This window comes from Musa acuminata, chromosome BXJ1-6 (assembly GCF_036884655.1).
Source record: "Musa acuminata AAA Group cultivar baxijiao chromosome BXJ1-6, Cavendish_Baxijiao_AAA, whole genome shotgun sequence".
NCBI classification, from domain to species: Eukaryota; Viridiplantae; Streptophyta; class Magnoliopsida; order Zingiberales; family Musaceae; genus Musa; species Musa acuminata.
Genome location: NC_088332.1, coordinates 10,526,584 through 10,657,910, shown reverse-complemented (window position 1 = coordinate 10,657,910; position 131,327 = coordinate 10,526,584). Strand labels below are relative to the sequence as shown.

Here is a 131,327-nt window from a genome sequence, read left to right as displayed (position 1 = left end):
TTATAAAAGGGCCACATATTCTAGCATTCTCCCACTTAGCCTATTAATTGATAAGATATAAAAGAGATATTCAAAATCAAAATAAACAAAACAAAATTTGTTTTAAAAAAAATAATTTTACATAATTGGATTCCAAGGAATTTTGAAAAGCATTTTATACATGGTCATGTTTTAAAATAAGCCAATAAGTCTAATAAACATAATAATACTATATTAAGTCCAACTATCAATGCGAGTCATAGCGGTTGTATTTCATCAATGTCATACTCCCTTCTATGTACCACAACATTGTTAGTCTTTCCTAATATAGTCCATAATGACCCCTGTAATTTGTCTTGTCAAGACAATCTTGTTATTACATTTAACCATAATATGCATAAACATAAATGTAAACAGGATAGCAGAAACAGATAACTTCAATTAAGCAAGAAGAATGTTAATAATAGCATCCACATAAACATGCATCACCATATCCTTTATGACTTTCTCATAAGCCCCATTCTAAGAACATGTTCTTTGAATATTTTACACTGTAAGGCTTTTGTCAATGGATCAGCAATCATCATAGTGGTGCTCAAGTTCTCAATAGACACTTGCTGTTTCTGGACGCTTTCTCTAACCACCAAGTACTTTATCTCAATGTACTTGGAACCACTAGAGTACTTGTCATTCCTAGAGAAGAAAACTGCTGCAGTGTTATCACAAAATATCTTCAGCGGCCTGGCAATTGAGTCGATCACACCAAGTCCTGAGATGAAATTTTGTAGCCATAAAGCTTGATTTGTGGCCTCAAAGCATGCCACAAATTCAGCTTCCATTGTTGATGATGCAATAAGCGATTGCTTTGCACTTTTCCAAGAAATTGCCCCATCAACTAACATAAATACAAACCCTGAAGTGGACTTCCTACTGTCGAGGCAATTTGTAAAATCAGCATCTGAATATCCTATCACATCAAGCTGATCTGATCTCCTGTATGTGAGCATATAATCTTTCGTCCCTTGTAGATATCTCATTACTTTCTTTGCAGCTTTCCAATGTTCCATTCCTGGGTTGCTTTGGTATCTTCCCAGCATTGCAACTACAAAACTGATATCTGGTCTTGTACAGGTTTGAGCATATAATAGACTTCCAACTGTGCACCTATAAGGAATATTCTTCATTTGATTCTTTTCTAAGTCATTTCTTAGGCACTGGTTTTGACTGAATTTTTCACCTCTAGTAATTGGTACATCATTGGTTGAGCAAAGCTGCATATTAAATCTTTTCAAGATACGATCAATATATCCTCTCTGAGACAATCCTAATAATCCTTGAGATCTATCCCTGAATATCTCAATGCCAATAACATAGGCTGCTTCATTCATATCAACCATCTTAAAGTTTTTGTTGAGAAATATCTTGGTTTCGTGCAATAAACCAAGATCACTACTGGCAAGTAAAATATCATCCACATATAAGACCAATATAATAAACTTGCTCCCACTTATCTTCAGATATATACACTGATCAACAGTGTTTTCCTTAAATCCGAAGGAAGTAATGGTATTATGAAATTTTATATACCATTGTTTGGAAGCTTGTTTAAGGCCATAAATGAATTTCTTAAGTTTACAAGCCCAATTTTTTTTTCCCTGTTCAATAAATCCTTCAGGTTGATCTATATAGATTTCCTCATCCTGATCCCCATTCAGAAATGTTGTTTTCATGTCCATCTGATGAACTCAAGATCATAATGAGCTACCAATGCCATGACGATTCTTAATGAGTCCTTTCTTGAAACTGGAGAAAAAGTCGCATTATAGTCGATGCCTTCCTTCTGAGAAAAAAACCCTTGGTCACAAGTCTGGCTTTATATCGTTCGATATTACCCTTTGAGTCACGTTTTGTCTTAAAGACCCATTTACAACCGACTCTTTTACAATCATTGGGCAATTCAACGAGACCCCAGACATCATTCTGGACCATTGATTTTAACTCTTCTTTCATTGCATTATACCATTTTTCAGAATCGTTACTTTCTATGGCTTGTGAAAACGATAAGGGGTCTCTTTTTATTCCTATATCATAATCTGATTCTTGTAGATATACCACATAATCATCAGAAATGATATGTTTTCTTTTCCTTTGAGATCTTCTCAAATCTGCCAATTGTGATTGTTCTACAAGATCATCAGCGGCGACATCAACATCATGTGAGAGTTCTTCGATGTTATTTTGTTGTTCACCCTCATCAATATTCTCATTGATTTGAGGAACAACAATCTCTCGAATATGAGATGATATGGGAGAATTAACCTGAATCTCCTCGATATCAAAATTAATCCTTCGAGATTTTTCACTCCCACTGATTTCACCATTTTCAAGGAATTTTGCATTAACAGATTCTTTTATTCTCATACTATGATTAGGGCAATAAAATATATATCCCTTATATTTTTCTGGATAATCAATAAAATATCCTGAAATAGTTCTTGGATCCAATTTCTTTTCATGTGGATTGAATACTCTTATCTTTGTAGGACACCCCCAAATATGTAGATGTCTTAGACTGGGCTTCCTACCGGTCCATAACTCAAATGGAGTCGATGAAACTGACTTGCTAGGAACACTGTTCAAGATATACATAGCTGTCCTAAGAGCTTCACCCCACATCGACTCAGGTACAGAGGAATAACTCATCATGCTCCTAACCATATCCATCAGAGTACGATTTTGCCTTTCAGCAACACCGTTCTGCTGTGGCACACCTGGTAATGCATATTGAGCACAAATACCCCGTTGTTCTAGGAATATAGCAAAAGGGCCAATATTCTGACCAGATCCAACATATCTACCATAAAATTCACCACCTCTGTCAGATCTGACAATTTTAATTTTTCTATCTAATTGTCTCTCAATCTTATTTATGTATACTTCAAGAGTATCAATGGCTTGGGACTTTTCATGTATTAGATAAACATAGTCATATCTGGACAAATCATCTATAAATGTGATGAAATATTTTTCTTTATTAAAACAAGGAATATGGAGTGGTCCGTAGATATCAGTATGAATAATCTCAAGAAGTTCTTTACTTCTTGTGGCATTTTTCTTTATATGTTTAGTTTGCTTTCCCTTTATGCAATCTATACAAACATCAAAATCAGTGAAGTCTAAATATTCCAAAATATTATCCTTCACTTATCTTTCAATTCTTTCCTTGGAGATATGTCCCAATCGTCTATGCCACAATATAGAAGATCTTTCATTATTGAAACTACGTTTCAATCCAACATTTGATTGCAGGGTCATTAATGTCTTTGCAAACTCAAGATCCAAATTAATTCTGTACAAACCATCATAGAGAATTCCAGAACCAACTTTTATTGAACAATAAAATATACTGAGTTTGCCACTACCAAAAGAAAGACAATATCCTAACTCATCAATTCTAGAAAGAGAAACCAAATTTCTAGAAATTGTAGGGACATAACAGGTGTCAACAAGATCCATCAAGTGACCAGTCTCTAAGCGTAGACGATAAGTTCCCATTGATATCACTTTCGCTTTAAGACGATTTCCCATAATGATGAATCTTTCATGTTCTTTTGGTTTCCGAATTGAAAGAAATCCCTACATGTTATTTGTAACATGAGTTGAAGCACCAGAATCAATCCACCAAGTGTTAGAAGGAACTTCTGTAATGTTTGATTCGAAACATACAAAGGTCGAGTTAATACCTTTCTTTTCGAACCAAGTCTTGCGTTTAATGCAATCCTTTTTCACGTGTCCTTTCTTGCCACAAAAGAAGCACTTTACAATAAATGCTTTCTTTTCATTAGTCCGTTTAACATTTTCAGACCCGACAAATTTCTTTGATTGATAATGCTTCAACTTTCTTTTCTTATTACCAGCTCCTTGAGTAGTGATCATGACATTATGTGAACTTTCCTACCTTAATCTCAATTCTTCCTGAACACACATGCTAGTCAACTCATTCAAGTCCCACTTATCCTTATTTGTGTTGTAGTGAATCTTGAGTGGGCCAAACTGAGAAGGAAGAGAATTGAGAATAAATTGCACGAGGAAAGATTCATCAACATTCATACCTAATGTTTTAAGTTTTGCAGCTTTGTCAGCCATATTGAGGATATGATCCTGAATTCCTCGAGTGCCATCATACTGAGACGTAGTCAGTTCTTTCATTAATGTGCCAACCAATGACTTATCAGCAGATTTAAATCTGTCTTCAATAACCTTTAAATATTCTTTTGCGCTAGTTGTAGTCAGTAATGAAGTCTTTATGTTATTTGCAATTGTCATTCTTATGAACATTAAACTAAGTCTATCAGATCTTTCCCAAGCCTTCATTTCATTTACTTGTTCTACAGAACTTTCATCAGTCAAGTCTGCAGGCTTTTCAACAAGTAATGCTAAATCAAGATCTAATACCCCAAATGTGAATTGCACATGCTCTAACCATTCTGAATAATTTAATCCAGAGAGTACAAGGACACTTGAAGCATATGAATGTATATGCGGAAGTACCACTGCAAAAATATAGAATAACATTAATGCTTTGAGTTTGTCAAAAATTGATGAACTATTGATATCATCTATATTACACCTTTGGGTGAAATATTGACATATCTAGTGTTTACTCAAGAATATTTATGAATGACTAATACCATCCTTGTGGAATAGTATTATTACCTTTGGGTATACAACCCTAAACTACAAGGATATCCAAAAATAGTATCATCCTACCCCATTATATAATTATTTGAATTAGATTCTCCTTTGGGATTATCTAAATCTCATAATTATATGTGACATTATGAATATTATTTCCTTAATGTCATTTAGGACTAATTCTTTAATATTATTTTATAAGTCATTAGTCCAGGACACTTTGGTGGCTACAAGACTAATGCAATGATATAAAATAAAAATATCCTATAAATGATAAAACTTTTATTTAATTCATATCACAAAAGTCTATCATCCTAGACCACTTTGGTAGCTACTAGTCAAATAAAACTTAGGGAAATGAATTACAAATAATATTCATCAATTTCTTTAATTTTTGCTAAGCAATTCAATAATTAAAAAAAATGACCATAATAATTATTAAATATTAATGCAAAGCAATTCAATAATAAATAACAATAATAATTATTGAACATTAATGCTAAGCAATTCAATAATAAAATAACAATAATAATTATTAAATATTAATGCTAAACAATTTAATAATAAATAACAATAATAATTATTGAATATTAATCAATACGAAAACTCATATGATAATCATGGGAACATATAAATCATGCCTTAACGTGAAAGGTAAATATTATTTCACAATTTCATATACATACATGTGAATAAATAAATAAAAGTCCAAAAAATAATAATTAGATTTTTAAATTTTATTTACCACATGTAAAATCAATAATTTATATAAATCATGCATGTGAAAGATATACATTATTTCATAATTTCATATATATACATGTGAATAAATAAATAAAAGTCCAAAAACAATAATTAGATTTTTAATTTTATTTATCACATGTAAAATCAATAATTTATATAAATCATGCATGTGAAAGATATACATTATTTCACAATTTCATATATATATATATACATGTGAATAAATAAATAAAAGTCCACAAACAATAATTGGATTTTTTTTAATTTTATTTATCACATGTAAAATCAATAATTCATATGAGAAAACTATAAAATAAACCATAATTTATAGTTTTTTTAATCAAAAATTAAATCCAATCAAATAATCAAAAATATAATTATGATTAAAATTAATCATAATTATAATAAATCATATTTATCAATTTATAATTGAGAATATGAATTAAATTTCTCAATTTTGATAAAACCATAAATTTTTGAAATGGAATAAATCAGAAATATGTGAATGGCAGAATTATAATTTTGCATAAATTAAACCCGAGGGTAAAACCGTAAATATGTTGACAGAACATAATTCGAAATTACAAAATTTACAAGGGTAAAACTATAATTTTAACAAAACCCTAGCCTCGAAGGCAAAATCGTAATTATGCCAAAAAACCCTAATATGCTTTCGTCGCCGCCGCCTGCGCGAGCGGCGCTGCCGTTGCTGCCTACGGCCCGGCCGCCTGTGCGCGGCTGCCAGCGACAGTTCTAGCCTGCGCGTGGCCGCTGCCGCCACGGCGCTACCACCGCGGGGCTGCTACTGCTCATGGGCGGCCGCTGCTGCCGCGTGGCTGCTGCCAGCGCGCAGCCGCCGCTTGTGCATGGCCTACTCACGCACGGCCGCCACTTGGGTTGTCTGCCTGCGTGTGGCCGACCGTCACATGGACGGATTCCGGGATCGCGTATGGGACGGATTCTGTAATGTCCGCATATGGGACAGGTTCTGTAATGCCCGCATATGGGACGGGTTCTGTAATGTCCGCATATGGGACGGGTTTTGTAATGTCCGCATCATATGGGACGAGTTCTGTAATGTCCGCATATGGGACGGGTTCTGTAATATCCGCATCATATGGGACGAGTTCTGCAATGTCCGCATATGGGACGGGTTCTGTGATGCCCGCACATGGGACGGGTTCTGTAATATCCGCATCATATGGGACGAGTTCTGCAATGTCCGCATATGGGACGGGTTCTGTGATGCCCGCACATGGGACGGGTTCTGTGATGCCCGCACATGGGATGGGTTCTTTGATGCGTACGCTACCCGACATAGTCGCAAATTCGCAGCGAGGTTGACGGTGACCATTGTTGCTTAGCAATTCTTGGAAGATAAATGTAATTTTATGCATCGTAAATAAATTTACAGATCTAATACATTTGATTTCAAAAACCTAGCTCTGATACCAATTGTAAGCATAAAGTCTATAATTATGCTATATCCAAATAAATAAAACAAAATTTGTTAAAAAAAAATAATTTTACCTAATTAGATTCTAAGGAATTTTGAAAAGCATTTTATACATGGTCATGTTTTAAAATAAGCCAATAAGTCCAATAAACACAATAATACTATATTAAGTCCAACTATCAATGCGAGTCATAGCGGTTGTATTTCATCAATGTCATACTCCCTTCTATGTATCACAACATTGTTAGTCTATCAATATACAATCTATTGTTCTTCTTCTTCTTCTTCTTATTTTTCTATCAAAACATCTTTCATTGAAGAGAAGGATGTGAGAAATAATTTTTTACGTTTGTTAGATCAATTTAAAGTCTTAAGATTTAATATATCGGATGACAAATCCAAAAGATAATATTAAGAAGATTTTTACAATAGCTTGGAAGATTATATTCTGGACCTATAAATATTAAAATTATATTTTATTTTTTATATAATTGAATGAAGTAAAAGAGTCGCCATTAGAAAAAGGATTGTCAGCGGTAATCTCCTTGGAGAATTTAAGGTAACTGATGATATCCGTTTTCCATGTTTGCGGTCTTCCTCTTAGCAGCCCTCCGTGCCCTAATCTCATGGCTTTCTTCTTATTGCAGGAAACAACTGACCACAAACAAATAACTTCTTGTCTATGACGTACGATGAAATCCTTGCCATGCTTGCACTAACTCGCATTCGATCTATAAATCTGATCCCCGCGCCCGCAGACCCTCGTGATATCACGGCGCACTTCCACCAAAATGGCTAGTTTTGTCGTCGGACTGCGCCGCTTCCTGGGCGCTCTCGCACTCTTGCTTCTCGCTCATCAAGCAGCGGCGGCAGAGCCACCCGCGTTCGTCGGGAGAAGTGGCTCCAAGTTGGTAGTCAACGGCTCCCCCTTCCTCTTCAACGGGTTCAACGCATACTGGCTGATGAACGTCGCGTCGGAGGACCAGGCGAAGGTCTCCAAGACCCTGAGCGACGCTGCGGCGGCCGGGCTCACCGTGTGCCGAACGTGGGCGTTCAACGACGGCGGCAACCCCTCGCTGCAGTCGTCGCCGGGGGTCTACAACGAGAAAATGTTCCAGGTGCGTCCTGCCTCCGCTTCCTTCCCATATCGCAACGCAGTCGACAAGCGTTCGTGTGGCGACCTCAATCCATCCTCATCTCTTTAGGGGCTCGACTTCGTCGTCTCGGAGGCCAAAAATCACAGTATCCGTCTCATTTTGAGCCTGGTCAACAACTTCAAGGACTACGGCGGCCGATCTCAGTACGTACAATGGGCTCGCGACGCAGGTGAGTCCATACAAACCGACGATGACTTCTACACCAATGCCAAAGTGAAGCAGTACTACAAGAACCATGTCCAGGTAAATTACGCATCGTATCATATCATATCATATTCATGTATGTTGATGAAATTGATCTCAACTCTCTTCCTCTTCTCTCCTGCAGAAGGTGCTAACACGAGTCAACACCATCACCAAAGTAGCCTACAAAGACGATCCCACCATCTTGTCGTGGGAACTAATGAACGAACCGCGCTGTGAAGTAGATTACTCCGGCCAAACAGTCACGGTGAGAACCCTCTCGTTAGCATCAACCACAGCAGGGAATGCTGCTGCTGCATTCATTAGTGTCATCGTTTGAGTTAAGCGATTGCTTCGAGCAGGCGTGGGTTAAGGAGATGGCAGCGTACACGAAGTCCATCGACAGCAAGCACTTGTTGCAGGTAGGATTCGAGGGTTTCTACGGGAATTCCACCCCGGACAAGATCAAGCTCTACAACCCTAATGGCTACCAGCTTGGCACGGACTTCATCACCAGCAATCAAGTCAATGAGATCGACTACACCACCATCCATGCTTACCCGGATATATGGTAGATCGCATTGATAAATTCATATATATATATATATATATATATATATCGTAAACCGCATTGATGTTCTTTCTCCTCCGGTAGGCTCCAAGGGCAGTCGGAGGAGGCGCGGAAGACGTTCCTGCAGCAGTGGTTTTCGAGCCACTGGAACGACTCCGTGAAGGTCCTCGGCAAGCCACTGGTGTTCGCGGAGTTCGGGAAGTCGAAGACGGCTCCGGGATACTCGCAGAAGGTCCGCGACGACTTCTTCTCCTACGTCTACGACGTGATCTACAACGACGCCGAGACCAGCGGCGGGTCCTTCAGCGGCGGGCTAGTGTGGCAGGTCATGGGCGACGGGATGGAGTCGTACTACGACGGGTATGAGGTCGTGCTGTCTCAGGATTCAACGACGACGGCGGTGATAAAGAAACAGTCGGACGCCATGGCGGCGCTCGAGAAAAGGCTGAGCGGCTCTCATCATTAAAGGCCTCTCCCGATACGTCGTTGCTTTAGATCAAACCTCATAATTTCCGTCTATTGTCCTGTGAAAGGCCTGTATCAATCATAAAGATACTTCACAATGAAAAGAAGAAATCCACAACTTCACATGGCTCATGTTTGTAAAATGTAAATAGCAGCTACCAATGTGCAAGATGTGTAATTAGTACTCATCATTTCGGCATTCCATATCTCATCTCATCTCAACGACAACACAGGCCTTCGAGACACATCACCGCCTTCTAGAAAAGCTTTTACGACAGACACATTTCTTCTGGTCGGCGATGCTGCATCAACAGTAAGCTGAGGCGCCATCTGCAAAACTTAACGTGTATCAACGAAACTGGAGATTCGTTCACCGAAACGTTTGCTGACAGGAAACTTAAATCTAAGCTATGTTGATTGAAATATTCTATCAAGTAAAACATCTAAGGTAAAGAACATATGAGAAAGATTGCTTCGAAAAGTACTTTGCTCCAGCAGACAGAAGGAAAAATGATTTCGAAATGTATCAAACAACAAGAGATTTTGTAGCATAATTAAACATACTTGACCATTGTGATGAAGTCTTTTATGCATTTGATATAGTTAAACAGAAATTGATATGGTGGGAGATGGCATATATTGTGTGCATCAGTTATTAGTTGATTCACAATCAACAACTTTCTTGTCACCTCAGATATCATTTTCTACCTTATTAAGCACTTGAAGAATTGTTAAGAGTTCATTAGTTCCTTGGTGCACACTATCATTTTGTCTAATTTGAAAACTCATTTTCATCTGAAGAAAACTCAACCATAGTTCAGTATTTTCCTACAACATGGTTGGTGCATCTCTAAGCAATACCCTTCTTGAATCAGATTTTTTAAACAATAAAATGATTTTTTGTTCTTGCTGCATTGCAGGGATAATGCAAATTGTTCTTTGTATACGTGAAGGATCAATTTGTCCCAAATGACCAACAGATTTCTCTTCCGAATCAATTCGGAGTTTCTACATGCATGTTTTTCTCAAAAGCATAAGAGGTTAGCACTAAGATCAGTTACTAGAGGATTAAATCAATTAAATTACTTTGTCATATATGGTAATGCAATAGCAAATTGAATTTAAGAAATATTCAATATTTAAAATCAAAAAATAAAATGATCCACATCCTAAAAGAGCTTAATGTTCTAACTGGAATATAGCAGCAAAAAAGAATAAAAAATTGACTTGAAAGAACAATGTTCTTTTTAGATATGTTAATATTCATTTAACTTCTGTCCAATATTCCCTTTTAGGATTAGAAAGAAATCGATTGACAACTCCAATTATACGAGTTATATCTGATTTGGTACAAACCATAACATACATCAAACTGTCTACTACAGATAAGTAAGGCACTCAGGGCATTTCTTCTTTTTCTTTCTCACTTGTAGGACATTGTTTCGAACTAAGCTTGAAATGACCTACAAGTGGAGAACAAACTGCTTCAGCTTTACTCATATAAGAATCTTTTCAATGTAAGTCTCTTGAGATAACTAAATCTTCCTTTGACGAAGAATAAGTATTTGTATCACCGATCCCAAGTCTTTCATGGCAAAAGACTTACTTATCTCTCTTTTAAGCTTTTTAATTTTTCCATCATCGTGGCCAACAATCAGTATATCATCAACATATAGCTGAAGAATAATGAAATTTTCATCTAAAAATTCCTTTACAAACACATAATGATTAAATGTGGTTTTATTATACCATTGGCTCATCATAAAAGAATCAAACTTCTTGTACAACTATCTAGGTGTCTGTTTGAGTCCATATAAGCTTTTCTTAAGTTTACACATCAGATTTTCTTTTCCCTTGACTTTGAAACTTTCTGGTTGCTCCATATAAATTTCTTCTTCTAAGTCATCATGAAGAAATGCTGTTTTCACATCAAGTTGCTCAACTTCTAAATTTAAGCGAGCAGTCAAACCAAGAACAACTCGGATAGAGGACATTTTCACCATATGAGAAAATATTTCTTCAAAGTCAATATCTTTCTTCTGACTGAATTCTTTCACAACTAGTTGTACATTGTATCTTTGTTGTGAGCTATTATTTTTAGTCCTTAATTTGTTAATCTATTTATTCTTGAGAGTTTTTTTCTCTTTAGGCAACTTTATTAAGTCATATGTGTGGTTTTCAAGCAAGGATCTCATCTCTTCTTACATGACTTTAATCCACTCATTCTTATGCTCATGTAGAATAGCTTCTTGGTAAGTTTTTGTCTCTCTTTTGTCAGTAAGCATAACATACTCATGTAGAGAATATCTAATAGATGGTCGCTCTCTAGTAGATCTTCTCAATGTAATCTCAACTGGTGGTGGAGGTGCTTGTTCGTTTGGTTCAGCATCATCAATTGTATGAGTATCATCACTTACATTCTCACCACAATCTTCTTGTTCTATCTTCCCCATGATCATCATGAACTACAGGTGAAAGAACTGGACCCAAACTCCAAGGAATATAAATAGAGGTTTTTGACTTTTCAATATTATCATCATCATCAAACAATTGGTCTTCAAGAAAATACAACATCTCTAGTTCTAATAATCTTTTTGTTCATTGGATCCCATAATCTGTACCCAAACTCTTTATGATTATATCCTAAGAAGATACATGCTTTTGCTTTATTATCAATATCTCTATGTTATTATCCTAAGAACATGAACAAATGCTTTACACCCAAAGGCTCTCAAGTGATATAAGATATATCTTTTCCTTTCCATACTCTCTTTGGAACATCACCTTTTAGAGGAACTGATGGAGAAATATTTATCAGGTCAACTATAGTTAATCTTTTCTTCAATGGTTCTATTCATCCTTTCTATCACACCGTTCTGCTGAGGGGTTTTAGGAACTGTTTTCTTAAGCCTGATAACATGAAACCTACAATAATTCTCAAAAGGACTCCTGTACTCCCCATCATTATCTGCTCAAATACACTTTAGCTTTCTGTTAGTTTCTCTTTCAACACTGACATGAAACTCCTTAAAAACATCCAGTACCTAATCTTTAGATTTCAAAGCAAAAGCTCAAACTTTTCTAGAATGATTATCAATAAAAGTAACAAAATAAAGAACACATCCATGAGTTCTAGTTTGCATAGTACAAATATTAGTATGAACTAAATCAATAGCATCTAATCTTCTAGATTATGGATATGTATGAAATGTAACTATATGTGTTTTTCCAACTAAGCAATAATCACAAGATTTAAGATATGTACCTTGCGACTCTAGTAAGAACTGCTTTCTAGCAAGAATTTGAAGTTTCTTCTCGCTGATATGACCAAGCCTCTTGTGTCAAAGATCTATACTTTCACCCTTCTGAATTGTATCAACCTCTCCTTTGTATAGCTTAGCTTCTATGACATAAAAAGAGTTAAGATTTTTTCCTCTTGCCACAATTAGAGAACCTTTAGTGAATTTCCATTTGCTTTCACCAAAATAATGTGCAAAGCTCTCATCATCAAGTCTACCTATAGATATCAAGTTAAGACGAATATCTGAAACATATCTTACATCTTTGAATATCAATTTGCTTCAAATACTGATCTCCAAGCAAATATCTTCAATTCTCACCTTAGATATACCATTGTTTCCCATTCTGACATTACCAAAATCACCAGCAGTGTAAGATATGAAGAAATCACCATGAGAAGTAACATGAAATGAAGCACCAGAGTCAATTACCCAGTTATTTTCTTCACCTGGTCTGTTATAGTGGAAACATTTAATCTCTCCTTTGTGTAGCTTAGCTTCCATGGCATAAAAAGAGTTAAACTTCTTTCTTCTTGCTATAATTAGAGAACCTTTAGTGAGTTTCCATTTGCTTTCATCAAAATAGTGTACAAAGTCCTCATCATCAAGTCTGCTTGTAAATATCAAGTTAAGACAAATATCTAGAATATGCCTTACATCTTTGAGTATCAATTTGCTCCTAATACTAGTCTCCAAGCAAATATCTCCAATACCCACAATCTTAGATGTACCACTGTTTCCCATTCTGACACTACTAAAATCACTAGCAGTGTAAGATATGAAAAAATCACTATGAGAAGTAACATGAAATGAAACACCAGAGTCAATTACCTAGTTACTGTCTTGAGCTGCAAGACTGACACAATCGTCATCACAAACAATAATGATATCATCAGTAATTGTATTGGTCTCTTTCTCATTTTTCTTCTTTTCATTCTGTTCTTGCTTCCAAAATCTACACTTTTTCTTTATGTGACTTGGCCTATTATGGAGGAAACATTTAATATCTCTTCTAGACTTGGATCTTTCAATATAACTATGTGAATTTCTGCTATGACTCCTTCCACGTCTTTCTTGTTTTCCAGTAACAAATACACTAGAAGAAGATTCATTATATTATTTCCTTCTAGCATATTTATTTAGCAAACTGTCTTTAGTCATATCTATAGTTATAGTCCCCTCTGGCGTGGAGTTACAAATTGTCATCACATATGTTTCCCAACTTTCTGGTAAAGAGTTAGAAGTAATAATACTTGCATCTCATCATCTATATTCATTTTCATAGCAACCAACTTGTTTGCAAGACTCTGAAATAGGCTTATGTGCTCAACAATATTACCACTGTCTTCTAAGGAGAGAAATTCTATTTACAAGTCTTTTGATGAGAGAAATTCTATTTTCCACTATCTTTTTCGCAAAGAGATTTTCTAACATTTGCCAAACAACATCAGCTCTGGTTTCATTAGAAATATGCTCATGCAAATTTATATTCATCCATCTTCTAATATAGACAATAACTTTTCTAGGTTGAACTTTTCATTCCTCATCGTCCATAATAGAAGGTTTATCTTTAACCTTGATGGGCTTATATAAATCTTTGCAATAAAGCAAATCTTCCATCATATGTCTTCAAGTGGAATAATTTGATGAGTTCAATTTAATCATATCAATTAATTTGAATTTAATTTGATGGGTTAAATTTAACTTGTTAAGAAAACCTGTTAAAACGAAATAATTATTTTCCCTTTTTGTGTATCAAAATTGGTTCCTTATCAAAATACCAACTTGATATCAAAATGATAATCAACCAGAATAACATAGAGCAATAAATTAATCATATAATAGGACTACATATTTAACGTGAAAAACTCAATGTGAAAAAAATTGCGGGACCGTAGTCCACCTCAAACTTTCGCTATCAATAATAATGATAACAGGTTTATAATAAGTCTTTTCTAGAATAATAAGAGGATCATAATAACATCAAGATAATATATCTTAGCTCAAGAATAGTATATAATAGAATCTTATAATAAAAAAATTTTAGGTTTACGTAGTGGATATTACATAAAAGTTTAACCTATGTTTAACCTCACCTCGTTCGTTGCCCTCTCTCTTGCACGAACACTGTCATATCTCAAAACCCTTTTTCTTTTACGTTTTAATTACTGATTTGAGCTCAAAAAGTGCAATTGTCCGAGCACACCTATGGCGTGGACCAAACACTCACGCACTGCCGCCATATCAGAACTAACGATGGAGGAGCGTCAATGGCGGCCTGTGTACCTCACGGGGCACGCTTGATTCGACGTGGAAGTGTTTGCAAAGAGAACACAGCAGGGCGTTATGGACTCCACCGACGAGGAAAGGATCGAGCGGAAAGAGAAGAACGAGAAGAGATGGCAGATCTCTCTCTCTCTCTCTCTCTCTCTCTCACTATATATATATATATATATATATATATATATATATATATATATCAGCGTGTCGGTGAGTCTGAGAATATTAATTTGTCTGTTATTAGTTGCATGATTAAAGCAATTTAATTTGGATAACTTGAGATAAAAATAACTAATTAAGTAGTTTAAATTGTGGACAGAATTAGAATAAGTTAAATTCATTTTAATTATGTTAGATTTATTTATTAAAGAAATATATATTTACTGATTTTATAGGAAATCATAAAATTATGGGATGGTTGAGTGTTGAGATGGAAACTTCAAATTTCTAGAGGTAGGAAAATTTGAAGAGAGGAAAACAACAGATTAAGTAGTTTGAGTCGATTTGGATCTTCATAAAATTAGTTAGGATTGAAATATTCAAGAAAGTTATAATTTTCTTTGATTTTTACATCTTCAAAGTCAATGACGGTTATGTATTATATTTATAGACTTTTATTTTATGTTTTCATTTTTGTTATAGCCTATAACTCAATGATAACATACAAAGAAGCTTTTTTTATATTTTAGGTGAATAAATTTGCTATTTTTATTCGTTTTTTAGACAAGTTGATAGAGGAAAACCTTTATTTGTGTAGAAAATGTTCACTAGTAAAAGTTTTTGAGTTTGACATATCACACACAAAAATAACATGTTAATTATCCTTGATGCTTCGTATGTTTTTACCGTAGACAAACACATCATACATACATAAAAGGGATGTATTGATCGCGTCTAATATTTTAGATGCCTATTATCTTAGGTGAATAAATCTGACGTAAAAAGGATGTGTTGGTTATTTTAGGTGAATAAATCTAATGTAAAAAAGATGTGTTGGTTCCATTAGACACTTTAGATGTTATGTTTTATATAGATACATAACAAGAACACATTGGGTCGTATTGGTTGTCGAGCTTTTCGAATGCTTCATCTTGGGTAGATGTATCATGCGCATGAAAATCTCATTGGTCGAATTGGATGATATGAGATGGAATAAGTATATTATGTATATATGTTATCAGCTTTAATATATTTTCATTCTCCTTATGTTAATGATGCTTATAGAATTCTGATATGGGCTGTGAGAGGTCGATCGGTTCTGAGCAATAATGAGTCACTCTTCATTTGGTGGTTGAGGCTTTGTTGTATTAAAGAGACTATTACGTCTCGATAATTGGTAGAACAAAAATACATTATTTCATTCTTTCTGCCTTACCGATCTGAACAAGTCATGTATAGTGTCGACTTCACCAAGTCATCTTGAAAATGTCTTAATGGTACGGTCACCATTCTTCTAATGAATCTTATCTTTCGGTGTTCTTCGGGCGTTCTCGGTCTGTGAATGCTCCTCAGAAGTAGTCATGGAGAACTCGGTCTGACTGCGCTACCGTGCAAAGTGTTGCAGGTCCACCACCATGACTGTAATGTCATCCCTGTTGGCCCTCCTGCAAGCGAGTTCCACAAGCTCTTTGCATGAGTGCTTCATGGACTCACTGTGCTTCCGAACAACATCCACTGCTTCCTGATCTGTGACCTGATGAATACATACATTGAGAGTGAGGATCCGATTCATACAGTGCAAGGAGTAAGGCCGGGCTCTTGGTTTACCTTCTCCCATAACCCATCCGAAGCCATTACTAGGAACTCGCAGTCGGGAGTCAACCTGATGGTCTTGGTCTCAGGTTCAGAGATTACCCATTCCTTCATGCTGGCGTCGCCAATCGATCTGGTCACAGCTAGTGAATCCTGAACTCTCCACACGCCATTCCGACAAGTGATGTACCCACCCTGGTGTGATGCATGCATTCGAGACGATTGTGGGATGAATTAGCTGCTGAGATGGACGTCTTCAGCTGGATGCAAAGCGTATTGATGCAGAAAGACTTACCGAGCTCTCGATGCGAACCTTCTCATCTTCTCTTCCGGCGTGGTGGTCGCTCGTAAGCGCCTTCGCGATCCCTCTCCGGCTCAGAACCACCCTGCAGTCTCCCACATTGGCGACATGCAGCTCTCCATCCTTGAGTACAACGGTGGATGCACACGCTCCACTCTTGACGCCCTGCGGATGAAGGAAACCACTGTGTGATCATCAAGACACATGGAATTTTCGTGGCAATGGCAGATGGGATTGTATACCTGGCTGATGAATTCTTTGTCAGTGGTCAAATAGCCTGCTTTAATTGCCACTTCCGGTTGGATTTCTTGCTTGCCTTGACCAGCAAGAGATGATATGATGTTCTTTCCTAACTTCTCGGAGACAAAGTCAACGGCTGCTCGACCCCCATGTCCATCAAAGACACCGAAGAATGCCTGCAAACCATTCAAAAGAAGATGAGATTTTTCTCTTATAATGTCATAGCATTAATTTATACTTCTATCTTCAACTTGGATACATGCGTTGGAATCTTTCAACTGGTTCGTTGGAGGGTGGTGTTAAATCTTATGTATGTTCTAATGTTTGACTTTTTCTTGTTAGCTTAACCTTCTAAGTTACTCAACTCATTATTTTATCGTCATCATATGACTTAGATTTCTTCACTCAATAAAAAGAAATGATTCCCATTCTCATTTTTTAGACCTATACGCATCATGTACTTCATGTGGCTACCTTGAAATGAAGACAAATGGATGCATATAAGGAGTGCAATTTGCTTCAAGATATCATCATAAGTCTCAAATAACTAGTAATATATAGAATCATATATTTCACTGCAGAAATTACATGAATTAGGAAAGATAAATTACCTGTTTTGGATCTCCATTTATGTTGGGTATTATTCCATGGCCATCTTCCATCACAGGTCTGTGACCTCTCCTGCAAGCCAACCAGTATCCACACCCCTCAACTTCCCACTCCTTCTCACTCACATGTTTCTCTTCATCACCATCGACAAAGCCTGAGGCAGTGCACGGCTCAGGAATGGATAACCTCGTTGGTCTTCTTCTCATCTTCCTCAGGTGCGGCACCTGAGACTTCTTTACATCCTCTTGCTGATCAATTGCTTGGCCAGCTGATGAATAGAAATCAAGGTGACACTCCTTCAACTTCTTGTTAGCCTCGAAAGACAGCTCTGCAGGCCTCTTCGATGGCAGAGGAGGGAGAGGAGATGTACTGGGGTATACAGCCGTGGAGTAGCACTCCCTGAGAACATGGAACAGGTGAACAAGGGAACATGACAGTGAGCACTGGACCTCGACGGGATGCACCATGTCTTCTGCAGGTTTCTTGGTGTTTGCTCACCTAAGATCGAAGGTTTCTGTTCTGGCAGGCTGGCTTTGGCCGTGGAAGGGATGGTTAGGGCATTTATAAAGGGGTGGTGAGGAAGAGGATGAACGAGTCTCTTTTGTCATGCATGATTGGAAACGTGGACCTGTTATTACAAGCATAACATTAGTACGATACGGCGTTATATATATGTATATATATGTATGTATGTATATATATGTATGTATGTATATATATATAACGCCGTTATATGTGTGTGTGTGTGTGAAGGTGGAAGGCTTCAATGGAGATATGATCGGACTTGGTCACTTGGACAGCTGATGTGAGGGGAACAACGATGAGTGTTGGATTCATTTGCTTGGAAGAAGTCATTCGAGGCTACTGAGGCTTTGTTAATGGCGGATTTGTATTTGTTAGGTTTTGGTTGAGGGAGACTTTGTCCATTCTCTTTATGCTCAGTGATAAGTGATTTGGACGTGTGGCAGGTGATTCGCGTTTCTTTATAAGGACAACACTATGATCCACTAACACGAATCTCAAACTCTAAGATAGATCGTTCAATCAACGTTGTCTCTCACCCTTCCACCCACGTAGACAAAATGTCAAGAAAAAAAATTGAGATAATTATAGATTATCCCATCCAAGATTAGATATAAAACTAATCATGATATTATTTCAGAACTACATCAAACACTCCTACACACTTGGGTTTGGATTACGTTTGGTTGACTTAGACACAACGATCAAATCTCCTAACAAATCTAGAAGTGATAATAAATTGACTAGTCATAAATTTCATACTACAATCCAACGAGAGCCGGCTATGCCCCGCAAGGCGATTCGGTTAATTAATTCACTTGACACGTTCTCATGTGACTTGGACTATGTGGATTAATGCCTATGCTTGACGTAGTGCAATGCTGTCGTGTATAAAAGACTTGATCAAAGATCATAAGATTTGGGGCTCTTGGAATCGGTGTTGATGTGTACGTATATTATCCTATCCATATCATTCATTAGTGCACTCGTCGGCGGGTGTGTGTAGAGATGCGATTATTTCGAATTTATTTTATTTTATTTAATTATTGTTTGTGAAAAATAATTTTATGGTTAATCCCAACTTTGTCATGGCCCAAGAGAGACACAAAAGGCCCAATTGCTATTTAAATCGTTCCACCGACCATCTCTTCCCACCCCTCTCCTCTCCCTTCTCCCTGATCGAGGGCTCGGGTCTCTCCCATGGCGGAGTCACGAGACCCGGCGAGTTGTGCTCTCCCGCCCTCACCGGTCACGAGGGGAAGCGGGAGGACGCGGAGCGGTGGGCTTTCGCGGATATCCCGGCTTTGGATGGAGGAGAGGCCCGGTAGCTTCACTCTGAGAGCGGGGTCGGCGGTTCTGGTAATTGTTATTTTCGGTCGATTTTATTATCTCTACCTTGTTCGTCCATCGGCTTCTTCGTTCCTCCTCCTTACGTTGTATTCCGCATTAGGGTTTCATCGTGGGAGAAAATTATGGTTTCGGTTAGGTTTAAAGCTTTTGTTCGTCGAGCTTGGTTGATTAACCTCGTAGGACTGCATGCTACCGAGATTTTGGTTGCCGAGGCCGATCAGGTGATATCTGACAGAAGACACAAGAACCTGATGCGCCCCTGGCTGCTGGTTGGACGGTTGATGGGAAGGCTGGTGCCGAGCAGCAACGACTTGTTGGACGAACTGATGTCTCTGGTTTCATTTCTTTTCATGTCATTTTTTGCCATGGCCCCCGTGTGCCCCTCTTTTTTTCCTTTAGGTTTTGTGATTTCAAGATGTTTGTGGCCATGAGATGCGTATCTTTCTGACCGACTCGATCTCTTCCCACCTTTTCTTCTGTCCCTTATTCTCGATCAAGAACTCGGAGCTCTCTGCAATGGCGGAGTCACGAAGCCCCGCAAGTTGTATTCTCCCGCTGTCGCCAGTCAAGAGAGGAAGCAAGAGGACGCGGAGCCCAGCGAGGATGATGATGCCCTGTTAACAGAGCGGGAGGCCACGGACGTGGCGGTGTCCGATAGCCGAGCCGCCCAGAGATCGTCGGTTCTGGTAATCATTGTTTTTGGTGGATTTTATCACGTCTACGTTGTTCGTCCATGGTCTTCTTCGTTCCTCCTTCATACCTTCTACTTCGGTGTTAGGTTGTGGGAAAAATTAGGGTTCCGGTTAGTTATGTTTTGACATGTTTCTATACGATGAATCATCAAGCAGTTTGCATTCCTTTTCTTGGTTGTGCTGTTAGGTATGTTTCCTTCTACTATGTTCACGTGCATGACTTTGATGGGGAAAATAAATTATGAGATAGAGAGAATTAGAGAATAAGAATTGAGGGATGAAACAAGCGTCAAGTTAAAATTTTTATTTCTTCTAGCTAAGTCTCTACACTTTTCTTTTCTCACTTTTTTTTCATGACAAAACTCATCTATTTATAGGACCATAGATGAGAGTTACAAAACTCAATTGTTAAGGCTACATTCATATAGTTTTATTGTAACCTATCTAATTTACTAGTGGTTTATTCTTTTTATAATTTCCTACTTCATGGTATCATGGTATAATCTTTCCATTCTCGTTAAATTGTAGAGGTTACAATTGTTTTCACCCATGTGATTATGAGAGAGGTTTCAATCATCTCTTTTAATTAAATTTAATTCTCTTAACACCCCTTCAAACTTAATTCATTTTTATCACACATTCCAAGTGATGCCTTCATCTTAAAAAACATCTCCTAACTGAGGGGTTTGGTGAAAATATCTGTAACTTGATCACCGGATTTGATGTTGTCCAATGAAACTTCCTTCTTGATTTGATCTTAAACGAAATGATAACGAATGTCAATATGCTTGCTTCGTTCATGGAAGATTGAGTTCTTGGCTAATGGAATCGTCGACCTGTTATCAACATTTGTCTTTGTAGCTTGATTTTGTGAACAATGACTTCGTTTAAAAGCTTCCTTGATCCTTAGTCATATAGCATGACATATACATGATGATGTCGCTATCTATTCCACTTCACATGTAGGTAACGCCACAATGGATTGCTTCTTCGAATGCCAAGCAAAAGCGGTATCGCTCATATAAAAAACAAAGCCGATTGTACTTTTTGTTCTTCTAGAGCTCCACCTAATCACTATTGGAATAGCTAACAAGTTGAAAATCATTAGAAAATGAATATAGTGTAGACCATGAGTCATGACACCTTTGATGTAATGTAAAACTCTTTTAGCGACCTTCATGTGTGTCGACTTTGGTTGTTTCATAAATTAGCTTAATAAGATAGTTTCATATAAAATATTCAGGCTCGTGTAAGTCAGGTATCTTAAGCTTCCTACTAAGCTTTTGAAATGGATTGATCAACTATATCGCCATCATCTTATTCTGAAAGTTTGATGCTGCATTCAATCGGTGTGCCAATTGGTTTACAATCTTTCATCTTGAATCTTTGAGAACCTCCTTCATATATCCTTATTGTGAAATGAGGATATTTTCTTTACTTTGCTTCACTTCGATATCAAGGAAATAAGACACGAGCCTAATGTCGTTCATTTCAAATTCTTGAACCATTGTTTGTTTGAATTCTCCAAACATAAGTGAGTTGTTTCTTGTAAAGACAAGATCATCTACATACAAGCAAACAAGTAAGATGTCTCTATTTTTGTTCATCTTCTTACAAGGGACACTTTCATAAGGATATTGTTTATAATCATTTTGCTTGAAGTAGGCATCAATTCTAGTATTTCAGGCTCTAGGTGCTTGCTTTAACCCATATAAAGCTTTCTTTAATTTAAGAACATTTTTTCATGCCCCTTTTGTGATATAACACAATGGTAATTTTATGTATACTTTCTTTCCAAGAAATTTATTAAAAAATACGGATTTAACATCCATTTGATAAATTGACCAATTATTTTGTGCGGCAATGTATATAATCAATCTAATTGTTTCCATTCGGACAACAGGGGCAAATACTTCATCATAATCCAATGTTTTAAATTCAGCTCTAATTGATTGATGCCGAATTTTTATCACCTTCGTAACTCCTTTGAAAGAGTTTTGAAGAATCTCCCGAGCATCTTTGGTGGTGGCCGCAACTTTCTTAAAGTTGTCTTCATCTAGCTCTTTGTAGATGAGGAAGAGTGCCTTCTTGTCTTTCTTCCTCATGTCCTTCAAGAAATCCCTTTGGCTCACCATAAGTATAACATCATCTTGAGGCTTCTTATAGCCTCTCTCTATTACCTGCCTTGTGACCTGTGATCCGAATAAGACCTTCATCTGGATGCTTCAATTTTCGTAGTTGTCTTTTGTAAGGCGAAGCATTTGAAGTTATATGCTATTATCCATTTTGATTTGGCGCTAACACCACTTTGATGGGGAAAAGAAAACATAAGATAGAAAGAATTAGATAAGAAGGATTGAGGGATGAAATAAGAGGCAAATTAAAATTTTTATTTTTTGTAGATGATTCTCTACACTTTTCTTTTCTCACTTTTTTTTAATGACAAAACTCATATATTTATAGGACCATAGATGAGAGTTACAAAACTTAATTGTTAAGGCTACATTCATATACTTTTATTGTATGTATCCTATCTAATTTACTAATGATTTATTATTTTCATAATATCCTCCTTCATGGTGATCTTTATCATGGTAACCTCTCCAATCTCACTAAATTCCATAGGTTACAATTGTTTTCACCCATGTGATTATGAGAGAGGTTTCAATTCTCGCTTTTAATTAAGATTAATTCTCTTAACACCCTCTAACTTTCTGATTTTGTTGTATATCTGAAATCTTAATTAAGTTTAAGTCTCTTAACACCTTCTAACATACATAGCTTGTCAGTTAAGTGTGTGGAAGGATACATTTCTAATTGTTCTTGTTTAACAAAATCCTTTATAAGGAGTTGGCCTTTCAGTATTGTGCACATGTAATGATCTCATTTATTTTGATCAGAAACCCTTAGATAGAGAACACATTTATTTTGTGCCACTGAGTCGTTTTGTATCTCATTTTATCACTATTGGCAAATGGCAAAAGTATTTGTAATAGCTTATTAAGGCTTTCTATTTACCAGAATACCAGTCTTTCTCATCTTATGCATTGGAACTATTGTTTAGTGTCCTGTTGAAAGAGAATCTTCAAAGTTATAACCACTGGCATCCCTTTCCTAGAGTAGCTAATTACCCCCGTATTGATTTGTTTAAACATTTGTGAGGCATGTCATCTATATGTTTCAAGGCTGATAAGAAAATGAGATGCCCACTTCTCCCATGTTTAGAAATTTTCTAGTATCCCGTGTTGCTTGAAAAAGAGTATGGCAAGAGAAAAAGGGAGCACATAGAAGGATTTTAAAGCTTCTGAATGAGTTGTTTATAGGCGTCATAAAAACATTTTAGCCCAGTCATCATAATTTTGGCATTCAAACCTTTGCTGTCATCTGAACCCTACCTCTTTGAAGTTTTCAAAGCCTGATTTGAGAATGCTCAAGATGTCAGCTGCAGCATTTTGTCAAGATCGCTTTTTTTAATTGTTTTATGGATATGTAACTTTCTGATTTTGAGGTATATCGGAAATCTAAATGTTCCAAAATAAATCTTGCACTCTATCCTTTTATCTCCTGAAACTCAGCTATATCAGAAATCTAAGTGTTTCCTCCATTTCTTTCACTAAACTCTGAAATCTGATTTACAATCTAGTCTGGACATTCCCGATCATTATAACTTTTGCTTATTCTGGAAGGCATGTTTACTATTGGATTCGGTTTGCTCATGTTTCAGGCATGAAAACTTTAGATTTTGACCAAGAAGAGCTATTTTCCATGTAATCATCCCAATGGCTTATTATTCCATTTATTGCTTGTCAGACCTACCTAGAAGTGCTAGAGAAGATATCTTGTTCTCTGAGGGTTATATTCTGCTGTTTTTACTTTGGATAGCTTCTTTAAGTATTCTTTCTTGCAGTTCATAAGCACAGGTTGGACTGTGTACTTAAGCCAACCACAACAAAGTCTCTGCTTTGCTGACTTTTACTTTAGAAAATGATTGTGAACTTCAAATCACATGAGATGAAGATCAGAATCAAAATAGTATAATTGTTGCAATTGTCATCTTTATAACTTTAATATGGTCATGTATCTCTCCCTTAATAATGTTTTTCTTTGTTCTTTTTAAACCTTGTATCTTTCATTTAATAAAGTTTTCTGAGCACACTGTGGTATGTCTCATCTCTTTATTCATCAAATATATCAAACAGTCTGCTTTATTTTCATACCCATCAATCTGCCCTGTTAAATATGCATTCTACCTATAGTCAGCAAGCATGTGTATTTTTTTCTATTATTCCTTTAATTACTCTTTTTTCTTGGATATCTCTATTATTATTTCGTTACAATCATAAGCTGAAATCTGGTACTTAATTGTAGTTAGATTATTCTTCTATGAGATTGTAGTCAGATGGATTCACCTTACACATAAATGATTGGTCCTTTCTCTGTGCATGAATTTATTAATCCAGATGTGGTCAGCAAAGCTTTTGTCCGCATAGTGGGGAGCTGGCGGAACACCACTGATGCAGCAGGCTATTCGCCATGGTTACCAGCAAAAAGGTATGTTTCCACCAAACCTAAAACACAATATCCTAACCCTTTCAACAGCTAGTTTCAGCAGCCCCCTTCAAGAGGCAGCACTAGCCTAGGCTGGGATCGGAGACCAGTAACTCTCTTCAGAGCTTCGCTTGCAATTAGTGGTTATGATCACTGCAGTCAGAGTGCTCAAGTAATTGAAACTCAATCATCTTACTTATTACTGATTTTATCCTTGCCTCTACCGATGGATCTGTGAGCTACAACTATGGACAACCACATTTCCAAACTATGGACCTCAAATGCCTTATCCACATTCCACTTCCATCAGAATAACCTGGGTTATTATGAGCTGAGATGATAACCAAGCAGCAAGCCTGCAGTTCTATGAGCTTTCAGCCAGAGCAAGCTCATAGGCCTACTGGCAACAACCAAGTAGTCATTCTGGTTGTGCTCTGCATCATACCTACAGTGAGACATTTTATGATCGACCATTTCAAGCAGTATCTTGATTATATGGGCCACCTAGAGCAAGACAGCCGGGAGATCTTATGTATCAAGGCTTTTCATGACCATCTTAGGGATCAAACACAACTGGTCAACAATCATGGCCATTTGGTACTAGTGCACCTTTGCAGTCAGCATATCTCTATAGTCAGAAAATATGCTTACTTCAGGAGCAAGAGATGGATACTCTCGACCAGCATCTGCTGCTTACCCCCACTGTGGGAAAATAGCCCTTGGTTACAGTCAAGCTGGACAATCAGTGCTTTCTTGCACTTGACCGAGCTTGCATTCTGCTGGTGGTGGTCAGTACTCTTCACAGCAGAGTTATGGTGGTCCTGTCTCAAACTGTGTGTTATGGATACCATGGGTTGGCAGGTATGGAGTGCCTCCACCTGGAAACAGCCAACCAGTTTATTTTTAGCAGCCAACTAACCAATCAGGGTTCTACTAGTGGTCAATGCCTCTCTTTGGATACGTTGGTTAACCAGGGAGTGTAGAATTATTGCCAGAGTAACCTTCCTTGGCCTGAATTTTCTTGGCCGCCTGCTTCTGATCAGATGTATGGTAGTCATTGGTGCCCTACTCATGTCTCTTTGAAATCTTGACTGCAGCTGCTCCATTGACATTCGAGTTGTCTTTTGCTGCTTGTTGGGGTTTAAGACCATCTTTCATTGTTGTTTCATACGATTTTTAGTAATATGATGGGTTACTTCGATAAAGCTTTTAGTCCTGCAATAGTAATATTCTTCATTTTTTGCATGGGTATTTTACAATTGCAGCTGAAATGCCTAAGCAGCTTTTGATGGGTGTCAAACTTTCACAAGATATCAAAACAATACACGAACTGCCATCAGTATGATGCTGTGGTAATGACAAGTACAGGTAACACTGTTTTTAAAGATGCAATCGGTAAGATTGGGGAAATATGCTGCAAAATATGAAGATCTGTATGAGTTGTCTGTGTTAGTACTCAATCTGTAAGTTGTCTTTTCTCTAATGGTACGTGCTACTGTATGTTACTCTCTTACGATTGACAACACAAACCAGTAATAATGCTTGAAAGGTGACTTGTGAACACCTCTTCGTACATTAAGCTTCTCTGGTGCGAGAACATAAACATGATTGCATGAACACTCGAGTTTTTTACCATGATTGCATGAACATAAGAAGGGCATACTCTGTCATGATTGCATGAACTAAGCTAATCAGCAACAATTTTCTTTTTAGTAAGTGTTTAGTGTTTTACCGCTTTCTTTTGATAACAAGCTTATTATCCTTAAAATTAGAGGTTTCAAATGTGATTTGGCAGAATTTTTAATAATTTCTTGTCCCTTTTTTTTAATAAGGACAGAAGTTTAAAATTAGAGGTTTCAAATGTGATAGGCAGAAGTTTTTAATAAGTGTTAAGTGTTTTACTTGTCCTTTTTTTTAAATAAATAATCTGATATATATCCATTTCAACATATTAGCTATTAGTCTAAGCTTCTAGAAATCTCAAGATTTTTGTTTACCAAGTGATAAGTGGCGGTGGTGGCCCATCTCCTGAAACGCGTGACCCATTGAATAGGAAAGTTTTGGTCCCTTGCTCTCCCTGGTGCCTACCACGTATAGATGTCATGAGGCCACAATCGTATTCTTGTTTCGTTATCTTCATTACAGGTCCCATATCCATGTTGTCTTGACCTACGTTGGACCCATTGACCGAGGGAAACACCCTGTGCATCTTCACCTAAAACAAGATCCAGCATTAATGATGCTGGGAAACAAAGTTTGAGTAGCTGCAGTGACCAAATGCAGGCTCAATATCTGTTGTTGCGAGCTCCTTGTGGAGCAGCTGATCACCATTCGTTGGTCTAAACCTGGAGGGATGATACCTTTATAATTTTGTTCACATCCTTTTATAGTTTGAATCCCCTGATGCACGCCATTCACAGTCAAGCACATTAGACGGGAGCATTATGAATCAGCATTTCCGCGTACTGTGCGCGGTGTTTCTTGCATTTGTTCCTCTCTCCAGCAAACATTGTTAGACTGCAACAGTACTATACTGAGAAAGATAGAGAGAGAGAGAGAGATTAACGTGCCGGACGTACTCTCTCTCGTCTCTCTTCACTCCGCAACCCCAAACTGCAGACCGGCAACGATAGCTGCCAGAGTACTCTTCCAATTATTTCTCACCTTGAAGCATTCTTGCATCAACAATCACGTACTTTTTTACGTATTACGTACACCCTTTGGTACACTGAAGGACGTCAGCTGATGGTGTTATTATCTCGAGGGATAAATTTGATGGTCTACAGGAAAGGGTCCCACAAGGACGCATGGTGTTCCCACTCCTCTGGCTCGCTCACCTCAGGGTTCCAAGCTGGTGGGCTCAGCAGCAGCGCCTCCGCCAGCTCCACCCACATCTTGGGCGAGTCCAGCCCCAGCTCGTCGTTGCCCAGCCGCTCCAGCGCCGGCGCCGATACCCCAACAGTCCTGCACCGGAGCCTCGCGGCCGCCTCCAGCGCCGCCGCCCGTATGTCCTCGGGGTCCGAGCTCCGGGGCCGCGGAAGCTGCTCCGCCGACTCCGGGAAGTTGAGCTGCGCGTCGCGGCCCTTGAGTCGCAGCGCCGCCACGTCGTGTGCCACCGCCGCCATCTCCGCTGACTCGAAGCTCCCCAGCCAGATCCTGCTCTTCTTCCCGGGCTCCCTGATCTCCGACACCCACTTCCCCCACTTCCTCTTCCTCACCCCTCGGTAATGCACCGCCGCCTCTGCTCCCATCTCCGCCATTGCTATCTATCTATCTATCTATCTATCTATCTATTATGCTCGCTCGCACACTCAACCGTTGAGATTGCCCAGGTAGACGGATGACGACGACTCGATAACATGAGATTAGGGGGGTGGTTTATGCAAGTATATATAGGCAACGGGATGAGATTACTCGCACACATGTGAGGAGACGCACGGAGACAAATGCGGTCTATTCACAAAGCCAAAAAAATCTGATCGAGAAACAACATACGAGTCGGATGTCAATTGGAAGGACTCAGTGGAGCGCACCTCAGTGGGTATACGGGATCTTCACCAACGTACGTAAGAGAAGGAACAAAAGAAATGATTGCGGGGGTATCCTTGGATTTATCAGATGCAGTGCACCAGGAGTGGAGGTACACGACGGATAAGGCCCGTCTCGTAGTCGAATTAATAATTGGAGAGGGGCATTGTTTTTGGAGGAGAAAACGTCCCTCGAGACAGCTGGATTCCTCTACTCCTTTCTCCTCTACTTCGTCTGATGTTTGCTTGCTGAACTGGATTCTGGGTTGCGGATGAAGTGTTTGTCGGATTGCTCGGGGATCCCTTCGCTCGTAGAGCGGCACGCCCTCGCTGGGGCCGTATGGCCGTGCGAGCCGCGTGGTTCGGGGCGATTGGCCTGTCGCCGGTCCGGGTCACGTTCCTCGGTCGAGCCGTGGTGTGCTTTGAGGTGCGCGGCCGAGAGCTCGGCAGGGAACCCCCCCCCCCCCCCCCCCCCCCCCCAACACCCCCCGTGAGGACAGGTGTCGCTTTATGGATGGGTGTGTCAGTCGAGACACAGGAGTTCCACCCACAGCGGATGGAACGATCCTATCACTTTATTGTTCTTTAATTTTAGATAGAAGTTCTTTATGATGAGATAAAATCCATCACATTCATTTGTTTACTTGTACTATCATAGAATCCGGAGGATTCTGATGGAGAAATGAGTCTGATTCTTAAACCTAATTCTTCGCATGGAATTTATAAAACATAATAAGTGATCGAATGTCCTATTAGTTGATGTTTCTCTTTTTAGGCTAAAATTCTCTTTCTATTATCAAAAACCAAAGAAGGTCATGGAGATGCTATAAGAATTATTATACGAGGAGATTTTTACTAACATCTTTGATGTTAAAAGGTATCTCTTGTTATGATTCGACTCATGTCCTTTTGATTTGAAGTAACGACGGAGCTAACTTGTAAAACGAGCGAAAGATGTCTAACCGTCTTTAGTATCACGAGCATGACTCTTTTAGTTTTATTATTGTATCGGGTATCGAGTTAAGTAGGTTAGAAATTTTTAAGACGTTGACGTAAAAAAAAAAAAGGATGTGGAGAGAGCCGAGATCCCCTTTTCCTAAGATTAACATAAATCAAAACATCCCCAAATGAACTTGTTTCGCTTTTGTGGTGTGTCATTTCGTATGTCAACATCAAGTGCAAATCTTTTGACCATTGACACATTTGTCGACGTCAATGACAATTAGAAACCTATTATTTGATTGCTATTGATGGGTCCTTCAAGACCGTTTGTTCAATCAATCAATCAATCAATACCGACATGCGGTAAGTATTCGATGCCAATCTCATCAACAACACTAAGAAAACCTCTATTTTATTCGCATCAACGATTCACCCCAATTCATTTGAGCCCACATCGTAACAATTATCAACAACCATTATTTATTGGCTTTGCCGATCTCCGTCCATAAAACAAATACTTCCAGGTAGGACACGAACTTAATTGCACTCTTCTCTACGTCAGAGCCACATCCAATCAGTACGCAGGGTAGGCAACGATACAGCTGAGGTCAGCATCCCACGTCAGCCAAATGATCAAAACGAGCATCATCAAATACTGACGGTTGAAATGGCTCGTCAATCTCATCAAATCGTCGACTGTTCGACAGCTGTCCGACCAACTGCAACATCATTTTGATGCCATTGCTAACGAACAAGTACTTCCTCCGTCAATATTCGCATGGGCAATACGTACACCAGAAGGTAAGTCCACGTTCCTCTCGTTGACTTCCACAGAGAGTCTTAGTACGTCGACATCGATCGGCTCCAAAGATTACATGAAGCAGTGATGAGTGCAGTAAATGGATGTGGTGGTGGCGAGAGGAAGAGGAAGAAGGAAGCTTCCTCCTGCGTCATTAGCAGGGGATGGGACATCACAGTCTGTAGCTTAATGCATTGATGGGAACAGCTGCATGTCCCATAGCTATTAAAAACTATACGTATATATATATATATATATATATATATATATATATTCCTCAAGTGGTAAGATATCGAAGCTTGCTTTAAAGTGACTCTTGAAACCATAGAGTAAGGTAGGGGATAAGACCGAGTGTTTGTGAGTCATAGGTCAGTCAGCCAATGATTGGCTCTGGTGCACATGGGTCCCATGAGAGCCCCACCACACATCTGGATGCAGTATGCCAGGCTTCAGGACCTGTCCCTTCCCGGTACTGTTGCTGGCTTAAAGGCTTAAGGTTTTACTCTGTCAAGTGTAGTCTTGCGATGATCGATCGGTGTCTGCACAAAAGTATAGAAAGAGAAATATGAAGAAAAGAAAGAAATCACTGTCTTCTCACACTTGTTTCTGCTAAATTGGCAAAGAGTGAATCCAAACTGGCAGGTTCATGAATCTGCCTCTCGCAGCATTCTTCCTTTGGCTCCGTGCTCGGATATGGCTTTCTCCCACACCATCTATTATTCATGGGTGGCAGTCGGCACTTTCCACCACTTTTCTTGCAGCAGTTCCTGTTGACACAGCAACCTTTTGCAAACACCTTTTTGTGCTGACACAGTTATATGATGTGAACTGCCTTATGTCGAACCTCTGATATCTTTCGATCTGCTCCCAAGTTTTCCCTTGCTGCAAGAAATATTAGAGAGAGCTAATAAGCAACACCTTGAAGAATTACTAGCCATGTTATAGACAAAAACCAGGACAAATAAGAGACACCAGACCTGCACTTTCACTGCATCATCAGCAGCTTCAAGATGGGGCATCAATCACATTGCATTCATTAATCAGAGATTTGACTGGGGCATAGGCAATTTTAATATGCTAGCAGTTGGCAGGGATTGATACAGAAAAATGGTAATCCATAACAAGAGCCATCCTTCATTTGGTGTTGGTGCTTGGACCATCAAATATCTTCAGAACAAACTATATTTCATGATGGCTGTCTTTACATAGAAAGGTAATTAATGGTCTACACAACAACAAAAACAAAATGATCAGCTCACACACTTTCAGAAGCTTGATTAGGTTACAAATGTGGCATGATAGTCTACGGATGCTACTATCACAGAAGTAACCAACCCATGTACTGTTTCTAAAATTTGTGCCAACTAGAAAATGGATTTGCCAAATGATTTGGCAGATGCAGACACATCAGTTAGTCAAGATAGTAAGAACAAAGAAGCTTATGGTTATACCCTACTCGAGCCATTCATAGAGCTTTAGTTGCAACGTCCTGCTTCATTTGACTCCTCTTGATTCCTTCTTGTCAGTCATCAAGAATCCTGTCATGGGTACCTTGTTTCAACACAAAAGCTCAAATCAGTCCACAAACCAAAGTTTTGATGCCTAGAAGATGGTACCAATTGATCCAAACAGGCAGTGAAGTCCACAAGCATGAACACTGTCAATGTGCAGTGGAAATTAAGCCGGAACACAATCAAAACCAAGCAAAGATTCTCTCTTTAGAATCCTCAACGAGAAACAATTAGAAAAACACAAATATAGACTTGGAAATATGATCCACACTTCCATAGTTCCCAAATAAGCATACATAATCGATAACTATCTCCTACTGGACGTTTAGTCTGCTTTAGACCTGTGGATCCTGAATAAGCGACAAACCAGAGCTACAAGCCACTGCCAAAAGAGAACGAGCCAATTTGACCTCATAGGTTTGGGTTCAGGCCTCGGTCCAAAGATCCCTTTGTAAATCTCTTTCTGCTTCTGATAAACAGCTTTGTCATGTGCAGCCAGCAGATGCAGCTCCCTGACAATAGCCTTGTCCTGTGGAGAATATTTCCTTGCCGTCTCAAAGTCCTCCTTGGCAGCATCCGTCTGACCGAGTTCTGCTCTAGCTTTCCCCCGTCTAAACAGCGCCTTCACATTGTTCTCATCCTCCGATAATACCTGAAAGATATGAATGCGGTCATCATTAATACAACTAACAAGAATATAAAGCATAGAGAAGACTATTAACTTATGAAAGCCAAACCAACATACGAATTAATAATCTATGATTAGAAAAACAAAAAGAAAAAAATAATATGATACACATATTAATAAAACGACCAAAGATAGCCAAAGTCAAGCACAAATTCAGAAGAAAAAATATTACTAGTGTTCTACATAAACTTACAATTGTACATTGACCAATAGCTTCCTCATAGCGCTTTAGTTTGATCAAGCATGCAGCCATGTTGAGGTGGCAAGGGTTCTTCACAGCCAAGGCCATGTCCCTGTACTTTCCAAATAGCTGGAACATGAAGTCATCCCCCATGTATGCTATTGCCTGATGAGGAAAGCAAAATAAGCCAAGACTTCCTGCAGAAAATAATAACATGAAATTAATGAGAATACATCAAACTAGAGTTATAGTTGCTAACCATTTCATACTGTTGCATGGCCTCCTCAACCTTTTTCTCCTTAAAGTAATCATTTCCTTCCACCTTTCTTCTTTCGGCAGCTTCAATCCTCTCTTCAACTGTCATGTCACTTCGGGCTTTTCCCTGTTAGTTGTATTTATGAAACAGCAATGCCAAAGTGAGATAATTTTTCTGACTGAACCTTGAAGTTCAAATATAGATTAAGCATTGAAGTTTGAATAAACCAAGATTGTAACAATATTACAGATGTTTACTACAGTATTTTTTTTGGGTTGAATTACTGCAATAACGATATGGAATATCAGCAAACAAAGAAAAATGCAGAAGCTGCAAACTCACTTCTTTGGCTTCATCATAGCCAATAAGTTCAACCTCATAAACAAGGTCTGCCATAGGGGGGACGTTTGGGAATGAAAAATTTCCTTCTTTCCCGTAGCCAAGTTCCCAACCCACATGAAAGAGTGCACGTTCCCCGCTCCTCATGCTAGCAATGCCGATTGCCAAACCAGCCAGTTCTGCTTTTTCTGTTGTAATATAAGCAGAGTTAGTTATATCCCACCTACCAAGCACAGAGAAGTTACAAATGAACAAATTCTAAATACTTTCTATAGGAAAATATGTGTACAATTTCCAATCACCAATATTGATAAACTCTAAATCAATTCACTATGCACGTATACTTTTCATCTGTTTCGAAAAGATGATGCTAACGATTGAAGAAGGATATATCACATATAAGCTGCAGTTACCATGTCAGGCACTTGCCAGAACACACACACACAGTATTAGAAACCTAAATTCTAGATTTAAACTAACAAAAGGGATGTACAGGGACCCAGCAATACTTAACTAATAGGGATTCACCACATCAACCAAGCCAATTAAATAAATCTTGCCCACAACTCGTTCAACTAGGAACACAAAAAATGACCAGGAATATCTTGGAAGTGAATTTGAATATTGGACTTGGAAAGATGATTAACATAAGGCCAATCTGAGATGGCATGCAAACACAAGACATAGGTGTTGGGGATACTAAGAATCAACGAAAAGAAAAAGGTAGTGCATTGTTTTCCAAGAACAAGATATGACTTTACAACACGTATCTAGATTCTAGCATTGGCAATAGAACTCCGCCACAGTACATACTACATCACGGAGAATAAGAAAGAAGCAGCAATAGGAAAATGCCTATTAGAAGATGTATTACTTATAAAATCTTCCTTCTATTGAATCATAAAATCTATAGTCCATATAAAAGATAAAGGAAAAGAGTTTTTAAAATAAAGAAAAAAATGACCAGACAAGGTTGGTACCTTTTCCCAATATAAGTTCAATTGGTCGCTGCTCTTGCCAAGTATCTTCAAACTTGTGTGAAGTGCTTTTAACCCATGCCCTATAATTCACTGCATAATAAGATATCATTAGAAAGACTACATGAGCCTGGACTAATTCTTCGTCTCTTTGATTAATGTTGGTTTTGCAAATGTACCAACCATACAGTTAAATGAGGGCATTTGCATACCCAAGGAAACAATGGCATAATAATTTGCAAAGGAGAAAAGGATAGTGAGATGCACCCATGAAAGATGATATTCTGAAAGAGGTTCAAGTACTGACAAAAACAAATTACAGTTTAGCTCTCAGACTATAACCAAATCAATAGTCTTCTGAAAAAAAGAGAATCACTAGTAAGACATATAACTCATAGTAGATTGTCTTATCCTGTTGATTGGATCTGGAATTGTATGATCCGTAACATCCTCACACCGGATATTCTTCTGCCAAATGGTTCATCGATATCCTTAAAAATGCAGCCAAGGCATGTCAAGGCACAAGGTGCACTGAGACCCTAATTTGAACTTCACCAGTTCATGTTCAGTGGCTTCAATAAGACATGCACTTTATGCAACTTATAAAAAAAGTGAGGCACAAAATAACATGCCTTCTGAGACCACTGGCTTTATTTCATTCACAGAAATGATCCAATGATCATTAGATGGCTTGCTTTATTGTATATTCAATTCAAACCTCCCAATCAGGAAAAACAAAGAAGAAGATGATTCTCCTTCAACTTCTGTCCCAAAGAAAACCCAAGAAACTGATCTTGTCCTATAGTTGCTATTTTATCATCCCTTGTCTCATCTTTTCTTTTCCCCACTTTACCACTGTTGTAAGCGATTGCTTGACCTGCCCCTGTTGTTTCTTCTTCATTTTAAATTCTATGTTACTTTGTTTTTTAGTTCAGCTTTTTCTTTGTTTTACAATTTTTTTGTTGCTGCATTCTGTTACTTCTTTTATTTGTTGCTTTTGTATTGCTGCAGCAGTAATATTTCCTCTTCCATGATGTGACATAAATTCTATCTTCACAATCATGCATTTTGCAACGAACAAAATACTCTGCAATTTCATGTGGGCCAAAATAAAAATTTTGCTTATGTATTATCCAGTGGTAAAAAGTGTTGTACCCTCAAGAATTTTAATAACAGCTCAGTTTTTGCCCCAAGATAGCACCATGAACAGTGCTTACAAGATCAGCACATGAATGCAAAATAAATTGCGAGATGGTATTGAATGCATTGCTAAGCTCAACATATGTTCTTTATGCTAAATAAATAGAGAGTATTCCTAATCTGGTGTTTCGGAACAATATTATGACTCTTTTATCTCACCCATTCAAGAAACCATACCAACTTAAAGTAAAGGAGTTTTGTAGTTGTTATCACATAGTTATTCCAGAAAGCTGACTGATTTGTACTCTAAGGCAACAGAAACTTCAACTTTATATGCTTGCAAAACATGACTTGCATAATCAAACGATAATTTTTAAAAGCTGCAAGGTTTGCACAGATAACAAGCTAGTTTGCTTAGCTGCATGACAGAAGAACACAAGAATTCAAGAAGAGCATGACACTTACAGAAGCAAGTGGACAGTTTTGGTGGTTTTTGACCATGGCCTTCCTTAATAATTTGCTTTTTGACTTTCTCGTGAAGAACCTCCATCTCTGACTCAATTTTTGGTAAATCTTTATCATCTTGGGCAGGCTCATTGTGAACAAATGCAGAACCCTCAGTGACGATATCATTATCATCATCAGAGCCTATCAAATTCATAAAAGGTGACATTTAAAAATTAAGACATAAAATAAGAAAAAGGAACAACTTGAAAAGAATTTGCTCTAATTGTTCATGTCAACCGATGTATCCATGGTAGCAGTCAAGTAATTTTGCTGCACATCAAGTGATGAAAGCATAAGAACATAGGCATTTTCATACAGCCAGTTACTGACAAACGTCTGTTCCGAGAACAATGAGATATATAATAGTGGGTTCCATGTGATTATTACATATTATCCCCAAGTGGACTCGGGGGTGAACGCAAACGCACAAGGTAAACCATAAGATGTAGGAAGCGTGCAGCTACTGCATTAAGACAAGGTTGAATCAAAATTCCAACTTAAGTGAATCAGCAGTTCGATCATATGTAAATTATCAGTAACCCTTTGATGGCAGGAAGGACACCGAAGAAAACTACATAGAAATAACAGAACGTAAATAAGTAAAGTTGACACGCACATGAAGCATCTGAATCACAAATCTGAATACGTAAACGACAGATATGCGATCTCAGCACGCAAGTGATGAGAAATTAGAAGCAAAAACATGGCTAAAGACCATCTATTGCGAGAAAAATAATGGATTTTGCGAGTGCCAAACTAAAGATAGCATCGGCTGTTCGTTAACACTTGTCGATGCGTTCATGCGGGGTACGAAATTCCTCTCTTTGCACCAAGTCGCTATCTTGGACACTACTTCCACCACCCATAAGAGCATATCCGGCTCCCGATTCCCCCAGCGGCACAAGAGAGATCGAGGTCAAATTCGAATCAGCACAGAGAGAAGGGGAGGGAAAGGGAGTTACCCGAAGCAGAAGAAAGTACGTCCGGATCGGCCATGGAGGGCGACTCAGGCGGCGGAGGAGAAGCCATTAGCTGGCGGAGGCCGGGGATCGAGGGGAGAGGAAGGGCGGCGAAGGAGAGGACTTTTCATTAGGACGGAGATCGCGAGAAGAGGCGATTAAAGATAGTCGACGAAAATACTTCCAGAAGGTTCGGCTCGGTTCGGGTTAGATTTTGCGTCGATTGATTCGATCGTTGGGTGGGTTTGATGCCTATTCCTTACAAAACGTGGTTTTCGCAATTAAAATGATAAAACATCAACAATTAAAATCAGTTTTTTTATGTTTGTGTTCAAATTTTTTTCATTTTCAATTATCTTTCAAATATTTGTTAGATTCTTTAAATTTTATATTTGAGATATCGAGATTTATTTTTAAGTATTAGTCTAATAATAATGATATATCAGATCATTAAAAGATTTGAAATCTTATCTGACATATTTTTATATCTTAAACATCGATAATTTTTAAAATTATTAATTAATTTAATTAATAAAAATATATTATCAAGATGGATCAGAATTCTATATTCGTTATTTATCTTTATAAAACAAAAGATAATATTGAGAATTATTCTTTTCAAAACTTCGTCCATTTTAAATATTCAAAATGTCATGATATCAGAAAAAAAAATAAATTTTTTTCTTACTGAGATACATTCAGTCAAATCAGTCAATTGTTGGATTGGGTCAGCTAGATCAAAATTTATATTATATTTAAGAAAGATTTATAAGTCTATTATGAAATATACTAAAAAAATCCTAATTTTGATCTAAAAACATTAAAAAAATAAGTAGTTTCATAAAATCTCAAGATATAAATAAAATCAATAGTAAAGATCAATGAGAATTTAAAATAATTGGACTATGATTACGATATTTTCAATAATAATAATAATAATAATAATAATAATAATAATAATAACCTTTAAGTTCTGAGGTATATATATATATGCAATTGCGTGTTCTCATTTTTATTACAAGCGGCCGAGCAATTGGCAGGGGGTGGGCCGGAGAGATGGACGGGGACGGAAGCGGGAGACCGACGCGACGGCTCCTCCTCCTCATTCTCTCGATCTCTCTGCAACTAATCCCGGGTTTGATCCTTCCCGATTCCCGGAAATCTTTCAATTGTTCCCGTCGGAGAGTGATTTAAACGGGGAAAAGTGTTTTTTTGTTGTTATTTTGATTTATCCATTTCTTGATTGTTCAGTCGGTGCCTCTCGGTTTGACCTAGATGTTATCGGGATTCGAACTACTATGTAGCCTACGATGAGGTTTCCTGTGGATCTTGGTTGATCCTTGATCGCCCCCGAATGTTCTCTTCGGTGTACTGGGGAACAAAATTTGATGTTTTCGATATGTTGTGGTCATTCTTTATTCATTTTTCCTTTTTTTCGATATGTTGTGGTTTTACTGGTAGGTTTTTGTGTCTGGATTTCTTGAGGGTTCGAGCATTAGTCATTGATAGGTGGTTCTTGATTAGGCAAGTCCGCGGCAATGTTCGGCAAATCTAAATGAAATGGATTTCTTGAGGGTTCGGGTAGAGGAGGTGCACGACTCTTTGGTCTGTTAAGATCATAGCCCGGTTTGGACCTTGTTGCTTTTTGTGTCGTTTCATGCAATATTACTTTAAGATCTGACTCATGGATGTCGAGAATTTCTATTCTTTATTTTGGCATTCACTTAAAGTACTCCGTGTACATGTTGATATGGAAAGTTTTATCTTTGCAATAATTCTCGAGCACATTTCCTTTGTTGGTCACCAAGATGTTTATGGCCTTTACGTGGTGAAGAGATTTTACCCTTGTCGTCATCAGTCTTCGGTGTGCAAAGATCAAGAACTTTTTACTTGGCGGACATAGAAAGAATCTCTAAGTTTGCTCGACTTCACATTAATTTACTGTATGCGATTTCACTTCCTTTTGTGTTTGATTAGTGCCTCTAGTTTATCTGAGATACTTTCGGGCTATTTAAAATTGTTGCTACTTCTCAATTTTAATGTTTTTCAGCCTGAGGAACACTTTTCTTCTTCTTAGGTTTGTCTGAAAACCCATCACCTTCCAAAGATTCAACAAAAGCTGATAGTCATTATAATTTCATTAGCAACACGGGGCTTAAGGTGCTCCTCGTATGCGTTGGAGTGGCCACTCTTGTTGTATTGTCCTTATTTCTATTCAAGATGTGGCAGAAGAAAAAGAGAGAAGAGCAACATGCCCGTCTGCTGAAGCTGTTTGAAGAGGATGATGAGCTTGAAATCGAGCTTGGACTTCGGGATCGAGAAATTTTCCTTGAGCAATAGAATGTAACTCTGTCTGAGGTAATACTGAATATTCAATGAATTTGTTATGAATACTACCGTTGTCATGCATGATGAGTTTATATATATATATATACATACACACACACATATATATTCCTGCCATACTAGCTGGTTTATTGTCAACTGCAATGGTTAACCACTATATATATTTTATTGTTTTGGCAATTAAGTTTGTTGCTTTTGGATTAATATTAAATTTATAGGAGAATTATGTTTTAAACAAAGCAACCACTTTGAAATAGTATATGTGGTTACAGCTTAGAAAGCATGATATTTTCAGAATCACACTGGTAATAGTCTGAGATACCTCAGTTGTGTCGATAAAATTATTAGTTTTGAAGAGCAGATTGTCAAGCTGATTATCAAGTACCAATCTATATTCCGTAATTATTACTGAATGTATTTTTTGGAATGAACTGTAAATTAAAACTGCAAATGGCAGAAGTTGGTAGATGCTGATGAATTGGGTGTTACAAATTACTCTGCTCTGAATCATGCAATATAAGAGATGTATTGGTACCTGTTGTTGGCTGTCTTTCAGTCTGCTTGTCAATTTATTATTAGATCCATAGCCATGTTATGAAATGCAAAAAATTTAGAGATCGCTAAACTTTGAGTTGCTTTCTTCCAGAGTGAAAACAGAAATGCTCTCTTCATTTACTTAATAAATCTTGATTGTGGAACCCTTCATCGTACATAAAAGTTTCTTAATGTGATTATCTGCGTGGGAATTCATCAATTGTGTGCTCATCCTTGATTGTTGCTTTACCTCAATTGTCATCTAGTGATTCTCTCATGATCTATTTTACAGTCTAAGACCGAGAATTTGAAGGCTGTGCAAGGTCCTGATAATAGATGGATTAGTCCATTCTGAAGGTGGAAGGTTCTCGTGATCGAGGTCTGATGTACCTGGATTGAAGACTGTGGTTACTGTGTTCTGTCAAAAAGAAGACTGTAGTTCTAGTGCATTAAAACCATGTCTTTTTTGTTTGTCATCTGAAAGCTAGAACCTGATGCTGTACAAATTATTATCCCACTTTGTCCCTCACACAGTTTTGCAAGGTCTTGCCATTTTTTGATTATATAACTCCGAAACAATGTGCAGCTCCATCTGTTGGCATTCACAAAATAGCAGCAGGGAATAGAGAGTTCCTTCTGTTTCTCAACATTTTGATTTTTTTTCAGACAATGGCAGCATTCAAGTTGAACTTCCAATTTCAAGAAGCAGTGACTCACACTCCTGTGGACCGACCAAACTAGCAGGCAGCAGCTCTAACTCCTGGCGCAAGATTTCAGTGGAGTTACAGCACTTGGTATCCTCCATTAAACGAACAAGAGGTACAATAGGCATGGAAGTTTTCATATAGATAGGAGTAACTAAGAGTCTCAAATGCATTTTACAGTGCCCTGATTGATCTCATTGGTCTACATGGCATGGAAATCATTGCAGGAAAGCATTTGGCAAATTACAGGGTTGGAGCTCTTTCAGCAGCCCCGGAGATGACAGTGAGCAAGTTGTTCCCAAATGGGTCACTCAGATGCTTTGCGAGGTTCTCCACCGGTCCTTCTCCGGTGACGTAGGCTTGCAGGAAGAAGCCGAGCATGGCGAACATGGCGAGCCGTCCGTTCTTGATCTCCTTCACCTTGAGCAACGCGGCCTGGTCTGGGTCGTTTGCGAGCCCCAGTGGATCAAATGGACCTCCGGGGTGGAGCTTGTCCTCCAAATCCTACAAAAGTGTGACAGAGTTGGTGTTGATGTTTGCAGCAAGTAGCAGATAACACCGGAAAGTGGATTGTGAACTTAATTTTGAGATACCAGTCCATTGATGATTCTGTAGTACTCTGCTCCTCCAACGAGCACGATCTCAGCGACGACGGCAACAACAAGATTGATGGGAATGTTCTTACCGAAGTAATTCAATGTGTTTCCATCAAGGAGAAGTGCCCCAGTCTGCAAACAAGCATGGATCTTGGTTATGCTTAGGATCAACAGACACACACACACACACACACGGGTGGAGAACAAGCATGGCTGAAGTACCTTGAACCAGACGGCCTCGGGGCCGCAGTTTGCACCGAACTTGTTGAAGGCCTCCGGGATGATGAAGCCAGCGGCTCCGAGCATCGCCCACCTCGCATGGATGAGCTCGTAAGCTTGGTATCTGCACATCGTTTGATACTGTAAGCATTTGATGGCTTCATTTACAGACATGCAAGAAGAATGACACGGTGCACACACTTGGCGAAGTTTTCTGGCTTCTTGCTCAGCCCAAAAGGATCGTAGCCATAACTGCAAGGAAGTCAGAGCATAAATCACTCAATCTTAGATGACCCTCGTGCACGTGAAGCGCTAAACAAGGGAGGCAAACTTCTTCATCTGACTTCAACTTACTCTCCAGGGACTTCTCCGGTGAGGTACTCTGGGATCTCCGACCGGTCCAACAGACCTTCCGGCAGGAAAATCCTTCTCTCAGGACCTGATATCGATCATCGTGCATTGTATCAGTCGACATTCTTCTTTGAAGAGAAGCATCCAAGAGTCGGTAGATTGACTCACCATACCACTTGGCGAGCTCGTCGTTGACCGGAGAAACGGCGGCTGGCTTCGACTTGGGTGAAGACTTCTTGGAGAAAAGCGCAACGATCCTTGGAGAGCCGGAGGGAGGTGGCGCAGGGGGGGAGCGAGGTGGGGCGGCGGTGCTGAGGCGTGTGCCGAGGATCTCGGAGACGCCGAGGGAGGCCATGGTGTCTCAGCCTTGGCCCGAGAAGAACAGCAGCAGGAATGGGGGTTGTGCAGTTGCTGTGGGGGAAAGCAGAGAGGGACTAAATGGTTGGGCTGGTGGATGTGGTGGGGCCATGTAGGATGTGCATTTCAGGGCTATGATTGGCTGGCACTTCCCATTCCAATCTAGTGCCGAGTTGTGGTTGGTCAAGTTGTGGTGACATGGCAGATGATGTTCTCAATCCTGGCCTCTGATCTTTGTGGTGGAAAGAGGGACAATTGTAGATCAAGCAGAGCTCTCATGGAGTCCAACCACTGCCATGAGCCAATGGATTCCACACATGCCATGGCAAAATGTGACGTGCCTTTTTTTGTCCGTGCCTAAGGCAATAAAAGGTTATGTTGATGCCTCCTCTACTTGCAATCTATTATTAAACTTTCCCGTGTCTAATTCTATCTATACCTGCAATTTGCAGATTCTTTTGGTAACTAACCCATGTTTTCTTTAACTTTATCCAAAGTTTTCATAACTCAATTTGCAATTAACATGCGACAATTCCAATATGATAATTCACCTCATAATGGAGGATCAAAATTCTTTTGTAATAATTCATGACTCTAATGATATTTGTTTATTAGTTGAATGCAAGTACATACATACATTATACACATAATTAAAGATTATATCAAACATACATAAATTATTATACATAGTTTTTTGAAATTTTTTATGGAGTATAAATATGACATATGTAGAGCAACAAATTATTTGGTTAAATTTACTAGAGTTAATAGGGTTGGCTTCTAACCCAAAAAAAAAAAAAACAAATTGTACTTATTTTCTTGAACTTATTATATATATACATGTATCATTTTTTATATTTTAAAAAGCATGATAAAAGAATATTTGACACCATCAATTTATCATAAAAAAGGGGCAAACTTTTGGGGGTTTTTTATATTTCTTTTTGTGGGTCCAAAATGTTACTGTTCTTATTTATTGGGAGTTCCCAAGTTATATTATAAAGAGGAATCACGTGACACTCCCGTGCTTGACAATCTGCCCTCCGGCCCTCTTGTTGCAAAACCCCAGGAGGATTCAATTGCACCTATTTGAAGACGACGAAAAAGAATACGAATACGACGCGGGAGCAGCAGCCATGATGATGGAGACGATGAGCCGAGCGCTGGATAGGGCGAAGATGCTCGTCGGAATGGAGTCCGATGAGGAATCCCTTGCCCAAGAAGCACAGTCGTCGTCCTTCTTCGACGAATTCGATCGCAACTGCACCCTCTCCACCAAGCAGGTCCTCTCTATGCCCCATTCCTCGAATCACCGATTTGGTGGAATCCTATCTCTCTCTTTTCCATAGGTCCGCTAGGGCTTCTCCGTGGCCGTTAATCTTTTGCCCAAAAGATCCAATCTCGGTGTTGTTACTCTGTTCGAGGCTGGATCCAGTTGAGAATTGCAGGGATCTAGCTCCTCTTCCTTCTCGACGAATTTGATGGAAACTGCACTCTCTCCGTCGAGCATGTCCTCTCTCTTCTCCTTTTCCCGAATCACTGAGGTGGTCGAATCCTCTCGATCTTTCACAGATCCGGTAGGGTTTCCTTTGGCCGTTAATCTTTTGCCAAAAGAGATTCACCCTTGGTGAAGCTACTCTGTTCGATGCTGGATCCAGTTGAGAATTGCATGGATCTTGCTACTCTCCCGGTTGAAATCTTGCTAGATTTGTTGTGATCCGATTCGCAGACGTTTTTCGGCTGTCCACAAGAAAATTTGAGGTTTTTCTTAATGCATTCTTGGTATTCTGAAATTTTGGCAACTTAGTTGCCCCTTGGCGGGTCATGCACATTTATTTGGAGAGGATCTTGCTACGATGATTTTCTACCATTTTGTTAAATTGGAAGACATTTGGTTTTAGACTTGTGGTGCATCATTTATTTCTAGTTGTTGATAGCTGATGATTTCAGGTTGAAGTTCTTTGAGTCAACGCTATGATGGCCAGGTTCTGCTGTATGATATTGTGGTATCTCTGATGCTTGTTGCAAATTTTGATGCTGATATACATGCTAGATTACATGTTTGCCAAGCCCTTGTTCTTGATGTCGTATTTGGCTGTTTCCTAGCTGAAATTTTTTAATTTTTTTTCCCATTGGTTTAGCAATGTTTGGCACAATCTCTTAGATCTACATTATTTGCTTTGGAATGTAGAAGTTTTGGAAGTCTTATACTTATATGAGATTCTCAAGGTACATGAACTGATCATTGGCTATTTCTCATTGCTCAGAGATTGTATGGTTTCGCCATTTGTTTATCTGCAGGTCTAGCCTGTACGATCCTGGTAATCTAACCATCTTTCTGTTGTTATTTTTATTTCTATTAATCAATCTGTTCAATTATTATAAATTGGTCATGATAACAGATAATCTGCATCATATATTGGTGATCAATGTAAAACAAAGCTTTATGCCCTTTCCTTTAGTATATATGAGGTTATAGATTAGTAAATGATTTCTTGTCTTAGTGCATATTAAAGGACGATAAACTGGAAATAGGTTTAGTAACAAGTCTTCAATTTCAACGAGTACAAAACATTAAGTATTTTTTCCAGTGTTTTTATCTCTTTAGTTTGCTGCTTTCTGTGCTTTCAATTACTGATCCTTGCTTTTCCAAATTTTGTGACAGTCCATGCTTGTTTTCTTCAATCCAATCAAATTTGGCATAACATTCACCTTTGGCAATTTGCTTGCGCTTGGAAGGTCTGCACCCTCTTTCCAGAAAGTGACAGTCCTTGGTCCTATGATTTTGTTGTTATGATGTTTCTTATAGGGTTTTGGTCATTTGAATCTTGCTACTTTGTTTTAAATCAGTGTTGGGATTTCATACGAGTAGGGGCTGCTTCTATATTCTGATGATGGTTAATATGTTGCCTTTTTGTTAAATTTTCTATTAGATTCTTCTTAGTTTCTACACCACTAAGGTTTTTTCAGGGTCAACATATATCGAGTTTTCTGGAATCAGTTTATTTTTTTCTATTTATCCATGACTGTGGTTCTTTTACTTTTTAAGCTTTCCTGAAGTTGGATCTCTTTTGTATGGCAGCACAGCTTTTCTTATAGGTCCCAAACGACAAATTGATATGATGCTTGATCCTGTCCGTATATATGCAACATCTATATTCATAGCAAGTATGATAATAGCTCTGTTTTGTGCTTTTTATGTAAGTATGCTTTTAACTCTCTTGTGAAATAAATTATCTTTTCATGTTTGTTTTAACATACAAAAATTTGATGGACTTATATTACTGCTACACTACAAATAAACAGGTCCACAATAAACTCCTGACACTTCTTGCTATTATTCTGGAGTTTGGTGCCCTCATTTGGTGAGTCGATGTCAATGTTCAGTTAGTAGTTGTTAACTTTTTTGTCTCTTATATGTTTGTTGGCATCTTTAACTAACATATTCTGTATCACCAATTTTGTGTAAAGTGGATGTACATTTCAGTTGGCTGTTTAAAACATTTTATTCATCACATGGTAAATTCGTGCCATGTTTTATCCATGATTTATTTTAGGCAATTTAATCTCTGGTTGTGTTAACCTTCACTTGAGCGAACAAGTCTCTTTCTACATAATGGGATCAAATTTATGGATGAAGTACATGATGCATAAAGTCTGAGAATTTTATGTCTCTTATGTTTATTTAAAGCCTTGTAATGTGCGGGGAATTTTTAGCCAAGGCAAAATTGGGGAGGATATTCCCTTGCCATACCAAGAAATCTCTAGGTAAGATGGGATATATGATTCCTTGATTTAAGCTGGTCTAGGTAACATCCTCTTAGGCCCCACCAGACCACAAAAATGGAGAGCTTGCTTGACAAATACATTTAGTGTTCCATCTCCTCATCCTCCAATATGTTCTGCTTTCTTTCTGGAGTCGCATACCTGTAGTGTCTAAATTGAACAAACAACATTAGTGATAAGACTTAATTCAGGGCGAAGGTCCTTATTCTGGTCATTCTCATCAAACATGGGATCCCTGGGAGAAAGACTATCAAGGTTTGAATGTCTTCAGGCTGAGGTAAAAGCTAAGATTTACAGAGTGCTAAAACTAGGGGATTTTCGAGATCCTAAGCCAGGTGAATTATGTAAGGCTTACGAGAAGAACAAATAAGCTCTTTAATATCAAGTACTTGATGTCCTCTTAAGAAGTTCAATATTTGTCGCAATGATCACATAACACAAAGATATATACATTCATGTGGAAGCTAAATAGACTATAAGATTGCATAATCCAGGGCAATGAAGCATACTAACCGAATCAAATTTGCAGAGTAGAAGTGCTTGCTGAATATGAAATGTTCAAAATAGAAGGCATGTCAACTGAATCAATTAATTGAATCAAGTGCTTGCTTTATAATTTTGTGACTTGTTTCATGCTACTATTGTTCCTGAATGGGGGCATCATACGTCGGTTGGTTACTAAAGCAATAATATGGAAATTTTATGGATCAGATATCCTGTTATAATTGATACATGCATGGTACATGAATATAATCCTTCGGTTTTAACTTGAAGGGTCATTGACAGAATTCATTTTTAGACCATACATGCATTTCTGATGATAACTCTACATTTCCTTTCATGTATACAGGTATAGTCTCAGTTATATTCCTTTTGCAAGATCAGCTGTTTCAAAAGTCATGGTTGCTTGCTTTGACACTGAGTTCTAAGCTTTAACTGGTTCAAAAGGAAGTTTATTGATCTCATGACTGAACTCTTTCTCATGTGTCCCTGATGGCTGTGATGGTTGACCATTTTAAAATGGTGGGAAGGCATTGAACAGGAGAACTCTCGACACTAGGTTTCTCCCATTGATCTTCCAGTGTGCTGCTCTATTAGTTTTTTTCCCTTTAATGGCTTTGCACGAGGCATTGGTTTTCTTCATGCCTTTACTCCATAGTAGATATATAGGTATGAAGAATGCAACATTCTCTTTGGAGTATCCCATCTTCATCAAGCCAGTGTATCAAGACATGTTTTATGTTGCTGAGACTTGGCTTTAATTATATGACAAGGTGGCCCAAGAATTTTTCTTCTTAATCATATAGATGAAAACACTTCAAAAGTAGAACATGATTTGAATTTCAATTATTCTTGTAAACTATTGCTCATGCACTTTGGGTTCTCTGGTGGCACAGGTGGGGAGAAGAACCAAGGTGAATATTCTTATTTCCATCGTTTAGAAATCTGAATAAAATTATGTGTGCTTCAAGTGATAAGAATTAGAAAAACAGTTAGGTGTTTTTTTCATATTCTTATCAATATCTTTATAAATTAAGGCAGCACAAAAATGTAGTTGTTTTTCGTTTGAAGAATATTTTTTTTGTAGGTAAAGTTTTAGATTTAATCATACTGAAAATGAAAATAAAAATCCTTGGCTCATGAGATACAGTTTTCCATCCTCTCTCTCTTCTGTTTCTAGTAATCTCCATCTAATTGCATTTCTGTATCAAAAAAATTTTAATATAAAAAAAGGAAAAAAAATAAAATATGTATGACAATCATGATTCGAAGTTGCGGAGTCATATGGTAATTTTATTTCGTCTAATGTCGACTTAAATTACTTTTAGGCTTCAACTTTCTAAAGTATGTTTGTGATTTTAGGCTCTTAAGACTTTTCCCCCCAAATGGCTCACTTTTAAAGAAAATGTTTTCTATCTTTAAGAAAAAAATTATTCCCCTTTGATTTTGCTGCAGAAAGTGTTTTGTTGAAATTTTTGTCTTAGCTAATGCTAATGGTTCTATTTTTTTCTCCTTAAATAAAAGCTTCTTCGAGTAAAAAAAAAAAGAATTTAAAATCATAATAAACTGTTTTATGTTTTCCTAAAAAAATTCGTCTGAATCGCTTTTGTGAGAAATAAATATAATTAGCATTTTTGAGAGGATTTCTTGAAAGGTAATATTTTATCTCTTGCGTTGGTTTTATTTTCCACTCCTCTTTTATATATGTCTTTATTCTATTTATATATTTTTTATCCATCGAGAAACCTCATCTCCTCCTCGCAAGAGACCAAAGACGGCTCTGCGAGGCGCCCGCCCAAGAATGGGCGTGCTCTCGGTTCATCCTCGTCCTTGTCCGCCCAATCCCCACTTCTCTGGCTTCGATTTCACCCCCAGCTCTTGCAGACCGCGTCTGGCCCTCTTCTCTCCTAGTCCGCGAAGAAGCCCTCTCCAGATTCGGCGCTTTTCGTCTCCCGAAGCGACGGACGACGGATTCGTGGTCGTGGAGGACGATCTCCACACTCTTCTTGAGGTGATGCTTCTTCGATCCTCGTTCTTTCTTGCTACTGGGTTGTGCTGGGAACTCAAGGTGGGATAACGCATGGAAATTTCAAATGACCGACCTGACTTCTAATGATTCAATTTGATGATAAGTTGCAGTAAGATCATGGTTAATGTTCCGGGCGAAGTTTTCAGGGTCATTTCGAGATGGAAATAGTTGTTACTAGGTGATAGGGGTAAAAAACTGACTTGACATAACACCCCGGATTTGACGTAATACAACCCCCCCCCCGCGTCGGACGCCCAGTACGGCCCGCTACCCCCGAAAGAGCATTAACGATGACGCGACACGCGCCCATGCCTACCGTACTTGGGCCGCTACCCCCGAAAGAGCATTAACGATGACGCGACACGCGCCCATGCCTACCGTACTTGGGCCTCCTCGGCTGACCCATCAGGGCCGGCCGAGGCAGGCAAAACGCACCAGCTGGCACCCCCCATACCCTGCGGCAGCTCGGCTCCACACACAACACCCACGACAGCGACAGACGCCACCGAAGGTACGGTCCGGCTCTTGCAGGATGGCCCGTCAGGTAACATCAAGCCCCCCTCATAAATACCCCCCTCGGCCCCCAGCGAGGGGGGAGGATTTTCTCACTCAATACAATACTCCTCCCCATTAACTTAATCGTCGGAGGGGTCGGGCCGAGCCGCCAACCCGACCTGTGTGCAGGTACCCGATCGCCGTTAACGCAGCAAGGCCAAGCTTTCCAGGCAGGTCTCGACATCTGCCATCTCAAGGCCTCGGGGAGGGACACGTCCGATTCAAGTCATTTGGAGCCCTGAACCAGCCGCGTCAGCCCCTAGGTCGCGGCTAAAAAGTTACTTACCGTAACAGATTGGCGCTAGAAGGAGGGCCCATCCAAATGTCAGGCGATCAGCAAATCTACCCCGGCGGATCCTCAAATGCGGAGCCCCCCGCCTTAGGGGAACGGCGTGACGAAACCCACGACGAACGCCCCGCGGCGGTGTCGGAACGCTATTGGCGGCTGTTCAACGACCCGGGCTTGTCGCCCCCTGGCGGCGCACCCGCCGACTCCTCGCAAGTGTCGACCGAGGCCTTTCATGACCTCGCCCACCAGGTCCGAGCTCTGACAAGCATGGTGTAGACCATTGTCTCCCAACGAGCCCCTCCACACGCGGCGCGGCCCTCGCAGCAACAGGAGACCCCCGACCCGGCCCGCGCGCCACTCCCAGGGCCTCCGGGCTCGCCTCGAAACCCCACAACTCGACCGGGGAGCAGGGAAGCAGAGGACACGGCGAGCCGCCCCGAGCCCGAGGCTCCGACTGCCGACTCTACGAACGCCCTACGGGCCCAGCTGCGCCTCGTCAGTCAAAGGCTTGACGAGGTACAACAGGAGGTTCGTAAGTCAAAAGGAGAACTCGGGGCGGACGGACACCAAGGATCTCCGTTCACCCCCGAGATACAGGATCAGGCGATCCCGCCGCATTTCCGCCTCCCCTCCTTGGACACGTATGACGGCGCGACCGACCCCGCGGACCACGTGGTCGCTTTTCGGTCCCAGATGGCGCTATTCGGGACTTCAGACGCCCTGATGTGTAGGGCATTCCCGACGACCTTGCGAGGACCAGCCCGCGCGTGGTACAGTGGCCTGAAGCTAGGGACCATCGCCTCCTTCGATCAGCTCGCCAAGGATTTTGAACTTAACTTCCTGGCGTACGCCCGACCGAAGCCGTCCATGGCATTGCTCTTAGGGCTCAACCAGAAGGAGGACGAGCCCCTTTCTCACTTTGTGAACCGGTTTACGACGCAAATACGTGGATTGTCGGATGCTCACCCCTCTCTCTTGATGTAGGCCTTTATGACTGGTCTGCGGCCCTCCAGGTTCTTCTGGTCGCTCGTGGAGAGGCCCCCCGTCGCGGTCCCCGAGATGCTCCAACGGGCCAGTCAGTTCATCGCCGCGGAAGCCTGGATGGTCGGAAGGCGGGAGGAGCACAGAAAGGTCAAGTCAGAGCCGCCCCGACAGCAATAGCCCACCGCCTCCCGGCGAAAGTTGGACAGGCCCGACCCAAGGCCTCCTCTTCCCGCCTTGAACTCTTCCCGGACTGAGATATTCCTACACGAAAGGGGGAAGGGGCTGCTCAGGGACCCTCACCCGATGAAGAACCCGCGAGAGCTCGCGGACCGCTCAAAGTATTGCCGATTCCATCGACAACACGGGCACGACACCGAACAGTGTTACGAGTTAAAAAGACAAATCGAGGAGCTCATCCTCAGAGGTCACCTCGGCCAGTACCTCCGACCGAGCAAGGAGCAGTCTCCTCGTCCGGAGGGCCCTGTTGAGCAACACATCGATGTCATAGCCGGGGGCCCCGCTTCCGGAGGAAGTTCTATGTCGGGCAGGAAGGCCTATGCCCGGGCCGCCCCCGACGAAGCCTCGGGACGCGGGCCCGAGCCCGAGATCACCTTCCCAACCGGAGCTACCGAGCGACCCCACCACGACGACGCCCTGGTGATATCGGCTAGGGTAGCCAACGCGCAAGTAAGGAGAATCATGGTCGACACGGGGAGCTCGGCCGACATACTCTACTTTGGCGCCTTCCAGAAGCTGGGCCTAGCCAGGGAAAGTCTAAGCCCGATGTGCTCGGCGCTCACCGGCTTCACGGGAGATTCAATATCGCCCCTAGGAGCCATCACCCTGCCTCTGACCCTGGGGACCCCGCCGAAATCAAAGACCGTCATGACCACCTTTTTGGTGGTCGATCTTCCCACCGCTTATAATGCCATACTCGGTCGACCAACCCTCAACAAGGTCAGAGCCGTCGTCTCGACCTACTACCGGACCGTCAAATTCCCGACTCGGGAGGGGGTCGGGGAAGTCACCGGAAGCCCCCAAGAGTCCAGGCGCTGCTACCTTACCTCCGTCTCATTGAGCAAAAGGGCCAGGGGAGGGGCGCCTCTAGAAGATCCCCGGGAAGCAAAGAAGCCGGCCCTCCACCCAGAGCCGAGGGGATCCACTGTTGACGTCCCCTTGCGGGAAGCACGGCCGGATCAGACGGTCAAGGTCGGATCAGAGCTGCCCGAGCGGGAACGGGAACAGCTCGTCGGCCTTCTGCGGGAAAATGCCGACATTTTCGCCTGGTCCCCGTCAGACATGGGGGGGGTCGACCCGAAGGTCGCGGAGCATCATCTCAATATCCCACCCGACGCTCGTCCGGTGAAGCAAAAGCCCCGGCGCCACGCACCTGACCGACAACGTGCCATACAAGAGGAGGTGGACCGACTCTTGGCGGCCAGCTTCATTGAAGAAGCCAAATACCCTCAGTGGTTATCCAATGTAGTTCTCGTGAAAAAACACAATAGAAGCTGGAGGATGTGCGTCGACTACACTAGTCTCAACAGTGCGTGTCCTAAGGACTGCTATCCCCTCCCGAAGATCGACCAGCTGGTCGACGCGACGGCAGGGCACGCGCGCCTCTCCTTCATGGACGCCTATTCAGGATACAACCAGATCAGGATGGCGCCCGAAGACAGGGAACACGGCTTTCCTTACCGATCAAGGGATCTACTTCTACAAGGTCATGCCGTTCGGGTTGAAAAATGCCGGAGCCACGTACCAGAGGACGGCAAACAAAATGTTTGCCCCTCAAATCGGGAGGAACATGGAAGTCTACGTAGACGATATGATTGTGAAAAGCAGAGAGGCCGGAACACACCTTGCCGACCTAGCCGAGGCCTTCGCCACGCTACGCAAGTTCGGCATGCGGCTCAACCCCACAAAGTGCGCTTTCGGCGTCACCTCCGGCAAGTTCCTGGGGTTCATTGTACACCAGAGAGGGATCGACGCCAACCCGGAGAAAGTACAGGCAATAATCGATATGCAGTCTCCCCGGACGATTAAAGACCTGTAGCGACTCAACGGTAGACTTGTCGCCCTATCTCGCTTCCTCGCCCGATCGGGCGATCGCTGCCTCCCTTTCTTCAAGGCGCTCAAAGACCCGAAAAACTTCCAATGGACATCGGAATGCGAGGAGGCTTTGAAACAGATGAAGCAGCACCTGGCCAGCTTCCCTCGACTCGCCTCTGTCTCCCCCGGCGAGAAACTGGGGCTCTATCTGGCGGCCTCCCTGCACGCAGTTAGCTCCGTCCTCGTGAAGGAAAGCTCCGGTGCACAACTCCCGATCTACTACGTCAGCCACGTCCTGAGCGGACCTGAGGAGCGTTACCCGTCGATAGAAAAACTCGCACTTGCCCTCGTGCTCTCGGCTCGGAAATTGCGCCCCTACTTCCAGGCACACTCGGTGGAAGTCGTCACTGACCAACCTCTCCGGCAGATCTTAACCAAGTACGATGTTGCAGGTCGACTCCTCAGATGGGCGGTGGAGCTCGGAGAACACGATATCAGTTACGCGCCTAGAACCGCCATCAAGGCCCAGGCGGTAGCCGACTTCATTGTGGAATTAGCTCGGGTGGACAAAGACCTCGAGCAAGCTCCCGAGGCTTGGACCCTACACGTGGACGGCTCGGCCAACTCAAGGGGCGCCGGAGCCGGGCTGGTCCTTCTCGCCCCCGACGGACGCTCATTCGAGCGCTCCCTCCGCTTCGGATTTAAAGCCACCAACAATGAGGCGGAGTACGAAGCACTCCTAGCAGGATTAAGGCTGGCCCTCGAGATGTAGGTGGCTGCGATACACGTCCTCACTGACTCGCAACTCGTGGCCGAACAGCTCAGCGGCGGATACGAAGCTCGGGACGCAACCATGGCCAAATATCTGGCGCGGGTAAAGGATCTAGCCGCGAAATTCCCTTACTTTACATTATCTAATGTCCCGAGGGAGGAGAACGGACGAGCCGACGCGCTCGCTAAGCTGGCGTCAAGGCGAACCCCCGAAGCATGGCCAGAGATGGAGGAGCTTCCCGCGGCGCGCCGACCACGTGGGTGCAGGAGCTGTTGCGCTTCAAGCGGGATGGAACCCTTCCCCTCGACGAAGGCGCAGCTCGGCGTCTGCGCCGCACGCACGCGTGGTACACCGAGGAAAGTGGCCGGCTTTACAAACGATCCTTCACCTACCCCCTCCTGAGGTGTTTGGAGCCTGACGAAGCCCAGACGGTCCTGGCTGAAACTCACGAGGGGATCTGCGGCGAACACATTGGCGGACGGACCCTGGCGCACAAGATACTCCGTCAAGGCTACTACTGGCCAACCATGTGTCGAGACGCAAAAGCTTACGTGCAGCGGTGCGGCTCGTGCCAACGACACGCCCGCGCACCCCGACAGCCTGCGGTCCCGCTCAGTCCCATCGACTGCGCATGGCCATTCGCCCAATCGGGATTAGACCTCCTCGGCCCCTTCCCACCGGCCTTTGGTCAGCGGAAGTACATAATTGTGGGAGTAGATTACTTCACAAAGTGGGTCGAGGTCGAGCCACTGGCTACGACGACGGAACACCAAATGGAGAAATTCGTTTGGAAAAACCTTGTGACCCGGTTCGGGTTGCCCAGGGCCATTGTCACCGACAACGGACCCAGTTCGCCGGCACGAGGTTCCGGGAATTCTGCGCCGGTCATGGCATTCAACTGAGGTTCAGCTCAGTGGCCCACCCTCAGACGAACGGGTTGGCCGAGGTAACCAACCGGTCCATCCTGGATGGCCTCAGAAGAAGAGTGTCCGTAGCCCGATCGACCTGGACGGACGAGCTCCCCAGCGTGCTGTGGTCGCTGCGCACCACCCCCAAAACTACGACCGGAGAATCCCCGTACAGCCTGACTTTCGGGACTGAGGCCGTCCTACCGCCTGAGATGACTGTTGCCACACTTCGAACAAGGAGCTACGAACAGGAGGCCTCAAACCAGGGACTTCGCGCCAGCCTCGACGTGCTCGAGGAGCGACGCGCCGACGCACACCTGAAGGCCCTCTCTCACCAGAGAGCCGTCGCGAGGGTCTACAACAGAAAGGTGCGACCCAGACCAGTCAGGATGGGCGATCTGGTCCTACGGAGGGCCGAAGTCAGCAACCCAACCCAAACGAGGGGGAAGCTGGCCCCCAAGTGGGAGGGACCTTACCGGGTCACCGGCGTGGTTCGACCAGGTACCTATCGACTCACAACGATGGACGGTTCCTCCCTGCCAAGGACATGGAACATCCAGAACCTTAAAAAATTCTTCGTCTGAGGTCAATGCCCCTGGCAACAGCCCCGGAGTCGAAGTTGTGCAATTTTTGAAGCTTAAAAGACGCTGGGAAAAGGTTCTTTTATTCACGAAGCATAAGATTACAAGACCCAACGTCCGAAAGACATACTGGGAAAAGGTTTTTTTATGTAAAGCAAGGAGTTACAACTGTGACCAGATCCGAAGGGCACAAAAGTTACAAAATGCGGAAGCTGCCCGGCTGGGCTGACCTCCAGACCACCCTAACCGTCGGATCCCACCATGGCATCATCGAAGGGAACTTCCTCCACAAACGGATCCGCCTCCACTTCCAGCCCGGGATGGCTCGTCTGGAACCGGCCAAGGGCGATTCGGTACCCGTACTCGTAGGTGACTTGCCCCGACCGAGCCAGCCCAAGCTGGAAGCCCGGTGACTGTTTATAGGCCTCGATTATCTCCTTCTCTTTCTCCGGCCGCCGCTCCCGCTCGGTCGCCAGGGCCTCCGAGGCCCCCTTCACGTCAGCCAGGGCGCCCTCTAGCCGCTGGGTCAAGACGGTCGCCTCGCCTCGGGCCAGACGGGCCTCTGACTGCGCTCCCTCCAGGAGTCCTCGGAGATTGCCTTTCTCCTCCTCGGCCGCCTTCGCCTCGGACCTTAAGCGAAGGACCTCGGCCTCCAGCGCCAACGCACGCTCGTCGGCCGCCCCTGCCTCAGCTCGGAGACGCGTCGCCTCCGCCTCGAGCTCCGAGGAGCGCTGCTCGGCCGCTGCAACCGCCTCCGGAGCTGCCCCGGCCCGAGCCTCCTCGAGCTGCTTGCGCAGCTCGGCATTGCGGTCGCACAAAATTCCAAGGGCCCGACCCGCATCGCGAACACGGTCAGCCAGTGCCATCGCGTAGTGCTGGCCCTGCAAGGAGAAAGTCAGAACGACCCTCGAGAACACCACAAGTCGGAAGCCGGCAACGGAACACTTACCCACAGCAGCGACTTCACGGACTTCCCGAGCAAGACGTCGGACGGCAGAGTGTACATTTCGCGGGCCAGATCAGGATGCAGCCCCCCTCGGACGAACGCGGCCGCGGTCTCCCCGTCGGCCCACACTCGGGTCCCGCGGGTCAGCCCCCCCCAGCGGGCTACCAACCGGTCGGAAGGTTGGCCCTCGGAAAGTTCGCCTATCAGACGCGCCTGGTAAAAGTCGTTCGGCGGCCCCGCGGGAAGACGGCACAAGTCCCGGATCGAGGGCTCCCGAGGCGCCTTTCCTGCAACCACGTTGCTCGGGCCTGCCTCGCCCCGACCTCGCCCCCCTCGCCTATCGTGCGAGCCCGACTCCGCCGCCTCTGCGCTCCCCTGAGCCCTTGGGGGAGTCGGTTTCTTCGCAACAACGACCTTGGCCTTCTTTCGAGGGCGGACGTCCTCGAGATCCACCGGCGCCTCCCTAGTGCCGACGCTCGGGCCGACCTGGCGCCGCGGAGATACGGCGGGTGAAATACGTCCTCCACGCACTACGGCAAGGTTCACCATCTCTGCACAAGCATAAAGACCTCGGTCAGTATCCCAAAAGAGAAAAGCAAAACTGGAGGGCCCAGCGCCACCTTCTCAACGCATACCTCGAGGTACTGGGCTCAAGCCCGCCTCGACCAGCCACGCCTCGATCATCCTTCGGATGACTCCGGAAGACGGGAGGATCTCCTTCAATCTTCGAAGGGCTCCAAGCTCCCCCTCGCCCAAAGCCGGGGCAGTATTATCAACTGCGTGCGCTGCCCACCGGAGTCCGAAGTTCCAACTCTCCGGATGGCAAACGTAGAAGAAGCGCTCCTTCCACCCCTTGTTGCTGGAAGGAGCCCCACTGACACGGAAACCCGGTCGGGCGGACAAGTAATAACCCCCCGACCCCCTGGACAGACGGAAACAGGAGAGGAAAAGGGACCGGCTCGGGGCGATCTGGGCATAGTAGCATTCCCCGAGGAACGCCACCAGATAGCGCCAAGAATTCGGCGCCATCTGAGAAGGAGAAATGCGCCACCACGCGACGCAGGCAGTAATGACAGGGTGGAACGGAAGGCGCAGCCCGGCCTCGAAGGCATCTACAGTTAGGGCGAAGCCCTTTGGTATAGGATCATATGCCCGCTGCCCCGGCTCAGGGGCAATGAGCGCGAACTCCGCCGGGATACCGTAACGGTCCCGGAGGAGGCCGAGCGACGACTCGCTCACGGTGGAGTCGAGATCGTGCGGCCACATAAGCGATTCGAGGGCTTTGGTGGCCCTTTCCTCGGACGACGAGCGGGAGCTCGCCAGTGCCACCTCCTCACCGGCGGCACCAGAAAGAGGAGGCAGAGAAGGAGAGGACGAAGGAGGGGAAGCCATCCTTACCAAGTCTTTGGGAAGGTAGGGCGGCTGAAGAAGCGCTGGGCCAGGTCACACAAAGAGGCGATTGAAGCAAATACAGGTGCCAAGAAGTGAAAGGGACCGACGGAGCGCTACTTATAGCCTGTTTCCCGCCGAAACGGCGACCCTTCCTCTTCTGAAGCGCGCTACGAAGATGCAAAGTCGCATCGCCATAACTTCGGCCCGCGCGGCTCCTAATGACAGCACGGTGCAAAGTACGGAGCCCCTAATCATATCAACCTCGAAAACCGGCGACGCCCGAAAGGCATGGCCCTTTGACCTTCCCCAGGCAAAAGGCGACCCGGCTACCCGCACCCGCACAACGGTCGAAACGACCAAACTCTGGACCAAAAGCCAAGTATCGCCTCGGTCATGTTACGCCCGGAGCCATCGCTCCGGTCGCAGCCTACCTGCACCGAGCACCTCGGCCCTCGGCTTTGCGCCTCCCGAGACACACCTGCGCGGTCACCCCGCCTGTGCTGTGTTCCTCGGCCCTCGGCTCTGCGCCTCCCGAGACACGCCTGCGCGGTCACCCCGCCTGCGTTGTGCTCCTCGGCCCTCGGCTTTGCGCCTCCCGAGACACACCTGCGCGGTCACCCCGCCTACGTTGTGCTCCTCGGCCCTCGGCTCTGCGCCTCCCGAGACACGCCTGCGCGGTCACCCTGCCTGCGTTGTGCTCCTCGGCCCTCGGCTTTGCGCCTCCCGAGACACACCTGCGCGGTCACCCCGCCTGCGTTGTGCTCCTCGGCCCTCGGCTCTGCGCCTCCAGAGACACGCCTGCGCGGTCACCCCGCCTGCGTTGTGCTCCTCGGCCCTCGGCTCTGCGCCTCCCGAGACATGCCTGCGCGGTCACCCCGCCTGCGTTGTGCTCCTCGGCCCTCGGCTCTGCGCCTCCAGAGACACGCCTGCGCGGTCACCCCGCCTGCGTTGTGCTCCTCGGCCCTCGGCTCTGTGCCTCCCGAGACACACCTGCGCGGTCACCCCGCCTGCGTTGTGCTCCTCGGCCTTCGGCTTTGCGCCTCCCGGGACACGCCTGCGCGGTCACCCCGCCTGTGCTGTGTTCCTCGGCCCTCGGCTCTGCGCCTCCCGAGACACACCTGCGCGGTTACCCCGCCTGCGTTGTGCTCCTCGGCCCTCGGCTTCGCGTCTCCCGAGCCACACCTGCGCGGCCGCCCCTCTGCCTGGTGCCTCCGATCCTCGTCGGCCCTATTGGCCCCGAATCCGACCCCGCTCGGCCTCCCGACCGAGTTGTGTCCCGGCCCGGCACTGCTCGAGAAACGTTCACACAACTAACCCATCCACAGCGCACCTCTCAAACCCACCTGAGCCGCACGATTGAAGCAGGGAGCCATGCGTCGAACTCCTTACGTGCAAAACCAACGCATAGCTCCTTTCGGGTGGGGCATATGATAGGGGTAAAAAACTGACTTGACATAACACCCCGGATTTGACGTAATACACCCCCCCCCCCACGTCGGACGCCCAGTACGGCGCGCTACCCCCGAAAGAGCATTAACGATGACGCGACACGCGCCCATGCCTACCGTACTTGGGCCTCCTCGGCTGACCCATCAGGGCCGGCCGAGGCAGGCAAAACGCACCAGCTGGCACCCCCCATACCCTGCGGTAGCTCGGCTCCACACGCAACACCCACGACAGCGACAGACGCCACCGAAGGTACGGTCCGGCTCTTGCAGGATGGCCCGTCAGGTAACATCAAGCCCCCCTCATAAATACCCCCCTCGGCCCCCAGCGAGGGGGGAGGATTTTCTCACTCAATACAATACTCCTCCCCATTAACTTAATCGTCGGAGGGGTCGGGCCGAGCCGCCAACCCGACCTGTGTGCAGGTACCCGATCGCCGTTAACGCAGCAAGGCCAAGCTTTCCAGGCAGGTCTCGACATCTGCCATCTCAAGGCCTCGGGGAGGGACACGTCCGATTCAAGTCATTTGGAGCCCTGAACCAGCCGCGTCGGCCCCTAGGTCGTGGCTAAAAAGTTACTTACCGTAACACTAGGCGTTGCACAAATTCGTATAATGTTATGCGGTGTGGTTCGAGAGAGAGAATATATAGGAGTAATTCCATCTGATTACATTACATTAGCTCCCTGGCTCCTAAGTTTCTTTCTTGGAGTAAATATGTTTGCTTACACAATAATCACTTGCTTTTGCTGGTCATGCTTCAAGTTCCCATGCGCTTTGTCTATTGTCAGTACACATCTATTTTTAATGACCAGAAATTTACACACAATCATGACAATTAGTGAAAGACAATGCAATCAATTGCTGAGCCAACTGTGTTCTCTTTGTCTTCCATACTTGTGGATGTCTTTCTTGGGTATTATTCAACGCCTTTTAAAGAAAGCAACCGTTTCAGTAATTATGAGCAGGTTTATGTTTCCTGAAATTTTGGACAAATTGAAGATGACAATTCCCATGGTCGACAAAAGAAAAGGTTTAATGGCGTGACAGCCATTAGCTTCAGTTCAGTGCTTACTGGTTTGCGAGTATAAGCGCAATCGTGGTAGCTCATCTTTTGCAGGTTTTACCTAGAGATCTGCGAGAGAATCTGCAAAGTGAGCCTAGAAGAGACCAACTCCTAGAGGTAAATGATTGCATTTTTCTGTGACATGGATCATGCTTCACTTGTTTGAACATTATGGAAGTCTTAAGTTATATTGTTTTTTCTTTAATTCACTCATTATGAGAAAATATGTAATTGAAAATTTATAATAATGAGGTTGTTGCTTATATTGCCCAGTGTTCCACATATCTTATAATTAGGTTATACTGGATTTGGGTCGCCGACCTGAAGCACGTTTCCTTGGTGAATCTGGTGGGCAGTATCTGAGGGACAAAGAGGTGATAGTAGTGGCTTGTGATGTCATTTACACCTATGGGTTTCTTGTAATGTTTTCTCTAATACATGCTATCTTTTCCATTAATTCAGATACTCTCCATACTTGTTCTTACTAATTTTATGGCTTTTATTTTCATGTTATGTGGCTCTCAAAGCTTGCTTATTTTTTTTCGTTTGATTAGGCTATAGTTAGTTATACTATCTAAATGCTTTTCTCATGTATGGTGTTTTTCCTGATAAGAATCCTGTTGCATACACTTGGTGTCTTATGTTGCCCTCATACTCTGTGTTCCAGATTTCACTGGAAGAGTTGGAGGAAGCTCAAAAATCACTTGGAGAATTTGGAGGAGACAACCGAGCTGGCATTGAAGGTACTTTGCATAGGATATCTGCGATAAGGAGTCGGAAAGGGCTCGTTGTTGGATTGACTTGTAGAGTTGGTCGAGCAGTTAGTGGTCATGTTGACATGGTGCGTGATCTCCTAGAGTACAGAGAGAGCATCCTCTTTTTAGGAAGGTATTTTGTTTATCCTTTTAGTAAGCATGACTTAGGAAGGTATTTCTGTATGTAGTTTGTAAGAAGGATGGCCAACATAGGGGAGAAATATATCAAGAAAGTAACTGTTTAGAGAATGACATTCTCATTGATTCTTTGAGTATATTTCTTTTGTTTTCTTGGTCTTATGCAATGCAAAAAACATCCTTGAAGTTAATGCGTTCTCAGCTATGAGTAAGTATCAATGTGTACTGTATATTCTGGATTTAGCGGTTGATATTGAATTTGCTAAGCAAGATTCTATTTTTAATCTTCAGTACATGATACATAAGGAGTTCTCTGTACAGCTAAGTTCAACTAAATGATTAAACATGAAAAGGGATGGTTTGAGCAGCTAACCGAAAAGGAGTTGAAAAGAAAAGGCTTCAGAAATGGAGAAGATAAATGCATTTTTTATGATGGATTTGTTTTTCCTGCAAAGTAGTAACTATTATCTTTATAAGAATCGGCACAAAATAATCATGTTAACATGTCAATTTGATAGCATTCACTATGTTGTATTGCCTGCTGAAACTAATGTATTTCCAGAATTTGTGGGCTTTTGTATTTGTTATTGCATTGGTGTTTGATATGATTGCTGTCATTTTTATTTTTCTATTTTATCAGACCTGGAGTTGGTAAGACTACTGTCATGCGTGAGATTGCACGTGTCCTAGCTGATGAACTCCATAAGAGAGTGGTATAGCTAACTAACTCGTAAGTTCTTATTGGTTTAATGTTTGTAGTTATGATATGTAACACTTTACATTCTTTATATATACACTGATGATTAGGATAGGTGATTGTGGACACCAGCAATGAGATTGGAGGTGATGGAGATATTCCTCATGCAGCAATAGGTGGTGCAAGGAGAATGCAAGTTCCTGAACCATCCATGCAACACCGAGTCATGATTGAAGCAGTCGAGAATCACATGCCGGAGGTGGTTATTGTAGATGAGATTGGCACAGAAGCTGAAGCACTTGCTTGTCGCTCAATTGCAGAAAGAGGAGTGATGCTTATTGGCACAGCTCACGGAGACCGATTGGCAAACATCATTAAGAATCCTACTCTATCTGATCTGGTATTCAAACATACTGTTTAGCTTAAACTGGAATTAGCAGTTGCATTTAAAGTCAGGATCCCTGTGGATAAATCCTGTGTATTCTTTCCTTCTCATAGCTGTTCAAGCATGCTGTATATTTCATAGTGTGTGGTTGTATTCCTTTTCTTATGGTGGTGCAACATTCATGAACATTGATGCACATCTCTTAAGTGATCTCCATGGACATGCTGCTGCATTAAATGGTCTGGGCTTTGCCCCTGAGAAGAGAAGGGAATGATTTAATCTCTGTAAAAGGAGTAAAGATAGTTTTAGAGTCTGTGTGAAGGCTTTGCACAAAGGCATCCGAAAAATTCACATGCGGTCATGTATAAACATTGTTTCTTGGTTTAGATTAGTTCAAATGAGGTGATGTATAAACATTGTTTCTTGGTTTAGATTTTTGAGAAGATTTGTGCAATAGCAAAAAGAAATGGTGGCTCACTAAGGTCAGCTGCCATCCTTTGTGCTTCAGTTATTACCCACTGGAAATGGCCAAAGTAATAATAGTTACATTTTACTGTTAAAGTGTAACCTGAGAATAAAAAATAGATCTCTGTCCAGTCTATATTGCATCTGTCATTCAAAGTACATCTTTACATTGCTAAAGTTTTGCATTCATTGATTTCCATGTCCGGATTTAATTTGTGCTGCATGCCACACTGTTTGTCATATACTACTGTGAGATTATTTGAGTTAAAATTGTGCCTGCAAACTTATGTCTTTACTAATCTGAACATAATTTTTCTTTTGATGTGTGTCAGTTTGCTTGAAAGATTCACTTGTTTAGTCTCTTACCATATCAGGAACTTGATAGATTAAGATTCAGGCTTACATTTATATTTCCATTATTGAACATCCAGGTTGGTGGAGTGGAGACTGTCACTCTAGGAGATGACGAGGCACGAGCAAGACGGAGTCAAAAAAGCATCCTTGAGAGGAAGGCTCCACCAACATTTCCTTTCCTAATAGAAATGAGGGAACGGAACTACTGGGTTACACATCGGGTAAGTTATTTTCCTCGTTACAACATGTTGAGCAGTTTCTTCACCTGTAAACATATAGAATACTGTGATTTATAAAGTAAAATAAACATGTGTGTCTATGGAACTAAACCTTTGGAGGCACATAGAAGAAGGGTTGTAGGGAGCAGGCAGGCACGGGGATGTTGACGGCTCAATTAGAGATAGATGTTAGTAATCCTCACATTTCAGTATTAGCTTGCAGTTTCGATGGAGGAACCACAAGAGCCATATGGTGTGTGGGTGGGTGTGTAACTCAATGAGTCGTATGAATTTGAAGTTATTGTAGTCAGAAACCAGATAGATGGTCATCAATATTGAATCAGATTTAAATGGTTTTGCAGTAGAGAACTTATCATGGTAACTGGTTTTTCTATCTATGATTTAATCAAGATGTTATTTGTGATCGCCCCTGTTGCTGAGCATCTTCGTAAATTTTATTTTTCCTATGGCATCAACGATTTCATATTGTCTGCTCCTTAAGGGTCTTCAACTGTAATTACACTAAAAAAAGTCTTGATGCCATATGTGTTGAACCAAATTATTGCTCTAATATTTCTTGGTTGTACAGACAGAAAGGAGTGTTGATATGTTGCTCATTGGCAAGAAGCCATTGGTTGAGGTAATAAGCTTAACAAAAAATAATCTTCAATTAGTTTTAGTCAAAGTTCTGTCAAAGCAATGATTCACCTGCTCCTGTCTTATTTTAATTGTAAACTGGAATAAGTAGTGAAACAATTTTATTTGTCTATGTTATGCATGTCCACAACGAACGTGGAGTTGTCTTTTTCCTGGATCAACACACTTCAACTACTGCACTGAAGAATGTTTATTTTGCAGATAAGGAAGAGAGATGACCAGTTCAAGGTTGTCGTGGAGAGATGGAAAACATACGACGGAGATGGGATCTAATGTGCTTTTGTGCTTCTCGAGTATTCCCTTGCTTTGTTCTGCATGTCTAATTTGTAATTTAGTTTTGAGTTTGTCTTTTGAGTTACACTATCTGCAATTGTTTTACAACATACCGATTGGCAATGGCCTTGGAATAATGTCTTGTCTCTCTTTTTCTGTGGTATTTAGTAGGGATTAAGGTTTATTTTAATCATAAGTTCTTTATAATTTATTCATATTTAAAATAATCTTTATCTCTATCACTAGTAGGATGAGACATTGTCATGGAAGTAACCACTAGTAATGATATCGAGTATCGACCCATTGTTGTTTAGCAAGGCGTTGTAAGCACACGTCCTCTTTCATGTTGATGATAAGCTTAAGAGCTTCCGATGCTCTTTTAGGTAGTAGCGGTTTAGTGTTACTGTTGGTGGTCATTTTGACGATGATGTCTCCTCCTACTATTAACGGAAGTCTAAGATTTTTTAAAACTTAAATTATACGTATTATTATATTAGTGATTTATTATGAGTCAACATGTCGTGTAAGTAGACTCTAACATTTATTAACTCAGACTTGGTATCAGAGACATATATATTATATTTTTTAAAATATAAAGATTCTTTTAGATACGAAGTAAACCATAAATATTTAAGAGTTGCATGACCAAAATCATAGGAGATAAAAATTTTACGGTGTTAAGACCGGAGTGTTCCATAGCGATCAGATATCATTAAATATTTAATTATGTATTTATATAATTTAAATTCTTTAATTATAAACATGGTAAGAATGGTCAATTTGAGTTAATGTATGATTATGAAGGTATAGGTTAGTTTAGCTTATAAATGTTTTGATAATTTAACCTAAAGTTGTATGCTTAAATACTATCTTAAAAAAAATAAATATTAATGTATGATATGCATAATTTTTTTATTGAACGACACTAAACCTCGTACTCTAGATTGCAAAATTAATGATATCATCCAAGATAATGGTCAGAAAAGTTGCAACTTGAAATAGAACATGGAAGCTACCATCAAGACGAGGGATCAGTGTTGATTTAATAAATCAAATCTTGAAGAAAGATTTTAAGTGGAAAGCTGTGACTTAGAAATCCATAAAACTTCTAAAATACTTAATTTCTTGAAGACATCGATATTATATTATTATGCGGAAGGGTGTGAGCATACTTCTAAAATTAATACGATGATGTTATTTTGAGTTTCAACTGACAGCAATTAATTAAAAGGGTGCATGTGTAAATTTTTAGATTTTGTGCGTATATATGTGTTAAGTTTAAATTCAGAAATAAAGATAAAAATTATTTGTTTTGAAGGTATATATATATATATATATATATATATATATATATATATATATATATATATATACCTTCAAAACAAATAATGTTTATATTTATCTCTTTAAATTTAAACTTATATATATATGAGTATATATATCCACAAGGCGTGTATATATATATATATATATATGAAAGAAGAGGGCTTTTCGGGGAAATCGAGAACGGATTCGGTCTGTGGTTTGCTATCGAACGATCGTGACCGTCAATCTATATCAAACTCATCTCTGCCGTTCACGCGAAGGCACGAGAGATCTGGATCGAGGGTTAGGATCACCTGGCAGCCGATATATAATTCACTGCGTTTGTCCACAAGAACGAGAGAGAGTGAGAGAGAGAGAGAGAGACGGGCGGTTAAGGTGGAAGGCACCCACCGGACTCCAGACACAGAGAGAGAGAGAGAGAGAGAGAGAAAGAGAGAGAGATGGAGAAGAATCCACCGGAATCCAAGCTCGCTGCCCCCGGCGTCAGGGAATGGCCCAAGTATTCCCTCTTTCTCCACCTCCCCGTCGTTTCCACATTTTCTTCTTCTTTCTGTTGTTTTCTGGCAATTGAATGATCCGCTTTGCATAAGGGTTCGAAGGATAACAGTCTTTAAAGAACCATTTGTTTCCCTTCTGGTAGTAGAACGTTTCTTTAGTTCTTTCACTTTTCCATAAACCCTCCAAAGAATTCGAGTCGGTAGATCTTGATTAGTTATGAAGGTTAATTTATTTTGGATCTTCAGAAAAGCAATGCCCGGAAGATATCATGGATTTTGAGTGGAGGGAAGACACTCGCAGGGCGAACGACTTCTTTCGTTGTCATGACGCAGAAGAATGTGGTCGATGGTGCTGACTGGTTATTTGGGTGAAATTGGTAGGTGACACACTAACCCTGCAACACGAATGGTCGCATGATTGTGCTGTAAGTTTCTTGCTTTTACCTTTCCTTTTTCTTTTGATGGAAACATGGAATGTTAAAGGCCAATCTCAGAGAAATGTTGCTTCACTTCTTGGTTGCTGCACAAGTTCTTGTCATCTAGAACTCTGTGAGGACTGACCCCCCTGGTCTTAGCTAGGGTGTGGGGATCATGAGCTATTGTATATACCTCCTCCGTAGGGCACCATGTAGGTTAGGTCAACCAAATTTGTGATGGGAATCTTGTCTGACCAGCCTTTTCTTCAGGCTCCCTTTGTTGAACTTCTTGATAGGTTTAAGAATAGAAGATGGATAAAGAACTTCTTGATAGGTTTAAGAACAAAAGATGGATGAAGAACCAACCATCAGTTTTACATGAACATGGGCAGGAATGGTCTATGGTTCTTTAGGCTCCCTTTGTTGAACTTCTTGATAGGTATAGGAATGAAAGATTGACAAAGAACCAATTATCACTTTTAGATGAACATGGGCAAGAATGTACTATGTTTGTTTAAAGTTCCAATTCAATGAAATTACCAAATGAGAGATACAGGGACCTGTAGGGTAAGGAGAATTAATATAAATGATGCTGTTAGGATGTGAAGTACTGGAACTGAAGTTTTCAGCAAGCAAGCTGCAGAATAATTAAAGATCCACCTGTTGTATTGGTATGCCTCTTTGATAGCGAAGTGGTATAGTCAAAGAATTCGATAATTGTCCAGCTTAGAGACATGAAGAATCCTATCTGACACAATTTATCGATTTCGGTGGAAAATTCACGTGACACTACCGATTATACGAGGATTTTGAACTATGGTATGTGGTTTAGCACATGTCACATATATAATCGATCGTTAAAGGCTATCCATTAAGAGTGAACCTTGAACAGTCGAATGCTTTTATATCTTTATTTTTTCAATGTCAATCTTATGTCAATTTTTTTTTTTTTAATCTGTGGACTTTCTATATCTCATGTCAATGGTAAATAAACTAGAACTCCTTTAAAAGAAACAAACTTATGAGACATCATTATTCTTTTGGGAAATTCTGAAATTGAACAAAATCCATATAAAGAAACATCTACAACTCTACCAACTTATATTTTAGACTATAATGGCCTTCTAGTTCTTTAGCTAAATTATACCTGAAGTAGGACTTCCTGGTGGAGATTGGGGCAGGTGACCCCTGGTGGAGTTTTCCATGCCCTTGGGATGTCCTAGAGAGAGAGGGCAAGAGTTTTCATTTGAGCTAACCGGATCTTGCTTTGTTCCTGGTGTTGTTAATCCACCACCATAACTGTTCACAGTAGCATAAGTTCAAGTTAATCACCTTTGGCTCCTGTTTCTGGTTTGGGTTAATCTCAAGCATCGAGCAGGCAAATCACATTCGGATAGAAAGGCATAATAGAAAGGCATAAAGGGTACAACATTCAGATCTTATACTTTTAATACATTGAATCTTATCACCATGGTTAAGAAGAATAAAAACAAGAAAGAGATTTCTTTGCATGTTCCACTTCGGGAAACTTGTTGGAACCCAGATGGCTTCTGATGCCACTCGTGTTAATGCAAATGTTATTGTGTACAAAGTGAGGGGGTGGGGGGGTGGGGTGCATTATATCAATGCAAAATGACATGTATAGATTTTACAGATCATGGTGATTAGTGGGAATCACATGCTCATGGCTCCCGACGTGAGCTCAGATTCTCCTTCCGTCTCACCCGCCACTGCCACTTCTTCGACCACGAGATCCCTGCTCTTGTCGTTCTCAGAAAGGTATCCCTCCAAGGCATCATCCCCATGTAAAATTTTTGCTCCACATCCTGGTTTGTCAGCAGAGCCGATGGCTTCCTCGTCCACCACTACTGCATCGATTCGCTCACGGCCGGTTTTCACATCAGGGATCTAAAAGCAAGTGCACAATAAGTTAAGATTCAGGAAAATCAAGGACAGTAAAAAATCCTATTCATCTTCTTTGGTGAGCATATCAGGTTTGGTGAGCATAATACCTCAAACATGGCCTCGATAAGAATACTCTCCAAAATGGCTCGCAAGCCTCGTGCACCAGTGTTCTTGGCCATTGCTTTTTTAGCAATCAACCTAAGAGCAGTGCCCGTGAAATGCAGCTTAACCTGTTAACGATCTGGTATGATCAAGCATCTTTCTTTCTTGAAACACAAATGAAATATGTATGATATGCGCACTGACGTTATTCATACTGAAAAGTTTCCTGTACTGCCGACCGAGAGCATTCTTTGGCTCTGTCAACACCTGAACAAGTTGGTCTTCGCTCAGAGATAATAAACTAACTAGTATTGGGAAACGTCCAACGAATTCTGGAATGAGTCCATATGCTATCAAATCGCTACTCTCCACCTGTGCAAGCAACATGCAAGAACCATATAACGTAATGAAATAGTTGATTGAAACATTGAGTTTGGTGGTAATAATCAAAGCAATTTTCTTGTGAATTGAAGTTATTATTGGAGCTTACGGATTCTAACAAGGAAGATGTCACTAGAGCATTCGTCAACCCACCACTTCTCATGTTTGCACGGACTGGTGCTCCAAAACCTATAGAAGAGTCCTGTCGTCTGTTCCACCAAAAGAAAAAAAAACAAGTCATTGTAGTCAGAAAAAAGGTACCGTACTATCTGAAGAGTATCACAGATGTTCATAATCTACCTTTCTGAAATAGTCTTTTCCAGATCAACAAAAGCACCACCACATATGAAAAGAATGTCCTTGGTATCTATCTGCATATAACCAAACCAAGCATTAGTTTCTGAAATGAAAAAAAGGTAAATTCAATTTATCTAATAACCACAACTAACACAGTTGCAAAGTATTATTAAAGAAGCAAATATGCCACAGGCAGATCCGAGAGCAAAATATTGATGCGCACTGAATTCACAACCAATTCAATCGAAGAGTAAATTTACAATGCAGCGTACACCTTTTACCCAGATTTCATTTCTCCCAACTATGCACTTGTCAACCTATCTTCGTAACCAATGCATGCATATATATATATATATATATATATATATATAGCAGAAGGCTTTTGACTCCAAACAAGTGAACATGCAGACAACTAAAAAATTAGCTAGAATGTAGAACACTATTCGCATGCATATATATGTCATGTCTACAAACCTGTATATTGTCACCACGTGGGTGCTTCCGAGCTCCCTTCTCCGGAACATTGACTATCTACGAAAAAATAGTTTCTGAAATCAATGCGCATTAGAAACAGTACATCCACAATCCACAAAACTTGGCCCAAGAATCTACAACTTCCAGAAAGAACTTCAAACAACATGAAGAAAACCATTCACACTGAAGGCCAGCAAATGTTCTTCAGCAAACTTGAGGTCACAGGTCCAGTTGAAGCCCAAAGGATCTCACAAGATGTAAAATTGAATTGCTTAAACGACAAAAATGCTAATTAGTATATGAAATCTTTGACTAAGGAAATACCAAAATATAACATGAGTCACTACATGCTGTGGTATGGATCAATGCGTCTTACTGTTGGTACTAAGTTTTGTCAAGACTTAAAGGATTCTCCTATCTTATAATTTAGTGAAAAATTAAAGAGATGTGACAAGGTTTCCTACAATCTCCAATTTCCCAAGTATCTAACTGTACATGAACAAATTGTTCGTACTTATGCACAAGGCACATGGATTAATTAATCCACTATGTAAAATACGACAGAGAACAAAGGTGCATGCTGAAGAGCATGCACAAGAGATGGACAATTATCTGACATCAACATGCGATTCAGTCTGGAGTGACAACAATTGTCTACCAGTAATCAATAATTACTTATATGTTGATATGTGAAAACCACGGGCAAATATAATGTGCAGGGCGAAATTTTAGTTACTAATTCACTGTAAAGATAGCCAGCCACAAATTGTTGGGGCCTTATCATGTGAACTTACAGTAGCAATGATGCATCTGATGTACAATTAAACAAGTCTCTTTATCTGATAAAGAAGTACCGTAACTTTGAAATCCCATGTAACGGCCATAATTTTGTTGGTGCATTTAGTAGCAACATGCACCATCATGAAATATATATATATATATATATATATATATATATATATATATATGGTCAAATTTGTTAGTCAATTCATCCTGATGAAATACTGAAAAAGAAAAGATTAAAGTGTTCAGAACTTGATGATCAATTTTGCGAAGTCAAATTAACGACCATATTTGACCAATTCACAAGGTAATATATCATATAAGATTAAAGTGTTCAGAATGAATTCACAAGGTAATATATCATATAAGATATATTACCTTGTGAATTCATTATTTGGGTATGTTGCCAATTCTTTTCAGTCACACTCCGTTTACTATTCAATTATCATCTATTTAGATCAGCTAGTCTTTAAAGTGAATACGTCTTTTCGACTTCACCACATGTTTAGAATTCCTATTTGCCTGCAAGTCGTATATTTCCAATATTTTTGACAATTAGTTGTAGATAGACAGGACTCCAAATTATATCCTCAACATTAAATATCGTAAATGGTATAGACGCAATCAGCCATGCTCATATTATCATACAACCATGCTCATCAAGCAAGATAAGTGGGACTGGAAACGTATGTTACCCTCAAATTCTCACGATAGACTTAAAGAGCACATAAATAGCATAGAGATTGTAAATTATCTTGTAACTGAAGAAAAAGAGCATGATGCCTAACTTACAGTTCCTTCTAGCATTTTCAACAATGCTTGTTGAACACCTTCACCAGATACATCTCTACTAATGTTCAGGCTCTCAGCCTGCATAGATACCTTGCATAAGATTGCTGATGCAAACAAAACGAACCTACAATTCAATATATGGTTATTATACCTAACCTTCTTAGTAATCTTGTCAACTTCATCAATATACACTATTCCCTGTTGAGCTGCCAGCACATTGAACTCAGCAACCTACATATTGCCACAAAAATAAGCATAAGCACAAGGTATATTTAGGAGGAAAAAATAACAAAAAAGAGATTATCATATTAAAAGCAAAGCATCAGTCTGGGAAGGATGGTTATAAACAATAGAAATAAGGGTGATAAATACAGATCAATGGTGAGGACAAAAGAAATAGAAGGATAGATGTGTAATAATTGCTCATCACAGTCCAAATAGATGAACATAGAATACTTGATTTCATCGTTTTCTAGGATTCATCAAGGATCTAGAGAAAGTAGCAAGAAAGCAAGCCTGTGATTGACGATGGGACTCGTGATTAAATATAGCTCAGTCAATTCTTCAGTTTGACCACTTTGACTGGACTTGATCCAAAAACAAATGATGAGAGGTCAAGGATGTAGAGGCAAAACCAACCCATTTATCTGGCACAGGAACACAACCAAGATGTGAACTACCTACTTGCACTTTAATTCATCTTAGTTTGTTAACTTTGCATCTTGGCTTTTAAAAGCTAAAACACTGTAGACTGGCTAATGTCACTAAAGGTCTTCTGGCCCTTTGGATCATTGGATAACGCTGGGTAACCCAGATAACACCATTTTATGCTCAGGAATTCATGTGCAAAACATGTGCATATGCAGTCCATATAAAGATATTTTAAAATATATACAACCAAGAACTATATAATCATATCCAAGTAATTCGCAAGAATTTATGTTACTTCCAAATCAAGAAATTATGAAATACGGGTATCCTCATTTATGAACCTATTTAAATGATTTAAGTTATAACATAAGGCAAAAGCCTGAGTGATAATTGATAATGTTATATAGCTCATATTATCAAGGACCATGTATTATAGAACTACAATGATAATTATGACAAACAGTACTAAAAGACTAACTTTGAGATCTGAATTTAATGCATATGCCAACCACACGCATGACCTACACATGTATATGATAGTCTCATATAGCTTATATTATCATGGACCATGTATTATAGAAATACAATGATGGTTATGACAGAAACAGTACTAAAAAGACAAATTTATGAGATCTGAATTTAATGCATATGCCAGCCATGTGTGACATACACAGGCATATGCTAACCTATGCAGACAGCTTGTGCAGCTTCATACTTCGGATATGCAGTAAAATTGTGCAGGTCATATGCAATGTGCTATGTAGCCACATCTACATGTGATCAATCAGATAGACCACAGTTTGAAAGTAGTTTGCCTTAAGTTTAGTGTCTTTGGCTAAAGCAACTTACAAGAAATTCAAACTATGATGTCTATGAAAAAATTAGGCTTAGCAATTGAAACTGCAGACAGATGAAAATGTGGCTCAGTGGATTATGCTTCTTAAGTTCTTAATATAAGTTTTATCTGAAAAATATAGAGAGAGAAAAAAATGAAACAGTTAACACTGTAAATGAACTAATACAATACAATTTAGAAAACAAAACATGACTAGGTGATAAAAGATGAACTTAACATTCAAAGAATAATACCATTACATATAAGATCCAGAACCAAACAGAATTTACAGATAAGACTAGACAAAAAAGCAAGCTGGAAAAATAAGATTTTATTTAAAGTAACACAACACTTTGTTGCAATGAAATCATGAAATGTTTTGAGGCAATATATTATATATAAACGAGGGGTCGACATGATAACCCATAAAGTTGCAGGAGATTGTAGACACGATAAAAGCATATGAATGGTAGATATATTATATATAATTTGGTAATATGGAGGGATCAACCACCATGTACCAATCAAGACCTAACAAGTAACAACACATTATGATAAAAAGAGAGAGCATACGATTTCTTTCCAAAGAAAAAAAATTGAAAAAAAAAAGAAATTGATATGCTGCATGTCACAAACAATATAATTGATATGCTGCATGTTGTGAACAATATAAAGAATAATTCATGCTAACTGGTTTCCAGGAGGAACTAGAGAAGTAAAACTCTAGGAGATTGCTGTTTTCAGTATATTCAACAAAAACAGATTATATAATGCATGACAATGAAACATGAAAGTATACAAGAATACAAGGTTGGCATAACAGTATGATGACAATACTGAAAGTTCTAAAATTCTCTTAATTTTCTACAACAAGAATCATATGCTCTTCTAGTTACAAACTACCTTTTGAAAGATCCTGCTTATCTTTTGCAGTATTCATATAGATTAAAGGCAATTACAAATTTACCTTGTCTGACAACAACACATGGAGGATAAGCGCACAATTACAAGAAATATGCACTTAAATTACTAAAAACTATTTTTTTCCCAAAGACTCTAACAGAAACATGGGCAAGCCATACAAACATCATTTGTCATATATAGATGTGCTTTGCAAATTAGACCCATTTGATCATGCAAAATTAAGCACAAAAAAGAACAACCAAACTAAAAACAAGAAACTAAATAATGACTGCATTCCATCTCTTCATACATACATAATGTTTCTTAGCTACAGATGGACAACCATGAACACCATATAAACATGCTTAACAATATGACTGAAATTAGTAGATAAAGAAAACTGAAAATCTGCGAGATTGAGAAATCAATAGTTTGGAGAGTCAAATCCACTGTAATATGCATTAGATTATTAGTAAAGTAGCTTAAATGACAACAGAGAAACGAACCGTAAGCAATTTGTACAAAATTGATTCTACATCTTCTCCAACATAGCCTGCCTGCAAGGATATTGATGACTGTTTTAGTCAATGGAAGTGACAAACAAAAAAATAAGATACGGTACTTGTTTGCTGGGTCGATTATGTATCCAAGCTGTGTAGTTTCTTTACTTCATAATTAAAAAAATGTAAGATCTTAATTACTACAGAAATGATTTAAAAAAAAATACTATAGAAAATACTTAAAGCCGACAAAGATATTCACTTAGCATTTAACAATTCTCGTTTGTAGAATGCCATAAGAAGTTTTAGCATAAACAATAATCAGACTGCTGACTTCCTCAAGATTTCATGCTAAATATGAGATCCAATTTAAGGAGCCATGTATGCATCTTCATTGTAACATAATCACAAGCATGCTTGCTGAAAATTGAAAAATACAGATTACAAAGAAACAAATCAGCAAAATTAACATGACAAATTCTGATTATCAGAATTCACATGTTGGGAATGTGAACTCACCTGTGTCAATGTTGTCGCGTCTGCTATGACAAATGGCACATTCACAAAACGAGCCAAAGTTTTGGCAAGTAATGTCTTCCCTGTCCATGCACAAAATAAGCAGTCATACAGAGAGGACATGCCAGCCAATATATTAATAAAACTAAATAAGCATGTCAAGATTATCAAAACATCACAACATGAAAAATAATTTTAACCAGATATATACCTGATCCAGTAGGACCCATCAAGAGCACATTGCTTTTCTCTAGCTCTACATTATCATCATTATTGCCTTCTGTGTTGAAATTTCCATGGTCTGCTTCAGAGCTGTATATTAAATAAGGATACTCAGCTTACTATGAACCATTGGAACAAAAATAAATTTCTTGCACTAAGATGTGCACCCTAATGGTCCACATATTCTAAATTATTAAGCATAAGCCAGAAACATAAAACTGGGATCACCACTAAAAAAAATAACAACATAGATTATAACTAACCCTTTCTGTAAGGATGCATGATATATTCTTTTATAGTGGTTGTATACAGCAACAGCAAGCACCTGCACTTTTTTTTTCTCCATTGATCAGTAAAGGACAGTTCTAAAACATTCAGCATCAGATATTAAGAAGCTTAAAAGTTTAATGTCCCATCACTCAAGTAACTAATTGCTAAAAACAAATCAATATAAAAGTAATAGAATATGTCAATCATAAATGTCTGTCAACAAATATATATATTTAAAATTAAATTCTTTGGACAATAAATTCCTTCTTTTGATTAACAAAACTATATAACATCAACAAAACCGTAAGTCCCAGTTATTTGAGATCGACTATATGGATTTTTTATTGTTATTGAAATCTATAAAAAACCATATGCTTAGTTAACTTAAGAGTACTTAAATATTTTTAGGTTTTCTTCTACCTCTTCTTGTATCACTAACATTAATCATTTCACTTATTTTGACCATCGCATCTGGAAATCTCCTAAACATATATCGATATCATTTTAAATGATTTTCTCTTATCTTATTGTCAATCAAAACGATACTTAATTGTTCACGAATAAAAGTATTTATTTTCCTATTTTTCCTAATAACTTCACACATTCATCTTAGCATTCTCATCTTGGCAATACAAATTTTTTATGAACATTGAACTATAATTCCAAAGAATTTTCTCTATAACGATTAGGAGTGCTTTGCACTTCCATCAAAATTTTGTCAGGTTTGCAATTCCAACAGATGGCTTCATAAGTCACAATAAAAGAAAAGTTGAAATATCCATCATTCTTAACTTTCCAGTCATAAACTCATTTCATCTAAAAATTTTCTCCTTAAACAATTCAGTTGGATTCATAAATAAATTTAATTGAAACCTTCTAAAGGAATTGTATTAAATCCTATAAACTAGTTAACAAGAATACATTTACCCCTTACATAAACAAATGCCCTCAGAATGTACAGGAAAATATACTCAAATGACTTCTTGTGGTACGAAAAATTTGCTAATTGATTCTTGTCAATAGTGTGACCAAGCACGTGTGTATATATACACACGCACACACAAAATGATAGGGAACAAGTAAGGGGAGGGAGGGGAAGGAGATAGAAGCCTAGTCAAAAAAGATTATCAAATATGATAAATTAAAGAAATCTAGCAATTTTATTTCATTTTTTCATAATAGTTCTAGTCATGGTTTGTTTTACCGGTCCATACCGGTGTACCGATGAGCTGTCAGTCTAGTACATACCGAGCTGTATTGTACTGTACCGAGCGTACCAACACATGATACATGAGGGCATACCAATGTAACACCGGTACCGGTCCCCTATCAAACCAGCATGCACCGCATATACCAAGCGGTATGCTGCGATACAACGAACCTTGGTTCCAGTAACCACATATTTAATACACCATAAGGATGGAATATTGATGATGTTCTATAGAATCCACTATAATTTTTCATGTATCATGATAACATCTATTCCCAAAAAAGGATGCTTGCTTCTGCATCAATTGTAAGCCTATCTAGAACAACAACAAAGAAAAAAGTCAGTAACAACACAAAGTTGACTAGATTACACCACTTTCTTCACACAATGACAGGTTTTCTCTTATTTGTTAGTAAAGGATAAATGCTGCCAAGAATTCACTTATTTGTTAGTAAAGGATAAATGACTTCGAACCTTTCCATTGGGAATATGGCACCAACAAATGAGAAGCATGCCACAAATTGTCAGACCATACACACAAAAACATAGATATGCAGAATAACCGGCAAAAAGAAAGACATTAAGATAACTCTAGTTGGCACCAATGACTGAGAAGTAAGAATCACCAATAAAGGACAGATAGAAGCTATGCACTGTTGATAACCATTGCAAAATAATAAATCTCTGAATCTTTTTCAACCCATCATCCCATCCAAAAGATACAGCAAATGAATCTCATTTGCTGTATGCTTAATCCAAATTGACTTCCTTTTCTTTGTGGCCTTACAACAGAAACTAAAACACCAATACATACTGAAATCATATAAAACCTTATTTAGTTCTCCTTAGCCATGTCCTCAATTACACAAAATCCTTTTCTTTCTCAACTCTATGGATGATTTTCTTTCCAGCGAGTTTCAATAAACAGAGGAACATGCAAATTATTATAGTAGAAGTCTAGAAGATTAGGCAGAAAGCAGAAGGCATAGGCTGAGGATAAATGCTAAAAAAGATATTTGAATTTATCAATAAACTTTCACCTAGCAAGGTACCGAAGCATAAAAAAAGGGTGTCACAAAATAATCTTGTCGTAAATTCATAAATAATGTCAATCATAATATCCTGATGCAGTTGGGTGAAAAGCCCGGTAAGTCACATGATGTGGAGTTTATGATATATAACTAATCAAAGCTTCTTTGCTAGGTAATGCTCTAGTAAACAATGACTTTGAAATTAAGACATTACCAGAATGTTTGCTAGATCATATCATATCATAATGGTTTTATGGAGCAACCGATGCTTAATCTAATTAAATTATACTGTCTAACAAAATCCAAACATATTAGCTTTTGTAATTATTATCAAACTCAAGAAATTGAAAAAAAAGTTTTAAAGAAAGACTGCTCCAGAATCAAGAATTGGTTACAGAAAATAAATACGTCTTGCAAAGAAAAGCTAATCCTATCTATACCAACAGGAATATTTATTTAGCTTCTGTTGCCCAAAATTCCACGGAATATGTGCCAAAAATCATTTCCATCGATCCCTTATAATCTTGAGTCCAAAAGGCCCCTGATAACGAATGATCTAGCCAAAAAAATGATAGAAATCATACCTTTTTTGCACGCTCCTGCCCGATTACATATTTATCGAGCCCCTTGCATATTTCCTTCGGCGTTGGAAAATTCTTTCCCAAATTTGACCCGCCCCACCCGTCCTTTCCACCGAACCCACTGCCACCGGATGATCCGCCTCCTCCCCCGCTTCCACCGGGTCCGGCCACCCTGACCACGTTCAAGTTCGGCGGGAACGGTGGGCCAGGTGGTGTGTGCACTGCCAAGCCATTGCTCTCAGGCGGTCCGGGCATGGGGGGCCATTTCTCCGGCGGCTCCCCACCGTAGGACGACTTTAGCGCCTCCCAGAATAAATTGTTGATCCGGCTCCCGTTATCCTCGTCATCTGCCCTCTCCTTGGCAGATTCGGGGTCGCGTAAACGCCCGATCTCGACGAAGGTGCCCTCGAGAGGGGCGAGCCTGTGGGGCCGGAAGTAGTAGGCGGTCTTGCAGCTAGGGCAGAAGTTGACGGCCTGATATCCGCCGCCGCCGCCTCCTCCGCCGACGACGGAGGGAGGGGAGCGGTTGGAGAAAAGGATGTCCATGTGGTGGGAGCAGCGAGGGCACTGGGCCTCGGCGCGGATGCGGCGGGTGTGGAACTCGTCGGCGCCGCCGTCCCACTTGTGGCGCTCCTGACGGAGAAGGCCGAGGCGGCGACGGGAGGCGGCTAGGGCGGGGGGCGCGGGCGCCTGTAGGAGGAGGCGGCGGCGCTCACCGGCGAAGGCGGAGATCGGGCAGCGGCGGGAGACGCGGCAAGGGGGCTCGGGACGGGGCCTCACCGCCGCCGCAGTCGCCGCCGCGGCGTTTCGGGCGGCGTGCGTCGCCGAGTCGCGGACTTTCTTCCATCGGAGAACCCCCGACATCGTAACGCTTACCGCGACGAGGGGGCCGTAGCGGAGGGGGTCACGAAGGAGAGGCGTGGGGGTCAAAGATAACACCGACAGGCAGTACGGTGGGGCCCACAGAAATCATCCAAAATTGCAAGCTTACAATTCCAATAACCAAGCTCTTCCGCAGTTGGGTCTCACAGAAATCACCCTTGATAGACACCTGATATCGGAGAGGATCGAAGAATTCTGTTCCAACATTTTGCAGAGGATCCCGGCATAGGGTGGACGTACGGCCTCGTCAGTCGCTCTCTTCTTCCGTCCTTTTTATTCCAGGATTAATAGTTCATTCTTTTTTTCGATGATAAGATAAAATTGTGTTCCTCACACCATTCCCTCTTCATGCAATTTTCTGCCACTTCTTGATGTGGTTCGAATGATTTTATCAGTAGTTTTCCATCAAATGTGCTAAAAATATCAAACAATACAATCCGAATTAATAATTAGGTCTTCTTCTTCTTTTTCTTCAAAATTTCAACTAAGCATAATAACTACAAAGAAAAAAAAAAAAAAGAGGAAAAGCAAAGCAAAAATTTAGCCACCCGATGGGTCGGAGTTTGGGTTGAGCAAACCAAATCTCGTCTTCCGCCTCCAAATTGAACCCATAGATTTGGCCCAAGGGTTCGGCCCACGGGGAAATTCGCGAACCGACGGCGTCTTCGCTAGCCGAAACCTTGACCTAACCCGCAAATCACCACCTCTCACGATAGCCGCCGTTCGATCGCTGGTATTAGCATAACGACAAATGGGCAATCGGAAACAAACGGAAGACCAAATTTAATGTCCCACATCGAATAATTGGTAACTTTCTCGCTCTGCTCTTCCCTATATATTAACCTAAAAGTTGATTAAACCACAAACTGTTCGATGGAAGGCCGAAGAGAATTTTATTCTCTTTGTTTTTCCAAATTTTAAAAAAAATTATGTTGTTGGTTGGTGCGTGGCAAAAATAGCTTTTGGATAAACGTATTTTCTTTTATTTTCTTTAACTATGTCAGATTTTTATTTATGTTATAACAGCTAAGGCTACTTCGATATATGGTTGAAGCATTATTAGTTTACTGTTGATCAATCTCAAAGTTTTTTATTATGTTTAATTCTCCATATTTGATCTATTGTGATTTTATTATTTTTTTAAAGTAATATAATAGGATTTGATCTTAATGCTCTTGGGCTCTGCATGTTGTGCTAATATTTAGAATACTAGTCTCAAACATGTTTCTCAAAACCAAGGATCAAAATGAACCGGTAAATTTTTTAATTTTAAAATATGAAACAAATTGTATTTTTTTTAATTTGAAAAAATAGATAATCATCCCTTTGTCAAAATTCATACCAAATTACTCGGCTTTAAACTTAAAGAAAAAAATTACCTTATTTATTTGGTTTAAAACTGAAATCACTAATTTAAAATCAAAATCGAATCGTCTAAGATCGATTCTAGTTTGATCTTGATTCAAATTGAACCATGGTCAAGACTAGTAGCACTATTGAAACTAAAAATTTCATTTATAACAATGTTAAAACCAAATTTTATGATATTTTGCTGAATTAATTTTTAACACAATCCTTAGACTTGAAAACATAAGCTACAATAGATTAGAACAAAGAGCTACCAGTGTAGTGTTGTTACCTCGCTTTGACTCAATATCCAATGACATAATTAAACTAACCAATCAATTCCCAATATACGAAAGGACTCTCCTATTCAATAATTCAGTGAAAAATTAAAGAGATGCAATAAGGTTTCCTACAATCTCCATTTTCCCAAGTATCTAACTGTACAAGAACAAGTTGTTCATACTAATGCACGAGGCAAATGGATTACATAGAACAAAGGTGCATGCTGAAGAGCATGCCCAAGACATATCTTTGAAAATGCCAAAATATTCTTTTCCTCTTCAACAAAAGTAGGAAAGCCTGCACAGTTATATTCATCTTGGGATAGATGGACTATGCATTGCAAACAATTATCTGACATCAATACGCGATTCAGTCTGGAGTGACAACAACTGTCTACCAGTACTCAATAATTACTTATTTGCTGATATGTGAAAACCACTTGGGCAAGTACAATGTGCAGGGCGAAATTCTAGTTACTAATTCATTGTAAAGATAGCCAGCCACAAATTGTTAAGACGCAATCAGTCCGCTCATATTATCACACAACCATGCTCATCAAGCAACATAAGTGGGACTGGAAAAGCATGTTACCCTCAAATTCTCACGATAGCCATAAAGAGCACGTAAATATGTTACCCTAAAAATTTTCTATTATGTTTAATTCTCTATATTTGATCTATTGTGTTATCATTAATTTTTTTTAAGTAATATAATAGGATTTGATCGTAATACTCTCGGACTCTATATGTTGTTCTAACACTGAATATATTAGTGTCAAACATCAATGTTGATGGTTTATTCCAAATCGCCTGATTCTGGTTCCGGCGATTCTGATTTTGGTTTGGACCATCAATTTTTATTTTTTTTATTTAAAAAATAATTTTAAAAAATAGATGTATAATCATAATAAGTATAATAACATACAAAACTGATCAAAAATAATAAAATTTTTAATCAAACTAAATATCTTTATCAAAATTCAAACCTAAGTTCCTTGACTTTAAACTTAAGGATTTAACCACCATATCATAAACTCTTTATGTAATCTATTTTTATTTAATCCTATTTAATCGGTTTGATACTGGATTCATTGGTTTGGAATCGGAACCAACTGTCTCAGGTCGATTCCAGCTCAGTTCGGTTTGGCTTCGAACTGAACCATGGTCAAGACTAGTAGCACTATTGAAATTAAGAATTTTATTTATAGCCATGCTAAAGCCAAATTTTATGAAAACAGAGCTACACAATAGATTCGAATAAGGAAATATGTATACTGCCAATTCGAATAAGTTTGCAAAAGGCCTCTTCTAATTTTGGTGACTGCCAATAGCTCCTAGCAAATATGTTCTTTCCTTGTATCCAAGGAGAAAGAGGAAGACACCCCATTGCTACGATGGATGGCCAATTTAATTAAGTTATGCCCTCACTTAGGGCTAGACAGACAATGCAGATGATGACATTGCGGTTCACGAGGAGAGCGAGGCACCACCCCCGTTGCACCAAAGGAGAGGGGGAGAGGGAGGCCCAGAGGTCCTCCTCCGCATTTTCCATGTTGCTATCGACAGGGGAAGTGTAATATAAAGGCAAAAACACTTACCTACCAACCAGCGTCTTCTTCTTAGCTTTAAACACGTGACCACAGGCATGCTAAACCAAAAAAACCTTGTCATTAAGAAAGGCTTAGCTACTTTAAACAATAGTACGTTTAAAAGATCAAACAAAGGAGATTTACAAGAATTCTCGGATGGTGCCAAGTCAACACACTAGTGCCTTCAAACTTAGCTAACGCAGGGGAGCTGCTTCATGCAAGCAAGTCGAACGTACGAGTACAAGCATTGCAAGCTATGGCCTAGTATTAGAAGCTGCCAAGTCCAAGTAAAGGATGGATATGCCAAGTCCAAGGAGCAACCACTTTCCTTGAATGATTCAAGAAACTGTATACATAGGGCTATAGATTTATTTTGCTAGGGATAGCATTATTGACAACAGAGAGGTTATTGCTGACTGGGAGAAGAAAATTTGTTTTCCGTTGTCATGGCTACATGATCAAGTGAATGGTAGCCGATGAGCATAATTGTGATCCTTTGTGCACAACGTGTGATCAGCATTGCTGCCGAGCGGAGGAACACGATATCTGTTTTTCTCTCTTCAATTCTTTACATTCAGAAGAAAATATCCTTTACATTCGTGTGGCGACCACAATTTATCCTCGTCTCTTTTAGGGGCTTGCCTTCATCATCTTGTAGGCTAAAAGATATGGAATCCGTCATCCTAAGCTTGGCCAACAACTACAAGGAGTTCAATTCAAGTCAAGATGAAGGATGATTGATCAACATTTTTGTCCATCCCTACAATGTTCCAATCTCTAGGTTAAAAAGACAAAAAATGATTGCTCAATATTTTAGCCCATTTTTGTGTTCAATCATACCATTGATGGAGTCCCTCACTCCCCTCTATGAGAGAGACTTTCTCTCTCAAATCAAGGAAAGAGACATGCAAGCATGTAGTAAGAACTCAATCATCAGTTGCAATCCGAGAATGAAGATCCGACGCATGACTTCACTTTACGATTGGGTCCATCGACCGACGTCACATCAACATATGCAGATAGTCCCGATGGCATCCAGTTGGGAAGATGACACCTCCTCAGTTGGATCAATTTATGCTTATGCTTAGACTCCTGTATTGCGTGGTGTAATAATGTTTACGTTAGTGTCATGTCCTATGCTTATGCTTAGACTCTTGTATTATCTTGCACCAACGTGGTGGGAGCTTGGTAGATGTCAAAACATTGATTCGAATCCCTAGCTTGTATATTTGTTGCTATTGCTGTAATACTCCGCTGGAATCAATGATATGTGCAACCAAATATTTGAATCCCCAGCATGGCGTCTTTGACGATTCATGCCTTGCTGCTTAGAGAGTAGAAGATTCAACTCTCTTTCTCTTTAGCGCAACGAAGCAACCGCCGATGACTCTCTATAGCGGCTTCCATGAACTTGGATTCATCTCTGACCCTTTTGCGATGGGGAGTATTTGGAGTTGCTGCCATAGATGGCCTATTGCGAGCTCTTCTTGACGTGACCGAGAACTCGTCTCTCGAAACCATGGGATGTGAAATAACACATCTCATACTCATACATTGTCCACTCAAGAGTTCTTCAGTTGATTGTCGTTGAAATATAGGTAGCTTTTTTGCCCCACCACGATCTTGTTGTCTTGCAAGAACTATCGTTGACCTTTTGATCCACACACAAGTCACCACTGTTCTTGGGTTTACGCTTCGCAAAGAAATAACCCTCTTGCCGATCGTTGTCGAGAATATTCCATGGCTCGATGTCATAGACATTTTCGAAGGTGACAACATGGTCAAGGAGGGGTTTGTCGGTGACCCAGTTGCCGAGGTAGTCAACCACCAGCTCCTTCGTAGACGGAACCTATAGCCTCTTGAAACGAGGGCGACGAGCTTTGGTTTCCTCAAAAGGAGAGGAGAGCGGAGATGAGGAGGGAAAAGGGAGAAGAGATGATTTCTTGAAGAGGAGAGAAGATAAGGAAGGAGAAGGGAGAAGAGGAAAGACTTAGATGAGGTTTTAGCAGCATGGGTCCTTCCTTTAGAGTACATATGGTCAAACCATACTATTGAAACCCCACCCAAGTCTTTCCCCTTCCCCTTGCTCCTTCCTCATCTCCACTCCTCTTATCTTCAAGAAACCATTTCTTCTCCTTTTTCTTTCTAGATTTGTAAGTGTGGTTAATCTTTTGTTAAGTTGACTTTGGGTTATGTGAATTATCGAGTGATGTGGTATATGATTATAAATTGCACAAGCTTTATAGATGTGAATAATGTTTGAATGTTTTTTCAGTGTCCTCAAATATTAGTTTGGATCTTGAAATTTGAAATGTGGATGAATCATAATATTCTTGATTTAAGATAGGTTCATGCCTCTTGAATATGTTAATTTGGCGGGTGTGACAAAGATGGGTCCGTCTCCTCTCTCCTCTCCTAAAACTAACTTGAGTCATCCATGGAGCATGTCGACCTTGTTCCAAGAGGCTATATGTTCCTTTCGTCTGCGAAGGAGCTAGTGGTTGACTACCTCAGCAACTAGGTTGCTGATGGACACCTCTGTTCGCGCTATTGACTTCGCCAACATCTACAACATTGAGCTTTGGAATCTTCTCGACAACGATCAGTAGGAGGGCTATTTCTTTGTGAAGCGGAAGCTCAAGAACAATGACAACTAACATGTGGATCGAAAGGCCGATAACAATTCTTGCAAGAACTCGTCAAGTCCATTGTCGACGAGCACAAGATCATGGTGGGGCAAAAGAGGTGCTTATCCTTCAACAACGGCTAGCGAAAGAACTCCGAGTGGACAATGTACGATGTGTTCTTCCGTATCCCACGGCTTCAAGAGACAAGTTCTCTGTCACGTCAAGAAGAGCTCGCAATAGGCCATCTTCAGTGGCAGCTTCAAACAGTCCCGGCTCAAATGAGTCGGAGATGAATCCACGTTCACGAAGGCCACCATAGAGACAATAACCTGTGGTAGCTTTGTTGAGCTAAAGAGAGAGAGAGAGAGAGAGAGAGAGAGAGAGAGAGAAATCTTCTATTCTCTCAATAGTAAAGCATGAATCGTCAAAGAAGCCATGTTGGGGATTCAAATACTTGGTTGTACTTGTCATAGAATCCAGCGGAGGATAGAAGCAACAGCAACAAATATGGTAAGTTGGGGATTCGAATTAGTGGTCCAATGTCTACCAAGCTCCCAACGCGATGGTGCAAGATCCCATGTTGGCTCTTATTGTGACACCCCCAGAGACTTTTCTTTCCTTCGATGACTCTATTACATTAAATGAAGCCACCTTGCCTCACCATCTTCGATATACGTTGGTGGAGGTAAGCTTGTGATTATTGTGGAAGAGCTCGAAGCATTATGGGCTTCGTCGTTGTTGTCAGTCAAGCTTGGCAGTGATCAGATGTACTGCACTGATGATGTCTTTTTCACGACCCTGGAAAAGGTCGATGCCTTCTTGATGTTCGATAACACCTTCACTGCATCGACTACGATCCTAGAGGCCTCGCCATCACATGATGTCTAATGACATCCCATGGATTCGACTATGAGCTCATGGTTGGAGTAGTAGCTTACATGTGGGCTCATAAAAAGCTTATATAGAAAAGGATGTTTGTTCATGTATATCATAATAATTGAAGGGATAGAAAATTTATTTTCATGTAAATATTAACAATAATGAAGTTCAATTTTCATCCCATGTATTGTTTCCTTAATATGATGTTGGTCTATATGAAATGGTATAACCAATAAACCAGTAATTTAAGAGATCGTTGTTTTCTCCCAATGCATTAACATATGATAGTGGGCAAGCCTAGTTGCCCATTATTCTTAGGGAGTGATGGATAAAATATTTGTACCAATGACCATCTGACACGTGGCTATCAATGGGGCAACCCAGTTTGTCTCTAGGATAGGGCTTGCTTCCTCTTTGTCTACCCATATGGACGTGAGTCCACAGCAAACAATTATGGGTTGCCTCCTTCCTTGTCACCTACAACGACAAAAAGATAAATAGAGGTTGTTAGACACGATTAAGTCTCGTCTTCTTGTGAAATATTTCATAGAATATTCTACCCCTTTGGTACTAGATACAAAAGCTCGCTTATAGCATAATTACTAGGGAGGGGGGAGGGATCACTTTTTACCATACATTACCACACTCACCTATCCCGACACTCCTCGCTACCAGCCCACAGCGTGCAAGTTAGGAAATATGGCCCCCCTCGATGCTTGCTCGAGGTGCGTAAGACGAGATACCCGACCCCCTTAGTTGCTCGAGGCTTGGAGGTTAAACACCCCAACCTCCCTCGCTGCCCGAGGCGTGAAGTCAAGCACCCCGACCCCCATCGTTGCCTGAGGCATGAAGGTCGGGCGCCCCGACACCCCTCGTTTCCAGAGGCGAGGAGGTCAAGTTCCCAAACCCCTTCACTGCTTGAGGCATGGACATCGGGCGCCCTGATACCCCTCGAAAAGGTGATGAAGGAGCGTAAAATCAACGTGTTAGATGGGGCAAATGTTGCGCTTTAAGACCCTCTCCAAGGAGCTTCCGAAGCATGCCTTCGGAGGGGACAAATGGTAGGGCAAGTATTTGGACCAATGACCATTCGATACATGGCTATCGATGTGATAGCCCAATCAACCTCGAGGATAGGACTTGCCTCCCCTTTGTCTACCCATGTGGACATAAGTCCAAAACAGACAGTTGTGGGCTACCTCTTCCATTGTCACCTACATAGACAAAAGGATAAATAAAAATTATTAGAGGCAGTTAAGGGTTGTCTCCCGATGAGATATTCCATAGAATATTCTGTCTCTTTCCTACTAGGTATAAAAGCTCGCTTTTAGCACAATTACTAAGGAGGGGATCAATTTTTTATCACTCATTACCACACTCACCTACCTCAGATTACTAACTTAGACATCGACGGGATTAGGTGGAGAAACTCCTCTTGACATCGATCTTCATGTAAGTGGCATTTCGGGAGCTTGGCGTTTTCACCTCGGAGACACCTCGACCATCCTTACGCGCATGAGCTAGAATCACGTCGAGCTAACCAGGACATCAACAACATTTTTCCATAACAATTGTCAATCCGACAGTGGTGTAAATACGATGTAAATCTCATGATTAGTGAATTAGCATTATCAATGCAATTGCATTTCATTCTTACTCTTTTCTTGATCATTCATGGGTTAAGTCAAATGAGTGAGCAATCAATTACACTATTAAAAAAATATAGGACTTCATCAATATCCTTTCGGATGTATAAAAAAACTAGATCTGTACCAAATGTGTATAAAAAACTAGATCTGTACCAAATGTTGCGATATGTTTTTATATTTCCGGATCAAATATTGATCATCTAAACCAACAATGTCTAACTTTGAGAGAACTTGATGATATCATATACCCACCGATGACTATTTCTCTCTGTTATGGGAAAATATCATTTAAGTCCTAGTCAAACCGACATGATTCTGGCCCGTGTGCATAAGAATGACCGAGGTGCTTCTGAGGTAGAAACGACAAGCTCCCGAGGTGCCACTTGCACAATACTAAGATTGAGAGGAGTTTCCCCACTTGATCCCTCCGACGCCTAAGTTAGTAACCCGAGGTAAGTGAGTGATAATGATTGACGAAAAGTAATCCCCCTTCTTGGTAACTATACTAAAAGTGAGCTTTTATACTTAGTACCAAAGAGATAGAATATTCTATAAAATATTTCGTGAGATTTCTAACAACCTCCATTTGTCATTTTTGTCCACGCAGGCAACAAGAGAGGAGACAGTCCACAACTACCTACTTTGGACTCACATCCATATGGATAGACAAAAAGGAGGCAAGTCCCACCCTCGAGGTTGATTGGGCTACCACATCAATAGGTACGTGTCGGATGGTCATTGATCTAAATACCTTCACTATGAACAATAATTACACAAGGCCAATCAATTGTTATTTCAACAGCATGGAGATCATTAGCGAAGAATCACTAGAAAAAACTACTATCCATGTCGAGTGAAAGAGTCGTCGCTCGATGGATAAAAGTTATTCTAGGGATAATAGATTGATCTTCAAGAGTTCACATCGACACGAGGGTTTGACATACTGTGTCCTCTCGTGACCGGCGACAGCGGGAAAGCACAAGTCGCAGGGCCTCGTGACTCCGCCATCGCAGAGAGCTCGGAGTTCTTGATCAAGAAGAAGGGCGAGGAGAATGACCAGAAGAGATCGAGTCGGTCTCAGAAAGACAAGCATCTTGAAATCACAAAATCCCAAGGGAAAAGGGGGCAATGACATAGAAGGACATGAAAAGAAGTGAGGCCAGAGCGATCAGTTCCTCCATCAAGGCGTGCTTGCTCGGCACCAGCCTTCCCATGAACCGTCCAACCGGTAGCCAGGGGCGCATCAGTCTCTTGTGCCTTCTGTCAGATGTCACATAATCGGTCTCGGCAACCAAAATCTTGGTCCTACGAAGTTAAATCAACCAAGCTCCACGAACAAAAACTTTGGACCTAACCGAAACCCTAATTTTCTCCCACAATGAAACCTTAATGCGGAAATAGAATGCAGGGAGGAGGAACGAAGAAGCCGATGGACGAACAAGATAGAGATAATAAACTCGACCGAAAATAACACTTACCAGAACCGCCGATCCCCATTTCAGGGGGAATCTGCCGGGCCTCTACTCCATCCGCGTCCTCCTGCTTCCTCTCGTGACCGGCGACGGCGGCACAGTACTGTTGGCGATATGGCCAATTTCTGCGTTAAAGGTGTTTTTGCCCTTTTCCGCGACAGTTTAAGGCCACCCTGTTGGTCACTCGCCCGCTGGTCATTTCCATCTCTTTTTCGCGCATTTGGGTTGAGCAACCCAAACCTCCAAATTAAACCCATAGGCCGGTCCATTAGAACCGAACCGGGGAAGTATAAAGAAGGCCCGAGGGTTCGGCCCATGGGCCGTCCCCAAGCCTCCGCGCACCGGAGGGCGTCTCCCCCCTCCCGTTCTGGCCGAAACCCTAGCCCCAACCAGCAAGTCGTCGTCTCCGCCGGTAGCCGCCGCCGTTAGATCGTTGGTATCGACATAATGACAGCTGGTGATTCTGCACACACTGGTGGAGGCAGAAACACCACCAACTGCGATCGTGAAAAGGGATTTGTTAGCACATCTCCAAAGGGCGACTTGTAGCATTGCAAACATCTGCATGATTAGATGAGGTTTGTCACCTATGATTAGTTCTTCTTATTTCTAGGCAAGTAATCCTATCAAGTAGTCTCTGTTTGTCTTTGTAGCATGTTTAGATCATGTGCAGTTTTCTTTTCTTGTGATTGCTGACTCCTTTGGTGTTATTGATTGTCCAGGATATTCTCTTTAGTCATATCATATAGCTCTTAATTTTCATTTCAATCATTAAACATTCGATCTTATCAATGTTTGGGAACTCTGTGTGAATTGAGTCATCTACCTGTTAGACACAAGGTCACAACAAGAGTATTAAGTGATGCAGGGGGATGTGGTTGTAAGGCAAAGTTTCCATTGTTATATAGATAATTAACTCTCATCATGAGGAGCATTTCATAGCTTGGGTTTACAAGAACAAGCTAAAGATTTCATTACTGGAGCAAGAAGAAAATAATGTTGTTTATTTTTTTGCTATAATTAGCTCGCTATTGCTTGACAAGAAGAATCGTCTCACTATGCAAATCTTTCGGAAAAAGAAGAAAAAAAAAGGGTATTAAACTTGCCTAGTCTGACAGAGTGATTTGTAGCTTTAATTTGGTATAGTAGATTAGTAGGGAATAGTAAGCTGGGTCATACCATGGCTGAAGCTAGGCTTCCTTCTATGTTGAACTTTGATGTTAAAAGCAATGAGTAAGATAGGGAATAGAAACACTTGTTGAGTTCCTACAATTATGCATGCCTTGGACTAAAAAAACATGGCTTGATATTAGAACCAAATCTGAATTTTGGCAGCCCAACTCCCTGCATATCCATATTTGATCAGACTTTGCAACAATCCATCAAAGTTGATTTGGACAAACTCCTAATCTTCTTGTTACTACTGTCCTAACTTTTCATGCTGTTCATCCATGTTCACTGAACACCAATGGGGCACTGCTATCCTTCCATCTCCTTTTAACATATCTTGCTTCTCATCTGTTGATCTGTTCTTTTACTTGACTGTCACAAGGAAACTCTGTCTCGACATCAATGCCAACAACATCATCCAAGTCTTTTTCACAATGAGTACATGATCGAACAGAGAACCAAGCTGAAATCATCAAGATTCGTAGAAGGTTTTCCACACTTTATTTAACATTCAGATGTGAGTTTAATTTCAGCAGTTTCTAATTCTTTCTGGCTTCTCTTAGGCATTCAAGATTTGTAGAAGGTTTAATGTGTACCGACCTTAACCTCGAAAGTTTCTTGTCACTAAAAGTTAGAATTCAGTGAAGGGTTTTAGCTAACACTCACACAAAGTAGATTTTGTAGCTGGATCTGGATGGAACAGCAACGATGAGAATGGTGGTTAATTCTGATTTCTATGTTGATGAAGGTTTGATAGCTTATAGTGCAGTTGCATTATGGATATATGACAAATCAAATTGTGAAAAGTGGCATTTGAAGACAGAAACTGCTGCTCAATAATGCAACAAATGTTAAACAAAAAATATATATATATTAAGTTGCATGATGGGAAGTGATAACAGATGATTCTTGACGATGAACAGGCCCACATGTGATTCTTAATTCAACATACTTCAAATGGATTGTAATAAAATGACCAGTACAGTCACAATCATAAAAGATTTGAGAACCAGGAAGGAGGATGATTCATAAGCTGCATAAAATAGATCTCATGTGCAGTTAAGAGCAAAAGAGAAAGAAGCATAGAAGTCGCTTGGTGGTTTCTATATGGTTTGAATCAGATGCTTGGCAAAGTGGCATCAGAAGTGGAGTATCATGCCCTTAAGAAACTAGCTGCGTTTCATGCAGGCAGGCCTGTGGAGAGACTTGGGGATCAAACAATGCCTCTCATCCTTTGGCACCATGTATTATTTATTAAGATGGTGATGGAGAAGGTATCAGATCAAGTGTTCTCATAGAAGATGTCAAAAGGGTGCAGAATGACAATGATGCTTCATTCCAGCCCACAGCAGCCAAAGATGGATGAGAAGTTGTACCAAATAGAAAGTATAATCTTTAGGTCACATCAGTCACATATATTTTCTCTGAATCCCCATGAGAATGTTCCTGCAGCACTAGATATGACTTCTGAATGCATGCCATCCATCAAAAGAGCATGGGAGAGGCTTTGCGAGCTCCTTTACAGGGGTGCAGAGCCCACTACCTAAAGCATTCAGCTGAAAGCATAGAAACTGATACACCTTCGATCTTCCATAACATTCATGGCAGGTTAAAGCTGTTAAAAGGTGCTTTAGGGAGGATATGACACTGACTCAAATCCTCTTAGTTTAAGTGGGGATGGGTAGATAAGCAGCATTTATGGTGATCCATGGCATATGCATAGTAATAGATAGAACAATTATTTGCTACAGAAGTAGAAGAAGGAACTTCTGATTTCTTTCTGCTGTTCCAGATTTAAGCCATTCAAGTTTATTGGATTCATATAGCATGATCATTGCCCTCCAGTTAAATTCATTAGATAATGATGTGGAGATTCATAAAATCAATGGCTAAGCATGTGAGGGAGAAAGAGAGTTGAAGTACAGGATTAAAGAACAAAACAGAGGAAGAAAAAGTGAGGGATTTGGAAAAACCTAAGCAAGGAGAGAAGAACATGGATCACCACCTGCACTGCATCTTTGTGATTGTAGTGGTTGTTTGTTGATGTGATCTGAAGCAGACAAGCCATCAAGAAAATTTGGGTCTGAATGGGCTGACACCAAAAGAGAGTGTGTTTGTCAACATAAGATTAAACAAAGCAAACATTATCATCTATGCTGACTAGCTGATGGAACACTCAACCAACACAAGCAGATGGGATGTGCCCACCAGTGACTGTGCTATTTGTGGTTTACAACGTATATGGCACATTGTATGTTCATGAAATCCACTTACTCTGTTCTTTTATTTGACATATGGTGGTACTTCTAAAGCTTCCATGGAGGGTGCAAAGCCTCACATGCATCCACAGATGCTCTTGTCCTGTGATCCTACACAAGCAGATAGAGATGTTAGTGTAAAATATGGGGGAAGACCAGCATAAATCTAGCTTTTGCCAATATGCAGGCCTGTGAAATCAGTAAGTCAAAATAGTTCCTAGAGTACACAAGCAGCTAAAGATGATGGTGCAAAATATGGGAAAGGCCAGCATAAATCCAGCCCTTGCCAATGTGCAGGCATGTGAGATCAATAAAGTCAAAGTAGTCCAAAGAGTCTGATTGGCAGTGGAAGAAACTTTGTGCCTGAGAAAGCCCCTTCTCCTAACTTTCCACCATCCAGGTCAATGTCTGAATTGAATCAATTAGGAAATGAAACACACAGATTTGAGCAAGAAGAAGAAATACCCAAGGAAGCTTACAAAAAATAGAACTTGCTGAAACAGTTACCATTTGTTTTCTGATCCATAGCTTGACCTTACCAGAACATTCACTGTTGTAATATTTCATGTAACCAGTGAATCGACCTTCTTTCTAGGTCTCAATCTATGACAATCTATTTGTAGTCTATTGTTCCACTGGCAAGAATCATCTGTTATCACTTTCCATCCTGCAACTTGATGTACTATTCTGTTTGTGTAGTACTGATTGCAACATTGAATATTAGGCAGTCAGTTTTCCCTGTTCGACTGCCACTTTTCACATCTTGATTTGTCCTGCTATCATTTGCTATTTCACTAAGCTAAACCCACCTTCACTGAGCTCAAACTTTTAGTGGCAAGAAATGGTTTTAGGTTAAGGCCAATACACACCTGTCGTAAAAGTTCACAGCAAGCATCAGGAGATGGACATTGAAGTATGTTCTCACTAGGTAGGACATGTCAACCTGATGCTCTTCATTCATGCTAATGACACCCATTATTTCCACACCAAAATGCCTCATCTGCCTATTTCTGTGCCAGTAAACAAGGTCAAGTTGCCCTTCATCCCCCACATATCTGCATGCATGCTTTCTGATGTTGATGAGAGAATAATCCATGGACAGAGACAAAGGAATTCCCTGTAGTCCAACCACCAATAGGGGAAGCTTTTTGTGCATGGGGGAATCCTGTTCCTGGAGATGGGATTCCCCCACCATGGCCGCAAAGGGTTGACCTTGGATTGTAAATCCACAGCAGCAAAGTGTGATCTTTTCTGCTCACCATCTTTTTCTGACTCTGTAGGAATCGAAGAATTCCTGACCCAGAGATGACATGAATGCAGGGCTTGCATCTATATAGCCCTCATGCAGTCCCTCCTCTGACCCACTTCTTCTCCTTTGCCCCTACAGATCCGTAGAGCTCCTAGGCTGCCCTCTCTCCACTGTTCATGCATGTATAAATCCCATGCAACCTCACGCCATCTCCTGGATTCCAGAAGGACATGCTCGTGACGGCGAAGAGCAAGCTTTGGGCAGCTCTGGGCTCGTCCAAAGCCCGCCATGGCGGCAGGAAGAAGAAGCTCCTCGTCCGGATACAGGTCGCCGTGGCGAAGTGCACCGGCCACGGCGACGTGCCCATCGAGGACAGGTACGTGGACGAGATCCTCTTCCTCGTCTCCAACGCTCCTGTTTCCGCTGCCTTCCTCTCGAGGAGGATTTCGGCGCGGCTGGCGGCCACACGAGACCCGGTGGTGGCCCTGAAGACCCTCCTGCTTCTCCACCGCCTCCTCCGGGGAGGCGACCGCCGATTCGAGCGGGACATAGGCACCCTGTGGTCGTCGGGAGAGCTCGAGATGGATCTGTCATGGTGCTCTCACTCTTTTCTCGTTAGCTACTCCTCGTTTCTGGGAGACAGGATGGGTTGGATCATAAACCACGCCGGTATGCTGGAGCCAATTGGGGCACCGCAATCGCACGAGGAAGAGGAAGCTGAATCGATCCTGCACATGATATCGAGATGCCAAGTGTTTCTCGATCGGGCTATGGATTGCCTGCCGCATGAGGAGACGCCATGGCCAAGCCAGGTGATGCAGTCAGCACTCGACATCATCCTGAGAGAAAGCTTTCGAGTTTATCGCAGCTTCTGTGATGGGCTAGCAATACTAGGGAAATCTTCAGGAGATTTAGCTCTCGGCATCCTAAAAGAGGCATGCATCCAAACCCCCAGACTTCACGAGTTCTACGAGAATTGCAAGAGAAGAAACCTTGGGAAGATCTTAGACTTCCCGTCCGTTCGAATCATCACCATAGACCAAGTATCATCCATGCGGCAGCATCAGAATGAGGTCCAGGAAAACAATGTGGAAGAAAGCGAAGCATCAAGAAGTAGGTTTTTGTGGAAGCTGGAGACGAAGATAAGCCAAGTATGGGTTGCATTCGATGAGGAAGATTCGACGACTTGTGTCAGCTCTGCTGGTGAGAGCCGTGGTTAGGTGGTGCCAAACATTGACATGATGAATGGGTTTGGATGGTGATTCTTCGGAGTTGCGGAGACTGTATTCATAGGGCTTGCTTGTTTTGCTTTTGCTTGTTCTTTCTTATGGTATCTTGTCTTCCTGATGTGGAGGAGGGGATTTTTCTACCATAATACTACCAATAATCTTTCAATCATATCAAGCACTTTTTAGATATGTGAAAAGTTTAGTTTCATCTGTCAAAAGCTGTATTTACTGTGCATTTGATCATAGTTGGGATTTGGAATACTTTTAGAGCATACCACCTGAAATGATATGGAAACAGGTGTTACATATTAGTCCGAAAACGGGTGTTACATATTGGTCCGGGCATGAGCTGATACACGGATTATTCCGTTTCAAACGGTCTAATTAATATAATAAAAAATTAAAAAAAAATTGATAGGATCCTATCCAACCACAAGCCCCCTAGTATAAAATGTCAATCGCCTCATTATCGTTCAATGCTTTCTCACCGTTGTCATTGTTACTTCGATTTTGTCATTGTTTCGTCGATGCTACTTGGTGCCGCTTCCTTTTAAGTACACTATCGTTGTTTTTTTTTCTTTTCAATCTCCTTTTTTCTTCAACCTCCTCCGCTACTCTATCGTTCCCTTCCTCTTCTCCCTCTTTTTCTTTCTCCCTAAACATCGATATACATCGGCGCCAATATGCTAGTACGACATTGTCGGGTCCAGTACCCAAATAGACATTAATGCAGTGGATTATATGTCTGCATGCATGTATCAAGATGAGAGAGAAACATTTCAACGTATCAACTGTGACTCACAAAGTAAATAGACCAAATTGCCATCAGTTATTACACCTAAGGCTTACCTCTGGCCATTGCTTCTGATCTGATCGTCTCTTGTTCTGCAGCAGTTCATTATTGCCCTGTATTTGCAGAAATTACACCAAATTGCCATCAGCTCTCTTGTTCTGATCGTCTCTTGTATTTGCATTGTTAACCTTTTGCCATAAAGGATATACTAGGAGAAGCAAAGAGTGTTTCAGGGCCATTATTACCCTTTTCCTTTAGTGTAGCTGCTTATAAAAGAAAGGAAGCTTGGATGGTAAGCAGGTTATGCCAGTGACGACACAGATCATGTACTTAAAAGAGAACATCAAGTCACTCGCAATATCATATGCTTTCCTCAGGCATTCTTACCTCTATTCCAATGGTCGTCTTCTGTATACACTTCCACTGCAGTAAGCTACCTTAATTGCCACTGAAAGATGATTGAAGATGTTAGCAGCAACATAATCTCTTCAAAAAATGGTGGAATGCAGAGGTGTGTTGATAAGACTTCAGTGGTGAGAATAGTATATCCATCCAAACAAATAACTTCCTGTTGATGGCTTGACAGATTAGATGATACAAACAAAAATAGAATAAAAGGAGTTACTACATAACACACTTCATGAACTGTGAAGGTTTCTCCCACCATTTGGCAGTGCCAATGCCAGTGCCAATGTCTTCCAGTGCTGCTTATGAGGTGACAGATCTAATAGTGTTGGGAATCTTGGGTCCTTTTTCATTTGGACAATGCGATTTTGTCTTACAGTACTAGAAAAGATTTGGTGCAAACTTCATGCTCGAAGTCAACGAAGCGTCCTCTGGTTTTCTCTGTTACCTTTCTTGCTGCCAACAAAGCTGTTTCCAATCTCTACTGCAAACATGGATTCCCATCAACTTTGTAGCAGGAACGAGATATTCTAAACATACTCCTCATCTCCTAGATGGAGAAGGGTAGTATAACTCCCTGCACGCATCGATCTGTTCTGACCACAAGGAGAGTGGACAAAGTCAATACATCATTACAGAGCAGAACAGACATGCCTTGGTCGGTCTGTGAGGATCGACGAGTCCTCAAACAATACATTGCAATGCCACCTGTGGTCACAACCATACACTGATCTCTCTCGCGATGCGGTAATGCTAATATACATCTTTCACTTTACCACAGCCTGTTGGACATGATGTCGGAGGGGGGTGCAGGAGGATATACAAATTACACAAGTCGAATGATGTACAGTTAAGAAAGTTCGAATCCAGTGTTTGAACTGATTGCATAGAGAAGCTTGTTCCTCAACGTACTCGATCGTTTGTATGTCGGGAGCTGCCAAATTAAGAGTAGTTGTTTAACTAGGAAAACAGCGATAGCAACTTGAAGAATAATGTACCGAAGATGCATCTTGTCATTTACCTTGAGTGTATTGTAGCAGGTGGAAGCCGAGGGAAGCCGATCCACATCTTGTCCACCTAGTGTAGCCCATAGGGGTAAATCACACGCGACCTGAACATACAAATTGGAAACCAGCTGGGACTAAGTAACAAATATATTTCAGGCGGAACATTAGAATCAAATTCATTGTGTAACAAACAGTAATAAAACAGCAAATTGCTTGTAGATTTTGAACGAGATCTGGAGCTATTTGTGTCATCAACACTCTTTTTTACCCAAACTTTTATCTATGTAGCAACAGATAAATAGTTGGAAAGGCCTCACATGAAACTGACTCGTAAGCTCTCCCTAGTGTCTCGAGCATGCTTAAATTTCTGTTTTCCAGAAGCTAGTTTTCCAAGGCATATAATGTAAAGAGAACACATCAACAATTCATAACAAAAAGTAGCATAATAGAAGTGAAGGAGACACATTTATCAACCGGAACATGAGGCAGGCTTTTAAATTTTCAGTAATACTGATCAGACAGAAACTGCGATAGTTATAAAGCACAGAAACAATTGAAATCCAAGACATTACAGGTTTCACAAAACAACCACCTAGAAACAGTTTTCCTATTATCATATCCTATTAGGCTTGGTGAACTACACATTTAGCTCCCAGAAAAGCCAAACAGGAAAGAAATCAAGACTGATTTCAGAATAGAGTAACAACTTTGTCCAGCATATCAGCAGAAAACAACGTCTAAATGTCAGTTTCTTTATCTTGAAAATCGTATGTGAATGATGTTTTCTATAAACAAAATTTCAGAAATATTGGATCCTAATTAAACTGGAAACCTGGCTCAGTTCTGTATGTGGACCACAAAAGCTGTGGATAAGAGAGGGAGAGCTGGTGTTGTCAGAACCTAACTGGATTGCCGGACCAACCAGGTCAAAGAACAGGTCAAATTTTGCTAAAATAATGTAATGACCATTATTTTTAAAAAAATCAATGATATAATAATTTGATAAGAAGGCTTCTTTGTCATTAAACGTAGCATTCACATCAAGACAGCAAATGGGCTCATATTGATTGCTTTTTCTCTGTTATCATGAGCAGAACATGGCACAGCAACAGTCCACCACTTGACCCATCTGCTTGTTATGGCCCTCACTTGTTACCTGCAAAACAAAAAAATTCCTTTCTCCAAAATCTCCATCTTCTACAGCCTACATTGTCAGGCCATACATAGAAATGGAGGAGATATTCAAGCTATCAAGGTCACTTTGATATGACCATTCCAGGATCTAACTGGCAACTATAAGTATGCATTTTCCAAAACCAAACTAACCTTCAATTTTGTTGGGCTAATTAAATATACGCCTGAATAAGTCATTAATCTAAGCAATTTACTGCATGGAAAACTAAACCCTAGAATCTTTATCCAGAACATTTAAGGTCAGGAAAGATGGATGACATCGAGCACTTTATATTTAATAACTTCAAGAGATACTATATTGCAGATAACCCTCTGCATTATTGGTTTAAACCCCTCAACAGAATATGCAACTTGATATACAGGACAAGGTAACAACGGAAAAAGAACTGCCATCAGTAACTTATAACAGAAATGGAATATACTTCAAGCATTCCAAAATCTCACACAAAAATGCTTAATTACACCGCTAATAATATTTGTATCTTTTCACTCTTTTCTTCCCCACTTACCAGGCCAACCGACATTTTCCACTCCATCTTGCAATCTTCTCCATCACACCACTCTCTTCCACTTGATTGCCTTTCTACACAACCACCACCATCACCAACAACATCATCATCTCTTTCTTCATCACCATTACACAACCTCCATCGCCACCATGACCGCCACCGAACCACCTAGCTACACCAATGGTACAGGGACACCAGCAACCCAACCCCAGTTACCCCGCCAACAGAAATTTTACCTTAGTCCTTTAACAAACAATAAAAAATCTGTAAATAGGGTCCTACTAGAAGGATTTTCTTTAGTAACGCCACACTTAAGAAAATGATAATTGCTATGTAAAAGAGTATTTCACAACTTAAAATTGCCATTAGAAGTCTCATATGGGTCTAGTCTGACCCCAGGCATGACAGTGTAACAGGTTAACCAACCAAGTCTCAGATTCCAACAGGGACGGGGCCATAGAATCCAAATCTTTACCCAGCAGTGGGCTTCTTCCTGAGCCAGGATAGAGATCTTTTCCTCTAAAATTAAAGCCTTTAATATAGATTGTACAAGTTACTGATTACATGAGATTAGATGTATCAAAAGCCTCAAGCAAAATAATACCTTGTGAATGGTGAAGGCAGGCTGTAGGTGCTTGAACCCAAGTAAAGGAGCACGTGAACAGCTTGTCACAAACTTCAGTAACATGCACCTTTCAATTGCTTTAAAGCCTTTCACAACCTGCAAGGTGGACATATAGAAGATAATCCTTTTGAAAAGATGGACATGTCCAAACAGGACTCACAAATGCACGGCAAAGAGATATATGTCAATCACATTAGTGGTATGAGAAGATGTAAAGACCTGAGAGAGTTTAACAAAACCCATATAAGGAATTTGATAGCTCTTACTAATAATACTACTCCACATAGAGTTCAATGACAGTAAAAGATCTATCAGCTGAACCGAATTAGTGCCATTGTACAATTAATTGCTATATTTTATAGAAGTGCTAACCAGTGACTGTCATATTGCATGATATAGTCCGAAACAGCTGGTACATATCAGTCTGCCCAACAACCAGCACACTGACCAGCCCATTTCAGGCAGCATGCAGGAAGCGAAGGTGCACCATCCAGTACACCCCTTGTGTATCACCAATACGGTCAAGTGATTTGGCTCGATTGGACTGGTACGGTCAAAATCTGATGGTTACTAACCAATACAGGTCAAGAACGATCAAGTATTAACTGTATCAGGCGATACATAGGCATATAAAACAGAACACCCCACTCGTCCTCTGTGCTGCCCGAAACGGGCTGGTCAATGTACCAGTGTACTAGTTGTCAGGCAGACTGGTACATACCAGTCGTTTCCTACTGTCACGAACAGTATGACAGTCACTACACCTCACTATGACTGTTGTGCTTGCCTTCGTGGGGTGAGATCCTTTGTTACACCTTCCAGTTGTGATAAAACTTCACTTAGCTAGAAAGCCTATCATACCAAGATAGATAGGTACTATGATGTTCCAAAGGGCTTCACCGATCTTCTCACTATGACCTTCTTGTGCTTGTCTTTATGGATTGAGATCCTTTCTTACACTTCAACCAATGGAGATAAAATTTCATTGCTATCATACCAAGTTAGATAGGTACTATGATGTTCCAAAAGGGCTGGAAAGTGCTTAAGAATGCTGAAATATCACCTCTTGTTGATTGTCTCAAGTCGTAAAGAGCTGTCCCAAGCTGTTTCAACTCCTATTCAAGCAATTTCAACAGTCTGATTGATGAGAAATTAAGCCTAGATCAAGCCTAGTGCCAACATAGAGTGGTTAGTGTCGTGTCCAAGGTTGAACTCCATTTTAAAACATTTCACCATTAACAAAGCAACAGATCCTTAAGAAACCATATCTAAGGTACAAATGACACATGGATTTCTTGCAAATTGTAACAAATTAACTAAATATCTTCTACAAGTCCAGGGTAGTGTAGCCATTTCTCATTGCTCTCGATCAAAACTACTTTGGTTTCCTCCCCTACTTATCCTTATTGGAAAATTTAATGGTCTTCTTAAAAAATAACTAAACGACCTTAAATCACTTTCCGCCATCTCTCCTAAACGAACAATATATACATTTCCAAGTATGCAATCATTTTCTAATCTATTTATTCCTTGTAACACCAGCTATCAATCTCAATGTCCTCAGCTCAACAACATTAACATTTTGGACATTGTTCTCAATAATGGCATGTCAAATAAACTTGAACTGAAATCAACTACTATTAGTAGATTGAACTTTGTTAATTATAATTAGGTAAACAATCTATGAAAGTAATTTGTCTATGACACCAGACTATTTAATGTAATTATATTTAAAAAGACAAAAAAATAACTAGCATTTAGTTTATGATACGCAAGAATGATCCTTGGATGACATTGTAACTTCTAATGATCACCTTAACACTCAAATGATCATCCAACATTGAAAAAAAAAACATCATTAGTTTATATTTCACAGCCAAGACTCTTGGTGCATTATATATTATTTTTCTCACAGAGCGAAAACCACTTAAGATGCAGAATATGATTTAGGAGATCATGCTAACTGACCACTCCAACATGGCAACAAAAGAATGCTACACAGAACCAGAAACATAAATGCAATGATGTAACGTTTTCCCACGTGTTGAACTTCAGATTAGTCATAAAAAAACCCTTGGTTTTATTAGATCAGTACCTCCCAGAAGAGCTTGACTGTACGACTTGTCTCAGAATAACCACCAGAATACTTTGTATTGCTTCGGAGATCATCAACATCGAAGTCATTTATACCGCCTGAAAGCAACTGCATGAGGCAAGTATGGATCATAAGACCACACAGGATACAAACTTCTCAAAAGAAGGGAGGAGTTCCCCAGCAAATTTAAAAGTCCATTGTTTACAGGAATTTCCATTAGATGAAACAGATCAAATCAAATGTGCAATGAGCTTCGAATGTTTATTATTTTCTGCATAATTTATCATCAGGCATGAACATAGGAAAAATAATAATGCAACAACATCATGAGTTGACCATAAAAAGAATCCCTCAAGTGTCTGACAGAAAGATATTACATTGTAAGAATATGTAGTGGAATTTTGCAGATAACCACAAGATGTCTAAATATGAAGATCATCTCTGATTTTCTATATGTTATTATTGGGCCTCTCTTAAGTGCCCTGAGTCAATGTCATTATACAAAATGTTACAATTCTATCACATCACATCTGAAGGGAGAAGTACCTGGTTGAATTCATTTGCATTAAATAAGCTCAACCAAGATGGAGATATGAGATCAATCAAGCCTCTATAAAATGCATTTGCAAACGGGAGTATCTGCATCATACATTCGGTAAAGAGAAGTATCAGTAATCACAGGCATATAAAATAACATGCCTAAGTATCACAACCACAAACATACTTGGCGATTCAGTTTGTAATCTGCCATTGCATGTACATAGTGCAACTTATTCTCATTTGTTACCGAGATATTTGTACCACCAGGTTTAAGCTCGGTGACAATCCTTTTCCCACATATGTCCTCAGCAACGGTAAAATCTAAAGCTAGATCCGTGACATCACCATCAAAATGCTGTTGAATATAAGAATATTTAAAGTTTCAATCTAAATATACAGGTAATACTGAAGTGTGAAATGAATTTAACAGTGTCAACATCAACAAAAAAAACATTAATATTTTCATCATCGTAACAAAGGCAATCATAATCATAAAGTAAACATAAGCAAATGTACCAGTCAACTCCTTTGATACCACTGGTCAGCTCAGAAAAATAAGTGCCAATTATTAATGGCATGGATTCCAAAACTTGTTCCTCAATGGCAGCATATTATAGGTTACTTGCCATTTTATGACAACTAATATTTTTTGAACTTTTGAACATGAAAGAACAAAAAGGTATCATAAAATCCTTCTCCATTGACATGGAGCAAGCTTTTAAAGAAATTCAAAATTGAGAAGTCCCTGTCAAAGATTCGACAAAAATATACTCTTAACCAGGGTTCTCAATTTCGATGTGTATCGCCAGGTACAAGCGGTACATACTGGTCCGAGAGGATACTGGTATGTGGACCATCCTCTACCAGGCGATACCAATGTTTTGATTGGTACTAAGATGTACCAACCGATATCGAGGCATACCGACCAGTACCGCCTCGGATTTCGACCATTACCAAGGCATACCAGTCGGTACGCTCTGACATGGTAGGTGGAGGCATTTTTAAGGTTTTAGGACATACCGTCAGTATGCCCTAGTGTATCGATGGTACATACCGATATGTACCGCACCTAGAAGAGCTTGGTACACCGATATGGACCGGTATTCAAAACCCTGCTCTTAGCTACCAAGTTAATGTGCCAAAATCCAACCTAAAGCATATACAAACAGAAGAGAAACTTGGCTTCTACAATGGTATACACCTAAATCTTTACTCTAATGTGCCTTACTGAGTACATTTGAGTGAACACTTAAGATGTCAAAGCCAAGCATAGTCAATAACCTGCTGCAATATGGTATGCACCTAAATCTCTGATCAAAAGGCTACAACGTTCTACTGGAGACCTGCATGTGCTTCGAACGCAAAAATATCGGAAAAGGGAGATATCTATGTAACATAATGCCCAAACTAAAAATTGGCTGTGAAGATTTTGTTTCAAGATGACATCTGCTATGCCAGGGACATTCTCTAGGAAGCTACTCACATTATAAAGAAATAATTGAATATAAACTGATATTCATGAAATCTGTAATTTGGCTCCTAAAAACACACCACAAAGATGACTAAAAATTAGGAATATCATAATGTGACAGTATGAGTAAAGCTAAAAATATATGCCCCCAGGATACAGCTACTTAAATTTGTTATGGAGCAGCGTCACCCTAAATCACCCAGAACTTAAGAGTCTTAGACCTGACACTAAAATGCCATCAACAAGAACATCAGACATCACATCGGTCAGCTTGGGGCAGGACATATGGTTCACTTCAAGGTCAGTCCATGTTGTCCAGACTCAAGTATGGTAGAGTCAACCACTTGGAAAAGAGGGTGCCTTGGACCTACCTGCCTACATGACAGCCGCCTCAACACTAGCTGATGAATACTGATGAGAACAGCATAGACATGAAGTACATTTGTCAAACCAGTCTTCTGCTTGGACTAGGAGTTCATAGGAAGGTGGCAGCCTCCTTCAATTGGGAGACGGTTGGAAAGCTGATATTGACACATACGATAATTCGAAGACAAAACAGCAGTCTCCTTGAATTGGGAGAAGGTTGGAAGGCTGATACTGACTCATACGAGATATTAGAAGACAAACTGACTCAAAGCAGAAGCTTCCTCTTGATATTGGAACTGAGGGCCTATTTAGAAATTAGGCCTTAGACTCAACTCTCAGGTTTCAAATGCCAAACAGACAGATACATACTAAACAATTTTTACTACTTCAATCAAGTATTGACACAATACATATGGCTCAACAACAGTAGATATCAGTTCATTTATTTTTTTATTATAATATTCAACTTTACCAAACAATATAGATCAGTATACCACCTGAAATACCAGTACCATATTGGTCCACTAGATGACCGAATGTGGCATCAGACTAATATATAACCTTGGTTAGAGTCGTTAGACCAGTGTTTTTAAAAGCACTAGGCGCCAAAAGGTGCCAAGGTCAAGCGAGTCGATCTAGAATATTAAAATATTAAAATATATAATATAATTTTAAAATATATATAATATAAAATGAAAATATGGTAACAATAGTTAATAGCAGTTTTAATTATCAGTTCCAAGGATTAATAATCCATTGTTAAGAGTAGTTTTAATCCATTGTTAACAATATGGATTCAATCAGGCACTTGCTTGAGGCGCCCGATGCCTTGGCTCACGCGAACGCCTAGGCAACGCTTCAATGAAGTGTGTCGCTTGGATCCTATGCGAGGTGCTCGAGTGAGGCGAGTGAAGAGCATCGCTCGAACCCTGTGCGAGGCGCTTGGGCCTCGCCTTGCCTCGCCCGAGCGACAATAGCAACGGAGAAAGCTGCAGACCTATCCCTTTATGACGGAGGGAGCTGCACATAAAAGATTAGGCGGTAGAGGGAACTACGCATGAAAAAAGCAATGGTGAAGGAGAAAGATTCGAACCTTTACGTCGATGGCGGAGGACTTAGTCGGTGGTGGAATAGGAAGATTGGACCTTTCCATCGGCTACGGAGGAAGCAACGACAGATCCTAGGGTTTCCCGAGCGAGTCGAGCGAAGGGGGTGGGTTTCAATGTTTACTATTAGACTTAGTAGATTTAATTGAACTAACGAAGTCATTGTTGAATCAAACCAGAGTCCAAAATTTGGTTCAACTCAATGGATTCAATCAGACGCTCGCCTAAGGTGCCCGGTGCCTCAGCTCACGCGAACGCCCAGGCGACGCTTCAATGAAGTAATTGAACTAACCAAGTCATTGTTGAATCAAACCAGAGTCCAAAATTTGGTTCAACTCATTGGATTCAATCAGACGCTCGCCTAAGGTGCCCGGTGCCTCAGCTCACGCGAACGCCGAGGCGACGCTTCAATGAAGTGCGTCGCTTGGACCCTATGCGAGGTGCTCGAGTGAGGTGACTGAAGAGCATCGCCCGGACCCTGCATGAGGCGCTTGGGCCTTGCCTTGCCTCGCCCGAGCGCTTAGGTTAGCGTCTTGTCACACACTTAGCTGGTTTTGCCTAAGTCGTGCGACACCCTTGCGTGTCCGTCCGCAAAGATCAACCTCCCCAAAACCTCCTATAGTCTCTTAGGACCTACAAAAGAGAAAACGAGTTAATGAAAGCATCTCACTCGGGATCCACAATCAATCATTTCAGCAAACACTTCATAGTCAATGTAAATTATAAACAGACTTCACAAGCTCTGAACGGCCGCACAACAAAGGGTCCAAAATGGTCCACTACAGACCGAAATCCCCACAAGTGCCCACATGATACAACCTTTGTTTGCAAGCCTAAAACGACCACCAAAACCAAAGAAAATGGAGCTGCTAAGCCTACTATCAGCCCTTTACATGCTGTGCAAAGCATGAACAAAACTGAAAGACATGGACATACATGAGCATTACATCAAACACCTCGTTTACAGTCTTGTCCGTGACAGCCTGGGCATCTTTTAAAAGCACTGGGTTAGACTATACCGACTATACCTTAACTAGGATGACCATCCCTACATGGCTGTTATCAACCAACATAAAGGACCCTGGGGGTTTTGTCCAGTTCTAAAATGAACATAAAGCAGTGAATTTGAGAGATATTTTAGTCAAGACCTGATGCATTATTTGGTCCAGTTAGGATTATAGCATAGTAGCCTATAATGATTGATGATTCTAAGTAGGTAAGGCATCAGTTGAAACTCGAGATTTTATTCTTCATCCAAGTAGTCCTTAGAGATTTCCTATATACATGCCAAGAGATCTAGAACTTTTCATATAACCAAGGGAAGGAAGTAAATTCTTCTAAATATAATTGCAACAAACCACGATAGCAAATGATGCGTCATTGCAGGAATCTAATATTACAAAGTTACTGAAGTACATATGTAAAAGTGATCCTAAATCTTGCTTGTAACATGAAAAACTAAAGTAACTTGAGATCAAAATCATTTTTAAAAATTGATTGAAAATATAATATTGATTTAGTACATAATCTTCGTAGAAATTAAATAGCATCAACATATTTAAAAATCTGTTCTCCGACATAGCTGAAAGGTATTCTTACAAAAATGACCATGATCTATTATCAAAACGTAGGCTCAAAATGACTAAATAAAACAGTTTAAGCAAGCATCACCTGACTTATGAAAACATGCAGCAAGACCATACAACTTAAAGAGAGACTAAAGCTTGAAGAAAATTATTTACCTTTACATATATAAGATTTCTGTAGAGTTCAGAATCCAGAGTTGAGAGTTCATCAAGAAAGCTATACCGACCTAGAAGCTTTTGCACAAATACCAATGAAAAAGAATACTCCAGTAAAATGCCTTCATAAAGTGCTTTCCCAACAACCCTACCAAGGAATTCAATCATCTCAATGCCATTATCTAACAATCTAGCAGCCATATTAGGAATTAAGCTGCTATCTGAGGTGGATGTCTGTGAAAATAGACCAAACCTGCCCCAACCAAAAATAAGTGTTTATCCTTTAGATTTCATATATTTGAGATGCATCTGAAAAAAAAATAAAGCACAAATTAAATATGACTTACTCTGGGTTAAAACCAGACTTAGACAAATCAGTTAAAAACTCCTTTGACAGACCACCATAGTCAAGACCAGCCTCAGGAAGACCACTTTCATTAATAAATGAAACATTAATGCATGACTTCAACTTAGGCCCAAGGAAGTTCAATTGCTTGTATCCATCTTCAACAATGTGGTCTCGACGAACAACAATAGCAATTGAACCAGAAGCTGGCCCAGATAATTCACCAGCCACTCTTCTGGAAACTTTGTCCAACTTGATGAGTTCCCTAAACATTTGAACCCTGCAAGAAGGCATCATTATGAACTAAAAGAAAATCCCACACAGAAATAGGATAAGCATTAATTTCAAAAGTAAAACTGTGTGAACTCTTCTTGATGTGGTTACTAGCAAAGTAATGTTGTAAGACAATGGAAGATAAAATGAACATCAACAGAACATAATACAACTAGCAACTATGCATAGTCAATAAAAGGATGTATTAAACATCAACCAAGGCAGGAATGTTAAGTTTTTTTCTTTGGCATAGTGAATGATAAATCACAAATCCATAATGGAAGTATACTGAAACAAATGACTTAAAACCAGTGATTTAAAAAGCGCTAGGCGTGAAAAGGCACCAAGGTGCAAAAACACTCGAAGCGCTAAGCGCTCGCCTGAGCAAAACGAGGCACTAAAATATAAAAATATATAAAATAATTAATAAATATAATTATTTAAATAAAAAATGATATTAAATTAAAATTTCTTATAGAATCACAATATCACATTAACAAAAAAATCTCAAAATTCAAAACAATAATAATAATTTCAAATAAATAAAAATTAGCAGTATTAAAATTAAAAAAAAATTTTGATTTAGCAGGTGCAGGAGTGGGAGCGACGATAGTGGCAAGCAGCGGCAGTGGCAGCGGCAGCGGTAGTGGCAGCGGCAGCGATAGCGATAGTAGCGAGCAACGACAGTGGTGTAAGAGTAAGACTGAGACTGCTGACTGAGAGAAGCAACAGCGGTAGCAGGAGCGGGAGCGACGAGGGGCGATAGTGACAACGGCAGCAGCGACAGCAACGACAAGCAGCGACAGCGACAGTGGAGAGCAACGACAAACAGGCAACGATAGCGGAGAGAGGCAGCAGTAGTAGAGAGGAAATGTCAGCGGCAGAATCGCGAGCAGGGTTAGGGTTGAGGAAGTCACGAGACGGATGTTGGGAGGCTGATATCGGTGCTTTAGTTGGTTCGATTGAACCAACTAAAGCACCGGAGATCGAACCAAATGTAAAACACTGGTTCGATCACCTGGGCTCGGGCGAGCACCTAGGTGGCGCCTCTTTGAAGCGAGGCGCCTGGACATGAAGCGAGGCCCTCGGGCCTCGCCTCGCCTCACCCAAGCGCCTATTGAAATCGCTGCTTAAAACAATCTAATAATTCATCAGAACTAGTAAGATCTCACCAGGAGAACAGACAACAGTTCAATACAATGTTAAGACATTCAAGTCCAACTAACAACTAATACTGTTTGAGAAGAAGGCTAGAGGAAAGTTAAATTTAACATCTGCTGATTATGTCTACATTTATAATACAAACAGAGAGTAAAAAGTGGTTGTTCCTCTCATCTCAAACAATCTCTTCTTTTTTAATCCATGAGCAAATAAGGTCCCTTTTAGTTGTTAAAGGTCTTAACTTAAAAAGATGGAATGTCAGAAGTGATGATGACTATTGACTAAGTAAACTTTCACCAAGGGTGCTAATAGCCCAGGGTTTATACTAAGCCAAGCCTAGGGGCTATAGACCCAACCCAGCTTTAACATTGTTTAAATCTTTAGGATGGCGGAAGCAAGTCAGACTCAGTGCACATTTGTGTTGATCACATGTGGCTGGACCAAGTTGGGCCAAAGACCTAAAATTAAGGGAAGCCTGGGCACGCTTGATTTGATCTATGAACAGCACTATTCATTTAACATCCTTTCACTTTTTGAATATGTATCATAAATAGGGACGCTATGACCATTTTATCTCAGAGAACTTGTTAATAAACCTGTATGTACCCGGCAACAATCCATAATGCATCACATCAAATTCTGCTTCCAGAACATAGTGGAAACTGGATATTACGAAATCATGGACTAAATAGGCAAATGATAATTATTTCTTATGTGTATAAATCCATCCTGTTATCAAAGGTCAAATGCATGATTGACAGGCCGAGGACCAAGTAATTCAGGGATCAGCAATTTAGAGGAATACAATGCCATTTAAATCATCTCAACTCTGCCACTATATAGTATATACATTAGCAAAAAGAATTATAGACTATAAATAAAATTCAAAAGAAAAGCTATAAGAAAACCAAAATTATTCTATGTTTTCTGGTCATGTAGAAATAGTATTGACCATAAATTTATAAAAGGCATAAAGAGCAGAGGTGAATTTCCAGATGCAACTAACCCCCATCTTAACCAAGTCTCTATACCTTATAATTATCATAAATTAATAATAACCAAATCCTTCAGATGCATTTCATTTATGACAAGAAATCTACTTTAAGGTTTCCAGTTCGTGTAACATCAATTCTTCTTACATGTCTAGTGCTAGAAACATGTTCCTACTTCCCTTGATGCACAGCCAAAAAGTTTGACATCCTATAAGTCACCTATCTATAGTTCTTTTCGACTGAGTTATCATAATTATGATGAAAGAAAATAAGCATCCCTCTTCCCGATCTTCCTAAAGTTTCACAATAATTTATAAGTTAAACTTACCCTAGTTTCTGTGACAAATTTCATTTCATTTTATTCATACAATGACAAAACAGGAGCTAGCAACCTTCTAGAAACTTAGGTGAGATTCAGGTTGCCAATGTTCTATGTACCGAATGGGGCAATGACACTTTCTTATGCTTTAGGTTCTTACCAGACACACTTAACAGGAAAACATGGCTAAATGAAAAAAATTCAATGTTTTAAGTATATAAGGATGACCAGAGGTCCTGATTATTATAGTCCTCTATACTACTGCACCACCAGATCTGAAAAGAAATTTTACATCTCTTCATTCTTGATGGTGATGAGGATGGGCCTTATCATGCTTCAAGTTATGAATATAATCTCTCTGATTGCAAAAATAAGACCACATTGGTGGGAACCTCATGCACTAGGCTGCTCTTTTACTTTCTTTACTTGATCATATTGAAAATGTCATTCATGTCTTTTTTATTTTTGTTATCTACAATTGATTAGTGTTAAGTGGAACGGTTCATTAGGCTTGTGTTTGAAAAGACAATCAAAGAAACTTGTTGAAGGATAGATCTAAATACCAATCTATGTACAAACCACACTCTACCAGTCAGAAGCCAATCCTGTATGAGGTGTACGGATGTTAAATGATGAAACACGAATCATTAAAAACACAAGTATTCTTCTGGAGTTGCTTGTTGCTTCTAGACAATCAAACGACTTCAACAAGGCTCCACAATCTCTTGCAACTCTTCAAACCTATAAGCCAACAGAAACAGTTCTTGCAACCTAGTGTCTAATGTAAATGATCCAATCACAATCTTATCAGCTCCAGGTGACTTGTCAATGTAAGGATATAATCTACAATAAAATAGATTTGAGATGCTGAACTTGATTGGTTTACTGTAAGTTGCAGGAAAAATACAATAGTGAGTTGATTAAAAGAAAGAATCAAGTCCTGTGCACAAGGCTCCCACGAGTACAGGATCTAGGAGAGACAATACACAAGACCTTACTTCACAAGCAGAGATGCTGTTTTCATGATTTAGACCCTGGTCACTCAAGTTGCAAAAGAACAGTCTTACTATGATATCATTAGACACCCTCTGCACTAATGAATCGATGAAGACTAATAGTTATCTAGCAAAAAACCACAGCACTTGATATAAAGCTTCATAAAATGAATCATATATTAAGGCTTGAAAACAATTGATATATGATTTGAAAAACAATAACCACATTGGAAAAGCAATATTCTCATTTAAAACCAATCAGCACCATACCTTTCCTCAAATGGATATACATGTGGTACGGTTGTTAGAATAGAGCTCACCGCAGGAATGGTTGAAGTATCTGTACCTTGCAGGTTTGAAAATGCAGCTTCATGAGCCCTAGCAGCTGCTGCAACTGGAAACCAACCTTTTCTAGCAGGCGCTAACCATAGAAAAGATGGGCAAAACTTGTGCCTGCAGTCCCTTTCATACAGGAAATGAAGGCATCTGACTGCCACATCAATCACTGGTCTGCAACTATTTCCATTGTGGACCAAAGAATTATAAACAAATGTATTAAGCACTGCTGCAATTCTTCGCTGCTGCTGCAGCGTGAAAGGAACCTAATGGAAAAAGGAGCAAACACCAAAAAGAGGGGACAAAATCAGATTCACATAAAAAACAAAAACAACCTAGAAAGTGAGTGAGCATCAATTACCTGTTTTTCATAGAATTCTATATCATCTAGAACTAATAACAAGTGTGCATAAGTAGCACAAAAGAGATACAAGATGCATGACAAATCCTTCGAAATCCCTTGAGCACCTTGTCTCATAGCTCCAATATCCCATATGTCGTAGCTTTCTTCAGCACACTGGCTCGGAAATAGAGGGACATCTCTTGAACAGGCATGAGTTTCGTTAGTTGACTTTCCAGCAATCTTTTGTAGCACATTTGCCCACTTACTTCCACTGTCCTTCATATTTCGAGGTTGCCTTGTATCAGATATCGCTTCAGTCTGTCTCTCGAAAGGTTCATCTCTGAATTGTTTGACTTCATGAGACACATGATCAGTTCCACGAGAAATAGAACTTTCCAGTATTTCCCAAAGCTCCAGAAGGAATCCGGGAGTAAAGGATAGTACATTAAGGATAGGTAACGAGCCAACAACAGGATTCAACAAAGAAAATATTCGAAGGAAATAATAATAGAAATATATGACATCTTGTAGACTCCAGTTCCTAGGATCCTCTAAGCTCTGATTTGTTACAAAAGAATCTGCCGATTCAGCCGGAGTAATTGCTTTTGTCATGGTCAGAAGCTTCCTCAGAAGCCACTGTTGATGCACGGGTCTAAGAAGATCAGTGTGGAACATCGCACGAGTGCATTCATCTGAATCAGCATCTCCTGGAAAAGAGTCACTAGTCACCAATATATCGTCACTATCCTTTTTCACCAATCCTTCATTGCTCTCCAGCCAATGTAGGAAATTCTCTGAGATACAGTTAACAGCATGAACATATAGTTGACAATTTAGACCTTGGACAAAACAGCCAGAAGCACCAGAATCATTATTTTCTATAGACAAGTTTACAATGTTTGCAAGGGCCCAGCCCAAGGAAGGAACTGCTTTGGCAGTCAGACCTGACATTTCAGACTGGTCCAGATTCAACATCTCATCAAAGATTTTATCCTTGGAAACCTGCAAGCACCTACCCAGATATTGATTAGTTGAATGATATCTAAATTGTCACTATACCAAGAGTATATTGTTAATAGATGATAATTGTTTTGTGCTAAAACTAACAGAATCATGGTTTCAAATAACCGTCAGCACGACACATACTGCCTAATATATACCAGCACGATCAAGGACCTCTTTGAACCATGTATGGGTACTAGTTGGTACTCATTTTTTTCAATGATAGGTACATATCAGTGCGCTGGTATATGTGTCACCGTATTTAAAAGCATAGGCAGAACCATTATTAAGGAGGAGATGCTTAATTCTCCTTGAGAGATAGAATTGCACAAACAACCCCATCTGCACAAACCTCTCATATGTGTGTATAAGGAATTAGTTTCTGAAAACAATTTAATTAAGGCAGCAGATAGCTTTGTCATAAAACTAGAAGTTTATTGGATAAAGATATCCGTCTCACTGATAGTACTTCAAGAATATGCAATGAAGAATCATTAAACAAACATCTTGGATTCTAAATCTAGATGAACAGGAAACACACTCATCTCCAGGGCATGTATTGGACAGATTTAATAAAAACATAACCTAAATAACAGTTATTTGATGTATGAAGCTATGCATAATAAAGTTCCAAAACCAAACAGATAATGAGTAGAGGTTTACCGATAAAACAGTGAGACATGGTAGCAGAACACGCTCATGTTTAAGAGCAGGCAGAAGTAGCGTTGGCAGAAGCCGAGTCAAATATGGAATCGTCAATATATATATACAGTACTTCTTAGAAGCATCATTCACATCAACAACATTGGAGTCATTCACATCTAACCTCTTCAAATGAAATGGGCGCAAAGATAAAGTCATGGCACTTGCAATAATCAGGAGATTATTTTCTGATGATGAGAAAATTGTCCTGCAGGAAGCATTCTGAGGACCATGTCTCAGCATGTACTTCCTAAAACAGCTATATATACCACTAAGGTTTGTAGTCATAAATCCAATTAATCTATTCACAGCAAAATGTGCATCTCCGATATCATCAGCTCTTAGATTCTTCCATCCTTTTATATCAGTTAAAGAAACAACTAAGCGCATTGCCAGAGCTGTAAGTGGAACCAGGTCACCCACATGACTGGAATTATCACACTCCGCAAGGAAAAACAGGCACAATGAAACTAGCCTTTGTGCTTGATAAAGCCATTTAGATTTCTCCTGCTGGGTACCCACAGATAGTAAACAAAAGTTCTTTTGTGCATCTACAAGTCACAAGAACAAAAAGTCAGCAAGAAGTGTTGATCTCGACATGCAGCGTGGCATGAAATGGCAAGAAATGTAGAAGTTCTGGAATTACTAAGGGATTCTGTTTGATGAATGCATCAAAACAACCTCTTCTAGATGAAGTTCCATGGTGCAAAATAAGAATGTAGTAAACTTCATTCAGAATGCAAGGATTATGAAAATCTGCATACCAGCTGAGCTAATACTTTGTAAGAGAATTCCAAAACATTTCATGACACATTTCACATTCCTAAGTTGTAGCTTCCACAGAGCCGGTGAGCGAGTAGCAAAGAAAAGAAAGGGTCTTAAGAAATTATTGGAGATCCATCCACTAGTCATGTGATCATCATAGTGATCAGCTAATGCTTCCCATTCTTCTTGAAGCTGTTCTGAGACCTTCTTGATAACAATATACCTCCACCAGACTCTCTGAATGAGAAGTAACAAACCAGAAACAAGTTAAAATCACTTGTTGAGATTCAGTCACAGGATAACCAATTGCAATCCAGTCAAATTGTACATGAGGCACAAGAAAAAACGGGAAACCCATGCAGAATCATCTTTCAGCATTTTGCATCGTTTACTTCAGACAAACTTAGCACAAACACATTGTGGGGCTGCCACACAAAATGAGGCGTATATGTGGATGCAGATGTTCAATTCGTAAGTTAATTTTTGAAAAATTTATTTGAGTTAACAAATTTATCGTTACCTCCTAATGTGGACATAGCAGAGCTAACAAACAACGTCCTTTTACAAAGTGTACAATGACTCCAGAGTTATAACCCAAGTAAGACACAAAATCTAATTCTGCAAGTATTATAACCTGACGCCTACTTTCACATTGGCACTAATCGACCACTAAAAAAATTACGTCTGGAATTGCGAATGGACCAATCGTGCTCCTAGGAAATGATACGTCCTTATTTCCAGAAATTATATAAAAATTTTATAAAATATTTCCGTACTAAATCACGACGAGTCGACGATGCATAAATTCCCAATCTTCACGATATCAATTCAAAATGATAAAATATAGGGAGAAAGGAAGTAGGGTACCAACCTGGATGAAGAGGGAAGCGGCGGAGGCACGGCGCTGGTAGCTACGGAGCTCCCTCTCGTGGGCAAGCTTCTCGAGGAGGGCGTCCCTTGTGATCTCCTTAGCGCTCGCGCCCCTCAGCGAGACCTGAGGCGACCGCGAGGAGACCGAAAGAAGGGATCAGAGGTCGGCGCCCCAAGAACTCTTTCGAGAAAATCGCACGACTCGGGGAAATAATCGGAGACTGGTGCAGGAGGGAGGTACTTACCTGCCGTTGCTGCGGAGGTCCCGACATGCCGGGGGTGTTGCTCGCCGCTCCGCCCCCGTTCCCTCTAGCAAATCGATATTTGTGTTTCCCCGACACGGCCATTTTAGCCACACCGAATCACCTGGAGGGACCACCAGGGTGATGTCCCTCCTCACGGGACCCACTTCTTGATAGAATGCGTCGACCGGCCTCGCCACGTCATGCGGAGAAGTTGCTGGGTGAGTCTGTACGGGTGCCCCAAGAATTGGGTTCGGAAACTGGATTTGCCCGGTCAGTCTCCCCTGTCAATCTTTTTCTTTTTCTTTTTTCTGTTCAGGAAATTTCAAACATAAGTGAAAACCTTCAGAAAAACACTTTAGAAATACCTTTATGCAATTTTAAAGGAGTATTAATGATATCCTGTGATCTCTATGAGAGCTTTCACCTCGCCATAGTCATGGAAGAAACCTCATTATTCTTTATCCTCTGGAGCTATAGCAAAAAATACCATAATAATCATGAGATATAGTTTTCTTCGATCCATTTATCTCTTTGTTACTGAGATATCAGTTTTAACTCATCGAGAGAGCATTATTTGCAATCTATGCTTTCCCCGAGCCGTCTCGAACATCAACCAAGTGTAGCCAAACCTTGATGAAAATTACTAACAGAGCATTCACGTCTATGTTGATCACCAAAGTATGAGAAGCTAAATTTCATGAACAAATGACCTTATTAAAATACTAACCAGTTTCATCAAAAAGCATCATCAGAACGAGGTGGTAAAGAAGTTGTCTGCTTATCAATGTAAGGTTAACATACTATAATCACTGGGAAGGATTTTATACTCACAGTGACAGCAAAAACTGACTGATATAAGATGCTGAAAAAACGGCAATCTCTTCTCTTCGGCATGCGACAATTCTATGATCATCAATGGAGGATCTACATGCTATATCCACTCATGGTGGCTGGCGCCTACAAGTTCAAAGCAAAGATAATAAAAATGATCTTGGGGTGAGAGACAATTCACAACATATCCACTGACCATAGAGTCTTCTTGTGATACACGCAAACGATAAACATAGAGTCGCAAATACATGTGTGAGAGGTACACCGTGTCATTCATCAAAACCAACATGAAATTAACTGAAGAGATCTGTCAATTAAAAACAAAACAGCAATTTAAGATCTGTCCTCGAACTGAACGGACGGTTCAATTGAACTCTACCAGGTTACTGAATTGGAACAGTTCTTCCCAGAAGTTGATAGCCAGATCCCAGTAATGTGGAAATCCAGCATCAACAAAGACTTTCTAGCAGCACTACCCTGCCACACCAAGACACAACTGTTAGAAGGGCCATCTGTTTCCTCACCAAGCTCTTCCTCGTTGCCAACTGTAGCAACCAAGTTTACCCTTCTCAGCATCAACTTTCCATATCTTTTTAATGATTTTCTAACTCCTTCCACAACCACAACACTAATGTCATCTGATATCACAGCACAACCTGTCAGTTGGTTCTCCTGAGCATTCACAGACAAAAAGTCTCCAGTGAATTTGGATATCACAGGACAACCTGTGTTTGGAGGTGAGATAAGTCCCTGGTCCTGCACACAGACAAAAGTCTCCACTGAATTGGGATCATCATAAAGCTTCTTCTCTTTCTTTTCACACCGTTCAGCAGGGGTCAGCTTGCGAGCAATGTTTCTATCAACATGTGCTTGTTCGCACTCAGCAGCAGCACTACGAATCTCCATTTCAAGCTTTGTTGGATCTTGAGTTGCTTCAGAAGCAAGAACTTTCATCAAGTTGCTCATTTTGACCTCTGACTTAAAAGCCTCTAAAGGCCTTGTCTGGTCATTTCTTGCATGTCTCACTCTTCCACAATACGCCTCTGCGTCCTGAGCTTCTTTTGTTCTTTCTTTGTTAGCTTTAGAGGTTGTGGTGGTGGTGGTGGTGGTGGTGGTGGGGCAGGCTCTTTTGTTCTTTCTTTGTTAGCTTTAGAGGTTGTGGTGGTAGTGGTGATGGTGGGGCAGGCTCAGCAAGACGCCTTTGCCTTCACAAGCTGAGTCTGCTAGATCTTCAACTATTTTGCTTGTGCTTCCCCAAAATGACTCTGCAGAACAAAACACCCATACAAAGGCAAGCTGACAGTACAAAGGCATCTGTGCCATCAAAAGATACAGTAGAAAACAATATATTGAACCACACCTTGAAGTTTATAATCTCTGCCTGCTTTGACCATTTACCTTGGTCTTAACAGCTTTGTCTTATTTGAACCCATGCACTAATCAAAATGAGATGTAGATGCTCATCTAAATCCGGTTTAATTATTTGAAATGCTTCTTTCTTCTGCTTGTTAATGTTGACCTGAAACCGAAAGTGAAACTTTGTTGTTACAGTACTAGCATACATCACAAATCAAAACTAAGAAGGGGAAAAAAAACAAGTTACTAAGAGGAGCCTATGCATCTAAGTGCAGAACAGGAGCCTTCACAGGTTACAGCCATGTCAACTGGCAACTGTCCAGGATACATGTTAATAAGAGGTGCAAACTCTGGGTCCTGACAAAACCCCATCCCGGCAGCAAGTTATTGTGCTCGCTTTACAACTTCAATCTTACCGTATATTTGTGAGCCCAGGAAGGACAACCATACCACCTGCAGCAGATAGATTTTCCGATGTTGCATCCCCTGGTTGTCCTGGAACTGTCTAAACATGGGTGCGAAGGCAGAACTCCGCAAGCCAGAATGGCCAGGTTGGGCTACACCTGCTAGAGGAACTTTACCTCCATCTTTATTGGATGCTACCTGGGCAGTGCTCGAGCTAACATGTTTGTTTAGCTGTAAATGTAAATAAAAAACACTTAAATTAATTGCACAAAGAGAGAATGAACAATGATGCATGACTGGAGGAAAACATCATAGTATAATTACCAATAGGGAATCTTCTATTACTTCTCAGACAATTCTTTCTGCAGTTGTAGTGCTCTTTTAGCTTTTGCTAAAGCATCAAGAGACAAGCTGCCACTTTTGGGAGGAACTGAAGTTTCTGTGCCATCGGTACTGGAATTTGAAGGAACCTCATCAGATCTAATACTAACTCCTGCATTTTCATTTGTGGTAGTAAATGAAGATACTTTGGTAAGAAGAGAACGGTGAGATGCAACAGATCTCGTAGAAACCTTTGATACCAACGTGAATGATTCCTGGGCAACAACCTGCAAGACCCCAAGTAATTCATAGGAATGGTTGCAAAAACTCTGGCATGAAAAAAAAAAGTTATTGACTTCAAAAAAAAAGAGAACACATTAATTTAAAAACTAGCTAATGGAACTAAAAAGTTTATCATAAAGTACAACTAAAACATCAAACTTCAGAAGAAGACTATCAAGACAAAATCACACAGTTGACTTCTTAACAAGAAGGAAAACTTGATGCTCATCAAGTTGAACAAGAAAAATAAAGTCTTAACTATTATAGAGTGATAGAATTTAGAAGTAAACTATTTATCGCCCAAGGAGTTGTCAGTAAGTCTTCTCAAGTGACTGGCAAAGGAGGACATGATGACATTATAAGGATATCTACGTACTTAGTGGCTCATATATTTCAAGTTCTCAAACAAGCAAAACCACTTGAGCCCATGGTCTGGGATATTCAATAGCACCACAAATGACACCTATTCTTTATAAACACCTTGGTTGCAAACCATCCACTCAATTTTCATTTTGAATAGCCAGAAACAAATTGTAAATTCAGTCCAAGATTTTTTGCCAATGTAAAGTTATACAAACAACTGCCGGCCGATCACACTACATACATTTCTTGACTAAAATAATAGTATAAGGATGCTATTCCATTACAAAAACATTCAAACTAGTACCTAAACGAAAGAAACATTATAGGATTCAGAAACTTCATCTCTTGAATTGACCAAACATGCTTACAAACCAAATTCTTATTTGGGAGATAGACTTACATGCTTAAAGAAATCAACATCTTCTCGATATATTCCTCTGGAATTGGGAACTGTTCAGATTATAATAACACAACTAGTCTGCATCAAATTTAATGATGTCCAAAACTTAGGTCCAATTAGTGATCACCATCCTTGACCCAATCACTTCAAGACAACAACAAATAGTTCATAAAACAGTAGTGAAATTGATGTCCACAGAAATATCATCAGAAGTGTATAATTTTAAAAATATACTTCATGTAGAATGATGTTTAGTTAGATTTGATAAATCTCAGACACCCTTGAACAGGCTATAATAGGATTTTTATACCAAATTCCAACATGCTGATGCAAGTTTTAGCTCCTTTGACTTAGCGCATCAACTAGCACCACATTACATGAAGTGTATGCCATATCAATGCTTATTGAAAAGCCATACATTTCAGATACTATGTGACAAACTAGGGAACATGTGGATGTAAAGTGAGGTAACTCATAGACCTGTTGACCATATTCAGTACACAGGATGCAGCATATATGCAATTGTAATTTTTCATCATTTTACAAAATTTATTTTTCATTTGAATTTATTGTGGCAAGGTTTTCCTTATTTACATGTGTTAGCTTGTTGTTAGTCCTACATTTGTTTCCTCTTCTCAGCCTCAGTAAATCCCTCAAGAGCTTCAGTTACTTTAAGCTGTATCTAAAGCAAACCAGGTAACTGATTGAAGTCAATCTCATGCTTTATTGAAGTGGATAAAGATACTTCATTAACTATAATTAGATAGAAAGTCAAACTTCTGTTTGTCTATAAGATGACAAATTAAAAAACAAAACAAAAAGGGCATCTCACATTGTATTTTAATTCTGATTAAATATATTAAAGGGAAGTGAGAAAACCAATAGGTCCTTACATTGAAAGTGTCACTTTCTTTCTCCAAAGCTAAATTACCCAGGTTATCTTTTTCAACTTGATCGATTGTTCTGTTCTGAGAGTTCACAGCCAGCATCCTGTCATCACGGGATCTCTCCACATCCCCTTCCGTAACCCTATCTTTAGATCTAGGCTCATCCTTTGCCTCTTTCTTGTGAAGAAATTTGTCATCATCAACGGAATCTTTCCTCTCAACCTTCACAGCACCAGTAATCTTTTCCCTTCTTTCCTCGGTTTCTTCTTATCTTCTCCATCACTAATAATATCACCTTTCACCCTCTTTTCCTCTCAACATTCACAGCATCTGTAATCTTTTCCCTATCCTCGGTTTCTTCTTATCTTCTCCATCACTTATAATATCACCTTTCACCCTCTTTTCCTCTCTCCTCTCTTCCCTATCACTCGACCTGTCTTCCCTCCTACTCCTCGAGTACCTCTCATATAATCTATCCTCATTATGATCTCGATTTTAATCCTCCACGGGCCATTAACTTGAAACGCCGCCTCTCCTTTTCGGCGTATCTCTCCACATCGGAAACCCTAGCACTCTTCCCGCTCTTCTCCAGACCCTCCTCGTCCCCGTGCTTCTTCCGCTTATTCGAGGAGTAGCTGTGCCGCTCCTCTAAACGCTTGCGATCAACCGAGTCCCGCGGCCGGCTGGAGGAGCACTCGCTGTGGTCAGGGCCTGGGTCGGTGAAGGTGTCAGAGGGTGAAAGACCTCTGAGGCGGTAGTGGCGGTTGTCGTCCGAGTTCTTGATGCCACCGTGGTGGTGGTGGGGGTGCTATCCCGATCGCGGTAATGATCCTCGGATGAATCGCGTCCGCGCTCGTGATTCTTGGAGGATTTGCGGCCCGACCGATCCCTCTCGGAGGTCCCATCCTTGGAGTGGGGTTTCACCTCGAGGCTCTGCAGAAATGATATTGGGTAGACTTTCGATCGCGAAGCCAAATATATATAGCTAATTATTCGCACGTGGAAAACATTTGATATATATATATATATATATATACGTTCGTTTCGAATAATATTAAAAATATCTTTCGATCATCGACTCGAATGTTACTTTTTTCTGTTAATCTTGGTGACACCCTATGATCATAAGATGCAATGATCTAAATGGATAAATCGATCTGTACCATGATTATTCAAGTCATTGGGTTTTCTTTTGAGAAAAAATAATAAATATGAGTGTTTTCAATAAAATCATCCAACAGTTGTGCCATCTGTCAACCTTGATGTGCTTACACTGATAATTTATGTCGGATAGACACTTTTTGCCATCCATGTTTATTAGCACAATTACAAGCATACAAATCCATCTAATTTAGATTGTTAGTGGTTCCATTAAAAGTTCAAGCTCGTGGAGTGAATGAATGGCTGGCATGAGTGCATCTCCAAGTCATGATCTTAGGGTGGGATTTGGTAGAGATTTTGTGGAGGTCACAAAGAAACATGAGATCATACCTATATAAATTTATTTACTCGTGTATTTACTACTAACTTCAGTAATCCACATTCACATTTCTCTGTCCACCGGGCAGGTTTGTGCCAACTTCTTTAGGTTTTCAATGATCATGACCAGCTTAGTGTTGAGCTTGTTCACAAAACACTTGGGCAGCCAACCAGCCGGATCCAACTGCCGTAAAAGAAATATAAGATCAAGTGAGCAACACATGAATTCCACAAGAACCTGAACAAGAAATCTCACAACTTGTCATTTCGGATGTCAATGTACTGTTTATCTGATAAGGGTTAGGTTTATGGTTTGCAGGGTTATTCCTTTCGAGAAGAAAGTAGATGCAGAAAAGTAGTGAGCAACAGTATGATTTGATTACCTACCTGAACAACATACGTCACCACGCAAGAGTCATCTTCAAGCTTCTCCACCACCCATCCAGACTGAAGCAACAGCCCTCGAATGGCATTACCGTTCTTTGGCTGCAATCCTGCAGCTATTTCATGAGGCAGAGAAGCCACAGCCACCACCTATAATGTATACAGAGAGTGTAAGTTCACAGGGTTTTGTTGATGTGCTGACAGGGCTGAGAGGAGTCTCACTAGGGTTCCATCATCCAGACTCTCACGGCGCTCGTAGACTACGAATTCTCGCTTCTTGAAGAGCGGCTTCGATGCGTCACCAAACCTCAGTGCAATGATCCTGAGGTTGTCATTGAGGTCCTTGATGTGTTTTGCTTCCACCAGATCCGGATCCCATTGCTGGAGTGGAAGAGAGAAGATGGTGCGAGTCAATATGGCAAGCGTTCGAGAAGATCATAGCACGAGGCTTCAGTTTTCAGCTCAGGAAGCAGACGGTGGGAATGCCCAAGCTGGTCGTATGGTCTTCTTCGAGTATCCTGAGAAACTCGAGTGGATGTTCTCCATCACATCCATGTCCGGCAACGCACTCGATGTAAGTTCTTACCAAGAAACATGCCATGTGGAGTCTCGTGGGATGAGTTAATTGTTCACCTACCGATCTAATGATCCCAACACAGTTCGTCTTCTCGTTCCATCTTTTCTGAACTACTACTATCCGTAGATGAGGGAGAGCATAACGACGTGTTTGAACTGACCTTAGCGGCATCAATGGCGTTGGCGACCATGAAGAACTGCTGTGGGGAAACCGAGCGGAGAAGCCAGCGGCTTCTGAAGACGTGCAGCGAGGCTGAGCTCCTCCTCGAGATCTCAACGCCATTCCGAAACGTCAAGACCTTCCAACCATCGCTGGACTCGGAGGCCGATAAGAGCTCCTGAATGCATCTCTCGCTCGCATAGTTCACGTACCTCCTCAACGAATCCTCGCTTACAGACCTTCCGACAAACCCAGATCACATCAGTACGGGCATGCAAGAAGAGCTTATCATATGTAGGATCAAGTTTCATGGACACAGCGGTCGTGAATCTTTACCAGGAGCGAGAACAAGACGTAGCGGCGGGTGGAGAAGGAGCATTGCTCATTGTGTCAGATGGTTGCGTGCGGTGGATGTGTTAAGGAAGAGAGTTCATATATGGATAGCTTCAAAGTGAGGAGTCATGAAGGCAAGGGATGGATGATGGATGTGGGCAGGTAGTGATTGGGGCACATGCAGTGCCGGTGCAGGAACCCTCCATGATTGGGCCAGCACGTGCTCTCTCCACACACAGGCATTAAAGATGGATTCTTTGCTTTAAAGGGGCGAAGGGAAGGGGTGGGGAAGACGAAGCACATGCACTGTTGTTGGTGGCGAGGCATGGAAGGAAGAGTACACCAAGAAGGTAACTCTGAGAACCATTGCTGGAAAGGATTCCCCTGGTCCTTTCCGGTGTCCCAACGAGTCAGTCCTCCACAGGAACGTGCATCTGCTCCTTACCACATTGACACGGACTTAGCTGGTTTTGCCTAAGTCGTGCGGCACCCTTGCGCGTCCGTCCGCAAAGGTCAGCCTCCCCGAAGCCTCCCATTGTCCCTTAGGACCAACAAAAGAGAGAACGGGTTAAAGAGAACGCCTCAAACGGGATCCACAAGCAAACATGTCCGAAAAACACTTCATAGACAAAGCAAATTACAAACAGACTTTACAAGCTCTGAACAGTGGCACAACAAAGGGTAAAATGGTCCATTACAGACCGAAAAGCTCTCGCACGTGTCTACATGACACAACCTTTATTTACAAGCCTAAAGAGGCCACCAACCCAACTAAAATGGGACTATTAAGCCTTCGGCCGCCCCTTTACATGTTGTACAAGGCATGAACATGCCAAACGACACGGACATACATAAGCATTACATCAAACACCTTGTTTAGAAGTTTGTTCGTGACATTCTCCCCCACTTATCCCTTCGACGTCCTCGTCGAAGCCTTTGTGAACACTGCATCTCTTCGCCTTTGCTGAGTCTTCAATCTTCTGCTCCAGCTGCAATGCGCCTCCTGGCTCCCAACTGCTCTCCGCTGCTCTTTTTGAGTAGTCGAACCTTTGATCCGCCATGCTGCTTCTACTCGCCAATGACTCTTACTCTGGTGTGGGGTTGGCTGAGTTGTGTTGATCCTCGTTGATTCCTGCGGATCCACCAAATGAAGGAAAAGACCATTCTTACTGCGCCAGTTTCTCAAAATTTCCACATGCTGCTTGAACTGGGTGGATGCTTGTTGGAGCTTTAACGAGCATCGCCTCGCAAACTTCTGAAGTTTTGGGTCCTTCCTCCACAAAATCTGCTCATTGACTCTTCTTTCAGTTAGTTGTCACATCCAAGTAGGTTCGCATCACTTCCGCTTTCGATTGGCATTTCGTTGGGAAATGAAGCGGACAATCTACTCTCAGTAGCACTGATCACCGTTGGTGAGGATTTGACAACTATTGTCTTCCATTATCTTCGAAGGGTCTTTGAACTTGTGCAGAGCTCCTCTGCTGGATAGATAAGAGAACTGGGGTACTCGGTTTCGCCCATTCTCTTAAGAGTTGAGAAGGCAAAGGTTACTTGACTTCGCCCGCCTCCTCGAGGTTGTACTTCATGCATCGAGCTGGTTACTGGCCTTCGCCTGCTCTTTGCTCACACTTCTGAAGCACTTGAAGTGTTTGCACTCCTTGCGTTGAGTTAGCTACTGTGATTCACCTTCTCAATGCCATTGAACTTCTGGAATGCAGGAAGTTTTCACCCCAACTTGGAGTAATTCTCTGATAGATGAGGTCGCCTCTGGGATTGTACCGTCTTCTCCATCAACCCTGCCGCCTACTACACTGAGTAGCAAAGGTACAACACCGCGTACTGCTTGCTTCGTTCCTTGGTCGTGCACTCTTGCATGACCCGAAGTCCTTCACTTACGGCCATCTTGATGAGAAACTTGTTGACACCGGTCTTACGAAGTTTCTTGGCCTCTGCCCTTCAGCCTTGTCTCGGTACTTGGAGATTGCCTCTGCATGCTCCACCTCCTCGGCCCCTTTCACGACCAAGCGCTCTCCCTCCGTGAGAGCAAGGGATCAATGACTTTGACGGAAGTCCCGCCTCTGCGGTACCATGGCGCTGCCATGCCCATGGCCCTACTATCCGTCGCCTCGCATCTACATCCCTTTTCTTCACAATCAGTAGATATGCCTTCGTGACACTCCTCTGAGTCCACCTCCATTCTCACTGATTGCTTGATTTTGGGTAGCTAAGTCCCTCTGGACTTGTCGTCGCTTCCTCGCCTCTTTCGACCTCCTGCTTCAACACCTCTGTGTTCTCCAAGCAGTCTGTTTGTTCGATGGAAAGACAGACTACAACTCCCATGCATGGCCTCTGCCATCACATTGTAGGGTTTGCACCGATTCTGTTCTCCTTAGCTTCCTTGGTAGCAACGTTCGCTTACTCGACCTTGTCCTCTGACTTGTCGGGCTCCCTTAAGCGAATATGAGCTCTGGAGCAGTCCAACTCTCCAACTGCTTCGATCATACCTCTGCATGATCAAGTCCCTCTCATGGGACTCACTGGTACTTGCATTCGAACTCTTCCCTTGGTGGAACACAGCCCCCATATGCTGATGGCCAAGGTTTTCATCCGATGCAAAATTCGATGCACGCCCGGAGGACCCGCCTTTGCGGTACTATGGCCTTCACTCATTGAATCCATAGCCCTTCTTGCCGTCGTGTTGTTCACCGAAGTGGAGCTTCCAGTAGCTCCCGATTATACCTCCATATGATCTAGTCCCTCCCGGGACTATGTCGTGTGTGTCGCATTGCCACGAACTGTTCCACCACGATCCGCTGCACCATGTCGCCTCCTGGTGACATCTCCATTGCATTCTGATCCTTGTGGAATAAACTCGAATTGTGAACCCTCCATGTGTGGCCTCTGCCAATACATCGCAGGGTCTCCTCCACCTTCGATTTTGTTCGCTCCTTTGGCAATCGACCTTCATCCACCCACTCTTGGGTCACACCTAGATGAAGCACCGCTCTAGGACAGTCCGTCGCCTAGAAGCTCCCGAAGTCCACCGACTTCGCTGTAAATTGTGCACCATTGCCTGGATCCTGGGCCTCTGCCCCTACCAGCACAATCTCCGCTGCGCACCGCTTCCTTCATAGCAACTCGAATGGCAACACTATGGCATATTCTTCAAGAGTACCCGCCTCTGCATCCTCTTGCCCCGTGCTAAGGCCTTCTGAACTCAATTTCGCCTCCGCAAATTGAGTCGCCTTAGTTCCTCCATCAAATGCTCCTCCGAGATAAGGTGCATGTGCCCCGAAGCTCCCTTCGTCTTTGGCACCATGCAAGATGAGTCTGCTCCGTCAGAATGAAGGACCCATGGAACAACATGATCTTACTCTTGCCTCTGCAAGAGTTCATGTCCTTGACCTCTGTCTAAGGAAAGCACTGTACCTCTGCTCCATGTTCCAACTTCTATGCTGGCTCCCTTCAAGCGGCTTGAGTACTTCGCCAAGTTACCCCCAAGTTGCTCCGCTCCTCGTTTTTTTTTGCATTGAGTTGATGGTGGCCCTCACGCCCACCATTCCACGGGTCAGCCCTCCCTTGAGTCCGATCTCCATATCGACTCTAAGTGTGCCTTCATTTAAGTTGCTTCAGGTCGCTCCCCCACTTGATCTCGCAATGCATCCACCCATGCATTCTCTCGAGCGAGATCATGTGACAACTCCTCGCTGCTTGCTCGGTCCATTGAGCTTCGTGGAGTTGTTGTTTATGAGGTACTCCTCCTCAACATGTGAAGTCCGTCTCACATGATTCTCCCTCTGGAGAGCCGAGACTTATCCCTCCTGGATAACTGTCCCGTTGGAGCAACATCTCTCTTCGTTTCGGAGACCACCATCCCCTTGGACTACTCCGATCTGCTGAACAAACTGTGCATTGTTCTGCCTCTTGCAAACGCACTTGCTAGATTGCGCCTCCACGTCAATACAGCCACCGCTGCACCCCTCCAGGCCTAGCAACATGCTGAACTCGTTGCACACTTCAGCCTCCTCCGAACGTATCCTTCGCATGCCGAAGAGAAAGTTTCAATGCTCCATGGCGCCGAGTCTCGGTCGCCTTGGGATGGCCACGAACAATCCATCGTCCGCATACAAGCCCATGCATGAGTACCGAATTCTTCGAGTTAGCAATTCCCCTCACCTCTGTGAGCTTTGCACAACTCTTTCGGTCGCTGAGCAACTCATTCCACTTTGCATGGTCTCGTCCTTTTGCCAAGCGCCTCGCTTGCCTTGAGCACCATCAAGTAAAGTTGTCAACGTTGAGCCGTAGCTCAAACTCAGCCATCCCAACCTTTGTGCGCTCCAGATTCTTCCAAGCTTGCCTGTTCTCGTGGTGCCTCTTGCGCGAAGGGTTGGCCATTCCTCTGAATGCCAATCTCAGATGCCCGCTCCTCTGAGCGACTCTTTTCCCTACATCTCCATGCCCGTTTTCCCTCAAACGGTCGCGCATGTGCTGACTGCCCTCAACGCAGCCCCGCTAGGTCCCCCACGTTTGCATGTCAAGTGTTTCTATGAGTGCTTGTCCCGCTCTGATACCATATGACACGGACTTAGCTGGTTTTGCCTAAGTCGTGCGGCACCCTTGCGCGTCCGTCCGCAAAGGTCAGCCTCCCCGAAGCCTCCCATTGTCCCTTAGGACCAACAAAAGAGAGAACGGGTTAAAGAGAACGCCTCAAACGGGATCCACAAGCAAACATGTCCGAAAAACACTTCATAGACAAAGCAAATTACAAACAGACTTTACAAGCTCTGAACAGTGGCACAACAAAGGGTAAAATGGTTCATTACAGACCGAAAAGCTCTCGCACGTGTCTACATGACACAACCTTTATTTACAAGCCTAAAGAGGCCACCAACCCAACTAAAATGGGACTATTAAGCCTTCGGCCGCCCCTTTACATGTTGTACAAGGCATGAACATGCCAAACGACACGGACATACATAAGCATTACATCAAACACCTTGTTTAGAAGTTTGTTCGTGACATTCTCCCCCACTTATCCCTTCGACGTCCTCGTCGAAGCCTTTGTGAACACTGCATCTCTTCGCCTTTGCTGAGTCTTCAATCTTCTGCTCCAGCTGCAATGCGCCTCCTGGCTCCCAACTGCTCTCCGCTGCTCTTTTTGAGTAGTCGAACCTTTGATCCGCCATGCTGCTTCTACTCGCCAATGACTCTTACTCTGGTGTGGGGTTGGCTGAGTTGTGTTGATCCTCGTTGATTCCTGCGGATCCACCAAATGAAGGAAAAGACCATTCTTACTGCGCCAGTTTCTCAAAATTTCCACATGCTGCTTGAACTGGGTGGATGCTTGTTGGAGCTTTAACGAGCATCGCCTCGCAAACTTCTGAAGTTTTGGGTCCTTCCTCCACAAAATCTGCTCATTGACTCTTCTTTCAGTTAGTTGTCACATCCAAGTAGGTTCGCATCACTTCCGCTTTCGATTGGCATTTCGTTGGGAAATGAAGCGGACAATCTACTCTCAGTAGCACTGATCACCGTTGGTGAGGATTTGACAACTATTGTCTTCCATTATCTTCGAAGGGTCTTTGAACTTGTGCAGAGCTCCTCTGCTGGATAGATAAGAGAACTGGGGTACTCGGTTTCGCCCATTCTCTTAAGAGTTGAGAAGGCAAAGGTTACTTGACTTCGCCCGCCTCCTCGAGGTTGTACTTCATGCATCGAGCTGGTTACTGGCCTTCGCCTGCTCTTTGCTCACACTTCTGAAGCACTTGAAGTGTTTGCACTCCTTGCGTTGAGTTAGCTACTGTGATTCACCTTCTCAATGCCATTGAACTTCTGGAATGCAGGAAGTTTTCACCCCAACTTGGAGTAATTCTCTGATAGATGAGGTCGCCTCTGGGATTGTACCGTCTTCTCCATCAACCCTGCCGCCTACTACACTGAGTAGCAAAGGTACAACACCGCGTACTGCTTGCTTCGTTCCTTGGTCGTGCACTCTTGCATGACCCGAAGTCCTTCACTTACGGCCATCTTGATGAGAAACTTGTTGACACCGGTCTTACGAAGTTTCTTGGCCTCTGCCCTTCAGCCTTGTCTCGGTACTTGGAGATTGCCTCTGCATGCTCCACCTCCTCGGCCCCTTTCACGACCAAGCGCTCTCCCTCCGTGAGAGCAAGGGATCAATGACTTTGACGGAAGTCCCGCCTCTGCGGTACCATGGCGCTGCCATGCCCATGGCCCTACTATCCGTCGCCTCGCATCTACATCCCTTTTCTTCACAATCAGTAGATATGCCTTCGTGACACTCCTCTGAGTCCACCTCCATTCTCACTGATTGCTTGATTTTGGGTAGCTAAGTCCCTCTGGACTTGTCGTCGCTTCCTCGCCTCTTTCGACCTCCTGCTTCAACACCTCTGTGTTCTCCAAGCAGTCTGTTTGTTCGATGGAAAGACAGACTACAACTCCCATGCATGGCCTCTGCCATCACATTGTAGGGTTTGCACCGATTCTGTTCTCCTTAGCTTCCTTGGTAGCAACGTTCGCTTACTCGACCTTGTCCTCTGACTTGTCGGGCTCCCTTAAGCGAATATGAGCTCTGGAGCAGTCCAACTCTCCAACTGCTTCGATCATACCTCTGCATGATCAAGTCCCTCTCATGGGACTCACTGGTACTTGCATTCGAACTCTTCCCTTGGTGGAACACAGCCCCCATATGCTGATGGCCAAGGTTTTCATCCGATGCAAAATTCGATGCACGCCCGGAGGACCCGCCTTTGCGGTACTATGGCCTTCACTCATTGAATCCATAGCCCTTCTTGCCGTCGTGTTGTTCACCGAAGTGGAGCTTCCAGTAGCTCCCGATTATACCTCCATATGATCTAGTCCCTCCCGGGACTATGTCGTGTGTGTCGCATTGCCACGAACTGTTCCACCACGATCCGCTGCACCATGTCGCCTCCTGGTGACATCTCCATTGCATTCTGATCCTTGTGGAATAAACTCGAATTGTGAACCCTCCATGTGTGGCCTCTGCCAATACATCGCAGGGTCTCCTCCACCTTCGATTTTGTTCGCTCCTTTGGCAATCGACCTTCATCCACCCACTCTTGGGTCACACCTAGATGAAGCACCGCTCTAGGACAGTCCGTCGCCTAGAAGCTCCCGAAGTCCACCGACTTCGCTGTAAATTGTGCACCATTGCCTGGATCCTGGGCCTCTGCCCCTACCAGCACAATCTCCGCTGCGCACCGCTTCCTTCATAGCAACTCGAATGACAACACTATGGCATATTCTTCAAGAGTACCCGCCTCTGCATCCTCTTGCCCCGTGCTAAGGCCTTCTGAACTCAATTTCGCCTCCGCAAATTGAGTCGCCTTAGTTCCTCCATCAAATGCTCCTCCGAGATAAGGTGCATGTGCCCCGAAGCTCCCTTCGTCTTTGGCACCATGCAAGATGAGTCTGCTCCGTCAGAATGAAGGACCCATGGAACAACATGATCTTACTCTTGCCTCTGCAAGAGTTCATGTCCTTGACCTCTGTCTAAGGAAAGCACTGTACCTCTGCTCCATGTTCCAACTTCTATGCTGGCTCCCTTCAAGCGGCTTGAGTACTTCGCCAAGTTACCCCCAAGTTGCTCCGCTCCTTGTTTTTTTTTGCATTGAGTTGATGGTGGCCCTCACGCCCACCATTCCACGGGTCAGCCCTCCCTTGAGTCCGATCTCCATATCGACTCTAAGTGTGCCTTCATTTAAGTTGCTTCAGGTCGCTCCCCCACTTGATCTCGCAATGCATCCACCCATGCATTCTCTCGAGCGAGATCATGTGACAACTCCTCGCTGCTTGCTCGGTCCATTGAGCTTCGTGGAGTTGTTGTTTGTGAGGTACTCCTCCTCAACATGTGAAGTCCGTCTCACATAATTCTCCCTCTGGAGAGCCGAGACTTATCCCTCCTGGATAACTGTCCCGTTGGAGCAACATCTCTCTTCGTTTCGGAGACCACCATCCCCTTGGACTACTCCGATCTACTGAACAAACTGTGCATTGTTCTACCTCTTGCAAACGCACTTGCTAGATTGCGCCTCCACGTCAATACAGCCACCGCTGCACCCCTCCAGGCCTAGCAACATGCTGAACTCGTTGCACACTTCAGCTTCCTCCGGACGTATCCTTCGCATGCCGAAGAGAAAGTTTCAATGCTCCATGGCGCCGAGTCTCGGTCGCCTTGGGATGGCCACGAACAATCCATCGTCCGCATACAAGCCCATGCATGAGTACCGAATTCTTCGAGTTAGCAATTCCCCTCACCTCTGTGAGCTTTGCACAACTCTTTCGGTCGCTGAGCAACTCATTCCACTTTGCATGGTCTCGTCCTTTTGCCAAGCGCCTCGCTTGCCTTGAGCACCATCAAGTAAAGTTGTCAACGTTGAGCCGTAGCTCAAACTCAGCCATCCCAACCTTTGTGCGCTCCAGATTCTTCCAAGCTTGCCTGTTCTCGTGGTGCCTCTTGCGCGAAGGGTTGGCCATTCCTCTGAATGCCAATCTCAGATGCCCGCTCCTCTGAGCGACTCTTTTCCCTACATCTCCATGCCCGTTTTCCCTCAAACGGTCGCGCATGTGCTGACTGCCCTCAACGCAGCCCCGCTAGGTCCCCCACGTTTGCATGTCAAGTGTTTCTATGAGTGCTTGTCCCGCTCTGATACCATATGACACGGACTTAGCTGGTTTTGCCTAAGTCGTGCGGCACCCTTGCGCGTCCGTCCGCAAAGGTCAGCCTCCCCGAAGCCTCCCATTGTCCCTTAGGACCAACAAAAGAGAGAACGGGTTAAAGAGAACGCCTCAAACGGGATCCACAAGCAAACATGTCCGAAAAACACTTCATAGACAAAGCAAATTACAAACAGACTTTACAAGCTCTGAACAGTGGCACAACAAAGGGTAAAATGGTCCATTACAGACCGAAAAGCTCTCGCACGTGTCTACATGACACAACCTTTATTTACAAGCCTAAAGAGGCCACCAACCCAACTAAAATGGGACTATTAAGCCTTCGGCCGCCCCTTTACATGTTGTACAAGGCATGAACATGCCAAACGACACGGACATACATAAGCATTACATCAAACACCTTGTTTAGAAGTTTGTCCGTGACAACATGGTGGCAACTTAGGATGCCACCTCAGAAGGGTCCCACCGACGGCATGTTATGCTGGGCCCTTCCTGGTGTCTTCTCTGCTGCTCATCCACTTCTTTGTTGCGATTCTAATTTGAAGGAGATGAGTGTAGCAGAGGTTTGGTCCACCATGTCATGGAGCTTTGAAGGGTCTTCATGGTGTGATACCAGATGCTGAAAGTAGTTGAATGAGTGAAAGCCAAGTTATGGAGGAGAAAGATATCAAAGTTCGAAGGTTTTTCCAGGTTCTTTTGCTGCGCATGAGGCAAGGAACAAACCTCTTTAATAGGAAATAAAGAAAGAAAAACTGTACCTTCAGTCACCATGGAAAAGGATCATAATTAAGGACCCAATTTGCATGAAAGGTTAGCTACAGAAAGTAGGAGTTAAGGACCAAAAAGCCTCGCTTCATTGGTAGTTCAACGCATCCATTATCTTGCAGAAAAGATGTGTCTCGTCACTTTTGTGCTAATAAGTTGTAATGGTGAGCGAGCCTTTTGCTTTCTGCATCACCTTTCAATCTTTGATGGCATCTTTTATCGGCTTGAAGGCCAGGAGAAGAACAACATGGTGCATCTCTGTGGAAGACTAGGGTTCAGTTTCTTTTTCATTCGATATTGTTCATGAACATCTGTCAGCTTGCCTTCAGATGTGAAGAACACAGGGTTCTGAATTGTAAATTCTAGTCAAACATACTGAACAAGAGCAAGCACAAAGGGTTCAGCTTCAAAATGCATGCAGGACATCAAAAGAAAACAATTCAGATCTGCCATCACACTGTCAGCAGTGCGTCCAGGCATCAGAAACTACAAGAAGCCAATTTGAAGTGGGCTAG

General features: G+C 41.5%; 11 protein-coding genes, 2 long non-coding RNA genes and 2 pseudogenes across 20 annotated transcripts; 6 read left to right on the top strand and 9 right to left on the bottom strand.

The window, feature by feature from the left end:
* The first annotated feature begins 7,665 nt into the window (after positions 1-7,665).
* Positions 7,666-9,251, top strand: LOC135677419 (mannan endo-1,4-beta-mannosidase 5-like). Its single transcript, XM_065189774.1, has 5 exons — positions 7,666-7,992; positions 8,080-8,274; positions 8,360-8,482; positions 8,577-8,785; positions 8,870-9,251. The coding sequence occupies exons 1-5, from the start codon at positions 7,666-7,668 to the stop codon at positions 9,249-9,251; spliced, it is 1,236 nt and encodes a 411-aa protein (XP_065045846.1).
* A 6,874-nt stretch (positions 9,252-16,125) lies between these two features.
* On the bottom strand, positions 16,126-18,248 carry LOC135677709 (probable protein phosphatase 2C 74). The gene is made up of 5 exons (XM_065190084.1): positions 17,734-18,248; positions 17,125-17,298; positions 16,877-17,047; positions 16,597-16,776; positions 16,126-16,522 (listed from the first exon to the last, which is right to left on the bottom strand). The coding sequence occupies exons 1-5, from the start codon at positions 18,196-18,198 to the stop codon at positions 16,373-16,375; spliced, it is 1,140 nt and encodes a 379-aa protein (XP_065046156.1). The 5' UTR covers positions 18,199-18,248; the 3' UTR covers positions 16,126-16,372.
* A 1,135-nt stretch (positions 18,249-19,383) lies between these two features.
* Positions 19,384-26,101, top strand: LOC108953057 (uncharacterized). The gene is made up of 3 exons (XR_001978420.2): positions 19,384-19,612; positions 19,704-20,289; positions 24,756-26,101. It is a non-coding gene; the product is annotated as an uncharacterized LOC108953057 (long non-coding RNA).
* Positions 26,102-27,255: 1,154 nt separating this feature from the next.
* LOC135676206 (ethylene-responsive transcription factor ERF022-like) lies at positions 27,256-28,348 on the bottom strand. The gene has a single exon (XM_065187121.1). The coding sequence runs from the start codon at positions 28,101-28,103 to the stop codon at positions 27,624-27,626; it is 480 nt and encodes a 159-aa protein (XP_065043193.1). The 5' UTR covers positions 28,104-28,348; the 3' UTR covers positions 27,256-27,623.
* Positions 28,349-31,801: 3,453 nt separating this feature from the next.
* Positions 31,802-36,834, bottom strand: LOC103987659 (peptidyl-prolyl cis-trans isomerase FKBP42). The gene is made up of 7 exons (XM_009406019.3): positions 36,673-36,834; positions 35,669-35,851; positions 34,067-34,156; positions 33,090-33,274; positions 32,751-32,873; positions 32,504-32,656; positions 31,802-32,274 (listed from the first exon to the last, which is right to left on the bottom strand). The coding sequence occupies exons 1-7, from the start codon at positions 36,737-36,739 to the stop codon at positions 31,948-31,950; spliced, it is 1,128 nt and encodes a 375-aa protein (XP_009404294.2). The 5' UTR covers positions 36,740-36,834; the 3' UTR covers positions 31,802-31,947.
* A 3,492-nt stretch (positions 36,835-40,326) lies between these two features.
* Positions 40,327-41,839, bottom strand: LOC135676205 (chlorophyll a-b binding protein CP26, chloroplastic-like). Its single transcript, XM_065187120.1, has 6 exons — positions 41,588-41,839; positions 41,423-41,507; positions 41,270-41,320; positions 41,072-41,192; positions 40,847-40,981; positions 40,327-40,757 (listed from the first exon to the last, which is right to left on the bottom strand). Exons 1-6 carry the CDS (start codon positions 41,772-41,774, stop codon positions 40,497-40,499), a joined length of 840 nt encoding a protein of 279 aa, XP_065043192.1. The 5' UTR covers positions 41,775-41,839; the 3' UTR covers positions 40,327-40,496.
* A 988-nt stretch (positions 41,840-42,827) lies between these two features.
* Positions 42,828-46,861, top strand: LOC135676204 (uncharacterized). Its single transcript, XM_065187119.1, has 6 exons — positions 42,828-43,059; positions 44,044-44,097; positions 44,442-44,515; positions 44,859-44,976; positions 45,083-45,141; positions 46,413-46,861. The coding sequence occupies exons 1-6, from the start codon at positions 42,913-42,915 to the stop codon at positions 46,489-46,491; spliced, it is 531 nt and encodes a 176-aa protein (XP_065043191.1). The 5' UTR covers positions 42,828-42,912; the 3' UTR covers positions 46,492-46,861.
* A 933-nt stretch (positions 46,862-47,794) lies between these two features.
* Positions 47,795-63,160, top strand: LOC135676203 (uncharacterized protein ycf45-like). Of its 3 annotated transcripts, XM_065187116.1 has the most exons (9): positions 47,796-48,074; positions 59,136-59,198; positions 59,378-59,455; positions 59,749-59,969; positions 60,615-60,687; positions 60,787-61,071; positions 61,953-62,096; positions 62,683-62,733; positions 62,952-63,160. In XM_065187116.1, exons 1-9 carry the CDS (start codon positions 47,865-47,867, stop codon positions 63,021-63,023), a joined length of 1,197 nt encoding a protein of 398 aa, XP_065043188.1. In that variant the 5' UTR covers positions 47,796-47,864; the 3' UTR covers positions 63,024-63,160. The 3 variants fall into 3 exon arrangements, with proteins under 3 accessions (XP_065043189.1, XP_065043188.1, XP_065043190.1); XM_065187117.1 differs by lacking the exon at positions 59,378-59,455 and having other exon boundaries at positions 47,795-48,074; XM_065187118.1 differs by lacking the exons at positions 59,136-59,198; positions 59,378-59,455.
* Positions 48,071-51,976, top strand: LOC135676202 (uncharacterized; annotated as a pseudogene). Its single transcript, XR_010514190.1, has one exon. The product of XR_010514190.1 is annotated as an uncharacterized LOC135676202 (transcript).
* Positions 63,161-66,650: 3,490 nt separating the features above from the next.
* Positions 66,651-77,637, bottom strand: LOC103987654 (CLP protease regulatory subunit CLPX1, mitochondrial). The gene is made up of 13 exons (XM_009406011.3): positions 76,719-77,637; positions 73,887-73,948; positions 73,613-73,713; positions 73,405-73,484; positions 72,892-72,942; positions 70,153-70,227; positions 69,997-70,074; positions 68,422-68,478; positions 67,951-68,021; positions 67,760-67,859; positions 67,474-67,641; positions 67,275-67,397; positions 66,651-67,170 (listed from the first exon to the last, which is right to left on the bottom strand). Exons 1-13 carry the CDS (start codon positions 77,577-77,579, stop codon positions 66,937-66,939), a joined length of 2,061 nt encoding a protein of 686 aa, XP_009404286.2. The 5' UTR covers positions 77,580-77,637; the 3' UTR covers positions 66,651-66,936.
* Positions 77,638-81,345: 3,708 nt separating this feature from the next.
* Positions 81,346-87,769, bottom strand: LOC108953166 (uncharacterized). Of its 2 annotated transcripts, none has more exons than XR_010514189.1 (2): positions 87,448-87,769; positions 81,346-84,797 (listed from the first exon to the last, which is right to left on the bottom strand). It is a non-coding gene; the product is annotated as an uncharacterized LOC108953166 (long non-coding RNA). The 2 variants fall into 2 exon arrangements; XR_010514188.1 differs by lacking the exon at positions 81,346-84,797 and adding an exon at positions 86,782-87,229.
* A 1-nt stretch (position 87,770) lies between these two features.
* On the top strand, positions 87,771-93,608 carry LOC135676201 (putative clathrin assembly protein At1g33340). Of its 2 annotated transcripts, none has more exons than XM_065187115.1 (2): positions 87,771-88,019; positions 92,343-93,608. In XM_065187115.1, exon 2 carries the CDS (start codon positions 92,349-92,351, stop codon positions 93,336-93,338), a length of 990 nt encoding a protein of 329 aa, XP_065043187.1. In that variant the 5' UTR covers positions 87,771-88,019; positions 92,343-92,348; the 3' UTR covers positions 93,339-93,608. The 2 variants fall into 2 exon arrangements, with proteins under 2 accessions (XP_065043187.1, XP_065043186.1); XM_065187114.1 differs by having other exon boundaries at positions 92,257-93,608.
* A 1,028-nt stretch (positions 93,609-94,636) lies between these two features.
* Positions 94,637-113,756, bottom strand: LOC135676200 (E3 ubiquitin-protein ligase UPL7-like). 2 transcript variants are annotated; one of them, XM_065187112.1, is made up of 14 exons: positions 113,550-113,723; positions 113,306-113,428; positions 112,434-112,671; positions 111,631-112,220; positions 109,984-110,967; positions 109,557-109,888; positions 105,548-105,826; positions 105,201-105,453; positions 100,700-100,870; positions 100,522-100,614; positions 99,976-100,083; positions 97,860-97,976; positions 95,567-95,656; positions 94,637-95,479 (listed from the first exon to the last, which is right to left on the bottom strand). In XM_065187112.1, the coding sequence occupies exons 1-14, from the start codon at positions 113,649-113,651 to the stop codon at positions 95,396-95,398; spliced, it is 3,564 nt and encodes a 1,187-aa protein (XP_065043184.1). In that variant the 5' UTR covers positions 113,652-113,723; the 3' UTR covers positions 94,637-95,395. The 2 variants fall into 2 exon arrangements, with proteins under 2 accessions (XP_065043184.1, XP_065043185.1); XM_065187113.1 differs by lacking the exons at positions 94,637-95,479; positions 95,567-95,656; positions 97,860-97,976; ... (1 more) ...; positions 100,522-100,614; positions 100,700-100,870 and adding an exon at positions 103,535-104,091 and having other exon boundaries at positions 113,550-113,756.
* A 988-nt stretch (positions 113,757-114,744) lies between these two features.
* LOC103987652 (protein RDM16-like) lies at positions 114,745-119,706 on the bottom strand (annotated as a pseudogene).
* Positions 115,980-121,465, bottom strand: LOC135676199 (uncharacterized). 2 transcript variants are annotated; one of them, XM_065187111.1, is made up of 8 exons: positions 121,330-121,465; positions 120,995-121,232; positions 120,480-120,638; positions 120,261-120,407; positions 118,401-120,057; positions 116,714-116,749; positions 116,466-116,634; positions 115,980-116,372 (listed from the first exon to the last, which is right to left on the bottom strand). In XM_065187111.1, exons 1-5 carry the CDS (start codon positions 121,377-121,379, stop codon positions 119,938-119,940), a joined length of 714 nt encoding a protein of 237 aa, XP_065043183.1. In that variant the 5' UTR covers positions 121,380-121,465; the 3' UTR covers positions 115,980-116,372; positions 116,466-116,634; positions 116,714-116,749; positions 118,401-119,937. The 2 variants fall into 2 exon arrangements, with proteins under 2 accessions (XP_065043183.1, XP_065043182.1); XM_065187110.1 differs by having other exon boundaries at positions 116,466-116,749.
* Between the last annotated feature and the right edge of the window lie 9,862 nt (positions 121,466-131,327).

Coding starts and splice junctions, on each gene's coding strand:
- LOC135677419 (XM_065189774.1), top strand. CDS start 7,666: ATGGCTAGTTTTGTCGTCGGACTGCGCCGCTTCCTGGGCGCTCTCGCA. Junction 8,275..8,359: donor ACTACAAGAACCATGTCCAG/GTAAATTACGCA, acceptor TCTCTCCTGCAG/AAGGTGCTAACACGAGTCAA. Junction 8,483..8,576: donor ACTCCGGCCAAACAGTCACG/GTGAGAACCCTC, acceptor TGCTTCGAGCAG/GCGTGGGTTAAGGAGATGGC.
- LOC135677709 (XM_065190084.1), bottom strand. CDS start 18,198: ATGGTGCATCCCGTCGAGGTCCAGTGCTCACTGTCATGTTCCCTTGTT. Junction 17,299..17,733: donor TAAATGGAGATCCAAAACAG/GTAATTTATCTT, acceptor AATGGTTTGCAG/GCATTCTTCGGTGTCTTTGA. Junction 16,777..16,876: donor AGGTTCGCATCGAGAGCTCG/GTAAGTCTTTCT, acceptor GCATCACACCAG/GGTGGGTACATCACTTGTCG.
- LOC135676206 (XM_065187121.1), bottom strand. CDS start 28,103: ATGGCGGAGATGGGAGCAGAGGCGGCGGTGCATTACCGAGGGGTGAGG.
- LOC103987659 (XM_009406019.3), bottom strand. CDS start 36,739: ATGGCTTCTCCTCCGCCGCCTGAGTCGCCCTCCATGGCCGATCCGGAC. Junction 32,874..33,089: donor GCTATGATGAAGCCAAAGAA/GTGAGTTTGCAG, acceptor TACAACTAACAG/GGAAAAGCCCGAAGTGACAT. Junction 32,275..32,503: donor CTATTGGTCAATGTACAATT/GTAAGTTTATGT, acceptor CATATCTTTCAG/GTATTATCGGAGGATGAGAA.
- LOC135676205 (XM_065187120.1), bottom strand. CDS start 41,774: ATGGCCTCCCTCGGCGTCTCCGAGATCCTCGGCACACGCCTCAGCACC. Junction 41,321..41,422: donor ACCGGAGAAGTCCCTGGAGA/GTAAGTTGAAGT, acceptor ACTTCCTTGCAG/TTATGGCTACGATCCTTTTG. Junction 41,193..41,269: donor AAGCCAGAAAACTTCGCCAA/GTGTGTGCACCG, acceptor AACGATGTGCAG/ATACCAAGCTTACGAGCTCA.
- LOC135676204 (XM_065187119.1), top strand. CDS start 42,913: ATGATGATGGAGACGATGAGCCGAGCGCTGGATAGGGCGAAGATGCTC. Junction 44,098..44,441: donor GTCTAGCCTGTACGATCCTG/GTAATCTAACCA, acceptor ATTTTGTGACAG/TCCATGCTTGTTTTCTTCAA. Junction 44,977..45,082: donor CTCTGTTTTGTGCTTTTTAT/GTAAGTATGCTT, acceptor ACAAATAAACAG/GTCCACAATAAACTCCTGAC.
- LOC135676203 (XM_065187116.1), top strand. CDS start 47,865: ATGGGCGTGCTCTCGGTTCATCCTCGTCCTTGTCCGCCCAATCCCCAC. Junction 60,688..60,786: donor ATGAACTCCATAAGAGAGTG/GTATAGCTAACT, acceptor TGATTAGGATAG/GTGATTGTGGACACCAGCAA. Junction 62,734..62,951: donor GCAAGAAGCCATTGGTTGAG/GTAATAAGCTTA, acceptor TTTATTTTGCAG/ATAAGGAAGAGAGATGACCA.
- LOC103987654 (XM_009406011.3), bottom strand. CDS start 77,579: ATGTCGGGGGTTCTCCGATGGAAGAAAGTCCGCGACTCGGCGACGCAC. Junction 70,075..70,152: donor TTGACAAGATTACTAAGAAG/GTTAGGTATAAT, acceptor GTATCTATGCAG/GCTGAGAGCCTGAACATTAG. Junction 67,642..67,759: donor CATCTTCCTTGTTAGAATCC/GTAAGCTCCAAT, acceptor TTGCTTGCACAG/GTGGAGAGTAGCGATTTGAT.
- LOC135676201 (XM_065187115.1), top strand. CDS start 92,349: ATGCTCGTGACGGCGAAGAGCAAGCTTTGGGCAGCTCTGGGCTCGTCC.
- LOC135676200 (XM_065187112.1), bottom strand. CDS start 113,651: ATGGCCGTGTCGGGGAAACACAAATATCGATTTGCTAGAGGGAACGGG. Junction 112,672..113,305: donor CCGCTTCCCTCTTCATCCAG/GTTGGTACCCTA, acceptor CTTCTCATTCAG/AGAGTCTGGTGGAGGTATAT. Junction 109,889..109,983: donor TAGAATTCTATGAAAAACAG/GTAATTGATGCT, acceptor TTTTTCCATTAG/GTTCCTTTCACGCTGCAGCA.
- LOC135676199 (XM_065187110.1), bottom strand. CDS start 121,379: ATGAGCAATGCTCCTTCTCCACCCGCCGCTACGTCTTGTTCTCGCTCC. Junction 120,639..120,994: donor ACGCCATTGATGCCGCTAAG/GTCAGTTCAAAC, acceptor CTTCCACTCCAG/CAATGGGATCCGGATCTGGT. Junction 120,058..120,260: donor TGGTGACGTATGTTGTTCAG/GTAGGTAATCAA, acceptor CTTTTACGGCAG/TTGGATCCGGCTGGTTGGCT.